Source organism: Anastrepha ludens, chromosome 4 (assembly GCF_028408465.1).
Source record: "Anastrepha ludens isolate Willacy chromosome 4, idAnaLude1.1, whole genome shotgun sequence".
NCBI classification, from domain to species: domain Eukaryota; kingdom Metazoa; phylum Arthropoda; class Insecta; order Diptera; family Tephritidae; genus Anastrepha; species Anastrepha ludens.
In genome coordinates this window covers 108,427,005-108,571,183 of record NC_071500.1, presented here as the reverse complement: position 1 = coordinate 108,571,183, position 144,179 = coordinate 108,427,005, and the positions used below count along the sequence as shown (strand labels likewise).

At 35.9% G+C, this 144,179-nt stretch overlaps 4 protein-coding genes and 1 long non-coding RNA gene across 12 annotated transcripts; 3 read left to right on the top strand and 2 right to left on the bottom strand.

Annotated features, from left to right (window-relative positions):
• Positions 1-83,496: 83,496 nt before the first annotated feature.
• On the bottom strand, positions 83,497-84,985 carry LOC128860562 (myb-like protein Q). The gene has a single exon (XM_054098159.1). The coding sequence runs from the start codon at positions 84,983-84,985 to the stop codon at positions 83,954-83,956; it is 1,032 nt and encodes a 343-aa protein (XP_053954134.1). The 3' UTR covers positions 83,497-83,953.
• On the bottom strand, positions 84,898-116,018 carry LOC128860559 (transcription factor GAGA). Of its 7 annotated transcripts, none has more exons than XM_054098154.1 (8): positions 115,928-116,018; positions 104,232-104,589; positions 94,650-94,892; positions 94,339-94,561; positions 93,846-94,190; positions 93,605-93,742; positions 91,016-91,524; positions 84,898-85,063 (listed from the first exon to the last, which is right to left on the bottom strand). In XM_054098154.1, the coding sequence occupies exons 2-8, from the start codon at positions 104,424-104,426 to the stop codon at positions 85,001-85,003; spliced, it is 1,716 nt and encodes a 571-aa protein (XP_053954129.1). In that variant the 5' UTR covers positions 104,427-104,589; positions 115,928-116,018; the 3' UTR covers positions 84,898-85,000. The 7 variants fall into 7 exon arrangements, with proteins under 7 accessions (XP_053954129.1, XP_053954126.1, XP_053954130.1 ...); XM_054098151.1 differs by lacking the exon at positions 115,928-116,018 and adding an exon at positions 105,993-106,246; XM_054098155.1 differs by lacking the exon at positions 115,928-116,018 and adding an exon at positions 105,993-106,246 and having other exon boundaries at positions 94,656-94,892.
• On the top strand, positions 96,155-98,141 carry LOC128860561 (uncharacterized). The gene is made up of 2 exons (XM_054098158.1): positions 96,155-97,555; positions 97,641-98,141. The coding sequence occupies exons 1-2, from the start codon at positions 96,675-96,677 to the stop codon at positions 98,107-98,109; spliced, it is 1,350 nt and encodes a 449-aa protein (XP_053954133.1). The 5' UTR covers positions 96,155-96,674; the 3' UTR covers positions 98,110-98,141.
• LOC128860563 (uncharacterized) lies at positions 114,794-116,349 on the top strand. Its single transcript, XR_008454258.1, has 3 exons — positions 114,794-115,408; positions 115,471-115,839; positions 116,120-116,349. It is a non-coding gene; the product is annotated as an uncharacterized LOC128860563 (long non-coding RNA).
• Positions 116,350-117,063: 714 nt separating this feature from the next.
• On the top strand, positions 117,064-141,736 carry LOC128860558 (uncharacterized). 2 transcript variants are annotated; one of them, XM_054098150.1, is made up of 12 exons: positions 117,064-117,339; positions 117,637-117,787; positions 129,227-129,605; positions 133,647-134,671; positions 134,734-135,085; positions 135,181-135,892; positions 135,954-136,403; positions 136,504-137,065; positions 137,300-138,196; positions 138,265-138,441; positions 139,740-139,833; positions 140,255-141,736. In XM_054098150.1, the coding sequence occupies exons 3-12, from the start codon at positions 129,275-129,277 to the stop codon at positions 140,614-140,616; spliced, it is 4,962 nt and encodes a 1,653-aa protein (XP_053954125.1). In that variant the 5' UTR covers positions 117,064-117,339; positions 117,637-117,787; positions 129,227-129,274; the 3' UTR covers positions 140,617-141,736. The 2 variants fall into 2 exon arrangements, with proteins under 2 accessions (XP_053954125.1, XP_053954124.1); XM_054098149.1 differs by lacking the exon at positions 117,637-117,787 and having other exon boundaries at positions 140,255-141,735.
• The last annotated feature ends 2,443 nt before the right edge of the window (positions 141,737-144,179 follow it).

Genomic DNA, 144,179 nt, shown 5'->3' with positions numbered 1-144,179 from the left:
CATTATTGTTTGCAAAGACTGTCGGCTGACACCAAGTTGAGCAGATAAGCTTCTTGTTGAAGCCCTTGGATTGCTTTGTATAGCTGCAGCTACAGCAGCGATCGTTTCCTCCGTCCGAACTGGTGGGTTTCGATGATAAGGCCTTCTTGCGACTGTTCCTTGCTCAGCAAAATTATTCACCAGTCTCATTATGGTCCATCTGCTCGGGGGATCGCCGCCAAACATCCGCCTGTACTCTCTCTGTACCAAAACTACGGAATCCAGTGCGTGATAGCGGCGGACTATCCAAATTCTTGTTTGCGTGTCCCAGTTATCCATTTTAATAAATTTTAAAGATCAATCTGCAAATTAAAACAAAAATGGAACAGATAACTTAAAAAGAAAAAAAGTTATTCAATTTTTTTTGGTAGCGGCTTTCATCAGCCACCCTGTATTAGAGGTCCCAAGCATAGCATTCGAGCAGAGAAAAGGTGTCTGCAACAAGAAACAAATTGTCTCAATTTCCATAAAATATATCAAATACAACAAATGATTATTACAGCAGTTATACGTGTTTAACCATGGAAGGTCTTATATGGCTCATCCTGTGCATATTTGATATACCCACAATTTTCCTTTAAATTCAATATAAGTAGATACGGCATGATTCCCATTTCCCTTTACACCTTAAGTGGAATCCACAAAAAATTTCACACAATACACAGAAGGTCATGCCATACATTTATACTCCTCTTAAGAATATTATTTCTTTTATATAAATAATTTAATGTCCACTTATCGCACACTCACAAAGCCACACCTACACTTAAGCGATATGAAGCACTGCTCTCCCTTTCCTCAAAGCAGCCAACCAACCAGGGTCAACGCAAATGTATCTTCACTTACTTATTTGCGGCAGATAATTACATTACCGACTAAACAGATGCAATTATCCCATACAATCACGGCACTTCACTTAATGGTAGACACACTTAATTAACCCTAAAAGCATAAAAAAAAGGTTGAAAAAAACACGCACTGAATACTTAATTTGTATGGAGAAAGAGGAAAATGTACCAGCTATGCTGTTAGTGCTTGGAATATAAGCACGAAAAAGCTCTGTGCCATTTGGTTAAAAAAAACTGAAGAAATTTATATGAGGTGAAAAAAATTGTTTAAAAATATAAATATAAAAACAAAAATAAAAAAGTTTATTTTTTTCAGCTGAAACGATTTATGGATAGCTGCGATCAGAATTCTTAATAATAGTAAGCACACAGGAAAGCCAAAACCTCATATACATGTGTATGAGTGACTTGCATTCCGAAGAATTTCTGTCGGATTTTTTTAACCAGGTTTTAATAATAAACCCAAGAATTGTTCCTTTAAGTGAGTTTTGTGCATTTATTTTTTAAAATATCGAATTTTGATGGCAAAAAACTTCCTTGCTATGCCAAAATTTCAAAGAAATTAGAGAAAAACTTGCGGAGATGCGTGATTTTAACTGCAACATTCAAGTTAAGGAAACTCTAACCAATCGAAGCATTAAACCAGTTTTGTGCATTTATTTTTGAACTAACGAATTTAAAGTGAATATGATCCTAGTTTTTAACATAGTAGGACAAACAACCATCAATAAAATTACGTTACATGGAAAAGTATGCGCTAATGAAATACCAGCCGAAACAGTTTTTTATTAATTTTAGTTTAATTTAAAAATAAATTTTTATCAATATTAATAACTTCAAGTTATACAAAGCAACCATATATTTATCAATTTATTTCTGACTCACTGTTATCTTCCTTTTGTGCACAAATCGCAACCTAATTCCATAACCCAGAGCGCTTAAAAAATATTTATAGCTGAAATCCCCTGCATTACAATGGATTTCTAGTACTCAGTCATATAAATAAAATGTTTTCCGTTTTTCCTTAATATTCATTCACATTCAAATATTATAAAATGCAAGGGGAAATAAAATTTCATTGTCGCATTCCAATTTTTCAAATTGTCAGAAATTTGAGAACCATAAAATGTTTAGAGCAACACATTCTCCGGCCAATCAACACACCGGAAGCCAACTACATATAATATATACCCATACATACACATATACCAGCCTACACGTGTAAACAAAATGACTGAGATATCAATTGTTAAATTTGAACGAATGTGAATTATTTTTTGAATTTCACACAAAAAAGGGCTGAGGAAACCCATTTAATGCTAATACGCTTTTATTTATAAATCCTAACAATACTAAACATCTGCACAATTTGTGATTTTTATGTGTGTTAACATGAACTCGCACAGAGGAGGGACAGACAAATATTTGCCCTGCAGGGAAAAGAGAAACTAGTGTGGAAAAATACCAGTAGTAAAGTCATCAAGTGAACAAAACAAGACGGTAAAGTGGGATTTGGAATCTTTTCCAATTTCCCTCACATCAATCTATCATTTAGATTACCCGACTACTGTAGTGTATTCCAAGCGGAAGTATGCGCTATCTGGTATGCTGCGAAAACTCTCTTAGAAAATAGAATATCACTAGAGGATATCCGCTTTTTCATCGACAGTCAAGCGGCCGTTCGAGCACTCAGCTCCTCTTATACCCACTCAAATGTGGTTCGATCCTGTCTCTTATCTCTTAACGAGATAAGTGTTCAGAATTCTGTCCAAGTTATCTGGATACCAGGTCACAGTGGATTCGAAGGTAACTGCAAAGCTGAGGAGCTCGCAAGAGCTGGAGCTGCGCAATCAAATGTTAGTAACTTACCCACAATCCACATTCCGCTCTCAACATGTAAATTGCTCATTGATCGAGAATTTCACAGCATTGCTGATCGGAGGTGGCGAGTGGAAACTACTTGCGTTACAACCAGACAAATCTGGCCATCCTACAATCTGAAACAGACAAAAACCCTTATAAGTCTTTCGAAACACGAACTAAGGCATATAATATCTCTTATCACCGGACACTGCCTTTTGGGCACTCACGCACGTCGGCTCGGGGTTCCTCAAAACGACCTGTGCAGATACTGCGAGGACGAAGATGAGGAAGTATCGAGCAGGCATTTGCTGTGCAGTTGTCCCGGTCTAGCCAGAAGTCGACTCGCTCTTCTAGGCTCTCCAACAATTGACAATCTTTCAGTACTCTCGAACCTGAAAATCGAATCTCTCATCAAATTCTCGAAACGAATTAATATCTTTGACCAAAATCTGCAATAAAAATCTCGGTTAGGTGGGGAAATCATATAACATAATGAGCTCTAGGGCAACACAACGGACCCAACTTGTGGTCTATGTGGCACTCCGATGCGGGGTCACCCTTAAACCAAGCAATCAACCAAAGTGATCAATTTGGCTCCAAATTAGTGATTTTTATTTTTTAGATAAGAAAGTTTAAGGATAATCAATTTAAGATAATCAGAGAATGCTGATGAATTCATTTATTTGAAAAACATTATCTATACTCGATTAAATGCACAGAGTCGTAAGCACCATAGGAAACGTCATTGAAAAGAAAAAGTGTATTCAGCCGTTTTTCTGGATATATCGCATGCTTTAACCAAAGTATGGCAGGAAGGGCTCGCCCAAAATCTCAAGTCCATGCTGCCAACACTATACTGCGAGATTCTCTCGTCATATCTAATTGATAGGTACTTTACTGTAAAACACTTCTCTAAAAAATATGAGCGCAGGCGTTCTACAGGGAGGCATTTTGGGCCCTCTGTTACATCTCCTGCATACCCACGGCCTTCTTCTTCTTGATTGGGGCGATAACCGCTTATGCGACTTTGGCGGAACTGAACAAAGCTGTACCAATAGTATCTTTCTCGTGCTAATCGGATAATTAGGCGGTCGCCCTTCGAATTTCGGTGAAACGCCAAAATGAAGAAAAAGTTTTTTTAATAGCGATCGTTACTCGGCAGGCAATGGCAAACTTCCGACTGTATTTCTGCCATTAAAAACCTCCTCAAAAATATCTGCCGTTCAGAGTTGGCTTGAAACTGTAGGTCCATCCATTTGTGGTACAACATCAAGACGCACGCCACAAATAAGAGGAGGAGCTCAGCCAAACACCCAGTTGGAAACAAGTCCTCCTCCACCTGATCTATCCAACGCAGAGGAAAACTTCCTATTCTTCTGCTGGTACCGCATCGAATACTTTTAGAGCCGAAGGGTTATGGGTATGAGTTTTTGAAGACCAACGAAAATGGAAATAGGAAAAACGATTTACATAATTCTGAATATTTCTGCTGGTGGCTTTCTTAGCAACTCATTTGTTCTGGATATCTTCAAACGAGGCCACGTTTGTTAAGTTATTTTGCAGGTATCCGTGTTAGTCTATCGGTCAACGGCCTGCTTCTGGAAAAGCACGATGATCTCCCTTTTGCGCACGCCTTGGGGACAGCCAATTTCTACCGGTTCGGATTTGTTATAGGATGCGCCCTGCCAGTTCATTTCCCTCTATGTTCCTATGGCCATTTCCTTCCATGTTCCTATGGCCAGGTACCCAGATGAGGGTAATGTTTGTCGTGCGCGTTAAAGCATTAAGTTCTTTGCATTGTCTAACGATTTCTGAATTGCTTGTAGGTGACTTTAAAGCTAAGAATATTGCTTGACTATCCGAAAAAAATACATATTTCCGATAGTTGTTATGGATGATTTTTAAAAGTGTTATATTGAAACGACAGCTCTAGGAAAAGGCATGCACAAAAAAAATATTTATAAGAAAGCCAATATCAGCTCAACGCCAAAACAAGTATAATAGTTCTACAGAAACTATTTGCATTTTTAATAAATTTCTCTAAAAATACTGAATCTTTTTTGTTCCACACACATCATCTTAGCTTTGCCTATCACTTTTGTCTACATTAAAATAGTTCTTTCACTTCATTTCTCTTTTAATATTTTCTAATGACTACACAACAAAAGCGCTTCACTTTTTAATAATTGGCCTGCTTCAAATTTAAATTAGTTTTCACTCTTCTTTGCCCTAATTAGCCTCTCTTAATTCTTCAGAAAATTCTTCCATGAGTGTCCGCTCCCTTTACTAATATTTTCTCGTCCTTTTCTTCTTTGCCCTATTAAAAAGTCATAGCTTTAATTAATACAACAGGCGACAAAAAACTGGCTACAGCGAAAATAGCGCACAATAGAAGAAATATTTACAGTTATCCATAAAAACAGGAGCATAAAAACAATAACTCCCAAATTACCTACATAGCAGCAAAAATTCCACATAAAAAAATGGCACAAGGTCCTCACAGCTGCTGCTGCTGCCACAACCATCCACAATAATAACACCACAAACAAAACAAAAAAAAAAAAAAGAAAAAGGCTGGTCACCAAAAAACATGATAAACTATGAAGCGAACAATTTGGTACTAACAACAATGGATCGTTCTAATGTTCTATTTAGTAGTGCGCCTAACTGTATGTAAGCAGTATTGCCATGCTGAATAAGCTTTACCAGTACATTTTCGAACAGTACCAACGATACTTGTCATCCTGCTGCTCTGAGCACACATAATCACACATCCACATATCGGTATTTCTTTTGTTCCTATGTTGTTGCTGTAGCTGCACATGTCGCCGTTGGTATCTGCCGAAAATTATTTCAACACAGTTTTCGTGCGCTTCAGCACAGGCTCCACGACGTTGTTGGCAGGTTATTCATTTGCAGTAAAGCCAGTTCGGTTTCCTCTCAACATGTGAGCCTGATGAACTTGTAAATTTTACATTGAATATCGGTGTGTACGTATGTGCAGCGAAAGGTGTTGGTGCAAAAGGTGTTAAATTTATTGTTTTGCACACTGAAGTCGTAATTGCGCTTCTAAATAGCAGTGGCAGGGATGCTGGATCGGCACTGATGTTTTATTTTAGTTTTAAAGATATTTCAAGTAGAGACATTAAATAGGTAGGATTAAAGTAAGGAAGCGAAACCAATAGCCCAGCACCTTGTGCGATGAAAGAGTCTTGTTGAGGCTCTGCTTACGAGCAAAGTGGGCAAGTAAAAACAAAAACAAAAAACTGAAAAAATGATTTATTGATTTAGATAAACGATTTTTCATTGCCTATATTTATTAAAAATCGTTGCATTTCCCTTTGCTTAAAAATATATTCCTCTAAGAACAATAGCTACCTCATTTACATTATATACAATAGATAGACATCAATGACTACAGCGCATATTTCCTTTCTTAAAGTGGTGCTGAAGTCATCCTATTTCAAAAGGAGCCTGAGCAGTTTGCAGACTTCCAATGCATTGGTTTACGTTTACAGTTCTGTATTTAGGAAAATTTCCACAACCAATTAGTTTTTACTTTATTACGTATTACTTCAGCAGTCACCTTAACTCAGATTTGACGCCCAGTGCGAACATATAAAAGATATTTAATCTCTCGTGATAATCACATGAATCAGTTTTAGATTAAAGTCCAAGAAATTGTTAACCAATGCCACCCTACGAACTCAACGTCGAGAGTCACAATAATTCTCTGACATTTTTACTCACAAAACATAAAATATTAATAGGTCTATTTATAAGTTCGTGCGGTTTTACAACAGATGGCGTAACTTGATTATTATTCCATCGATCCACATTTCCAAACATTCATTGGAGAGCTACTGTCGTAAGGCACAAACGTCAGTATAAGTTTTTTATTTGAAGCGTAAACAACAATATTTTTACCACACTTGAAAATGTCGAATTTCGTGCCAAATAATGTGTTTTTGCGGGGAATTCTTCTTCATTATTTTAATATGAAGAAAAAAGCAGCCGAAAGTCATCGTATCTTGGTGGAAGTTTATGGTGAGCATGCTCTATCTGAGCGAACGTGCCAGAAGTGGTTTGCACGCTTTAAAAGTGGTGATTTTGGCTTGGAAGACGAAGAACGCGAGGGTGCGCCGCCAAAGTTCATGGATACCGAATTGGAGGAATTGCTCGATCAAGATCCGGCTCAAACGCAAGAAGAGGTTGCAAAAACTTTGGGAGTTGATCAATCAACCATTTCCAAACGTTTAAAAGCCATGGGAATGATCCGAAAGGTAGGCCATTGGGTGCCGTATGAATTGAAGCCAAGAGACGTTGAACGCCGTTTTATGGCATGCGAACAACTGCTTCAACGGCACAAAAGAAAGGGTTTTTTGCATCGAATTGTGACTGGCGATGAAAAGTGGGTCCATTACGACAATCCAAAACGTCGGGCAACGTATGGATACCCTGGCCATGCTTCAACATCGACGTCGGCGCAGAATATTCATGGCCTGAAGGTTATGCTGTGTATCTGGTGGGACCAGCTGGGTGTTGTGTATTATGAGCTACTGAAACCGAATGAAACGATTACGGGGGATGTCTACCGACGACAATTGATGCGTTTGAGCCGAGCACTGCGAGAAAAACGGCCGCAATACGCCGATAGACACGACAAAGTTATTTTGCAACATGACAATGCTCGGCCACATGTTGCACAAGTGGTCAAAACATACTTAGAAACGCTCAAATGGGATGTCCTACCCCACCCGCCGTATAGTCCAGACCTTGCGCCATCCGATTACTATCTCTTCCGATCGATGCAACATGGCCTGGCTGACCAGCACTTCCGTAATTACGATGAAGTCAAAAAATGGATCGATTCGTGGATTGCGGCAAAACCGACCGAATTTTTCACAAAGGGAATCCGTGAATTGCCAGAAAGATGGGAAAAAGTAGTAGTAAGCGATGGACAATATTTTGAATATTAAATTTGTAACCATTTTACGTCAATAAAGTTTCAAATTTCGAAAAAAAACCGCACGAACTTATTCATAGTCCTATTATATTAAAAAAATTTTAAAAATAATAAAAATGTAATATTAATAAAAGTTTTCTATTTTCTACAGCGGTCACTTGATATGCTTCTGGAGTACAACAATCACCAGATTAGTAAAAGTGCACAAGCATTGCTTTTTAAGCTGACCAGCAACTTATAATATTTGGAAAATGTTAGAAATATTTTATTGAGTTATTTGTGAAAAAATATATATACATATATACCTAAATCTAAATTTCAAGCTTTTTTGCAAATTTTAAACAAATTCAACAAACTTCCACCAAAATGTTGCACTTTTTAGTCAGATTTTTTAGAAAATGTTTGGGTATATAGTTTCATAGTCTTTCGACAACTCGTTTTTCAACAGCGTTGAGTATTTTGTTTCAGATACAAATTATTTCGAGCTTTCGATATATGGGGAAAATACAGAAGACCGCCAGCAAAAGAAAATTGTTGGAAATCAAAGCCATTTTCAGTCGCCTGAAACTTGCACTTTATTGTACTAAAATTTAATGGGCTATGAAACTTCATAACCGAATTATATTTTAATTTTTTTAGTTATTGAAAAATTGTTATAAATATTTTCATTTTTTCTTTTGATTCACACACATTTTGAAGTTTCAATTGATATGGCTTTTGTAGAAGAATGAGCTATATTTTCATAAAAAACAGATTAAGAAAGAATTTAATAGGAGATGAATAAATTTTCATAATCGGCACTAGTTATATGACACACTGCATGTTGTGCACTGTATGTTGTGCATATTTTTATATTTGGCCAGGATTCAAATGGAAAAAAATTCAAGGTACATACAGCATCGAAAGTCTTAATCACTCTATGGAAAAGGGATTAAGCCGCTGGCTAGGTCACGATCGGTACAAAGGACTGTGGATCTTACCGGCTCTAAAAGTATCCGATACGATGCTTCATAGTAAAAAAAATACAAAGTAATTTGCTTTCATCTTTTTTTTATTGTCAAAGCTGTTAAAGCTAACTTCACTCCCTCAATTTCAAAAGTAAGACTAAGAAGAAGCTTAACTTACATCCGAGAGGTGCCTTTTATATGTCGGGATTAGACAGCAAAAACAAATTTTAAGCATCGAAAATCACTTTATTGTTTTTCAAAATATTCTCCATGAAGATCTATACACTTTTGCATGCGTTTGAACCAATTGTCGAAGCACTTTTGCCACTCTGAATGAGGTACCTCCAAAACATGCATTCTGAATGCCGCAACCGCTTCTTCAGGTGTCGAAAAACGTTGACCTCTCAGGTTGTTTTTTACGTACGGGAATAAAAAGAAGTCATTCCGTGCCAAGTCAGGTCTATACGTCGGATGACCAATTAATTCGATGTTTTGCGTGCTCAAAAATGCAGTTGTTTGAGCCGATGTGTGAAAGCTCGCATTGTCCTGGTGAAGAGTGATCCGTCTTTGGTGATTGGTTTTCCTAATTTCTTGGAAGACAACTGGCAAACAAATGGTTGTGTACCACTCAAAATTTACTGTTCTGCGTTGTTCTAGTGGTACGGTTGCGATATGTCCAGTTTTTCCGAAAAAACAGGCGACCATTTGCTTGGAAGTGCTTCGTGCGCGAACAACTTTTGTTGGATTTGGCTCATCTTGAAACACCCATACCGTCGACTGCTGTTTACTTTCGGGCTCATACGCGTAAATCCATGATTCATCACCTGTCACGATGTCATAGACGTGTTTCGAAGCCCCGCGATCGTATTTTTTGAGCATTTCCTTCGACCAATCGTCACGAGCCTTTTTTGGAGCGATTGACAAATTGTGTGGGATCCAACGCGAACAAATTTTTTTTACAGTCAAATGTTTATGCAATATTGAATGTATGCTGGTCCCACTAATGCCTAAGATTGTCTCAATCTCACGATAGGTCACATAACGATCTTGCAATATCAGTTCGCGCTCAGCATCAATGGTTCTCGGAACAACAACTGATTTTGGACGACCTTCACGAAATTCGTCTTGGAGTGAACTACGACCACGATTGAATTCACCATACCATCGATAAACACTGGTCCCTGATGGAGCTTCATCGCCAGAAAATGAAGTTCATCCATGCAATGTTGCTGAGTTAATCCACGTAGAAAATAGTCGCACGAAAATGTTCACGATTTAATTCCATTTTTGGACCGAGATGAATCTTTTAAGTTACTGTAAACAACACAAACAGCGCTGGTATTTCAAAACGTTCTGAGTACGTAAAAGCCAAAAAATGTCAAACTTTGCGATACAGCTGTCAGTTGCCAGATTGCAGCACCAGGGTTGCCAAATCCCGACATAAAAGGCACCACTCGTACTAACTTATGAAAAGGGAAAAGGAAATATATGTAAATTATGCTAATGGATTGTTGTGTATACAATTATGTAGGGAGATCTCCGATTAAAGAGAGAACCACGTTGGAACGAAGAGAGGATTACATGACTCAAGAGTGATAGCTGAGGTAGAGGAAAGTCTCCGTTGAGTTGGAAGGGCCAATTGGAGTAGAGTTCGACTTCACTTGACCTGTCCAATTTGTGTCGGGTAACATGTGAAAAAAGCGACTAGGGGGCGTTGTTGAGCTCGGCCACAATATCTTAGGCGGTTACTGCGGTAATAAAGAAGAAGAAGATTAAGAGGTATGTAGACAGAAGAGATCTTGTAAAGTACCAAAAAGTTTTTAAAGGCATATTTTATATTACTAATTTTTTAAAGGCAGCGTGAAAGTATTTTTTTGAAACTTGAAATGAGAAAATTTTTTAACAATTTTTGTTTATTATTTTTTTTTTGTTGGTTTTGATTTTGTGATTTTTTTCGAAACCCAAGTATTCCAAAGTACTGCAATCAGCAAATATACATCAAAACAATGTTTAAACGTGACGTTGCCTTAGAATTTTAGTCCGCTCTCATGATTGGCTGCAACTTCGAGTTGCTCACTTATTTAAGCGCACAATTTACAAATTTATTTTCTTTCATCTTCCTCTTTTATTATACAAATAATCCATATTACTCACATAAAAATACGTATCTATTTGTACCCAAAACTTTAAATATCCGCAAAAGTGTATGTCCCATTAAAGCATCCAGTTCATAAGTATATTTAATGGCGATAAAGGTACTTAGTAGTAAATGCCCTTTTTCTTTGTTGGCACTCCATACCGCACACTACCATATTTTTAATTTTCTTTTCACTTTCCCTTCACATCTTAATGCCTAACGCTCAAATGCCAGACACACACACACACACAGCCTAATTTCAATTTAATGTGCTGACTGGCAGCCAAATTCACGAAATTTTGAAAATGAAAATAACCCGACTAAGGAGTCGAGCAGCCTGTAGAGTAAACGATGAATGATATTTACTGTCCTTAAGGCAAATTGAGTTCGCTGAGTTAACAAATTGCTTAACTGTTGGCTTTCACAACGAAACTGTATTAAATATGTCAACTGGAGTAAAATTTACATAAAATATGTAGCGTTTTTAATTTTCTGCACTTCTTCAGGCAACGCATTTTTTACAGATTATATGCATGCGGATTTCCTTTTTTAACACACTTTTATTAGGTCGGGTTGTATGTATGTATGTATGTATGTATGTATGCATGTAACGGAATCTTTGAGCTTAATTTTCACTGGCTTCTAAAAATCTGATCGACTTGAAATTTTGCACACCTATCAAGGACCGATGACAATGCAATAATTTGATAAAAGTTTTCCATTTTCCTTATTAGGATTGCCAGGACTAATATTTTCTTTTTTTACCTGTGGGCAAAAAGTAAGGTGAATTTGGTTGTAAAATGAAAAATCTTTTTTTATTCTTGTAAATCAGTTTCTCAGGCTCCCTCCACGAAATAAGTTCTTCATCCCGATTACTTCTTTATCACGGCCTATAACTGCATAGCTTTAGACTCACAGTCGATAAGAAAGGAATTAAATATAACACTAATATATCGAATCATTTATTCACTGACTGCAATGATAACAATAATTTGCATTCATAATAAGCAAAAATAGTTTAAAGAAACTAAAAAACACGCTTTTTTGCTAATCGAACTAAAAAGTAGAAAATAAAAAATAGTTTAAAAAATCTAAAAAACACGCTTTTATTGCTAATCGAACTAAAAAGTAGAAAATAAATTTTAATGACAAAGAGACCTATAATGAAGTAATAGCAAATCGAACGATCAGTCATAGTCAACTACCTCAGAACAGAATTATAACAAAAATTAAGATACAAATAGAGTAATTCAAATTAGAGTTAAAAGCGTGGGATGCATTTTGCTTCACTTTCATAACTATAGGTAGTTGCCAATAGAATGATTGTAATATTTACTATATCAAGCATCCCACGCTTTTAACTCTAATTTGAATTATTCTATTTGTATATTAATTTTTGTTATAATTCTGTTCTGAGGTAGTTGACTATGACTGATCGTTCGATTTGCTATTACTTCATTATAGGTCTCTTTGTCATTAAAATTTATTTTCTACTTTTTAGTTCGATTAGCAATAAAAGCGTGTTTTTTAGATTTTTTAAACTATTTTTTATTTAAATGAGTGATTATCTTTTTTTTTGCTGGATTGCGCAAGCCACTTATTACCCGACGAGTTTGCATTGAATATAATGTCTCATTAAGTTTTGGAAAGGTATATATTTTAGTAACAAACCTGCTTGCTATTTAGCTATAAAAGTGATATACTATACTCTACCAGGAGTAGGAAAAGGAAGTGGTGAGTGATTCTACTCCTAAGCGGAAATAAAAATATTTTCGTAGGTATATGCGCACTTATTCTTAAAAAAATTGTACATTAATGCCCTTAAAACTCCACAAAAGTGCTATCCAAAAATTACAACATCCTGTCGCATTCGTAAATTTCTTATATCCTTCCTTGCTGCTTCATTCAAAAGCCCAAATCGCTTTAGGGTAATGGCCAAAAGGCAACGGTCGTAACGTTAAATATTAAGAGCTGAATTGTATGAGCGGTAAGTGGAAAGAACGAGAATCAGTTAAAATTGTTAACTTTGTCGGTAAGCAAGAAATATTTATGTACTGCTGTGCAAAGCTGTGCCGAAATATGTACGTTAAATTGCAAATAAAATTCGGTACTCTACAGAACGTAAAGGAGAGTTGGCGAAATTTGGTACTTATAACTCCTTACTATACATTCAGATACTTTTAAAGCATATCTCAAAATACTCCTGTTCCTTTTGCTTTTAATAATTTAATTAAAAAGAATGAAGTATTGCATAAGGGAAGGGAAAAATTGTGTGAACGGCATATTGAATATGCTGACAAGGTAAATTATATGGACAATGTGCCCGGTAAGAAATTTCAATATACAAGCAGATAAGTAGATAAATAGCAGAGGAGTAGATGCAACAGTAAGGGAAGAAACACTGCTTGCTAAACAGCTTTTTGGGCGTCCGTAATTTCTCCCTAACCTTGGCTGTCAAAGGTGGCTCTATTTTCCATAGATAATGATTAAAGTTTCTTGATAGAAGAATTGGTAACACTAAGAGGCTCGACACTTGAGCTTGTAAGAGGCTTCGTTTATTTAGGAACTAGCATTGACACCGATAATAATGTCAGCCTTGAAATCCATCTCTCTTCGCAACTAGTGCTACTTTGCACTACTTGTAAATAGACAGTTGAATTGTAAAGTCCTTTCTACGGCTTCTTCTTTATATTGCATGGCGCAGAAGCTTGGGCCATGATTCTTAAGAATCTTCATTTCAGATTCAGAGTTTAAAAACTCTTCCATGCTCTCAAGGTTATCATAACAGCAAAGTTTACACGGCCAACCACCATTAGCTTGGACACAAGTTTGACATGCACAAGTTGCATCAAAAGTTATTTCTAATAGTTGTGGATTCTCCATTGTCAACCAACAAAGCCCTGCAGTTCGATGGTGGCATCTTACAATGAGTATAAGCGCCAATTATCCTGTATAAACACACATAAATTTAACGCTCGTATAAAAAATACGCGCGTGTTCCATGTATTAGTGAGCAACAGGTAGGTAATAAACCGTCTCTTTTTGCCTCTTTGCTAAATCTGACTTTTCCCTTACTTTCCCCTCATTTCTCTCTCGCAGCCCAAATACAACTTTGTTGAGTTTTATGTATTTTTATTTTATGGCGTCAAACCAATTTGTGTACATTTTGGTGAAGTTAGTCGGTCACACATGGCGCCTGCGTAATTGACAGCGGTGTGGATTATGGCTTTATTACAGTCAATTTGAGACATAAAATGTGTCAACAAGCTGAGTTGATGAAACTTTGGGGTGATAAATTGAAGTTCAAATTTTAGTATACACAATTGTGGGTTCAGCGAAATTTGAAACTAAAATTTATTAAAGAATTTTTTTTAATTTCTTCTAATGAAAAATCTCAAAAATCACCGAAATATTTGTTTGTGGCAAAAGAAATAAATTATTTTTTTGGCAGATGGCTGTAGTGATCGATATCCCGTAAAGTGTCGATCAAACCATTTAAAGTTTATGCTCCTTGTCAAGGTGATATTTGACACTAAAAAAATTTATTTGCTGCTTTTTGTTGATTCCATTCAGTTGTGAGTTACATGGTGTTAACAATGGAAGTCATCGAAGAGAAAATTCGAATTCGGTACATTTTACAGTTTCTCCTTGAGTAAGACCAAAATGCACGCCAGGCCGCTGAAGTTGTGAATGGTGTTTATGGTGTCGATACTGTAGCAGCTAATTACGTGCAATTTTGGTTTCCGCGATCCCGTTCAGGATATTCTGATGTTAAAGGGAATGTCGATAATGTCGAAAAATCACGAAAATAATCGAAGTTGGCCGACATGTCAGTAGTCGTAGCATCGCCCAGGAGCCAAAGATCGACCATACAACAGTTTTAAATAATTTGCATAAAAATATTACGTAAAAATGATGAATTTCTTTTCCCCAAAAAATATATAGTATGTATATATCTATATACATATGAGTTCCCTCTTTAAGACAAAAACAAACACATTCATATTTACTTATTTAAGAGACCACTATTCACGTATACTGCTTCTTCTTCTTCCTCCACTAAAAAGTCAATTACACAACCTGTGTAAACTTATCCACTACACCACCAGCAATTATTGTAACAATTTGTACGAAAAGCTGACAGCCAAAAACTTTCCCTGCGCCATGGTCAAGTCAAGTGATTATATATGTAAGTGAAGGCAGATGTAGCTATACGGAACTCACCCATACAAATATCCCTGCCGCTAACGATTATTTTACTTCCTAAAATCTTTCCACAGCAGACCATTCCAGTGTGTGTGCATAAGTTGCATAGCGGTTAGAACATTCGATACTCCGCGCGCTCGTGAGATTCAAAAACCAAAATTGTTTCATTAGTGGTCGCTCATTTTTGCCCAAAAAAACTACTCAAAGAGGCATCTGCCATTCAGAGATGGGGAAAGTCTGTTAAAGCTGGTATTAAAGTTCTGTACATTTACTGTACGTTGCGTCACAGTATGGGAGTGTTTATATTACTTCCCATTTAACAATAACAACATAACATCTACAATACTAGCCTTATTGTTCTGGTTTACCAAAACAAAGGTAGTACTTTTCAAGTACTGTTGCGTTTGCCTATTTGGAATTTCTATTGTCAAGTTCTCAAATTAAATCTGTCAGCATATGTGCACACATACCTACACAGAAATTAAATTTATAATAGGACTATGAATAAGTTCGTGCGGTTTTTTTTCGAAATTTGAAACTTTATTGACGTAAAATGGTTACAAATTTAATATTCAAAATATTGTCCATCGCTTACTACTACTTTTTCCCATCTTTCTGGCAATTCACGGATTCCCTTTGTGAAAAATTCGGTCGGTTTTGCCGCAATCCACGAATCGATCCATTTTTTGACTTCATCGTAATTACGGAAGTGCTGGTCAGCCAGGCCATGTTGCATCGATCGGAAGAGATAGTAATCGGATGGCGCAAGGTCTGGACTATACGGCGGGTGGGGTAGGACATCCCATTTGAGCGTTTCTAAGTATGTTTTGACCACTTGTGCAACATGTGGCCGAGCATTGTCATGTTGCAAAATAACTTTGTCGTGTCTATCGGCGTATTGCGGCCGTTTTTCTCGCAGTGCTCGGCTCAAACGCATCAATTGTCGTCGGTAGACATCCCCCGTAATCGTTTCATTCGGTTTCAGTAGCTCATAATACACAACACCCAGCTGGTCCCACCAGATACACAGCATAACCTTCAGGCCATGAATATTCTGCGCCGACGTCGATGTTGAAGCATGGCCAGGGTATCCATACGTTGCCCGACGTTTTGGATTGTCGTAATGGACCCACTTTTCATCGCCAGTCACAATTCGATGCAAAAAACCCTTTCTTTTGTGCCGTTGAAGCAGTTGTTCGCATGCCATAAAACGGCGTTCAACGTCTCTTGGCTTCAATTCATACGGCACCCAATGGCCTACCTTTCGGATCATTCCCATGGCTTTTAAACGTTTGGAAATGGTTGATTGATCAACTCCCAAAGTTTTTGCAACCTCTTCTTGCGTTTGAGCCGGATCTTGATCGAGCAATTCCTCCAATTCGGTATCCATGAACTTTGGCGGCGCACCCTCGCGTTCTTCGTCTTCCAAGCCAAAATCACCACTTTTAAAGCGTGCAAACCACTTCTGGCACGTTCGCTCAGATAGAGCATGCTCACCATAAACTTCCACCAAGATACGATGACTTTCGGCTGCTTTTTTCTTCATATTAAAATAATGAAGAAGAATTCCCCGCAAAAACACATTATTTGGCACGAAATTCGACATTTTCAAGTGTGGTAAAAATATTGTTGTTTACGCTTCAAATAAAAAACTTATACTGACGTTTGTGCCTTACGACAGTAGCTCTCCAATGAATGTTTGGAAATGTGGATCGATGGAATAATAATCAAGTTACGCCATCTGTTGTAAAACCGCACGAACTTATAAATAGACCTATTACAAGCATAATTACACACATAACCATGTAGATTTATTCTTGCCATAATAAGCGCAAAGTTACAGTTCTCCCTACCTTGAATGCATAATAAAACAGTGAATTCGTGATTCCATCGAACATTCGCAATTTGGCTTGGCATTGAAATTACCAACGGTACTGAACTCAAGTATGCAGACGACATTAAAATTCCTCGAAACTCCATAATGAATTCCTTACCTACTGAAATGTTGCTCGCATATATGGATGTGGTGTTGTAAGAGTCAGCATACGAGTAAGTGGCATGCAACTTTCTCGTTATTCTATGTCTTTCATTCTAGTCTACTTACAAGCAGGAGGATAGGCAAAAAGCGACTGCTGAATGGGTAAAACAAATGGCAATCAGAAAACTTACATAGCCACATGAGAAAATGAAATAAATAGTTTGCTAACTGGTAGCAGAAAAGTTTTGAATTACTTGAATTCGCAAATGAATTATGGCTTCTAAAAGCATAGAGATGAAAACATGAAAGCACGCAAGGATGCCAGATGTATGTATACAGGCAATCAAATGCTAATAGTATTGATTTCAGTAGTGAAAGCTAAAAGTAGAAAAGCTTGAGAGCGTAAACTCTTGCTTAACCTTTGCCTTTTATAGGATAGGTAACCTAATAGCTTTTGGAAAAATGTATGTAGTATAACGGGGCTTGAATTGACTTCATAATGGACTCTCCTATCCTGCATAAGGTGTTTTCTTTTTTGTAAATATTTTTTCCATGTTGTTTTACGAGGGGTGCCTTTTATGTGTCGGGATTAGAGAACAAAAATCAAAAATCACTTTATTGTTTTTCAAAATATTCTCCATGAAGATCTATATACTTTTGCATGCGTTTGAACCAATTGTCGAAGCACTTTTGCCACTCTGAATGAGGTACCTCCAAAACATGCATTCTGAATGCTGCAACCGCTTCTTCAGGTGTCGAAAAGCGTTTGTTTTTTATGTACGGGAATAAAAAGAAGTCATTCGGTGTCAAGTCAGGACCATTCGACGGATGACCAATTAATTCGATGTTTTGCGTGCTCAAAAATGCAGTTGTTTGAGCCGATGTGGCGACCATTTGCTTGGAAGTGCTTCGTGCGCGAACAACTTTTGTTGGATTTGGCTCATCTTGAAACACCCATACAGTCGACTGCTGTTTACTTTCGGGCTCATATGCGTAAATCCATGATTCATCACCTGTCATGATGTCATAGACGTGTTTCAAAGCCCCGCGATCGTATTTTTTGAGCATTTCCTTCGACCAATCGAGACGAACCTTTTTTTGAGCGATTGACAAATTGTGTGGGATCCAACGCGAACAAATTTTTATGACAGTCAAATGTTTATGCAATATTGAATGTATGCTGATCCCACTAATGCCTAAGATTGTCTCAATCTCACGTTAGGTGACATGACGATCTTGCAATATCAGTTCGCGCACAGCATCAATGGTTTTCGGAACAACAACTGATTTTGGACGACCTTCACGAAATTCGTCTTGGAGTGAACTACGACCACGATTGAATTCACCATACCATCGATAAACACTGGGCCTTGATGGAGCTTCATCGCCGAAAAATGAATTAAGTTCATCCATGCAATGTTGCTGAGTTAATCCACGTCGAAAGTTGTAAAAAATAATCGCACGAAAATGTTCACGATTTAGTTCCATTTTTGGACCGAGATGAATCTTTTAAGCTACTGTAAACAACACAAATAGCGCTGGTATTTCAAAACGTTCTGAGTACGTAATAGCCAAAAAATGTCAAACTTTGCGATACAGCTGTCAGTTGCTAGATTGCAACACCAGGGTTGTCAAATCCCGACATATAAAAGGCACCCCTCGTATCATATACAGGTAATATTGGCTTGGGAAAAAATAAATCCATTTTTGCTTAAAATCTTTGCGCAAATGGTTTAGAACTATTTATGGGCGATCTTTAGCTCCTGGGCGATGCTACGACTACCAACATCCCTTCCATTATCTCTTTGATTTTATCGACATTTCTTTAACATTCAAAATGCCTAAAAACCAATATTTTTGTTAAAAAAATTAAAAAAGAATTTCGGTAAAATACAATAATAAAAAAATATATACATATATTTTTGGTAATAAACAAAATTTGGAAAAAATCTTTTGAAATAAATTGTGGAAAACAATATTTGGACATTTATTTAAAAATGAATTTTGGAAAATACAGTTTGCATTAAAATTTGTATAAAACCATATATTTGGTTAAAACAATGTTGGGAAATACATTTTTGAAAAAATTACGTGAGAAAATAAAATATTTTTGGTAAATTTGGAAAATAGTTTAAAACAGAATTTTGGAAAAGAAGTTTGGATTAAAATTTGAGAAAAAATTTTATTTGTCGTAAAAAAAACATTTTTGTAAAAACAGTTTGGAAAAAGTTCTGAAAAAAAACTACGTTTTTTGGTACAAATAAATTGGATAAAAATTTGAAAAAACTTTTGGAAAACAATTTCAAAATTGTAAATTTTGGAAAACTAATTTTCTTAGTTCATTTTTGAAAAAATTTGCAAATCAATTTTGAGAAAAAGAACTTAATTTTTGGTAAAAAAAAAATTTGGAAAAGACAGTTTAGAAAAAAAAAATTGAGGAAAAACTAAGTTTTTGCTGAAAAAAAATTGGAAAAAAAAATTTTTTAAATTTTGTAAAACAAATTTTTTTGTAGTCGTTTTTGAAAAATAACAAAGAAACAAAAACAATTTTGAGAAAAAAATCTATATTTTTGGAAAAAACCATTGGAAGGAATTTTGGAAAAAAAAATTTTCTTTTTTGGTCATTTTTGAACTCATTTATCGTTAGATATTTTATTCGAAAAAGTCTATACTACAACTTTTGAAATTGCAGAAATTCCAAAATATACATTTTTTGTTCAATTTTTTCTGAAGCTTAAAATTAAACCAATTTTTAGAAGAATTGGCAATAATTTCTAAAATACTTTAATGCTTGGAAATGGAATCGCTCTCTAATGTTCTACACCGTCTTTAGTAGTTATCCAGCTAATGCAGGGCAAGACTTGTGCTTTTACAACGTAAGCATCTCGATATTTTAACAATTTGTATTGAAAACGTCTATAAACGACTAAAGCAGAAATATTTAAGTGACCTCTTTTGGTGCATTTTTTAACTCGATCCTGCCTGTGAATGTATTCCTAAACCATTCAAGGAAAATCTATAGCTATTTCGTATATTCTTAAGCTACCCTCCAGCCTTGTCTAACTCTCGGGAAGAACTTAGTTTAATATAACAAAAAACAGCCTCCGGTTAATACCAATTACTGTAGTTTTTTCTCAAGTCCACCAAGTTGGTCTATATAACTGTTTGTTGACGTTTAAGTTATCGGATAGTTGCAAATAAATCATGTAGTAGCCACTTTTTTCCCACACACACCGGAAAAGGTATCAATTACCACTGAAGCGACTGCCAGCCTGGATGGACATAGCCTTAAGTGGATACTGGTTAAGAAATCTCAATGTTAACTAAATTTTTGTTGGCATACTTGTAAAGCCACTGGCCACTATTCTACCTTCTCATTGACACTAATACAAGCATACAAAAAACAAAAAAAACAACTGAAATAAGCAAGTAAAACACTTGAAACTTAGCAGCAAATAGAATTTAATGGTCAGGAAAAACTGAAAAGTATAACAGCAATACAAACACATACAAACAGAGTGAAAAGCACTCGGTAACCACAAGAGGATTTTTTGTTGCGTGTAATCTCAGTAACTGAGTACTGCGACTTTCAACAAACAAAAATCAAAATTTCAGATAAAATTGTAGAAGAACGCTTAAAACGGATTAAAAAGCAAAGTACAACAACACTGGAATAAAATAAAGTCACAACTCCAGTTACAAAAAAACCAACAAAAAATTGTATGTCAAGCATGAGTGCAGCAAACGAATATGAGTGAAAAGTTCAAAAACGCTTAGAGAACCTCAAATGCGATTTCGGTTGAGCAAATAAGTGCTACGAAAATAAGCTGCAAAAGATGAGGTAAAGATGTTGATATTCGAGACTAAACAAACACCGAAAAGGACCTGCTTAAAGCAAGTTACTATTTGGCTTTGCGAGTATCACACACGCACACAACTATTGCATATGTACAAGTGTACGTGCGTATGTATGCACGTAGCTAAGATGGAACTTTTGTGCTTTGAAATTGCTGCTAAATAGCAACAAATAGTTTGATGCACACACTCACATACATATGTACACATGAAAATCGAGCACAGTGCCAAGCTTAAATGCGATTAGTTACTGCAAAGCAAATAAATACGAAAATGTCGTAAAACTACGTAAAGTACTTACATCACACAATACTTTTTTGGGGGGAAATGAAAGCAACTTTTGAAAATGCAAAGAAGTTGCAGAGATCGTTCAGAGAAAAAGTACGTGATTGCTTGTAGAATGAAACTGAAATGCAATGGTAATTTGGCAGATAAGTATGCTGATGTATGTGAGTATCTGTGTAAAACTTCCGCAGCTATTGTGCCCATACATAAATATGTTATACTAGGTTAGGTTACTGACCTATTCTGATGCCACGTAGGGCTCGTCAGTTGAGTTATCTTTATAAAAACCGGTCTATACTTTTCAAAAAATGTTAGAAGATCTCTGCTTTCCACTTTCTGCAATAAAAAAAATTGTCTACCTAAAATGGTAGATCTGTATCTGGAAAGAGCAGGACAATGGCACTGGAGGTGCGAGATCGTCCCTTCTTCTTCCTCATCTAGACAGTTCCTACTGAAGTCGTGTTTAGAACGACGACAAATCTGAGTAAGTAACCAAAGTAAGTTTGCACAATTTTAACAGAAATGTCAGCACAGTTTGCCATACTCAGCTGTCAAACCTTAGTTATCGATATCGAAAGTTCTCATGCAGCTAAATAAAGCAAGCCTAAAAATTAAAAAGAAATTCAATTAAAAAAAATGTTTATCTCGGTGTAAATAGAGTGTAATGTGTAAATAAATACTCTAAACTTGTCAGTATGTGGTGCATTTATAAAACTTTCGTGGAGTTTATTTCATATGTGGGTAAATTACTTATTAAACAAACATTTTTAAAAGCAATTTTTTTCAAGTCTGTTAGTCTTCTAACTACTTTACAGACAAGCTTAGTACTTAAGGACAAAAAATTGTTTTTGTTTTCAAAAAAAAATTTAGGTTGATAATACATAATGCACCCAACAAGCTGACTGTATGGTGATAATTTTAACCTGACATGACATTACTCTGGTCCTGTGCAAAATTTTCCATAGCAAAATTGTTCCACTCCGTTCTGTTCCCTGCTTTTGCTTTTACTTGCTGCCACGTCAGGTTTTTGCTCACAGCTTTTGGGCAATAGCTCTAATGAAGTTGGCTTTGAGCGCATTGGTCGATTGCAGCTTATTGGTACATATCAGGTACCGGGACACATAATATAAAACCGGAAAACCCAAAAATGGATCCAAACAAAAATTAGGAAAGTTTTTGAATTTCACTTCCAAATGCGCAAAATCTGCTCTAACCCTAGATAAAAAGGGGCTCAGATTACTCTGTGGAGCACTTACAGGTCACTTTGCCTGTAATAAGCACTTTAACACATGGCTATGTCTATCTAGTACAAGATCATGCAGAAACAGTCTATGGCACACTTAATCACCAACTGTGAGGCATTAGGCCACAGGAGACACAGAATCCTGGGCTCGTTCCTACTAGAGGAGGCAGACCTACAATTGCTCCCTCGTAAGGAGATGGTTCCATTCCTCGGTATACTAAATAATTATAATTAAGTAATTAGGGGCGCACAATAGATCAATCTGGGCACAGTGCATGAAGGCCTTAGCCTAACCCGTACAACCACTACCATTGGCACATATCTGAAACTTCAGAGAACTCCGTCAAAAAAACTCCAGCGGCATCAAACTGAACAATCTATTCAAATCACCTCCACTACACCTTTCAATCATACCCTGAAATTCTGCTTAATAAAGTTCTACCATTGGCATATGCTGCGGCCGCCTTAGCCGAATGAGTTGGTGAGTGATCACCATTCGGAAGTGCACAGATTCGAATGTCCGAAATATTAAATGATGGAAAAAGTTATTTCTAACAGCGGTCGCCCCTTGGCAGGCAATGGCAAATCTCCGAGTGTATTTCAGCCATGAAAAAAATCCTCATAAAAACCAGCTAACGTTCGGAGTCGGCTTAAAATTGTAGGCCTCTACATTTGCGGAACAAAATCAAGACGCACACCACCACAAATAGAAGGATAAGGTCGCCCAAATACCCAATAAAGGGTGTGAACGCCAAATATATACATATATGTATAAGTATATGTGCTGCCCAATCATTAGTTTTCTTTGTTTATTTGGCATCAGCGCCTGAATAGTAAATTGCAGATTACAGAATTACACAGCCTGCCCACATAGGCCCATAACTACGAGAAGGACTTACAGTCATATATTGCATCCGCAACCAACTAACTATTACAAGCACAAAAATGGATTAAATTCACAACTAAACCAAACAAATTCAAAATTAAATTCAAAACAAACCCACACAAACTGCGAAGTATATTTGCTCTTTATAATACCCGGCATTTTCTCGTACGTGCCACCAAAATAAAAACCGAGACCACTAGAAAAAGAATAGTTTGTTAATTACCTGTTACCAGTTTGCTGTATGAACATTGGTGGCAAAACACTTAGAAATGTGTGCCCTACAATAACACAAGCGAACACAATGCCAAACTAGAGGTCACAGCGACTGGCAATTTTCAGCAAGTTTTGAGCCACAACAAAACTCCACTTCTACTACGCCTTCCTCATTGCGTTATTTTTCCCTCGACTAGGTCACCTATTAATTTGTTTGTGCAGAAAGCTAATACATAGTACCAAACTTTAACAGAATGTTAACAATTAAAAACAGTGCAGAAATATATACGTTTACTGTTAAGCCCCGCAGGCCGTACTTTTCAAAGTAGGTCGCATCAAAGTTGCGCTAAAATGTAAATAAAAATTAAAAGTTGCTGTTCATTCTCAAGTTTCTAAACCATCGACAGGCGACTGGGTATTAAAAATTACAGAAATTCGAGTCTTACATCGCAGTTAATTACAACAGTTGACAAATAACGAATACTACTTCGGTTATTTGTGACGCAACGAATTCTATTGTGACTTTGTTATTGAACCATAGCAAATTTCGCTCACTTATCTGCACATAAATAGTAATTTCAAACTTACTATTTTGTGAACTGGAACAAATCTGAAGTAAAATATTTAAGTGTCATTTTATTAAGTGAATTTTAATGGCAAGCAAGCAGTGAGGCGGGTTACGCTAGGTCAGGTTCCGTCTATTTCAACACTTCGCTTTACAAATTTCGCAAAGAGATTTTCTTTTTTTTTAATTTAAATTTCCACAGTTTGGAGACGTTACTCTGGCGCGTTAAAGTATTAATGATAATTTGACAAACTTTACTCTATACAAATGTCAACACAGTTTGCCTTTCTCAGCTGTCAAACCATAGTTATCGATGTCGAGAGTTCTCACGCAGATAAACAAACAACCGATACAGAGGTAAAAAAAACAAATAAAATACTATGCTAAAAATAATGAAAAGTAAAAATTAAATATATTTCATTATATTTTAAATGCGCACTCCTTTGTGATTCATTCCATATATTTGCACAAATAAATAAGCAGGGCTTTAGAAAACAATTAAATTAAATTTTACTTAGTTATACAAACAAACATTGCATATGAGCATTTTGCAGCATATTTAGTTTGAAAACAATGGTTTCAACTTTGTCACAACAACAAGTATGTATGCAAAAGTGTAATGCAATTTTCATTGTTTTCTTTTGCATTACAAGTCGCATTGTTTTTCTCTAAAATTGTGGCAGACCAGTAGAAAAGGCGCTGTAGTGCGTAAAAGCGAATAAAATGCTTTCTATGTATGTATGTTTGAATTTTAACACTTATGTGCTATATAGTTTATATATATACGTAAATAAATACCCCGCAGGTAAACCTCTGCTTTCATTTCGGATAAATGGAACCATTTGGAAATAATACCTGGTTCTCGCTGCATCCGCTTTCCTTTATTTTGGACTTCATATTTACCTAAACTTGTGATAAATTTGAGACCACTGCCGGATCGTATTTTTCTCCATGTTACCAAACTGTTAAGTTAAGGACAAATGTTGCACAAATCATCCAGATACAACTCAAGATACGAAATATAAAATCGTGACGTAAGCGCCAAAACTCGCGCAAAACTTGGTTCCATGGAAAACTAAATATGTATGGATAAAGGGCCACTCAATGTGCTCATGGTAAAGCTTACTCTTTCCAATAAAAAATATTTACCCAATTTTATTTATATCCTGTAAAAACCATTTGGGAAAATAATAAAATACCAAATGAATGGCTAACAAGTGTAATAGTGCCAATACATAAGAAACGCAATAAGACTGAATGTCGAAATTATAGAGGAATATCACTATTGAATGTTGGTTACAAAGTGTTCACAAATATTGTATATGAGCTTATCAAAGTTTATGCTGATGAAATAATAGATGAATACCAGTGTGGCTTTAGAAGCAATCGATCGACAATTGATCAAGGTTTCCTGGAAAATCAAATTTTTGAAAAATTGTTCGAGCATAACATACAGGTAGATATATTCTGCCTATTTATTAATTTCAAACAAACGTTTGATAGTCTAGACAGAAAGCAAATCAAACACTGTTTCCAAAAACTTGGCGTTCCATTGGAACTGATTGAACTGGTTCTCTCCACGTTGAAGAATACTACTAGCACTAGCACCTTGCTAGTGGCGAAAATGTCTGAACCCTTCCAGGTCCTGTCTGGTGTTAAACAAGGAGATGCATTGTTCGCTCTGATTTTCAACTTTATGTTGCACACAGTTGTAAAAGAAATAAACTTGTCCGGAACAATAGCAATAAAAAATCTAGGGTCCTATTCGGCTTGAAAACGACTCGTATCGCATTCGTTATAACAACAAAATTTACGTTCATAAATGAGGCAAGAGAGAGACTGTATTGGAGTAGGATTGCTGATGAAGCTATGGTCCCCCACAGACTGTGAAGCTAAGAGAGAGAGAGAGAGATTTTATTCATATCCGCATATGTCAATAAGTTCACTGAATCGCTTATATCGTTCGAAATAAGGAAGTGTGGAACATTAGTTGGTGTACTAAAAGGGCGTTGCCTAGTTGAAGCGCATGCTCACAAGCTAAATCTAACGCTTAACGATGCTTACAGGAAATGTAATGAGCCGGGTACAAAAGAAACCCTGGAGCATCTTCTAGACTGTTATTCAGCTCTCTCGAAAATACCTGGGTACTCTCAGTTTTCAAAGGCTAGAATGTACCCTTGAACTGGAGCTTGAGTGACTTCTAAAATTCGCGTACAATACACGCATCTTGAGCTATGCATATTTTCGCCAAAAATAGGACTCTGATCTGGTATCACTATGGATCAAAATGGTCTCTGCGTGGCTTCGGCTATCTAGTTTAGCCTAACCTAACTTGCACTGACACACAAGTATATGTAGTTCAAAACCTGAGTAAATAAAATAGAAACTTTGTACACATTTTTACTCTGAGAGGGTGAAATAGACCCTGGTCAGATTCCTGGCTGTCAAAGCTGCGGAAATTTGTTTATGGAAAGCAAGCGATAAATTCGGGATGCAATCCCTTCCTCGGACATAAAATATAAAAAAACTTCTAAGAGCTGTCACCATTGGATTGGCAATGGTAAGCCTCTGAGCACATTTTCGCCATAAAAAAGTCTCTCGCCAAAAATCTTTGCAACTCGTATGCAGAAATAAGCTTTGGGGTCATAAATTTTTAAGTTAGTATCAAAGCAAATTGGATCTAAGCACCTGACCGACAATCATGTAAAAGTGGCTTTGACACCTTAAATCGTCAAATGTTGTTTATTAATATAATAATTAGTTGCTATAGCGTTGCTATGTTTTTAAATCGCTTCGGTTTTCAGTATTTGCCTTGAGACCACACCGTATTAAGTCTGTTGGCACTCATTTCATCATTAACACTGCGACTATATGAATCTTGCCGTCGACCTTTTCTGCGCGATCCGCTTAGATTCCACCCGGGGATCATTCTACTGATTTCGGAAGCAGGTTTCAGTAGTATATGGCCTATCGATCTCCATTTGCGCTCTCGGATTTCCAAATGAATCGGTTGTTTTTTACTGCGCCTGAGCAATTCTTGGTTTAATACTCAAGTATCTGATCGCCATATACGGAGTCAGATGACTGTGAGACATCCACTGGTTAATTTTTCAAGTTTTCCGGTGCTTTTCGCTGACACGTGCCATGTTTCGCTCCCATGAAGCAAAACTGATTTCACATTTGAACTGAAAGCACGAAGTTTGGTATGCTGCAAAATATGCTTAGCGTACCATATTTTCTTTTCGGAGGCAAAAGCGATCTTTGATTTTCTTAATTAAGCCGTCTTGCGTAATATATATACATATATATATAATTGGCCCGTACACCCTTTTTGGGTGTTTGGCTGAGCTCCTCCTCGTATTTGTGAAGTGCGTCTTGATGTTTTTCACAAATGGAGGCGTAATATGGCTTCCTAAATATAAGGACTCGTTTACTTTTTCAACTGGTCGTCCAGATAGGATGACGCCTGTGTACTGCTGAGTATTCGCCCTCATAGATTTTGTTTCAGGAACACTTATTTTGAATTCAGTACTCCTTGTACAGTACGTCAGTTCATCGAGCTGCATCTGCGTGCTCTCCTGGTTTTTACACAGCAGAGCTATGCCATCAGCATAGTCTGGATCGTTCATATATCCCATGCCGACTGTACCTATTTTCCTAGAGCAGCTTTTATGAAGGCGTCGATAACAATTAAAAATTGCAAAAGATCCAATGTGCACCCTTACTTTACTCTATTAATATATATCTTTCAAAAGAACGCACTGAAGTTTTCTGACTGGTACTTCAAGTTTTGTAGCGAATACAATTTGAAGCAGACGCCTCAGAGTATTTTCCAGAAAATGGAGAAAAGTCAGTTCCACGTAGTCATCAAAAACGGCGTTCGCTTAAAATGAAACTATTACACAAACCGAAGAATAGATTAAAAACTATTAAAGCTGTTTTCTTTATCGTTTGAAAGCATCCATAAAATAAAAAATAAAAATAAAAAAAACCTGTTTTATAAAATTTTGCCTAACTCAGTTCATCACAACAGAAATTGTTGATTGATAAAATCCACTGCTTGATATTGAACGATTGACGACTTGATGCGTGAACTAGATGAGCCCACGGGCTTGTCAGAGAGCACAGTTATTTCAATTGTGTATAAATATTTCGACATGAAAAAGATATCCATAAGAGAGGTGCCGTATTTGTGCACAACTCGCAACAAACACATTCATGCGACGTTCTTCAAAGACAGCGCCATTCGTTCTTCTCATTTAAAAATGCTCGATTTTATTTTATATACCATATTAATTATACAGTACTACACTGTACATATATACGAGTATATTTTCCAGCTGCATTCGCCGCGCTTAGTTTTAGCTCCAAATGAGCAGGTGTCTCGCGTTCTGTTCGTGGTCGGGAGCAAATATATTTTTCCTTACACATTTGTGTGCGCTTTCGTGAGTGGTCCGTTTTGTGTGTCATACTTGCATATAAGTATACATATATGTAGGAAAGTTGCATATACATATTTCTGACTAACAAGTAGGAAAGTACAAATAACAGAGGAAGTCCACAATTGTTTTTCATTAAAGTCAAAAGGCAAAAGTTGCCACAATTTCTGTGCTAAGCGGCTTCCACACGACCGGCAGCATGAGGGCGTATAAATGTATGCATAAATATTTTTCCATGTTATGCTTATAAATATTTAAGTAAATATGTTTGTTTGCATATCTTTGTAAATTTAAATAATGTCAACATTTGTTGATTTGTTGGTTTGTTTATTTATGCTTTGGTGTCAAGCGTCCTGTACGCCTTACTGCAGGGCTTACTTGCCTTATACCGCATGCCACATGCCACATGCCACTAGGGAATCCGGAGTTTTCAGTGTGCGAAGAATTCTGAAGCGCAGAGTCACCGTTATTAAATATTCATGTTCTTGTGTGCTGCTACTGTTGCAAAAGGGGCAGCGGCTGCTCGCAGTCTGGTGGCTGGTTGGTGGTAGGTTTGTGACCGCTTGAGGCCACAAATGATGTTATTTGCTTAGTCCCGGTGCGCCACAACGTTTTTCTTTGCTGCTCTGCTTAGTATGGTTTCTTTTATTTTTTATTTTGTTCATGAATTTATTTTTAAATGTTGCTTATGGTGTATTTTATTTTTATTTTTTTAGGTCTCATTGTATTTATGGCTTCTAAATTCTTTGTTTTGCATTTAAATTCTCTGATTGCATTTGGTTACTTTTTTCAAATATTTGTATTACTTTTTTGTTCTGCTTTATTTTTATGCATTTTATCTCAATTTTCTTCAGTATACTACTACACTGGAGTTCGTTTTCACTACGGCGTCTTCTTTAACTGACTGTTATCCTCAGTCTACCATTCCATTTTATAGCAGCATAGAATTTTAGTTGACCACTTCCAATGTACTCCATTTTTTATTGCCCTTAAAACGCTCATGGAAATGTTGCACCACCGATGCGTCCAGCATTTGGGCTGGCATTGTAATAATAGACTGTGCAACAGCTAGAAAAAAACAAAGCGGTAAGCAAATAAGGAAAGAGGAAGCGCTACATAATATTGGAAAATGACAAAGCGGCTCACAAATTAGGAAAAATGACGAGATGTAGTTGTGCCTATACTTTTTTTTTTTAATTCGCACACCAATTAGAAAAGTGGAAAAACTGTAGAATACTGGATCATCTACCGGTTTGTGTCTTAACATCCAAATTTTTTTTTAACTTTCGTACTGAAATTTTCCTAATTTGGTGTCATATTGAAGTGATGTCTTTACCTTATATGCCCAGAAAATGGACCCCTATAGGTATGTTCGCTGCTACCAAAATCGCTTGGTTCAGCTATTGGCTATTCAACAACCTAAAAAGGTCACTGAAAAGTAGATAGTTGCGTGAGTTGAAGGTGTTTTCGAAAATCGAGTTTAGCAACAGCTTCAAGGAATAACGTAGAAGAAGCATTTAAAGCACTTTAAAAGCAACACAATTAATTTGCAAGAATAAGTAAAGAAGCGATTCGTTCACATTTTTCGTTACTTAACATTTTATTTACCACATATCGATTTCTTAATACTATTTGGCACACTTATACTGATTGTGACTGTTTTCAAAGCCTCCCAATCACTCGGCCTACACAGCGTATGAGCAACCTGCACGTGAAGGAAATCTTCCGACAATCAAAATGGCAAAATACATGCAATACAAACAAATTAAATTAAACGCTTCAACCTTTCATCGCAATGCCTATTGCATCTAAAGGCTTCATATAATTGCCATAATTAATTTCAAATCGCCTGCAGTCACTTGGCACAATTCTACGCATTTCACTAAAAACACGACTCTACCATTCAACTTAAGCTGCATTGCATATTGCATGCGATGGCATATTATGGCGTATGAATGTTTATATACTTATGTATAGGCGCTTTTCGCATAAATTTCCATATGCAAATATCATACATAAAATCCATTTCAATTGTATTAAGTACTTAGAGTATTAAATTTTGATGACTTTCTAAATGATACTGCAGGCATTTTGCATTTTCCAGACTTGCATTGCGACCAACTAACTCACCCACATACTTAAAACTTGGACTCGCACTGATTCATTATGCAAAGCGGAAATAAGCGTGCAGTTAACTTTTTATATGCATATGTATGCAGCTGTGTATGTATTTACGTACATTTGTGGGGTCATAATTCTGCTCGTTGTAGATACTTTATAATCAGTAGAAATGGTGCAGTTGCTTTGTTTGAACATAACTACTTGGTATATAACATACAACAGTGTATGTACTTATAAAAGATATATGCGCTGGCTCGGTATTTCAATCTCATCTCAATTGTCTTGCATGGAATATCAAATATTAAAAAAAAAATACCCTCATATATTTACAACAAAACCCGTAATAGTAATTATAATAATAATAATTATCCAAACTTTGTGCAAAAATTATATTATAAAAATTAAAATTCTGCAAATTAGCTCCAATATTCCAAAATTTTTAATGTTTGGTGTGCAATTTTATAGCCCTTTCAACTCTAACTACTAATTAGTAGTTGATTTTTGAGATTTTTTGTTTTTTTTTTTTTGATGTTTTGTTTTTCTGAAGGTACTAGCCACTTTCTCCCACATAAAAAATTATCGAACATACTTTGTATGGGAGAAATGCATAACATACATTAATTGCTGATATTAGTGACCTTAACTCAATCGAAAATGTATGTATCGGTGTTCCAAAAAGGAAGACAGTTTCATAGCGCTAAAGCCCTTAGAAGTCCGACTATTAACGGATGTCAAAAATTGATCAAAATAGTATGAATCGATGCGACCTCAACAAGTCAACAAGTTATAGGTAATCAAAGGAGGATCCAACAACAATTATTAAGCTTCAAATTATAAATTGACTCCAAGAATTATATTTGTTTATTTTAAATATAATAATATTGGTCTTATGAGCCTAGCATTTTTTTCGTTCTGTAGATTTTACTTTTCTTAATAATTAATTTCAGTTTCATATGCTTATTTCTCGATATTTTTGAAACATTTATCCTTAAAAGTTTCGATATTAAAAACATAATTTCTTAGCCCTAATCATAAATTTCTATAATCTGAATTTATGTCCTTAAATATCCAATTGAGGCACAAGACTTTTTACTCTACGGGCACACTGAGAAATGTGCACGTGGCAAGTTTGGGCTTCTTATATAAAAAAATGGAAAATTTTAAATTTACCGATATGGTAAATGTGCACGTTTTTATATATTAGTTGATTTTTTTATATTTGTACTGGAACAAATTCATGTACCAAATACTTGCAAACTTCTCATATTAATAAAAAATTGAAGCATTGTACAAATCAAGTGACCTTGCGACACAAAAACTAAATTCGTAAACTGACAGTTAGATACTTTAAACAGCCCTTATATACCGAACATACGCACGCGTATGCAAATGCACATTTTAATACGAATACTGTTAAGTGCAATAGCCGCACCAGCTCTGATGCAAATGTGTTTAAATAGCTCACTTGCTTTACGCGCAGGAATTTAATTAAAATGAACCTGCCACAGATTTGTGTTGATTTGTCGTATTACTATGCCAATAATGAGCCAGTGATAACTGCATTAATGGTAACATCATTAAATGAGACCTGTGATGCTGTTAATTAGTTAACACTTTGCGGTTGTGGAATTCATGCAGTAGGGTGCTTCTTATGTAACCTAAAAATTTGTTTTTTTTTTTTAATTTTTCACGGGTCATAAATTTATTCTATTCTAAGACATAAAACTCGTTAAGTATTTTTTCGTATTTTCAAAAATCGCTAGTAAAAAATGAAAGTTATTAAAAATATATTATTTTCAGAATTTTTATTATTTAAAAAGAAAACCATAAATTAAACAATTATTATGAAAAAATATAAATAATTTATGCTAATAATATAGACTTATCTGTAGTAAGCGCAATACCCGACAACACCTCATCGTGCGGTCTTCATCAAAGGGCGCAAGCTACTACTTTGTCAATGTGCGGCGGTACAGTGCCTATTTTTGCGACGGCAGGAAAAAGAACTTACTACTATGTCGAGATAGGGGCACAATATGATCATCAGACCCATGGAAACCCATTTCGTGTAGTGGGTGGTGGTGCATACACAATCCTACCTAAAGAATCTCATAAAAGTCCAACAATTGGCTTATGTAGCAGTAGAACGTACGCTCTGATCGATGCTTCGGGATGGCCCTGGAAGTGAACCTACATATTGCACATCATCCCGGCCACTCTGGAGTGGAAGCAAACGAAAAAGCTTATGAGTTTGGAAGGAAGGGCTCTGAGCTTAGCCTTCCGCGATTGGTAAAGGACATAAGCGGTCCTCTAAACGAACTGTGCACTGCGAATGACTTGAACATATTCGCGGAAACCAATAGAAGGTGGTTTCAAACTACTAACTGCAGTGTTTCCAAATTGCTTTGACCAAAACTGAATCTTAAAAGAACAAAATATCTGCTTGGAACAGATGAACTACCAACGTCCTCACAGGTGTTATAACGAGTCACTTCACTATTGGCACCCTAGCTAGTAGAATGGGTGTACCTCACAACGACTTCCGCAGGAGTTGTGGAGATGAAAAAGAAATTGAGTTGCCAAACACCTCCTCTGTGAATGTCCTGCACTTCAAAGAAGCCGCACCAAATATCTTGGGGATTATTTCTTTGAAGACTTGGGAAATTTGCAAAATGTCTCACTGGAGGGACTAATTACCTTCTTAAAAAGACCTAAGTGATTTAAAGAACTTAGTTAGGCGATGAAATCCAAATGTAGGAGATGCAAACAATGGGCCTTTGGGCCACCGAGTGCCTTGTCTTAGATAAGCATCCTGGCTAACCTAACTTAACCTACTGCTATGTCGGATGATTTTCAATAACATTATTTATCACATTAATATAACTAATTCAAGTGCTTCGCACATTATTATTTTCTCAAACCTTAGCACGCGGTAGCGGCTCCTTAAACTCGATTTAAAAATCCAGACAGAATGGGACAGAAGCGAACAGCGAATTGTTTTTCAAAAATTATAAAATAAGAAACACCCTTAAGCTAATTATAAGCAGCATAGCAAACTTAGCATATGTTTTCAACTTAAGAAGAACTTGCATTTCGAGAAGTAGCCCGAGAAGATGCCCCACGCCGCTCACAAAATGCTAACTTTCACTTCGAGAGAAATTCATTCGATCAACTCGCTTTAAATCAAAGCCATCTAAAGCAATATAGTACGCAATGTTATTTTGGCATTCGAACAGAGAAAATTGTGTTATTTGTGGTAACGAAAGAAATCATATGTGGCATATACTCGTATGTATAACAGTAAAACGCCATATGAACTGCAGGAAACCAGTGAAAGCGAAGGAAATGGTCAAAGCCAAAACCGTAGTTCTAACTATCCATACTGAATTTGATAGAAAAAAGCGACAAATGTGGTACAAATCGAAATATGTAAAAATAAATATGCACACATATATGCGCGTATAAATACATATATGCGTGTATGTGTGTACATTTATACATTTGGGCAAGCGTAACTGCTGTTGCGGTTGTAGTAAAGTGTGGCAATACGAATGTACTGCCAATTGTTATAAGTTGATTGCTAACAACGGACAGTGTCACTTCCACATGTGCTGAAAAATACACGTATGTGTGCGTGTGAGTATGTGCACTCTTCTTCACAGTGCACCAGTCTGCCATGAATGTGGTCATAAAAACTTGTCGCATGTCAAAGACAGCAGCAATAGTAATAGTATTTTTTTGTTTGTTATTTTTAAATGTTTTGCGCCAGTTGCTTGTTTCGTTGCGCATACGCCATGGTGGGCCATCGCAATGTGCTGCCATTGAAGCGCTTGCCGTTCACTGCATTTATTCACTTTCACACTTGTGTTATTTTTCACGCTTTTTTGCTTTTGCTTTGCTTTATTGCGGTTGACAAATCTGTTGCAATGTTTTTATGCATTAAACTCTGAAATTTGTGGGTACTTGTGGTTGCCGCTTGGTGCTGAATGCCCATAATTCAGTCGATTACACTAAATGCCTTCAATTGTAGGAATAAGTGAAAAAAAATATAATTGCTTTTGAATGCATAATGGGTACATATGTGAGTGGTATTTTTAGTATGTGGAAAATATAGTAAATGAATAAAATTTGCATATATTGTAAAAACGCAATTAAGTTTTATATCTGCATTTATAATTCATTGTAATAAATCAATAAAAGTTGCACGTTACTCTGAACTGATGTCAGTATTAACAGCAAGCGATTTGTTAGTAAAATGACAGAATTGCGTTTAAAAATTACGAATTTACTCCTTCTAGGCCCCTTACGTGGGAAATGATTAGTCAGAATTTGACTACCGAGTACCTGGTTGCCAAAATTGCTCGCACAATTTCGTTTCGCTAAACCCGATAATTTATCACTTTAATCAAACTTAACATACACCAGAACCGGATAGTTTAGTAAGAGGGTCAAGTGGTATTTTCCTAACAACCTTCCTCTACTCCTAATTAAGGCTGGACAATTACATAGGAACTGTTCTACTGTTACTTCCTCTTCTTCGTCTCTACAACTTCTGCAGTATTCATACTCCTAGTCTACCTAGCAGCCATTGATCGGTAACACAAACCACAACCTTCGAGATGTTCGCTCTTGAGAGGTTGAGCAATTCTTCTGGCCTTTTCTTATTTAATTGCCGCCAAATTAGACTGGTTGTAACACACATATGTTCTTCTCTCCATGACATATTGCCCTCTTGGAGAATATTATTTTTTATCCTCAATTTGCAAGTTGACATAGAAGTTCCAATATTGCCTCTGTTTTCGAGCAGTGGAAGATTAGTACCCCTTCTGGCTAGCTCAGCGGCCTTGCAATTCCCTTCAAAATCTCTATATCCCGGAACCCATATAAGACTGAGCTTGAAGATAGTGGTAATATCCTTTAGAGCTGCCAGGCATTCCTGAGCAGCATTTGATCTTAGTATTACTACCTCCATTGGCTTGATGGCTGTTGGCTGTCCAAGAAAATATTTATCGTAGTTTTTATTGCGGCGTCTATGTTAAGGTACACAGTTACCTCCTTTATGGCTAGGGCTTCTGTCTGGTGGGCAATACAGTAGTCTGGAAGTCGGATAGAAAATTCTAGTACTAATTCTTTTGAAAAACTCCATAACCTACTTTATTTTCAAACTTGGATCCCCCGTGTAAAAATTTATTTCTCCTCTCCTCCATGGTCCCACATTTTGGCATGCAAAGCCAGCAGATAAGAAGCATTGTTTTTTATCAAGCCTTATTGGTCAGATTTGTCAACTTTACTTGGCAATCCTAAACAAGAAACAACCGCCAACTTCACTGCGCAGCGATAGTAGAACCGAGTAGTTGAGCTATGTAAGCGAACGCGAACAAACGTACAGTAAAATGTTTCGATAATTTGATTTATATTACTTTTTTTTATACTTTATTTTATAGCTAAGCATTCACATTAATAGTAAGATCGATAAATCCTGATAGATAACTGATATAAATCGAAGAAACATCAATTTCTTAATCGAAACTATTGGCATATCACAATTCTGGCTTTTCATTAACCACTGAAATCTGAGAACTGCTAGTTAAAGCTTTTTTAAATTTATTCTTCACGTTACCTGCTGTTTGGGTCGATCACTTTTGGCTATTATTTTTTCGCACTCTCAAAAGACAAGTTTACTATTTTTGGAAAAAAGGTGTTTGCAAAGCTCAACCAATCAACCAATAATAAAGAGCATTTCTTTCCTCAAATATGATGATGCAAAATTAGATCTGGTCGAAAAAAATTATACTTAATAATACCGAGATTTTAAACGGCTAGCCACCACATTTTTGGAATTCAAAAACGGCCAGACATCCCTAGTGCTGTACTTGATACAAGCAAACATCCCCAAGGCACGTTTTAAAGTGTTTTCATTAGCTTACCAAACTAAATGCATTAAAATTAGTTCCGCTAAAACAGCAAAATTTCCCTCACCGCTCTTTTTGAGCAGGACAATCACAGAAAAATAACATATAACGGTTGATGAGATGTGCGTAGGTAATTACTTAGCTTTTTTAAACTCAGCTCTTTGAAAATCTGTGAAAAAGTACATTCGCGTTTCTGGCAAAATATTTTCACCAATTTCGTGGGTCGTGTTATTATTGCCCTTTGAAAACCTCGTTATATGCATTCAAGCATTTGGATTCATTGTTCCAGCACAAAGCACGATTATCTCCAAGCCAGCGCTAAAGCCAATCAACAGCACTCATTTTATAGTATTTATTGTGCTAGAATATACGTTTCACACACATAAAAGCGCATATGTATGTATATACATACATATATTGTATATCATTTGTGAGTGTATTTTCAACCGAAAGGCTTACGGCTCACACACTTACATGCATTACTCGCTGCAACTGGCACCACTACTAACTAAAATCCACTCGGCCTTGCCTGAATTGGCTAAGTGTTGAATGTTTAGTGTTCTTGTAAATTTACGCCTTTTAGCTTTACATTTTGCGCCCATTTGAGTGCCTTCAGCTCAAACCAGCTGCCACCCACATATCACTAAGTTGCACACCACTACTGGAAGCTGATGTTGCTATAGCACATTTTGCTTTGTTGTTCTGGCCTATTATAAGTGCTTAATCAGTTTTCGAAAACTCGCTATTATCCTCTTTCAGTAATCACGCAGGAGGCTACACACAGCATACACTTTTACAGTGTGTATGAGTGTGTGGCACAGGCGATAGAGTGGAGCATTCATTTAGGCGTCTTCCCTTTTATTCATTCATTCGTTTTGGCACTTTTCGGCTAACGCTTAGTTTAAGTGCCAAATGCATATGTAGCCGAACGATAGTGGTAATATTGTAGTGGACTATAATCACCATAGAAAATATTGAAAGAGAGAGAAAGTGGTGTGTGAAAAAGTACGAATGAAATGGCGTCCATTCACAGCTCAATTGCTGGCCATGCATCACCCGCAGTGCAAAATTACAATGCAGTAAAACCGTCTGCTGGCAGGCAGTGCAGCCAGCAGCCGGTCCATTCAAATACTAACCACAACTACTATGGAGATTAAAACTAGGACGCCCGCTGCCAACTGCAACATTTTAACGCCTCTCGCTTTTCGAAGCTTGACGTTTGCCTCTTCAACATTTTACTTACAGCACTTTGCCTTTGCATCGCCCAGCCCCATCACAACAATAATACCGATCGGTGTTGGTAACCAGTTCACTTGGATGCTGCGGCATCTTGCCGTTTGCCCATTCTTCGGCATCGAACTGCATTTCATTACACAGTTCATTGATTTTATTCAAAATTTTCCAACACAATTCACCCGCGCTGCGCTTTAGCAGCCAAAATGCAAAGTTATTGAAAAAATTCAAAAAATTTATAAACTGTAAAGGAAGACCAGTGAAAAACTTTGCCTTTGCATGGTTTATAATATTAATTGGAATTTTCGGTGACATTTGCGACAACTGTAAGTGAAAAGATATTAAAATCTGATGCAAAAGTCATCAGCTTGTACTACTTCAGCACTCTCTGTTCATTCGTGCATTGTCTGCAACGGGAGCGTATTGTACTTACACATATTTAGCCACAGTGCTCGCCAGGAGCTGCACGAAGGTAAATATTATTACCCTGAAAGCAATACTTGCCCGATGATCTCAACAGTTTCTCTGTATTGACGCTTAAATATGAGATTACTCAAAAACATTTGGTCATCAGACAAATAAGCACTGAACTATCACACTCCAAAAATTCTAAATTTAGGTCGACGATGATAGTACCCCTTCAAGGTACTACAGTATATGACCTATAGGCAGTCATATAGGGTGTGTCCTGATGTCTGTTTTTTCAGCAATTCCCATCTTGCTAAGAGGGTATCTGCCGATCATCGCCATCTGCATGATTGTTGTTAAAGGGAAGTTACACAACTTATTTCGCAGGAAAGCACAGATCACATGGAACACCATTTTTTCATGTGCTATTTCGAAAACCCATGGTCCACCGTATAATAGACCGAGGACTCATAAAGTCATGGGGACTTCACGCTATTAAATTTCAAAACTCGAAGCTGTGTTAACCGGTCATTGGATGATCAGCACACACGCGAAAAAGCTAGGTTTTCACATAATCCCCATTGCAGAAGCTGTGCAGACCTTTCAGAGAAACATACTGTTGAGCACTTTCCCTTTATATGTTCTGGTCTAACAGTTAGACGATTAAGGTCACTGGGTGCTCCTTTTGTCGACAGCCTGCAGCAGTGTACCAACATAAATCCCATCAATCTTCTACATTACATCAACAGCTCTGTCTGGCTGTAGATATCTCCCTCTAGGGAGGTCTCATAATGGTATCAAAACGGCGCTTTAGTGCTACTTGGGGAGTGTGAGAGTGGTACTTCAACTATTTACCGTACCTACCTAATAAGGTATCTTAAACTGCAATGTCTTATAAAGTAACCAGCAAAAGTCTTGATATTATAAATAGAAATTGCTCAAAGATGCTCCATAAAAAAGCCTTTTCCCTCTTTGAACTGCGCCAGTGGACGGCAAACTGAAATCGCTTCAATATTTTAAGTAGTTTTGTTGTGTAATCTTTGGATAAAGCACAGAAAGCTTCCTCGTTCAAACCCTACATTTTTTATTATGGGTTCCCAAAGTATAAGAAAAAATTTTCAGCCATCCACAAGGTTCGACGGTACATATATTATATAAGTCTAAAGGCTTTAAAGAAGCCTGAAATATCCGCATGTCTTTGACAAAGGGCAATTGAGTCCACAATGCATTTCACTACTCAGACCTTATTTGTACTTCTTTGAGGGCATTCGAGCGTATAGGTTTCAATTGCGAAAACTTCACTCTCTTGTGAATTGAACCCAATCTACCTAAAATAGAAAGAGAAAGAAAAAGTGGCTGTAACAGAAAGCGAAAGGACTCCGCGATTTACGGTCTTAAAGTAGATTTATTTTTAGGAATTTATTTTTAATAACTATTAGTAGGTTTTGTTTTAGCGCATATTTTTCCTTCATTCTATTTTTTTTCAGTTAATTTTCTAGCAAAAATTCCAGAGCCAAGCTGCTATTAATTACTTAAATTACGAAAATACTCCATTTGCTTGTGCAACTACGGAAAAAAGTGATTTTTAAGGGAATTTTTTTAAGGTCTTAATTGAATTGGCAAACTTTGCAAGGCATTTATTTTCAGTTCAGCTGCGCGGTCTTTCAAAAGTTACTTGTGTGTTTAAGCAGAAAATTTAACGAAGTTTTCACATTCGTTGTGTACATTTCATGCGTTTCGCTTTTTCATTCTGAAATTCCTCTCACTTTCTGCACACTTAAGCGCCATTATCGAGAGACTACGCCATACACTGTGTACACTGCGTCTTAACGATTTTTTCCTCCACGCCTTAGACACTATCATCCACTGGGCTGTGAAGAGTTGAGCGGTGTGGCGCGAGGCTTACAATGCTGCCATTGTCGAAAATGAAACGCATTATTGAAGTCACATACACGCGTTTGAGTGTGTAAGTGTGCATGCAGTTGTTCGCCTTGTTCGTTTTGCCGTTCAATTTTTGCAGTTGGTTTCCTTCTCTATGTAAATGCTTTCAGATGAGCTGAGCAAACTGGTTTCAATTTCAATTTTCTCTACAGACAACTGCTAAGAAAGCAAATAACGAAAAAATGAAAAAACGTGTGGGGCGGGAAAGTATGTAAGGCGGAGAAAGTTGGTAAGACAGGAAGAATTAGTAAGACAAAAATTAACTGACAGCCAACTTAGCTCATATCAGTATAGTTATGTACCTCCTAAAGGGGGATCGGCGGCTCAAGTATGAGTGTAATTTATTTTGTAAGAATAGTTCGAGTTTTTTGTTTGCGTTTGAATTGAGCATTAAGAGCTGTCCGCTGGTATCATTTTGACGTTACATTTAAGCTACGCTTTAACTTTGTTTACTGATTTCTTCTTCACGCGTACTTTCTTTTGCTAGCCACGCGTTTATTTGTTAGCTCATTGTCAGTTTGATGGTTAACAGCTAGGTTTAAGGCTAGAGTATTGACAACGGTTGAGTTATTAGTTACAGTGCGATTTTCAAGCCAAACACAAAACCGAAGTCATGCTGATGATACGAGGTCACATGCCATTCGAGGTCAGCAAGCAACTAGGCCACACGTCTCTAGTAGCTCAAAAAGCGGTGAAATACCTGGATATTCAACTCGACTTCAGATTTATTTTCTGGGCCCTGATACGGACGCGGCTACTAAAGAAGCGAAGATCACGGGAATGCTGAGCAGACTAATGGCGAACATCGGTAGACCAGCCCAGCGTAAAAGAAGACGGATCATGACGACCACAAACGCAATATTCCTGTACGGCAGCGTAATATGGGGAGATGCGCCAAACTGCAAAACCAAGCGCAAAGCAGCTGTACAATGAACAGTGCCAATCAGAGTTGCTTCAGCCTACCACAATGTCTCTGGCACAGCTACTTTTGTGATCAGTGGGGAGATATCTATCGACCTCATGGCTCGGAAACAAGTGGATGTGTGAGATTCCAAGAAAAAACACGGCACTACTAACGCAGCGAAACGGAGATGCCAAGCAGCGGGGGCAAAGTCGATGAGACATTTCGTCGAGTGGCAGATGGACGGCGAAGCTGATTGCTACAATAGGCAAATGGGCTCAAAGGAACTTCGGGGAAATGGACTATTTCAGTTCTTCTCGGGCCACGCATACTTCCGGAAATACTTATACCGCATAGGTAAGTTAAGTGACCCCAGGTGCATAAACAGCGAAGCACCGAGCGATGACGCCGAACACACATTCTTTAGTTGCGACAGAGGGCTCGTGGATAGATATGCTCTGAGAACGCAAATCGGCGACATCGCGTCGAGCAATCTGATCGGCAAAATGCTTTAAAGCGAGGATAACTGGAATGCGGTTAAAAAATACGTATTACGCCTCAACGCAGCCTCACAGACAGAGACATAAGAAGACGAGCCTATAGCATGAAGCTGGCCACAAGCATGGTAGACCCAAACGTCAGCGAATAAAACTGGTCCATTTCTTGGACGTCGTTCTGGGTCCTCCCGAAGTAACACAGAAAGTAGTTCCGGAAAAGGAATTTCCCCAGAAGAGGAGGGGGTATTGTTTTAGTGACCACACTACTCTATGCAGTAGACGACAGTCCCTGTAAGAGCGAAGACATTTTGAACCCTACCTCACCCACCGAACAAGAATACAAAAACAAAATCAGCCAAGCTCAATAGTAGTATTCAGTAATCTCTGCAAAAACAATTAACCTTAACCTTTACTTTTCTTAGAACTTAAAATTTAAAAAACCTCTTTTACATACTTGCAAGTGTTGATTTGCTTGCAGAAACATAATTCTCAGCGAGGACACCGCTAAGCATTTTTCATGTTCGTTCATAAGTAGACAATTAAAAAATCAGCGCATTGTATAATGACTTTTTGCTCGAAGCTGAGTCCAAGTAAAGTATGAAGAAGGATCAAAAAACAGAAAAAGCATAAGTTCTAGTAAATGCAAGCACACACACACGCACCCTCCCTATCTAAACAAGTCTGACTACAATGACTTAATTAAGCAACAAACACCTAAGCCAGTGGCCACACAAACGCATATAAACTAAAATGCTACCCTAGTACTGAATTTAAGCTTTCTACTACTTTCACATATGGGCGAGTCTATTTAACAGCTGCACACGTTGCGTGTACGTGTCCAAAGGTAATTTGTCACACCAGCGCAGCACTTCTTGTCTATCGCTCACAAACTTACTCACATTCTTCGCGTGCTACTTCGTCTCGACTCGTGGAACACATACTTCATTTGTAAAGAAAGCACATAAGTACAAATGCCAACATTTTTACTTGTATGCCTGTTTGTTTACTTACGTATATATGTACATTAGGATGGGTTAATTTTTTTTCTGTTTTTTGGTTTTTGACATCGTTTCTAACAGATTTTGATTACTCTATTATTAAAAAAATAAAAAAGTCCGCTAGCGCGTAGGCTGAAATTCATTTTCGAGCCCTCCAAATTTTAAAAGAAGCTGCTTTTGCTAGTACGTGAAGATAATTCTTCTTCTTCTTAGCTTCACAGTTTGCGATTGACCATAGCTTCAACAGCAATCTTCCTCCAGTTCCCTCTCTCTCCCTCTCTCTCTTACTCCATTTTTACAATTACTACGTTCATCACTATCAAGCCTGCTTCGACGTCATCAAGCCATATCTTTCTTGGTGGGTCTCTTTTTCTTCATCCTATTTGGCGTAAAGTAAACACTTTTTTTAGAATTCTTTCATTTGATATTCTTATCATGTGGCCAATCCAGAAGGAAGAAAATGGAAGAAAATTCGTATGCAAAAAAAAATTGTTAAAAATCGGTGCGATTTTAAGGCGGCTTTAAGCTTTCCTTCTATCATACTAAAATAGAATGAGCTATAAAATTACATGCACGGTAATTTGCCATAAAATTCTGATTAAAATATTTTAAGCTTTGAAGACATTGTTGAATTTTATTTATATGGAAGAAAATTCTCAGCATCGAATGCAAACAAATTCGTAAAAATTGTTGCAAATTTGATACACCTTTAAGCTTTTCCTTTATTATACTAAAATTAAATGGCCTATAAAACTGCATGCACTGAAATTAAAAAAAAATTACGATTAAAAATTATTAAGCTTTGATGAAAGTTTTTTGAAATTTACTACATTTTTTTTTCATTTTATCAAGTTCGGAACTTTGCAAAATTACGATTAAACATTTTTAAGCTTTGATGAAAGTTTTTGAAATTTACTAAATTTTTTTGAAATTTTTATGTAGTTTGGAACTATGACTTAAAAAGTTTTTAATACGAAATTGTATTATAATTCATTATTTTTTTATAAGAAATCAACAACAACATCAACTAACATTTAGCATATAAAATATTGGGATTATTGTAAAAAGATTAAAAGATCTTAACACTGGCTTCTCTTAAAATTTAGGAAACCTGAAATTGACTTATATACTATACTCTAATACATTTTTTTCTTATAATTATATATACAATCCAAGGCTATCATCGTTGAACGATACAAGAAAAATAGTTCCATATGCATGGACCCGCCTTAATGTTCATCCATATATGCATACTTAGCAGATTATACTTATCATTGAAGTGGTTTACCGAGCTGCGCAGGCCGCTGTTCTTTCAATGCATCCTTTATAATTATCAAGTTTCTGCTGATGAAGAATGCCCGCCGACACTTTTACTCTCAGAAGTTAATGCTTATTACTGTAGTTTCTATTATTGTTGTCGTTCTCACACTTTGCACTCTCCGTGACTGCAGTGGCTTGTTATAATTATCAAGTTTCTGCTGATGAAGAATGCCCGCCGACACTTTTACTCTCAGAAGTTAATGCTTATTACTGTAGTTTCTATTATTGTTGTCGTTCTCACACTTTGCACTCTCCGTGACTGCAGTGGCTTGTTAGCCACATCTTGATGCCTTACTAGGCTACAATCTTCATTATTTTTCTTAGAATACAGCGAAGCTGAAGTCTGCATGTCTGTTTGTTGACATAATTTCACAGTTGGCAACGTCCATCGCATAATGCGCTATAAAAGTATTCAGACAAACAGCTGTCACATACTCGGCGCATGCAAAAGGAAGTTTGCTTTTTTGCGTTTTGCAAAGAATTACAATTATTTTTGTTCGCAAAACCACAAGTCCTCTTACATGCCAACTACTTCATTTCTTATGCAGATTGTCATTATTATAATTACACACTCACTAGCACTTCACTGTCGGTGCGCCTGCCTTGCCTCATCTTCCTCTGCATCTTCATCATACCGACATGATTTTCTTACATGGCAGTTTCAAATATTTGCCTAATTATTTTTTCACATTTGTCTCAGTCGTTCAGCGCCTCAAGTCATTTTGTTGCAGCTTGTTGTAATGGGATAATGACAATGTGGCGTCTTGTTATGTTTGCATTTGGCCTTCTTATTACCGTCACTTTATGGATTTTGCGCGCTTCTCACACTTTCGAAATTTCATCTTGGCTGCGGCTGGTGATCTTTTGTTGTCGATTATCCTTATTAAAATTTGCAGTGCACTATAATGTATGGAAGTAAGTAAGTAAAGAAATATTTATATAAAATACCCAAGAAACGAATAATGCAGAATAGCTCAAAGTTGGTCTGGTTTACTGTTTCAATACATAAATTCTGATGCTAAGCAACGAAAAGCAACAGATTATCCATTCGTAGCTCTTAAAGTTTCTTTCTACCTGTTTTACTTCGATAAGTGGCTTAATACGAAAAGGTTCATACAAACATAGGAAAATCACTTTCTAATCTGATTTTTTATTATATAATATTAAATTTTTATGCTACAAGGGCTGTTATTTTGATGGAGATACGTCGATTGAGAGTTTGCACTTCGAACTCATGATGTTTAGTGCCCTCTTTGAGCCACTTACATTTCTGGTCTAATAATGGAGAAGTGACCACTGATGGCAGAAAACACATTAAAACATGAAGAAATCAAAAAAATGTTGACCAAAAGTAGGTATTCCGTATAAAATTAAAGCATTGCAGCTAAATGTCAATTCCAGAACCTTTCCTTGTACATAAACCCGCTCCCTCATTCCCCTCCACTCCCAAGTGGCCAGGGACCCAACAAAGTGTGGAATTGTGTTGTATTGTTGGATAAGCGAGAGCGACATCCTGCACTCTTCAACACATCTTGAACTGATGCGCGCATCCAGTGCCTTGATCGCTGCTTGACTATCAACAAAAATAGTGAGGTATGCCAGAGGTAAGTCCATTTTGTTTTATGGGTTTTGCTCTTAATTAAAAACAAAAGCTCGCACGGAAGCTCAGTCTAACGTCATTACTGAGCTCTCTCAAACCCACACAACCGCATTACATAATCTGACTTGTATTCACTAATTATTTAATCCATTATATAAAACTAGCAAGCAAACAACACACAAAAACTAAGAAAATGAAATAACATCACTCAAAAGTCGTAAAATGTGGAGTCTCGTGAAAAGGAGGGAGGCAAAAGCAAGTATCACTACAATCACAGCAGTTGCCTGCTTTTTGCCTGAATTTCTGCATTTACTGTTATCTCTAACGCGCTGGCATTTTACTGATTTTAAATCTCACTGACGTTTTTAATAATATTATGCCACTTGCTTTTTTCAACAGTCAGCTCGTTGACTTGTCTGCTTTCCATTTTTTCTCTCATTATCCTTTCGCTTGCTTCTTAGCTTAGTGTTGATTTTTAAATGTAATTTCTGCTCATTGTTTTTTAATGTTTTGTGGTATAACAGCGCAATAAATCGGTTAAATCAGCAACCATTTGTCTCTAGTTTATGTTTATGTTAACAAATGTACACATGTACACTCACAAATTCACAAATGCATACACCAGAGGAAATGCATACAAAGCGAATGGCGCGCGAAGACAAATGTTGATCATACGCTACGGCAGACAATCATTAAAACTGTTGGAAGTGCATTATTTTTTTAGAGCTGCTTTGATTTTATGTGGTTCTACGAGTAAATGGCAGTGTGGATTCTTACTTAAATTTATTATAAGTACTCACAAGCTATTTTCGATCTGATAGGGGTCGAAAGGGAGTTAAAAATATAGTAAATGGTAAAATGTTTGTACCACAAAATAAGGAAGCACTGCGATTTATGATATATTTTGTGTCAAGCAAAGCATTTGCTGCTCCTTCTCCTCCATTTTTTATTCTTCTCATTTTAGAAAGTGTGTTTTCTCTTTTAATGGTAATGGAGGTAATAGCGAGATTGCATATCTGTGATGGAGGATGGTTCCATGTGTAGAAGTCCACGCAAGTGGGGAAAGTTACTGATCGCCATTCACTTGGGAGTGGCCAGGACGATTCTTCTGCTTATGGTTCAAGCAGCTCACAACGTCCGGGATTAGCCCACGTATCCTCTGGGTAGCTTCCGAACACCCGTTCGGGAGTGAGCTAACGAGAGAAGGCGAAGCATTCCAGGATAGCTGGCTGTGCTGGGTTTGAGACCCGCCACTTAAAAAGCCCCCCCAATGAAAACAGCAACAAAGCCTCGGATGAGAACTGCCTTTACTGATGACGACCCCTGCAAACGAAATAAGGAATACGATTTGAAGGCATGCGCCTGGAATGTCCGGTCCCTTAATGGGGAAGGTGCCTCTGTCCGGCTGGTTGATGTCCTCGTGAGAGTAAAGGCTGACATCACCGCCATCCAAAGGGATGCGATGGACGGGGCAAGGCAAGAAAACCATAGGAACTTGCGACGTCTACTACAGCTGCCATGTAAAGGAGCGCAAATTTGGTGTCGGATTTGTTGTGGGAGAGAGACTTCGTCGCCAAGTACTGTCGTTCACTCCGGTGGACGAGCGTCTCGCAATAATCCGCATCAAAGCGCGATTTTTTAACATCTCGCTACTTTGCGCCCACGCCCCAACGGTAGAGAAGGACGATGCGACCAAAGATTCCTTCTATGAGCGCTTGGAACGTTCCTATGAGCGCTGTCCCCGCCACGACATAAAAATCGGGCTTGGCGACTTCAACATCGACTCGGTTTATTACCTTGTTGCAGCCAAACTGCGCACACGCCTCTGTGCAGCAAAAAACGTACATCTACCTACGCAAAGAATGTTCGACATCGAAAAGCTGCAATCATAACAGACAGCCAGAAGATTCGCCATTCGACTCTCACTCCTGCTCTCAGAGAGCACCGCCCAACAAACCGGCATGCACGAGCAATGGAGCAACATTTCTCGTTCCCTACGTACTGCCGCCGAAGAAGAAATTGGATTCCGGCGAGCACGAAAAAACAATTGGTACGACGAGGAATGTCATGCTGCGATCGGGCGCAACGCGACCCATGTGGGATCGCTACAGAGAGCTAAAAATGGAAGAGAGACGTATTATCCGAAAGAAGAACCGAGAGGCCGAAATGCGTGAGTGCGAGGAGCTTGAGATTCTGGCCAACAGGAACAACGTCCAAAAATTCTATCAGAAAGTTCGGCGGCTTACAGAAGGTTTTAAGACCGGGGCGTTTTCCTGTACGAACAAAGACGGTGAACTGGTGACTGACATCCAGAGTAATCTTAAATTATGGAGGGAATACTTCTCGAACCTGTTAACAGTGATAGCTGCACATGTCACAGAGAATGTGAAGATCCCGATACCCCAATCGACGGCGACGGAATTGACGTTCCGCTACCTGGCCATGACGAGGTGATAATAGCGATAACGCGACTAAAGAATAACAAAGCCGTGGGCGCCGACGGACTGCCGGCTGAGCTATTCAAACATGGGGGCGAGGAGCTGGTGAGGTGCATGCATCAGCTCCTATGCCAAATATGGTCGGATGAAAGCATGCCTGCCGATTGGAATTTAAGTGTGCTCTGCCCAATCCATAAGAAGGGCGATCCTGCAATCTGTGCCAATTACCGCGGGATTAGTCTTCTAAATATCGCCTATAAGGTCCAAGCGAGTGTATTGTGTGAAGCCCACCGTCAACCAACTGATTGGACCTTATCAGTGGGGCTTTAGACCTGGAAAGTCTACCATTGACCAAATATTTACAATACGCCAAATCTTGGAAAAGACCCACGAAAGGAGAATCGCCACACACCATCTTTTCGTCGATTTCAAAGCTGCATTCGACAGTACGAAGAGGAGTTATATGTATACCGCGATGTCTGAATTTGGTATCCCCACAAAACTAATACGGCTTTGCAAGAGGACGTTGCTCAACACCAGCAGCGCCGTCAGAATTGGGAAGGACCTCTCCGAGTTGTGTAATACCAAACGAGGTTTCAGACAGGGTGACTCGCTGTCGTGTGACTTCTTTAACCTGATGTTGGAGAGCATCATGAGTCTGGTGGTGAACGAGGACAAAACGAAGTACCTCCTGTCTTCAAACAAACAGTCGACGCCCTCGCGTATCGGCACCCACGTCACTGTTGACAGTTATAATTTCGAGGTTGTAAAAGTCTTCGTTTATTTAGGAACCAGCATTAACACCGATAACAATGTCAGCCTTGAAATCCAACGTAGAGTCTCTCTTGCCAGCAAGTGCTACTTTGGACTAAGTAGACAACTGAGCAGTAAAGTCCTCGACGAACAAAACTAACACTCTACAAGACTCTCATCATGCCCGTCCTAACGTATGGCGCAGAAGCTTGGACGATGACAACATACGATGAAGCGATGCTAGAAGTGTTTGAGAGAAAGATTCTGCGCAAAATTTTTGGAGCTTTGCACGTTGGCAGCGGCGAATATCGCAGGCGATGGAACGATGAGCTGTATGAGCTTAACGACGACATAGACATAGCGCAGCGAATAAAGATCCAGCGGCTACGTTGGCTGGGTCATGTCGTCCGAATGGATACAAACGCTTCGGCTTCGAAAGTATTTGATGCGGTACCAGCTGGTGGTAGCAGAGGAAGAGGAAGGCCTCCTCTGCGTTGGAAAGATCAGGTGGAGAAGGACTTGGCTTCACTTGGTGTGTCCAATTGGCGCCGGTTAGCACGAGAAAGAAACGACTGGCGCGCTTTGTTAAACTCGGCCAAAATCCCGTAAGCGGTAATCGCGCCAATTAAGAAGAAGAAGAAGATATCTGTGATAAAAAAAACTTCTCACTCTTACAGTATCGGCACAAACATCATTCACAATTTAAGCGGTCTTTGCTTACATTTTCGCCATTCGCCTTTAGCAAAGAAGAACTGTAAAATGTACTGAATTTTCTCTTTTTTTGACTTCCATTGTTAACACTCCGTAACTCACAACTGAATGGAAAAAACAAAAAACAGCAACAGTGTGAAATGTCACCTTCACAACGAGGATAAACATTAAATTGTTTGATCGATACTTTGGGAGATATCAGTCACTAGAGCCATCCACCAAGAAAATAATGGATTTATTTTTTTTACACTAAAGTTTCATTGAACCGCAAATACTTATGCACATTTATCATTTTCAACACTATTTCACACAAAATTATTGCTTCTATTGCAATCGTCAGCATTTAGTAATTTTTTGTGAAAATATTTTTCTTTACTGACAACACAAAGTTTAGCAAAGAAAAGAAAAGGTCAAAGTGAAAATCGCATTTTACGCGATGAATTTAGCTGATGCAGTTCAAATGACTGACAAACTGAGTGGCTGACGACCTGACTATCTGACTTACTGTCTGACAAGCTGTCACAACAATTGCGTCGAAGACGCGAGAAAATAGCAGCTGTTGAAATGAAATGGCGAAATGAAAATACGAAAATTAAAGTGTTTGCCGTCATTTGGTTTCTTTGCGTCTTGGCCGCTGCTCTTCGTAACTCTTTTTTCTATCTCCTTTTTCGCTTTTTCCACTTTTTCTAAGCCTTTGTGCGCCGCTAAGCAAATATAGCGGTAGTTGAGTGCGGAAATGACGCCGCAAAGGCGTGACACGCAGCTGACTCCAGCTTTGTTCCTTTGGCAAGTTACAAATACAAGTTACCTACGCTCACACAAAAGACAAATAAATTCAGACTGAGCCGTACACATTGCGCTCGGTGTGTATCTGCTGCATATTCATGCCTCAGAACGTTTACTATTGCCACTTACTTTATGGCAAGCTGCCTGCAGTCAGTCAGTGCAAAGTTGTGCCATTGTAGTCAATTTGCCTGTGTTACAGGGCAGTGCATTAGTATTCGTATCAAGCAACTCATGGCTGCATACTGAAGCTGTCTGTATTTTGTTCAGCACTTTGTTTATCATGGAAGTTGTGACATTCAGCAAAATATTTGTACATTCATTCATTCCACAGTGAAGATCATTCATTGTTCACTTACTTTTTTTTTTTTGTTTTGGATTTCTGATTTGTTTGCGTCTGAAAACCAATACAAATGCGGCATTTAGAGAACTGTATCATATTATTTGGCAAAATTTTAATTTAGCTGCTTTCGTTACAAACAAACAGGAAGTCATTTCTTCGCTCTTCTTCTACATCTTTCAAACAAATTTCTCAAGTACTTATGCACGCGCACTCACAAGCCAGAGTATGCGGAGTGAAGTGTGTTATTGCGAAATTGCATCTATTTTGGTAACTGCATAGACTTAATTAAGTCACTGAGTCATTGACGCATGAAAACTTTCGTTATTTATCTTCGCTCTCATCATGACACTTACGAATTGCATGGCAACATAAGTAAGTGCCACGCTCATGAGACGTAAGCGACAATCAAATAGCAAAATCTTCATCACAAACTACTTTAAAAAGCAATTAACTGCTACGATTTTCCGTCTTGTTCTCCATCACATACGCGGCATTTAATGGTTATTACGCCTAGTTATATAGTTTACTTCAATTTCAACGCTCTGCTTATCACTTTGAAGCATTTGTTGCATGCGGCAAATGTAAATGGCCACGCCTGTTGCAATATTTATATAAAAAAATATAATTATGTAAAATATAATTGCAAAAAAATGTATTTTTTTATATTATTAATAATATTTATATTTATTATTTTATTATTTAATTTATTGGGGTTATCTGACGACCGAGTTAATGTATAATTTTTAGGTTATTTCAACAATCTACGGATATACATATATTGTAGAATGCGTTAACTGACTGCTGTTTTAAATTATTCAATTTCTGGTAATCCTGTTCACATTGGTAACCCTGTTCTCTGTAGAATTTGATCAAACTGTCATAAGTAGAGCTAGTACGCACAACAAAAGTTTTTTTTCATTACCATTTTACAAATACGCGTGGCAACCCTTCCGCAAATTTTGTTGACACAAAACCAATTTGCAATTATTTCGTTAAAGTTAAAATTAAGCTAACATTATTGATTAAAATTTTGTAACAATCATAAAATATTTCTCTTCGAGTGGCTATTATATGTTTCGAATTTGAGCCAGATCGGACCACAACCACGATTTTTAGAAATATCTCTAACGCGATTTTTTTTCTAATACTTGAAGACAAACTCATCTTGTGAATTTGGATGGAGGACATGACACAGCCAACGAAGCCTCTGGATCTTTATTCATTGCGCTATGTCCATGTCGTCGTAAAGCTCATACAGCTCATTGTTCCATCACCTGCGATACTCGCGTCACCAACGTGCAAAGTTCCAAAAGTCTTCAATAGAATCTTTCTGTCAAACACTCCGACGGACGATCCTCATCGGATATTATCATCGGCTTCTGTGCCATGGGCTAGAACGGACATGGTGATATCAATATCATTGGCATACGGCAATTGTACGCTCTTATGAAAAAATGTGCCTGAGCAATTAAGTTTTGCGGCTCGCACGACCTTCTCCAGCTTCAGGTTAAAGAAGTCACACGACAGCAAGTCACCCTGTCTGAAACCTCGTTTGGTAGCAAACGGCTCGGAGAGGTCCTTCCCAATTCTGACGGCGCTGCTGTATTCAGCAACGTCATTTTGTATTTGACATTGCGGCATATAGGCAGCTGCTTTTCGTACTGTCAAATTCAGCGTGAAAATACACAAAAAGATGATGTGTGTCGATTCTACTTTCACGGGTATTTTCGAAGACTTGGCGTTTTCTGAATATTAGGAATTTTTGGAATTATAATGGGCGTAAATAAAGATTGTGAAGGTGCACCAATTGTTCTTACTTAACCCTGCCAAAGGAGTATTTTCACTTACAACATACCTGATGTTACCTTAAATGTTCTTCCATTCCTTTAGTTAATAATCCGAGTTGTTTACTTCGCCGTGCTATATATATTATTTGGAGTCGAAGATATTAATTTATGTAATTCTTAATGCACGTCTTTGCGAGTCTTACCCAGCCGTTCAGCCTTTTGTCAGCAATATTTTTCACGGATGAAAATATGTTGATCTTAGGCACATTTTTCGAGTCCTAAAAAGATCAGGGCAGTGGCAAAGTAGGTGTTCCGAGTTACCCCTAGCATTTGCTACGTTGCTTGTGTTACACGTCTCGCCTTGGACCAATCCCATTTTAGCTGCATGATGTGGAGTGAGACAGTGTTCCGTCAGTCCTCCAATCAATATATTGCAGTCTTTCCTAAACAGTGATATAATAAAGTTTGCAGTTTTCGTATCCCAAGACCATCATTTTGGCCGTTTTTTACGAAGTTCAGTGTACCCATATCTACTGTGTTTCGAGAGCTAGTTCCTTATTTAGTTTCCTTTTACAAAAAAGAAGAGTGATAGGTTTATGTCTGACGTGCTAAATCTCGTCAAGTGAGTACCTACCTTGGCGAGCTCATCGGCTCTCTCAGTTCCTTCTATTCCTTTTTCACTCCATAAATCTAGCCTAATCTAGGCCAAATGATCAAGAGAAACATCAAATTGCGATGTTGTTGTTTTTGTAACAGCATAAACATAACCTTAAAATGGTCTTTGAGTGAAAATCCTTGGCCGGATATAAATCGGTGCCCTTCCGGTAACCAACTGTCGCAGGAGCACTATCTTCTGACTTGCTTGTAATGTCATACAAATGCCAGTAACCCCCCTTTTTCTTCCGCCTAATCTATTAAATTTCTTTATCTAACGTTAAATAAACACAATAATGACACTTGAACTGCTAATCTAGCGAACAGCTATAAAAACTATTTTTCTTGACTGCCAAAAGTATCATACTTCCATTGGAAACCTTTTTTTTTAAAGACTAATCTACCGGAACACATTTTTGAACTATTAAATGAAGCAATAATTGTGAAAAACATTGCGTCGAATGCCATTTCCAATGGTGCTAAGCCAGCCTACGGTAAGGCGGAATTCACTCACCACTTTGCTACGTTTTTATTACTTCTTTTATATGAATTTATTAGCCCCTTACGCTCACTTGCATTTGTTCAGTGACAGCTCAGCTTAGTTTTCTGTAATCCAATTATTCAAAATGTGCGCACGGTACCCGCTATCTGGTTATTCGCACACTATCGCACACACACGCATACGTGCATATTCATATGTTAAAAAAGTACAGGCATGTCTTTGCGTAACACCGCTGTTTTACTATTCCTCGATTCATCTCCACTTTGTTACTCTATGCAAATCTACATGGTGGTCCCATGCACAAGCATCTTTTCAAAAGTAAAATAAATTGAATAATAAATAAATAAAATAAAAATTAAATAAAATAATAAATAAATTAAATTTCTTTCTTTTGTAGAAAGCAAAAGCATTTCCAATATTTGTGGAATTCACTCTCTTTTATCTGTCTCCCTGAGTGGCCAACGGTTTTGGAAGCTTATGAATGCATTTTTTTGCCATCACACGAATGGTCTAGAAAATTTCACTATCAAAATTTCTTTTGTATCTGGATTACTTTTAAAATATTGATTTTTGACGATGGCCCTCGAAAAAGTATAACAGCGTCAAAACAAAACCTTAGAGCCACCAACTGATATCGCCCTGGCAGCTAGAAAAACGTTTACCGAACCTATGCGCAAAAGTCCAAATCTTTTCTTCTTCTTCTTCTTGATTGATGGGTTAACCGCTTCCCGATTTTGGACGAGCTTAACAAATCTTCCAGCGCCGGAGGGAGGTTGGATCCATATGTAGAATTCTAAGCATGTGAGGAAAGTCCCTGATCGCCGTTCAATCGGGCGTAGCCAGAATGATTCTCCCCCAAATATCCTCCGATAGCTCCCGAATTAGTACAAGAAGGCGAAGCAACTCCGGATTTCTGATTGTGAGCTGGGTCTGAAACCCCCCAAAGAAGAAGAGTTCAAATTATCGCTCCTTCTACAAAAATTACAACTTCGTGCCGATCCAATCAATATTTTTAGCAGTAAATACAAAAATTTTGAGTGTCAAAAAATTAAATATTATTTCAAAAAACAAAAAAACTCTTTATTCGGACCCCTCTGTATAATTTTGTATTTATGTATTTGAAAATGTCACTCACTTGACATGTCGAGTCTTACTCCATTCTTTTGTGTGGTTAGCGCTTTGTTCCGGATTTTTTGTTGTTTCGATTTCGCCAACATTGTCTCGACTAGCTTCTACACTCACTTTCTATATTTCGTTGTGTTCATAATGCTGTCAGATATCCAACCACTTGCACCAGAATGTTTTAGAATGGCATGTAATGCCTTGTAAGCAAGTGACAAGGGAGGACACTTTTGATAAATTTAAATGTTTAAACCATCCCAACAGTGTTGGTAATGTCAAAGTGGAATTCAGTGGTCCAATTGATTATATACCTCACACCCTCAACAACATTAGTCAGTGGGTGGATTTGTGGACTTAAGTTGTGGCAAGAAAAGGCATAAATAACTTTTGGGATTGTCGCATTAGAATGAAGGAAAACCAAAGGTTTTAAGAATTTAAATAGATGCGAGAAATGCAAAAAATATCAGTGAATTTAAATGAGAACAAAATACAATATTAGCAATTATTATTCAGAGTACAGAATACAGAATATAGAATATAGAATATAGAATATAGAATATAGAATATAGAATATAGAATATAGAATATAGAATATAGAATATAGAATATAGAATATAGAATATAGAATATAGAATATAGAATATAGAATATAGAATATAGAATATAGAATATAGAATATAGAATACAGAATATAGAATATAGAATATAGAATATAGAATATAGAATATAGAATATAGAATATAGAATATAGAATATAGAATATAGAATATAGAATATAGAATATAGAATATAGAATATAGAATATAGAATATAGAATATAGAATATAGAATATAGAATATAGAATATAGAATATAGAATATAGAATATAGAATATAGAATATAGAATACAGAATATAGAATATAGAATATAGAATATAGAATATAGAATATAGAATATAGAATATAGAATATAGAATATAGAATATAGAATATAGAATATAGAATATAGAATATAGAATATAGAATATAGAATATAGAATATAGAATATAGAATATAGAATATAGAGGTTCGTTTGAACTCAAGTGAAGTTTCATTTCCATCTGGCAATTTATTTTTTGTTTTCAAGCCATTTAGTATCGACGTGTCACTGTATTTTCTACAATGGAAAAAACCAAGTATCGTGCAGTTATTAAATTTGAATTTTTGGAAAGTTCAAAAGCAAAGGAAATTTATAAATGAATGTTGGAAATGTATAAGTACCCATTCCCATCAATTAGTAAAGTAGAAGTATCGGTTCCTGAACTTAAACGTAGACATACAAACCTTGATGACGTATTTGGAAGATCGTTGAGTGACTGAAATAGGCTTAGTATCATAGAAGCCCTTGGCATCTCATTAGGCAGAGTAATCAATATTTTGACTGAAGTATTTGGTTTCAGAAATCTGTGTGCGCAATGGGTGCCGCATTTGCTAACAATGGAAAAAAAAACATATTCGGCTGCGGATTTCTCAACAACATTTAGAGCGTTTTTGAAAGGATAAACTGGATTTTGTACATCGATTCATCACTATGGAAGAGACTTGAGTCTATCCCTATGATCCTAAATCGAAACAAGAGGCAAATAGTGGTGTTAACCTAGTTCTTCAGCTCCGCAACTAATTCGTGTCCAGAAATCGGCCAAGCAGGTTTTAACATCAGTTTTTTGGGTGCGAAAGGAATTTTGTGTGTGGATCACTTGCAAACTGGTAAAGCAATAAATTCTGAATATTATATTCGTGAAAAAAGACACAGTTTGCAAAAGGAAAAAAATGTTCTTCATCAGGACAATTCACCGTGTCTCAAGAGCCAATGCGTTGACAATGGCTAAAGTCCATGAATTAATGTCCAAATTGTTGGAATACCTATCTTCACCAGATTTGAACTCTAACGACTTCCATCTGTTTCGAGACCTAAAAAAATTAAAGATTTCTTTATCAAATGATGAGGTCATAACAACTGTGGGAACGTATTTTGCAGCCCGCCCTTCCAAATTATCACTTCAGCGATGGAATTCATAAATTGATTTCTCATTGGAACTAGTTTATTGATGTTCAGGGAGACTATACTGAACCATAAAACTTATTGAACAGCCTAGTATATAGAGACATTACGCTTAAAAAGTTCTTTGGCATATTTTGTGTTTGATGTTGTATGTTATAGCGTTCCAAACTCTTTTGTGATTTGTAGATCTGTCTTTCTTTTGCTTATAAAGTCATCATTAGTGGAATTGATTGCACCGCGGGACAAAAAAAACTTTAAACTTTTTCAGGACTTTTTGGGATTAACATGAAAACTAATTATACATTCAATACTTCCATCGTTCAATCGTCAAAGATGTTGTTAAACCATGGAAATCCGGTTTAATAAATTTGTGTTTAATAAGTGTGCAACGAGCGGATTCAAGCTTCAGGTACAAAAGCACGCAAGAATAAGCAGAAATCCAATAAACGAGGTATGTGTAAATGAGGATATGAATTAAGAATCGCAAAATGCCTGCTTGAACAACCAAGAAGCATGAAGCAATTATATATGAAATGCATTATAGCTATACATACATGTGTGTTTGCATACATATATCGGTGGACAATTTGACAATATATAAGCGACAACAAATATTCCTGCCAAGCAATTTTAATAGGCTTCCAAATAGCAAACAACAAATACCAAAAATCTCATTATTGATTGAAATATTTGATTGCTGCGAGGTATCAATACTTTTGCTTACTGTTTCACAAGCAGCAGGGCTTATAAATCGCACAAATTGGACGCACACTACAACAGGCACAATTTTCAGCTAGCGGAAAGCTATACGGTGCTCAGCGCACCATGGCGTATAGGTTATCTGGTTCCCCTACATATCTGCCAGTTGCAGTGATGTTTCGTAGCTAATACACAAAGGCACACACAACAAAACGAATGGCGTAGCATGGAAAGACAGAGATAGGGGCAGGCAGCTGAAGTAATAAAAATCATAAATGCAAAGTTACGATTTGGCTTATTGGAGCTGATAATTGTGTTATGTTGCTGATATATGAAAACTCATTCATTTTCAATTTAAATTGATGTTTGTTATATTTACATGCTTGTGAGGTCTATGTGATAAATGAAGTTAATCTTGCACTTGTTCCAAGGTGCACTGAGGCGTACATTACTTGTGCCTTTGCCCACAAGTGTTTCGTTACGGATATGGAAATATCCAATTGAACGAATGAAAATTCGAGAACAGTTTGTGATTTTTGCACTGATTGTTACATACAAACATTTTCGTGTAGACCAAATATTTGCATATGTTTATTTTTAAAATGTGCCTGCTTTCGGTGCGCTACCATCGAGTAAATTATTTCGAATCAGATTTGTTTACTTTGTTGGCCTCATTTAGGGTATATGACTAAGAAAGTTCAATACATAAATGTATTTGTGAAAATATGGATTAGGCTGTCAGGCATCACTTAATGAGAATTTACGAACACAAAGGTTAATATGACAGAAAAAAATTATGTTAATTTTTAGACTCAGCGAAAGATTTTACTTAGGAATTAAGTTAAAAACCTTTTCAATTATTATTGCGCGGTAAATCTAAGCTAATTTAATCTGCTTTCTCTTCTTCTTGATTGGCCCAATAATCGTCTAAGCGATTTTGGTCGATTCTAGAAAAGCGCGCCAGTCGTTTCTTTCTCGTACGAACCGCTATGATTTTGTTTAGCTCACTGATTAGTAATGATTTTTCTTCACTTTTCATTAATAAAGAATTGCTTTTTCTCACTTCAATTACGTATTAAGTTTTCCAAGTGATATTCGATTTTTTTTTATTACTAAGTAGGTCAAATTAATAATGGGAAGCAATAATTAATCGTGGAAGGTAGCGCAAAGAAAATTAAAAGCCAAATAGAATTATAAAAAGTTAATTTTTTTATTGTTAAGCAAGCACTTATTTGTCATATTTCAAGAGCAGAATTGTTCCTCTTATCTCGCAGCCAGTTTGTCATAGTAGAAACTGAAGCGAATTTTCAAATCAAGCATCCTCGTTACCCCGTCTACTTACCCTGCCTTAAATCAAACCAATTTAGACAGTCTGTCAGCTTTACCTTTTAACCTTTTCCTGGTTAGTAATTTCTCTACTCTCACCTTACTATTACCTGTTTTTTTACTTCCTTTTTCTGTTTTACCTTTCACTGAATTTACGAAAAATAATTACAACAGAAAATGACGAAAGAGAAGAGGTTTACAATTGAGCAAAATATTCATTAAAAATTGTCATCAAGAAAAAAGATGAAATGAAGTGGAGATTTTCCTGCTCACTTCATTATCAAGTGGACGGTATAGACTGTCAGCAGAGGTAATTAAAAACGTTGTTGAGTTGCAGCGGTGCAGAAATTTCATGTTTACGTCAGTAGCTTTGCGTTAGAAGGAAATTGAGCTGCGACTATGATAAATATCATTTACTGATGGAGCTTAAGTTACAAATGTGCAAGTAAATCCGCTCTTATTGGAGAATTGTCTATGTGGCAAGAGCTTATGTAGGTTAAGTTGAATAACCACACGCAAATATATAAATACAGGCAGTCCAGTCGGATACAAGTGGATAAATGAGTATAGCGAAGGGGGAAAGCAAAGGGATTTAAGAGAGTTATTATTATTATTAAAGAATCAGCGAGTGCTATGATGGGAATTCTGCAGGACGCTGATAAATTCCCTTCATAATTTATGTGGAGTATTTAAAAGTGAGTAACAAAGTCTTGGAACCTTAAAGAGTAATACTAGAACACTAAAAGAGCAGTTACAGTGATGATTCCACCTACTTCTCCTACAGAGGGTTATCACAATACGGACTATAAATAATATATGTAGGTATCTTCACCCAGAAGCAACCAGCTAACCTAACTCGAAAAGTTTCCGAAATATAGTATATTCAGAAAATTCAAAATACAAATTTATTCTTCAAAAGTAATATTATGATCTTCAAAGTACTCCCCATCAACGGCAATGCACTTATGCCAGCGTTTGACCTAGCTCTCGAGACATTTCGGGAATTCTATTTCCGGTATAGCTATCAGAAACGACTTCGATTTTACTATTACTATTTACCGCGTAGTGATTTTTGACTCGATTAAATAGAAAAATATCAAAGGAAGCCATATTAAATGAATTAGATGGCTTTTGGATAGTGCTCGTTTCGTTCTTGGTCCAAAATTCACGGGCACTGTGCGACGGTGCCGTTATAATGGTGCAAAATTCATGAGTTGTTTTCCCACGAATCCTTTTTTTTTGGCGAATTGCTTCAAGTAAACGTCTCACCCCGTAGTGGAAAAGGATCGAACTGAAAAAAAATTGCAGGGAGTTACGTCTCAGAACGTCGAAATATTTATATTATTATATATATATATATTATTATATATATATATAATTGGCACGTACACCCATTTTGGTGGTTCGGCCGAGCTCTTCCAACTATTTGTGGCATAGGTCTTGATGTTGTTCCACAAATGGAGGGACCTACAGTTTCAAGCCGACTCCGAACGGCAAAAATTTTTATGAGGACCTTTTTCATGGCAGAAAAACACGGAGGTTTGCCATTGCCTTTTCTGCCTGAAAACGACGAAAAATGTTTGGTTTCATTCATACAGCGCTCCCCACTTACTCGCCTGATGTCAGGATTACGCGTCGTATTCATAAACCCACGTCTCGTCTCCAGTAATGACGCGTTTGATAAATGTTGGGTAAGATTCAGTCTTGGAAATGACGTCTTTGGCCATATCAATGTGATCCCTTTTGTGCATCAAATACAAATCCTTTGAGACTAGTTTTGCAGTAAGACGACGCAAACCCAAATCATTAACAATGTAACAATATCCTGAATGGATTCATAAACAATGTTTAAGTCCTCTGCCAGCTCAATGACGGTTAATTTGCGGTTATTGATCAACTTTTCTTTCACTTTAATCTCAATCTCTTCAAACTCTTCTTGAGAATATCATTACCGAAAAATGTATATACATACAAAGTTTAAGGAAATCATACCTACCAAAAAAGCGAAAAAAGCGAAGCAAGCTTTCAGTGCTCTAGATGCTGATACGATTAATATAAATTGCTCCCAAGGTGAAGTCTTATGTAGCGTTGTGAAAACTGGAACCTCGCAGACTCTGGAGATTTTCTGCAGTCGTTGTCTCCGCAAAATATTGAGAATTTTCTGGCCCGACATGATCTCAAACACTGACCTGTAGAATCGTTTTAAGCACATTCTGATGCACCTGGAAATCCGGAAAAGAAAATGGGGTATTAAGAAGAGACCAAACCGATATCACCCGTAGCGCAATCTACGTGAGCCCTCAAGGCAGCTGTCGTAGAAGTAGGCCAGTACTGACCGGGAAGAGGAATCTGGAAGCTGACATATTGAAAACTAATAAAACCTGGTGCGAAATCAAGAGGTTGGTGCATGACAACTAAAGGGAAATGAAGGATCAATTTCGCGGCGCTTTGCGCCCTCGCGGAGCCATAGAACACCTAATTCTCTTTTGACACGATTTTTTTACACAAACTTGATTTAACACGAACTAAAAAGAAAACACTTCTTTTTTAAAACGAATTGTTTTGTTTAATACGATTTTCAATATTTTATGAATTTTTCTTGAATCTAATAGAGCAAATCTGTAGAGTGAAATTTTTCGACGTATGTACGAAGCGTTTAAATTAGTCTCAGAAAATGTCTCTGAGACTCGGTAGATTTTACTCTCGCCGTTTAGTAATTTTTTTCTTATAATATATTTAATGAATTAAAATGTGTAAGCTGGAAATAAATTCTTCAGTGAACTCCAAAAAAATTTGTTTAATACTGTTTTCCAATTCCCCTTTTACACGATTTTTTTAACGACTAACGTATCTATCGTGTAAAAAGAGAATTAGATGTGCACACAAATATATCTACCAAAAAGAAGTGCGTAAAAAACGAAAAATATTTTTAACATTTTAAATTTGTGCAATTTATTTATTTTGTCAATTTTAAACAATTTTTCTCTCCATTCAAATATTTTCGCAAAAATACAAAAAGCGCATAAGGCATGGAAAAATCCAGTAAAGCGGTGATAATCGTGTTATTTTAATATAATAATCAGAAACACTATTATGTAATTGCAAAAAAATTATCCTCATCACAAAAATGCCATTAACGTCGCATTAATGTCACTCGTTTAAATGTATGCGGGTCGTACAACAGATCGTATAAGTAACAACAAATTAATTTAGCACGTCGCTCATATGCCCAATGCGCATATATTTTATTATTACAGTTCAGTACAATTTCCAAATAATTATGTGCAAGCGGAAGCGAATGGTGTCAGTTAAGGGGAGAGAGAGAGAAAACAGCAATGGAGACAAGCCGTATTCATACTCATACGCACCATTACTCATACGCAGAATTGAGCCAGACACAAACAATGATTTCATACAAAAGAAGCTGGCCAAATAAATATTATATTAACAGCGTAGGGATGTATATGTATAGGTGCATAATTTTTTCACTTGTACAATGATTAATGTGCTCCACTTTTTTGCCCACCTAGACGGCTTCCCCAGCGTATGCATCTGTGTAAGTGTACGAGTATTTTGATGTCAACTAAAGCAGTTTTTTTATACGTTCGTTTTTATCTCGCTCGCACAATGCACATGTACTTGGTACACTATGCCATTTATTATGCGCTAATGGTTTGGAATTTGTTTACTAATGGGAATGTAATAGGTTGTTAAGTAAAAAATTGTCAAAAAGCTATAAGTAGTAAAGAACGCGAAAATTAAACAGATGCCACAGACAAGTAAAAATAGTGAGTAAGTGAAAGAAAGGTAAGCACTACGTGAATGTGTTCTGCGAGACGCTGGCATTTTTGCACAAAAAAGTAGTTTGGGCTGATGTGAAGTTATAAGAAGGCAGTAAGGGGCAGTATAAATAATGTGCGAGGAAAAAATTCCACCCAAAAAGTATTGTAATTTATAGTTTATTTAAAGCAAAAATCCTCTTAAGGAATCGTCATCGCCTGAAGAGCTGGCATTTTAAAGTATTTTGATATTTTATCTCTCCAATAAGACAGTATGCCAGCCGTCGAATTCTAAGCTTTCTTCGGTAATATACTTTTTCATAATAAACATTGAAGGCAACCACGTATTTATTGGTTTCAAGAAGCTTTAAAAAATTCATTTCCACAAAAAATTATTATTGGAACTCTACTATTTCCCCACGTATTTTCATGTAAAATATGCAAGCCACTTCCTGCTGTCCAAGTATCAATCAGCTGAACGCATGGATACACAAGCATAGACATAAATACTTCCACCTAACACATTCCTACGCACATAGACAGGTGCTGCGTATTCCGTCAGTTGACTGGGTCGTAATTTTGATTGCCGTACGGCAAAGCGAGCGTCGAGCTAAGGCGAACTCCGAAGGTTAGTTTTTATTCAACTCGCTTAGCAATCTAACCCATTGAGACAAGTTAAGTGTTTTGAGTTAAGTGAAGTGCACTTGGTAAAATAGCCACGTAAACCGCGCTTCTTTGGCAATTCAAGAAGCTACTTGCAGGTTAGATGAAAAGAAAAAGAGCAATGGATATGGCAGATGCTGAACGATGGCAAACAAATTTAAAATATTATATACTTATATACAACGAAAGCAACATTTGTAGATTTTCCTGGAAGGCAGAAATCATATTTTTGAAAAGAAGTAGCCAAAAGATGTTTCCAGAAACAAAAATTTATTCAAAAAATAATAGGACTATGAATAAGTTCGTTACGGTTTTACAACAGATGGCGTAACTTGATTATTATTCCATCGATCCACATTTCCAAACATTCATTGGAGAGCTACTGTCGTAAGGCACAAACGTCAGTATAAGTTTTTTATTTGAAGCGTAAACAACAATATTTTTACCACACTTGAAAATGTCGAATTTCGTGCCAAATAATGTGTTTTTGCGGGGAATTCTTCTTCATTATTTTAATATGAAGAAAAAAGCAGCCGAAAGTCATCGTATCTTGGTGGAAGTTTATGGTGAGCATGCTCTATCTGAGCGAACGTGCCAGAAGTGGTTTGCACGCTTTAAAAGTGGTGATTTTGGCTTGGAAGACGAAGAACGCGAGGGTGCGCCGCCAAAGTTCATGGATACCGAATTGGAGGAATTGCTCGATCAAGATCCGGCTCAAACGCAAGAAGAGGTTGCAAAAACTTTGGGAGTTGATCAATCAACCATTTCCAAACGTTTAAAAGCCATGGGAATGATCCGAAAGGTAGGCCATTGGGTGCCGTATGAATTGAAGCCAAGAGACGTTGAACGCCGTTTTATGGCATGCGAACAACTGCTTCAACGGCACAAAAGAAAGGGTTTTTTGCATCGAATTGTGACTGGCGATGAAAAGTGGGTCCATTACGACAATCCAAAACGTCGGGCAACGTATGGATACCCTGGCCATGCTTCAACATCGACGTCGGCGCAGAATATTCATGGCCTGAAGGTTATGCTGTGTATCTGGTGGGACCAGCTGGGTGTTGTGTATTATGAGCTACTGAAACCGAATGAAACGATTACGGGGGATGTCTACCGACGACAATTGATGCGTTTGAGCCGAGCACTGCGAGAAAAACGGCCGCAATACGCCGATAGACACGACAAAGTTATTTTGCAACATGACAATGCTCGGCCACATGTTGCACAAGTGGTCAAAACATACTTAGAAACGCTCAAATGGGATGTCCTACCCCACCCGCCGTATAGTCCAGACCTTGCGCCATCCGATTATTATCTCTTCCGATCGATGCAACATGGCCTGGCTGACCAGCACTTCCGTAATTACGATGAAGTCAAAAAATGGATCGATTCGTGGATTGCGGCAAAACCGACCGAATTTTTCACAAAGGGAATCCGTGAATTGCCAGAAAGATGGGAAAAAGTAGTAGTAAGCGATGGACAATATTTTGAATATTAAATTTGTAACCATTTTACGTCAATAAAGTTTCAAATTTCGAAAAAAAACCGCACGAACTTATTCATAGTCCTATTAAAACAAAAAATTTCTTATACAATAATAAATGAAAAATGTGATATTTAATATTTTCTAAACTAAAGCGTAATCAGATTGGAGGTACCTTTCACAATAGGGCTTTTTTGTCAGAACACGCGTGACATCATCAGCATACACCACCGCTTTTACCCCACCTCTATTAAGTGCAATCACGATTTTACTTATCACACATAACCAAAGGAATAGAGATAATACCCCTCTGCGAAGTTGGGCTCTTAATTATGTTAATATTTCCAATATAAACTCACCTGCCGCCATCGTATACTGTTTGTTAAGGCAGCGTAGTAAATTACAAACTTTGACGTCGTTTTTCGCGATATTTTGGCTTGGATTATGTCACTCTTGCAGCAAATAAGCGATATACGAGTATAATATGTAAGTACGAGCTTCGGAACTAACCCAAAAACTAAAGCCAGTGAACATTTAAGCTTGCTCAATACAACGGCTTTAACATTCGAGGAAATATTTTATATTTTCAATTTAATAATTCAGCCCACAAAAGGAAAACTTTTTTCCATATTTTTCAATTTTTTCGCATCGTCGCATTGACACAATTTCGGCGAAGCTGTCGCCCATTGCCATTTATACATTTCGCATTTGAGTGTATGTTTGTATTTGTTGGTGAGTAGGTGAGTAGGTACAGAAGTGAGCAGAACTCACTCAATCCGTATTCACTTACAAGCCATATATTGTCTGTGATTTATTTGCTGTATGTGTTGGTATGGAGTACAGGCGAGTAGGCTGACTGGCTGAAATATGGGCAAACAAGCACACAATGGAACCAGTCTATGAGAAAGCATAGATGTATGTACATTAGAGTGGTGTGATGTTGTGCAGTTTTTTTATTTTGTGATGGCAATCTAATGAAAATGAAAAGCTCCAAAGTTTAATTTTTCTCGTACAGCATTTTGATGTTTTCCCAGCCTAAATAAATTACTACAATTAAACTTCATACATAAATGATTCTAATATTTATGTTTGCAATAATAGAGAACTGAAAGTGAATCGCATAGGCATATAAATATATGTTGTGAAAATTAAAGGGTTTATTTTGCCTTTTTCAAATATTTTTGTCTGTTAGTAGCACCTTTTAATATACGAATTGGCAAATAATATTTTGCACCCTTATTTCTGCGCTAAAAAGGAGCTTTAGGACTGCCTTAGGCGATTCAAAAAAATAAATCATCCACCCTAATTTACATCTTTATCTACAGAAAAAATCGTTTTCTTTTAATTTGGCAATTCCGCGTATTGAGAACATTTTTTTACGTGTTACACTGGAGGCTATGTATTTCGAATTTCGGTAAGAAAAAATTATTTCATTCACAGGCAATAAATCCAACTACGCGTATAAATGCCATTTACGTATATAAATGAATTGCTATAGATTTAACACAATTATTTACTTAGTTTATTATATGAATGTTTAATTTAACGTTGGCTCTCTCAATTTTACTGAAAACAAACAAGTTTCTTTACAATTTACTTAAATATGCAAAATGGAACAGCTTTAAAGAAAAAAATAGTTTGCAACTGTATAATGTCAACGGCCAACGATTTTATCACAGCCAAAGTGGCAGCAGCAGACACGGCGACGCCACTGCGACCGGTGCCGCCATCAGTAGGTATGCCAAAAAACGACCAGGTAGATACTTCCCGCTAGTCACAGGCTATGGCTGCATGCCAGCAATACTTGCGCACACACATGCATACATAAGTGCTTACATGGAAAGTCGAACGAATAAATGCATTATCCACCAAATATTCACTGATACAACATTATTTTTAGTATGATTTTCATGTCATTTTCTGCGCCCAACTTGGCACACTTTTAGGCGTATAATCATGAACTTGTTTGTAATGGCTTTCTCGTTATCAGATATTTTGTTTAGCTTGTGCGAATAACATTTCGTTTAAATAGTTTTTAAATTTTACTAATATTCCTTAAAGGGTTTTACTGAAAAAAAATTTTTTTTTTGCTTTCAAGCAAGGGAAGGAGTTCATTGCATTACTCAGTTAAGGCCGGCGGGCCAATTAGATGTCCTAAATTGAGTAGTTTTCGCGCAGCGTTGTAGGATGAGAAAGAAAACAATTAGCCAAATGAAGTTTTGGGGATAGTTTAATATATATTTGAACTAAAAAAAAAAATTTGTACAATCTCCAACAATATATTGTAAGCCGAGTTATCAATAGATTCCCAGAGCGCCTGTATCCAACTTCTGTACAAGATACAACTTCCAATTTTCATCTGAAAACAAAAAAAAAAAGATTATTAATTTTGGTGTAATTATCTTCTATGTGAACTAGAAAACATCCAAAAACTTTTTTAAGCGACTTTTTTACCCAGTTGAAGAGTTTTTTTTTTCCTTGAAAAACCACTTTTTTTTTCTAATATACCTTCCCCAAAAATTCGAATTTTACGTGTTTCTTAGTTCACATCGAAGATAATTACATCAAAATTAATAATCTTTTTTTTTTTTGTATTCAGATGAAAATTGCAAGTTGTATCTTGTACAGAAGTTGGATAAAAAATAAATGAAAAAAGGAGAAAGATAAAGGTAAGTAAAAGGAAAAAGAAGTAAAAGACAAAGAAAAAGGTAGAATAAAATAAATAAGAAAATAAAAAGTAAAAGAAAAATAAAACTAAAGGAACAAAACGAGAGAAAGAAAAAGAAAAAGTAAGAGAGAAAAAGAAACAGAAAAAAAAATAAAAGGAATATAAAATGAAAAATTAAAGGAAAAAGAAAATGAAATATAAAAGGTAAAAGAAAAATAAAAATAAAAGGAAAAAACGAAATCGAAATCGAAAAGAGAAAAGCAAAAGTGAAAAAAAGAAAAGGCGAACGAAATATAAAATGAAGAACAAAAAGAAAAAAAAAGAGAAAAAGAAAATGAAAAAAAGAGAGAAGGGAAAAGAAAAAGAAAAAAACGGAAAAAGAATTAGACAAAAAGGAAAACTTAAAGAAAGAGAAAAAAATAAAAGAAATAAATAAAAAAATAAAAAAAGGAAATAAAAGGTTCCGCAGTTGAACGAATCCATGTCAATTGATCTAAGTATTATGATCATTGTAAATTCTTCTAAAAACTCGTTCTTTTTTAGGTTTGAATATAATAATAAGAAGAAAATTGAAAAAATTAAAAAAAAAATTATGATTTGAGATTTATTCGATGCTGAAATTATGGAATCGATTTTTTTGAAAAGCAATATCTTCAGTTCTATCAACATTAAAAAAAAACAAATTTTTTAAATTTTTTTTACATAAAATATATTTAAAAAGATTGAGAACAAATTTTAATTTTTTTTTATATTGTATAATGTTGAAAAAAAAATTGTATCTTTTTGAAAAACATACCTTTACAGATTCTTATATTTTTATTTATTACAATTTTTACAAATTTTATTTTTTTGTTACAACTTTATTTCTTATTTTTTTGTTAATAGCCTGGACTATGCTCAGCAATTCTTGAAAGTTTCATAATGAAACGCCCATCGCTCTTCAAGTTAGATTCAAATACGTACAACGAATCCGTAAAAATACTGATCCAGCGAAACGTACGAACACCTACTCGTATGTTGCAGAGTTTTTTATTAAAACAAAAATATTTTCAAATGCATACCAAGAATCTTCATTAAAATTTTCTCTGCCACAAACTATTTGCCCAGATACCACAAAATAAATGAAAATACAAAAATACACTTTTCAACTAGCGAGTAGAGTAAATTTACGCTTGCAATATTTAATTTGGCAGCTACTTACCCTATGGCCTTTCACCTGTTGCCAACATTGTAAGAAACGAATCGATTTCATTTGCTGCGGTTTTAATCTTGTCGAGGGTGGTGTAGAGTAATTGGCATTAAATGGCACATTAAACCACAATTGATTACCGGCAAAATGAAGGAAATCCCAGCAAATCACATTTGTTTGGGGAGCAAGGGGGGTATATTCATATATACATACGGACGTATGTGGTTATGAGCAAAAGAAATGTAAAAAAATTACCGCAAATTGAAACTACCGAGATTTCAAAGCAATTAGTAAAAGCATTGGAGTTTTTTCTGTGGCGTACAGTTCTTTTTCAACTCATTGAGTGAAAATGTCATAGATTAGTTACAATTCGACAAGCCCTCGCTGTGTTTGACATACTTATTACACGTAAACAAGCACATTTGCACGCATACTTACAATTTCATTATGCGATGGCAGTAACCTTCATTTCCTGTCATATGTTGCATAGAAAATGTGGTGCAGGTCAGCTAGGCAACAAATACTCCTCAAAGTCCATATCAACATCAGACCTTCAAAACCAGCATAGCAGAGGCTTACAAACGCGCACACATGCACACAAGCATACAAATGAGGTAACTCATTCACACACCTACTTAAATATACTTATGCATGCACATAACAGAAATTCTTACAAAGCTTTTGTGAAAAGCAAAATGTTGGTCAGACATGTCAGCCATAATGCCCTTTAGTAAATGTGGGCATGTATGTGTCCATGTAAACAAGTAACGATTATTTTTTTTCGCTTAAATATGAATACCTCGTTAGTTTTTGCACCGCCACATCAACAAGCTCGCCAGTGATAATTAAATAAAGAGGCTAAATAAAACTCAGAAAAAAAGTGAGTGAGACCGCAGAACCCGCGCGGCAGATTTGATGTCCTCCGCCATCCTAGCCCAGTTGGCACTGAATCAAAACAGATTTAACGATTTACACACTAATACATATGTACGTATTGTAAGTAGGCATTAGTGTCCGATTATATTGTAAGTACGTAAATTTTTAAGCCAGAAATATTTCTATCCTCTTTTATTTATTTATTTTTCATATTCGCAAAATAGTTTTGAACATGAAATTTTCAAACCTTATAAACGAGATTTGCGATAGAGAGTAGACTAAATGGTGTACAAATGTAAATGCATGGACTTACTAACCCCAAAAACAAGTTTCACTCTCGTTAAGCATCAAGGGGCTAATTACTTAATTTCAAAGACTCACAGGGGATGTGAGTAACTTCAGTCGCTGTCACATGACAGAGAGTGTATGGTTTTACTTGCATTTAAGTGTGCTCACATTCCTCTCAATATACACACAAACACTTAAGTGGGCACTGAGGTGGCAACAATAAAACAACAAAAATTAAAAATAATAGGGCGACGATATAGAGGCACTGAAACAAAGCAAACAAAATTGTTAAAGGAAACACAGCGACTATAGAAAGCGTAAGAAAGGAAAAGATGAAACAAAATTAAATAAAAAACAATTGACTGATTCTTGTTGTGTTTAAGCACTCAAGCGTTCCCACTTGCAGTTGCGATAACAACAAAGCGATTGTGCGACACTACACAATGAGCAGAAAACAGCATAGGAAATATCACAGTTGGGACTATAAAGTAACGTCAAAAATATATTTTGTACCAAGAGTCAAATAAGATTTTGCTGTTGAAGACTTGCATCCGGAGCAAATGGAGAGGCTACACTTTTTGTAAAAATACGACAGTAATTCGATCGATTTTGACCGAGTTTAACAAAGCGCGCCAGTCGTTTCTTTCGCGTGCCAACTGGCGCCAGTTGGACATACCAAGTGAAGCCAAGTCCCTCACAACCTCATCTTTCCAACACAGAGGAGACCTTCCTTTTCCTCTGCTACCGCCAGTTGGTACCGCATCGAATACTTTCAGAACCGGAACGTTTGTATCTATTCGGACGACATGACCCAGCCAACGTAACCGCTGGACCTTTATTCGCTGCGCTATGTCTATGGCGGCCGCCGTAGCCGAATGGGTTGGTGCGTGACTTCTTCAAGTAAATTTGTATGTTTACGGATATAAATAAGTTTCTATCAAACTTTACCAAACTTTGTACACATATAGAATTGTATTTTTGGTGCGTAACTACCATTCGGAATCCAGAGAGAACGTAGGTTCGAACCTCCGGGAAACACCAAAATGTAGAAAACGTTTTTTCTAATAGCGGTCGCCCCTCGGCAGGCAATGGCAAACCTCCGAGTGTATTTCTGCCATAAAAAAGCTTCTCATAAAAAATATCTGCCGTTCGGAGTCGGCTTGAAACTGTAGGTCTTCCATTTGAGGAACAACATCAAGACGCACACCACAAATAGGAGGAGGAGTTCAGTGAAACACCCAAAAAAGGGTGTAAAGGTGTTAAAGATATATATATGTATATGTCTATGTCGTCGTGAAGATCATACAGCTTATCGTTCCATCGCCTGCGATATTCGTCGTCACCAACGTGCAAAGGTCCAAAAATCTTCCGCATAATCATTCTCTCAAACACTCCAAGTGACGCTTCATCGGATGTTGTCATCGTCCAAGCTTCTGCGCCATACAGGTACGTTAGGACAAGCATGAACGAAAGCTCGAATAATAAAATACTCCTCATATGAACAAGTTCTGTGGGGCATGGGTCACTCGCATTTGGCCGTTTCAGAATAGAAATTTTTAAATTTAAGAAAAATGTAAATAAATCTTTGAAAAATTATAGCACATCAGCGTTTCGACCAGTTTTGACAATTTTTCTTTCTGTTTCTGAATGTTCATCATTTTTTTTATAAAAGTATAGCTGATTGTCTAACAAAAACCAGATAAATCCAAGTTTCAATCTTTATACAAATACTAGGACATTCCACAAACTTTTCATCACAATTCACAGATATTTCATTGGAACTTATTAAAAAATATTTCTCATAATACTCATTTTCAGCTTGGCAGAAGTAATTCGGATTGGACCACACCTTCAATCCTTGATTTTGGATCGACTTTGATCTGGTTTTTTCAGTTTTGGCTTGCTCAAGAAACAGCTATTGGATAATTTTTCGTTGATTTTCGTTCGGTTGACATCGCTTCGATGTCATATTCATTGAACCATGTCTTTTTTATGCGTCTGTGTGCTTTCCTGGAACTGTAGAATTTATGTATATGTAAGACAAATTGCAGAGAAGCTATTTTTCTTGCACTCTCTTTTTAAATCTAATATTTAACTCAGCAACCGACTAGTTTTGAAATTGAAAACTTAATTCAAACAACAAGAAATTGCGATATTGCAATGTGAATTTTTTATTTTTTTAGCGCAATATTATTTTAGAGTGTTTAGAAAGGATTAAAAGATTTTTTATTACACATATATCCTATTATACTTGTAAAAAAATATTAAACTCAAGCCAGAAAAGAGTGGCCTGACAGCGCTATTGAGAGCCAAAATATGCAAATATTTTAAAATATTTGTTGTTGTTTTTTTTTTGTCTGTTTGTTGTCGTCTGTTGATTGCCAACCAAATAACAAAATGATTGCTAAACTTTTCACATGTCAACAAATCATGCCCACACACACGGACGCATACAACTCCATATAACAGAGCCACTCGTAACTGGTTGGTTGGTTGGCTATGCGACTGGTACACTGTTATTTAGTTGGCTGTGGACGATGTTGATTTACCTGGAACAAATGACGAGTTGGCATCCGTTATGGGATTACTCTTCCGGCGATAATATTTACATAAACAAAAATATGTATATTTATACAGAAAAGGTAGCACAGTGACAGGAATGGCTTATAAATATACAGTAGGTTCTGTTTTTATGTGGTAGATACGTTCCGCAAGAAACAGCATAAAAAAAAAACGGCATAAGCTACCAGTTCTATAGTAAAACTATAGATACGTTTCAAATGCTATAACCGCATAATTCTGAAATAATGTAATAAAATCGCATAAAAAAGGGCACTAGTCCCATATTATAACTATAGATACGTTCCATAGACCGCATGAATCTGAAATAATTAAATAAAATCGCATAAACAAAATATTGTATTTTTGAAAATTATATCTTTATTTAAGAAACGTCAGAATCGAAAAATAAATTTAAGTCAGAAATAGAATCAGACAATACCCACATGTTGCGCGTTCGTTTAGGATTTGGCGTAAAATCACTTTCGGCACTTTGGGAAATGTACACGTCTGATCTAGATAGTTATGCAGGCGGTTCCATACTTGTAGGGTTAGCATTTCTGATGTATAAAAAAAGCCGCATAAAAACAGAACCTACTGTATTTTATATATACACACACATACGCCAACTGTTGAAGTTATATAGCTTTTGTATGTATGTAAAACCAACAAAATCTCCCGTAGAGCATCCCCTACATAAATGTGTAAGTAACTTTCGGATATCAAAAAGAAAAGCAAATAAGCGAAGCTGAGCATCTCACTTTGAGGATATAGTTTTATTAAGCATACATTCATACATACACATGGCATGTATAGGTGAATAAAAATGGTTGCAGGGGAATACTTAGGGTTTTTCGGATTTGCACGATTTTTCAATTTAGTATAAATGAATCTGCTGATACACACCTGCAAATGTTTGACTTCCACATGTACGAGTAAAAGCTTGATGAATTCAGGTATATCTGTGGACTTTTGATAAAGCCAGTTAAGTCGACTAAGCGCTGTTTACTGTAAAGCAATAAAAGGCCGCATTCTAATGCAATATTTAAATATTTAAAGCTTTTTCTTCGGAATCAATTTTAATAAAATTTTGTTAAAAAATATCTTCCTTTTATTAAATATCGTAATTAATATATCAATTTTAAAGCAAAGCCAACTAAAATCAGATAGATGGTTTTTTTAATACATCATACCTACACTTAGTGTCATAAGCCTACGCTCTTTTGTGGGTAGTTGAAAAAGTTATTTTATTTTTAACTAACAGATACCTGTAAACGGCCATATTTTCCCTGATTTTCATTAAAATTATTTAAAATGAAGAAGTCACTATATTTTTTTCAAAATTCACAGTATTTTTGCGTAGAACTCCTTTTCGCATATTTTATTATTTATACATTAAAATAATATAAAATATTTTTTTTTATTTTAATCATTTAAAATGGCGGATGTACACTCAATTCTTCCAGGAAGGTCGCAGCGGGGCTTCGCAATCGGCGGGCAATGTAGGATCGGCGTTAGTGAACTGAATACAAAAACCAAACATTTTTTTGTTTATTAATGTCATAGTTTCTATATGAATTAAACAAAAATGGAAAAAAAAATTCGAGGAATAAAATTCTTCAAAAAAAAAATTAATTTGGGACGAATTTTCCTACTATTTTTGCTTCAAAAAAAAACGTGTGCAAAATTTCAGAAAGATCGATCAATAACTTTTCGATTTATCGTGTACGCCAATTCCAAAAATATAGTTTCGAGAAAAACACGTCTATAGTCGGCAACGTAACTATACCTCTCCCAGCGCTCGAACGCAAAGAATAGAGTCGTCACGGTTGACGATCTATATTATCTATAAGAAAATATTTAAATTTACGTTCTAAAAATTGTTTGACATATTCTTAAAGGATTATATTAACATTTTATGAAAAAAAAATTTTTTTTTTCGAAATTTTATAGGTATCTGTCCCCTTAAATTTATTAAATAAAATGCATAACTTATTTTAAATCACACCATTTAACAAACAAATTATATATTTTATTGAAACACAAAAATTAAAGATTTCAAAGACTTCATTAATAAAAAATTGTAAAATTTACGAAAACCTCACAAAAATATGCACGTTTTTAGTAGTTTGTTGGGTACCCACACTGTTTCAACAATTCTTTAAGTTTTTTTGTATAGAATTTACCAATTTGTTAGTTTCTTCGACAGTAATATTCAGCCACTCCTCCCTCACCACATCTTTCAAGGCCTCTTTGCTTGTTATTTGCAGTTTCCTTATATTTCCTTCCAAAAGCGCCCTTAAGTGTTCGATAGGGGCTAAATATGGTGATTAGGGAGGTGTTGCCAGTAGTTTGGAGACATTATTGTGATGCCATAACTTTCATATGTATATGAATCTATTTTTGGTAGGGTTTCTTGTTGATCATTTGATAACCTCAGCATTTCAACTCTTTGCTTTAAATTTCGTCTTAAAATATCCAAGCAAGCAAACTTTTCCATACATACCACACCCTCACGCCACCATCATCACGTTTCACCGTTTGTTATAAATTGTATTTAGTCAGCGTCATATTAGATTTCCCCTACACAATTTTTCTTCTTTTGATACCAAAACTGCAAAACTTGCTTTCAACCGAAAAACTAACCCTTTTGTTTTTTTTTCTCCTTTCTGGAGAAAAACTGATTTTCGAAAGTAATGCATTTTGGGCCATTTAATAGGGGTAAAACTGGCTTCGTCCTAGCAGCTGTTCCATGATAGCCGGCTTTTCTTATGACTCTTCTGGCAGTTGGATCACTAACTCCTTTCAGTCGAAGTTCTATAACTCCCTCACTTTTCCTCTGATTTGCTTGCACTTTTCACACAAAATTACGGAAGAGTTCACCTTTTCAAATATGCAAAAAACACAAAAATCGGTTAACCACAAAAAATGATCCTACAGCATCACTAGTATCAATTTGCCCTGGCTAAACTCTTTCAGGCGAAGTTCAATAACTCCCTGAGTTTTTCTCTAATTTGCTTAAAATTTTTACACAAAATTACTCTTTAAATATGCAAAAACACAAACATCGGTTCAAAAAAAACTGTTTGATAAATTTGGTCTCTTGATGATCCCATTTATTTTTATAATTTCTTCTCCTAACGGTGTTGCGCATTTTCTCCAAGTAACAAAGGCACGAAAATTTATTGAATAAGCTGTACATCGTTTACACGATGAGTCTGTGAATGACTGCATTGCCACAAGTAGTTGTTCCGGAATTTCAGCGCCGTGACATTAACTGCCGCCCTCAAACATTTCAGTGCGCTCTCATAAAGCTCATTTTTACCGTTTAGCTTGAAGGATTCAGAGTAGACCAAACCACGCCAATCAACGGAAACGTTCAATAAAACTTTGATTTTGGAACGACTTTGTCTATTTTTTTTTTTGTATTTCTCAGGTGAGAAGCAGTTTTTGGATGATTTTTCGCTGATTTTCGTTTCGATGACACCGCTTTTGTCCTAAAAAAATAAATTCTTTAATGACAGCAATGCGCTGTTGTTTTGAAAAAATGCTGCACTCCTGACACTCCTCAAAACATCGTACATAACTCTTTACAAATATCTGAGCAGAACACCTATGTACATTCGGTTATATCTCCCTGATATTCACAAGATGATTTTCGAATACAATTATCTTAGATTTTTCGATGTTTTCGTCAGTCTCTGAGATGGATAAACAGCCCGAGCAGGGGTAATTAATAGAATAAGCCCCAGGACAGCCCACTTTAAACTCGAATCACTCGTACGCTTATATTTTCGACTCATGGAGCATTGGGGTACTGCATCCGTAGGCAACTGCTATCATTTCCAAGGCTTCCATAATTTTCTCACTTTATTTTTTTTTTAGAAATACAAAATTTCAGACAGGATCGAAAAAACTTTAACATAAATAATAAAAGTCGAAGAATGCACCAGAGCTTTTACACACACTAACTGACAAATTGCGCTCAAAGTGCAGAGATCATAAGCGCGTTTTGTTTCAATGCGAAACGTTTGGTATTTTTTGAACAGAAGGTACGTTCGTAAGCATACTTTTTATCATTTTATTTTCTCTCAACCACTTTGGTTTGGAAAAGTGTCAAAGAGAAGAACAGGCTGTTATTACAAAGAAAATTTGGAATCCACCTACAAAAGTATTTGACGGCTATAGTGGTTATGGAGCTTTTAGAGCGTGTGACCACACACCAAAGGATGCTGGTCATTACAAACTAAATTTGTCAAGTTTTGCAAACTTAAGGCTGTTTAGTTGGAACCCTTTTGCTTTGTGTTAATACAATATGTGTTACTTTACGTCCATTTGAATGCCACATTCACTCACAGCCTACCAACCATCCACGCTGCAAGTGTCTTTGCTCGCCTCCGCAGCTTCACATTTGCTATACACTTTGTGCTACTTAGTAAAAGTGTGAACAAAATATTTAGAAAAAATACTACTTAGTACTGTTTCTGAGATCATTGTGATATGTGGCTCTACAACTTCTTATTATTTGTATTTTTCTGACAGTTTTGCAAATGCGTTTTTCTTTTGCGCCAGCTACACAATGCATCGGTCTTTCACTGGGCTTACGGCAGATGTAAACGTGGGGGTTTATAAAAGTTTGCTTATGTGCGGTTTTGTGCAAACTCAAACATAAGTGCATATGTATATGTATATATATGCATATCCATATTCCTTCGCACCGGCTTGTCCTTGTGCTGCTTTATAGCCAGCGCCACATATCTCACCGCATTGCGTTTACCCGTTGGCACTGTCTTTGATGTGCTATTTTGTTATACTTTTCTTTTCTCTAAATCTTTTGTTTCTTTTTGTTGGCAACTCAATTTTCTTTCTGCCATAAAACCCCGATCCAGTCTTAAATTTACATACCAATTTTCATTTTTGTTTGTTGGTTGTGGTTTTTATGTGATACCGAAATATCCGGAGTTGGGTATTGCAAATATAATTCCGGAGTTAACTGCTTGATATATAAGTATACTTATTAAATTAATTAATTATAACTTTGTATACTTGTATTTACAATTTACGAAAATATAGTTTGTTGAGCTTGCGGTAATATTGTTTTTTACATTTTCTTGAAATGAACAGCATCGAATTGCAATTCTACATTCGTTTTTTTGGAACAGATAAATAAATTCGATTTACGTTGGTGCGAATGTAGAATGAAGATAATTGTCATTAAACTTTGGATGATAATAAGTATGTTAATGAAGCAGATAATTTGTAATAATTCTTATAAACTATAAAGTTTTGTTGGTCATGTGTCCAAAAAATATGCAAAGTAGGGGAAAGTTAGGGAGAAAAATAGCACCGCAGTTTGTGGGGAAGTTGCAAGTGAGAGAAACAGCTGATCGTAAAGAGAAAACAAACACGAATTCAAATTTGCGAATTGAGTCAAAATTCTAAATTAAAAAAAAAGTGATTAAAATGGAGAATTTAAGTAAATATATTTTAGATAAACTTTATAAAGTTTATTTGAAGTCATGTACGACTATTAAATAGGAATCGGCCAATGATATAGAGGTATGTACTTCTGAACCACAGCCTCCAGTCATCGTTGCTGCAGCTTCCTTTGTGTTTAATGCTTCTACTTCTTGGTTATTACGTAATTTGACAATATACAAGTTGAAGTCCAAAATAAAAAAGACTGGCGTCATAAAAATGTTTTTGATAGCGCCATCTTGTGCGTTGGAAGTTACATTCCTAGCAGACTTCCAGTGATAGCTTGGTGGCATTCGGTTCAGAGGAAGCGAAGTTATTGCGTCTAAAGTGTCAGTATGTTTGTGTCATCGGTACAAAAATGAGTTTCAAACAAAGAGCTAATATCAAATTTTGTTTTAAAATAAGCAAAACGTTTACCGAAACATTTGAAGTGATGAAAAAAGTTTATGACGATGATTGTCCATCACATGCTAGAGTTCATGAGTGGTTTACAAGTTTCAGAGATGGTTGTGAGGGCATAAATGAAAATAATGATTTACGATATTTAAACTTTTTTTTTAATTAAAAATTTTAATTTGATCGGAGCAAAATTTACGAAGTTCTGTATATTTGAGAGTTCGTTCTTCCAGTCCGGGTTTCTATACCTACTCGACTGCAACGCGTTTTTCTAAAACATGTTAATTTGGAAGTCCGTGTACGCCACTAAATCTACTGGAGTAATCGGTTTGAAATTTTGCGCAGTACTTCATCACATAATTCACCAAGTACCCATGGGAACTTTATTTAATAATCTTACTTACTTATTTCACCGTAACATCCTGTTAGTGAGTTACAGCCTGCCGAATCGTGCCTGTTTTCCGCACACCTTTTCCATTTTCTTAGGCCAAGGCAGGTCATCTTCAATTTGATGCTTCAATTGGACACGATGACGTCCTACGGCAGTCGGTTCTATATCCGGCCAAGGACTGCCACTTCAGCAACATTCCCCGTATATGTATGCAGAATGTTTGTGCTGCTACAACAACAACGTCATCTTCACCGTCGTCCGCCACTTACCGTCCCCAACACCTTCTTCGCAGGAGTAGTTCCTTCTATACGCACCAGCCAACTTAGTCGCTGCAGGGTGACTCGTTTGACTATGTCAATGGCCCTTATTATGAGCAACATTCGATTTTCGACTGTAGTCGAAAGTGCTGATCGAACGAATTTTCATTTGGTATTATGGTGCTCATTCGTTGAAGAATAGGACTATTGTGTATTTCGATCGCTAGACGCATTTACAATAGATAATTTTTTCTCAGCTGATACAGCAAATCAAAATAAAAGAAAAATCGGTTGTGTTGAAATTCTTTGTTAACAACATTTTTAAAAGTTAAAAAAAGTATTTTTTGTGAAAATGAGTACAACGGAGGTGCGGTTCGACGATTCATCGGACGATGAAAGATTAGTGGAACTAGCTAAAAGTAGAAAACAGTTGAGGGGCGCATCCAACCCCCTAGAAATGGCTAGTGGAAGTAAGTAAGTGGAGTAAGTTTAGAATTTTCAAAATGTGTTGACGTACTTAATATTACAGAAATTTCCTTACAGATTTTTAAAGAACTTTAGATTATCTAAAGAGGCGTTTATGAACCTACTGTCCAGTACAGAAAACCAGTTGCAGCAGTGCACCCGAGCCAAATCCATTCCAAATATTTTACAAAACAGTTCTGCGATTTTGTGCTCAGGGATCGTACCAATTGAGTATTGGTAATGAAGGTAAGCTAGGACTTGCTCAACCCACTGTGTACGATGATGCTGAAGATATTGAAGTGGAGTCAAATAGCGGAGAAGCAGGAAACATAAGAAATGAAATTCTTAGAATATTATAGAAAAATCTAAAAAGTATTAAATAAAAATCGTTACGCCACAGTTTCTCTTTTATTTTTGTTATGCATTTTCTTTATTCAATTATTCGTCATTCGAAAAAAATATGTATTTCAGTTCCTCTACGTATTTCAGCCCATACCTGCCAAGGGAAAATAAAAATGTATTTCTATAAACATCACAAAAAAAACCATTATTAACCTTAATCCATTTTGCTGCCGTTCTCACTGGTGGTCCCAAGCAATTCAGCTCCGTTGTAAATTCCTCCCATTTTTTTGCTGCTTGAACTTTGGTGCAAATCCCTTTCGCGAATTGTGGATTCGCCTTTCAAATTGTTGTTTGGTACTCACGACTTTCGACCTGCATAAAATTAACAAAATTAGTATATATTTATTATTTGGTTACTATAAAACCATAAATAATCGCAAACAACTTACATTTGAACAAGTTTTCCCACAATACGCTACACAATCGAAAGCGAAATTGCATTCGACTCTAAATTCGATATACAACGAAAATTTCGACAGTGTTGCACCGCTCATAATACCAAATTGACATTCGATTTCCGATCTTCGACAACCAACGAATATCGAAGATCGAATCTAACTCATAATAGGGGCCAATATCATTCGAGTCCGTTAACCGTCTACACGAGCAGGTCCAAAATCTTACGAACTACTTTACTCTCGAAAACTGCGGCTGCATCTGACCGTTTGACTGCCCAGGTATCAGCGCCAAAGATACTAATCATTAATCTTACAGCAACAAACTAGTCAAAAATCGGTTTTCCAGCTTTCAAGTGCTACGCAAAATCTAAAAATTTAAAAACACCCTGCCAGGGACACTTCGAAAAACAACTTCTTTAATAAATGCCTATTAAGGTTTATTATTTCAGGTGTTTCTGTTGCTAGTTTTGACTGTGACGCCATTGGAGATTCACTGGCGCTCAAACATTTTTTTTTTGTTTTGTAATTTTGTAATGGAAGTTTTGTGAAAATATTGTTGAAACGTTGAATTATTATATGGCAATTTACTGAATAAACGAACACTACCTGTATCGCCAAACACCCTTAAAATATACTTTTTTCACGCAATTGGCCTCACCCACTCTTAAAGTTTAATTGATATTTTTTCTGCAAGTTCTCGCGTAAATTACCAAAATAAGTATTTTTATATCAATTCGATTTTCAGTTTCAATAAATTTATTTTTTATTATTTATTACTTCATAAACGCTAAACTTACAATATTTTTTTGTAAATGAAACGTTCTTTATATTAATTCATCATTTATACATACAGACTTTAAAGAATATTTGCACTGTAACCTTACATTAGAGAAAGTAAGATAAGAAGAACTTTAAAAATACATACTTATATATTTATATTCGCACTATAAATTTGTCGTTTAAAATTTAACATAAATAATTTCAATATTTTTAATATATGTATGCATATTTTTGCATGTATGCGTGTAAATATGAATAGCTGTATATATAAATACATAAATGTAGTACTACTATGCAGATATAAACTGTATAGATATGAGCTCATACGTATGTATGTATGCGCATGAAATAAATCATTTTTAATGAGTTTAATGAAACACTACAACTGACACTGGCCTTGAAATGGATACAATGATTTTACAAGACCCCATAATTACTTATTCGTAGTAAATATTTACGCATTAGAATATTTACAATGTATTCCTCATAGCCCTAAGGGCCGAAATACGACTTAACTCCTATTTAAACTATTGTTTATGCTAATGTTGAATTTTAAATAAAAATAAATCATTTTCAGTTTCTTTCTGAAAATTTTTAATTGCTAAATGAAACATTTTAACAAAAAAAATATAAAATATATGTGTGTAAATAGCAACGAATCTAATAAAAAATAACAGCGAATTTTAAAGAAAAATGCAGTAACAATTTTTAAGAAAAAGTAGAGTCCGAGCTCGATAGCTACAAACTTTTGGCTAATTAGAAATGCACGAATATTTCGCTTTAGTGCTGTTGCTGTATTTAGAAATATTTCTAAAATAAATTGTTTACGCATATTTGCTGGTCATCGCTTGAGTTTGCGAGTTCGTACTGTATTATAATCTTTATTCCACTTTCGACATACCCAGCGATGAATAGACTTAATTTCTAAATATATTGCGGCTATAAATTATTAAAATGAATTTTTTTTCGTAATAAATATTATCGAATTTGTTCAAATATTCCAATATTAACAGCGAACCAAACCCGTTTTGGCCTAGTTTTTGTGAATGAAACAGCATTAAACGCAAAAAATTAGGGTAGAACTGTTGAAATGAAAATCCATTTAATGGGGTTTTATAAGTAAAAAAATATTTTCATACAAAGTTTTGATTGTACTCTGAAACTATTTGAAGTGAATCTGCCTATATATTTTCTTATATATTGTAGGTTTGAAAAAGAAACAACATTAAAGATTTGAATCAAACAGCATTAAATGCTCCACAAAAAAATTAGGGCAGTTCTGTTGAAATTAAAATCCATTCAGTGGGAGAAATTACTAGTTGTATAAGTAAAAAATATAATATAATTCATTCATACAAAGTTTTGGTTTTACTGTGAAAATATTTGATGTGAAGATTCACTATATATTTTCTTATATAGATTTTGTTTTCTTACATAACTTTTCTTAATTATCTTATTTCATTTTATTCAGCTTGATTTTTTTAATTTAACTTAATTTTTTATATATTTTATTGTATTTTATTTTAACTCCATTATTTTTATTTTACTTTATTTTATTTTACTTTATTTATTTTGATTTTATTTCATTTTAATTAATTATTGATTCATTTATGTATTTATTTTAATTTATTTCATTTTATTTTATTTATTCATTTCTTGGTTTTTTTATATTTTTTTACTTTATTTTATTTATTTTTTACTTTATTTAATTTTTTTACTTCATTTTATTTTTTATTTATTTTTATTTTATATTTTATTTTATTTTGATTTTATGTATTTATTTATTTAAATCTATACATCAGGAATAAATCTAATTTAGTTTAATTTATTTTTAACTCATTTTTTATTTACTTTATTTTATTTTTTGTTTTATTTATTTATTAAATCTATATTTCACGAATTATTTTCTCTTAATTTTTTATCTTTTCCCAATTTTACTGTAAATATTACATTTGATTAAAAATCGCTCACTGGCAATTAAAGGGCCTTAAACAGTATTTTTTATATTTTCGTATGTATCTGTACCTTAAGGATCGTTGAAAAATATGTTTACAATATTTTCTAAAAAGTTTCTATTTCGTCGAAAAAGTTTTACCTAACATTTTGAAAATATTTGAATATTTTCATCGCTTATTCCTTAGTATTTTTATCTTTATTTTCTAAAATATGTATGTTGATTAAAGTAATCTAGAATTAGTAAAATTTACAATATTTCCCCCAATTTTTCTTTATTTACTACTTAATTAAATTGTGATTTTGATTCATTTGTAGTTTTTTTTTTTGTTTTTATATTGAAGTAAGGTATGAAAATGCTCTACGTTATCTTAAGTGTAAATTACTTAATTACCAATAATTTAATTATTATGTATGATTACTTAAAACTATGTTATATCAATATATTTGAGACACCTTATAATTTTTTTTTACAAATTAATATAAAGAGCTCCCCGCAAGCATAGTACGTCTAAACGAAAACAGCTGCACTCTCAGCCCATTCCGCTGCGAAAACTCACCAAGCTTATTTCACCACACGCGAAACCGATTGGTTCGAGTTTGACATCTATTTTATTTTTAGGTGGTGAAATTATTAATAAGGGAAGGTTTGGCAGCAGACCGGTCCCGTAGCGCAATTTCTGCTTCATAGCACCCCAGGTGCTGGTTTTTTATGTTGTACGCAAAATAATTTTGCTGCTAGAGTATCTGTATTATACTTTTTACATGTACCGGTATTCAATTTTTACTTCTATTTTTAATTGAACTCGATCTGGTTTTGTTACTACCTAAATTTGTATTATTATATTTTCCAAACTTATTCAACAGACTACATAAAATAATATTTGAGATTTTTTAAGTTCGCTACACTTTTAAGTGGAAGGATTGACATTCAGAAATATTATTTTTATTTATTTATTTTTTTTTTTGATTTTTAGAAAGTTGTTACATGCCGCGAAATTCTAGATCGTGTTTGATTTTGTTAGCTCAATCCCCCTCCTAACTCTCTCCCTATGCATACTATATATGTATATGTACATATACGAATTTTAAATCTTTATAAGAAAAATAATTGCAAATATAAAACGTGAATTCAACTTTTTACAATATGCTAATATTTTTTTAAAAGTATTTCGGTATAATCAAGGTTTACGTGCTTAATTTTTGGATGATTTATTTGCTTCTACGAACTGTTCTATTCTATTACTGCAGTAAGAGATTTGAGCTACAATTTCTTAATAAAAAAATCTCCACATTGACCTCTCATCATTCCAAAGAGTTTTTAATTTGCATTCTGCTGCGCGAACTTCGCACTATGCCGAGCGACAGTCTGCGCTACTTCTCATTTTCAGTTCAGATAAACCTCCTCCACTTGTTCGCCATCGCATTCCTGTTGGTCCTGCACTTCCTGCAGTTGCTGCAAGTGGTGCTCTTCAACCTCTTCCTCGTCATCATACTCGAGCATCTCTTCTTCGTGCGCTTGCTGCTGTGCCTGCGCACTGCCGCCGTGATGCTCAATGACAATTTGCTGGTGTTGCTGTTGCTGCTGCTGGTATTCGTCCTGATCTTGCAAATCCAATGGATCAAGCACCGCCGTTGTTGTGGTTTGCTGTTGTTGTTGCTGCAATTGGCGATGCGTCAGCAGTTGATGATGCTGATGTGTTTGCTGTTCAACTATTTCGTGTTGTTGTTGCTGCGTTTGGTGATGATGTAATTCGCTGTGCGCCGTCGTCGTGAAGACAAGCGGCGGCGGCGAACTGCTACTCACATGATGATGATGCTGTTGCTGTTGTTGTTGCTGCTGTTGTTCTGCCGTCTCAGTGGCAATACTGTGATTACGTACAATATGACCGGCGGTCGATTTGCCAGAACGCGTCAGCGTCACCGTCACCTCAGAGCCGAGGCCGGCAAACGAGACGGGTGTGGCGGTGCTGACATTCGCATGCGTCGCAGCCGCCGCTCTGGCGTGGAGAATTTTGCGCGTAGTTGTCGTGGTGCCAGTACCGCCGCTATTAGCGACTGTATTGACTGTGTGCGCTTGCGTCTGGGTGTTGGGCGATGTGGCAGCCGATGCACTGGGCGACACATAGTTAATGAGCAGCACACGTTCACCGGTGGTTGTTTGTGCTGCATGGCCACGCAGAATGCGTGTACGATGTGTGCCGCTGCCGGATGGTATCGGTTGGGCGCCAGTGGCAGCTGCGGCTATGGCGGCCAGGCCGCTCGAACCGCTGCTCTGCTGTTGGTGATGCTGGTGCTGTGCGCGGCTGAGCCGTGTGGCGCTTACCACACTGCCGCTGATGGTATTGCTACTGCCGCTGCCGCCACCACTGCTCCCGCCTATTACGCCTACCCCGCCTCCTCCACTACCGCTGATCATATCGTTGGCTCATCATTACGTATTATTACCGCCTTTCAAAATGAAAACTTTCTTTACCAAAATGTTCTTATTGTTACCCTATATTGTATTTATTTGATTGTTGTTGTTTGATTGATTGTTAGATGTGGTTGAATGCAAACATGTAATTTATTTATTTTATTTGTTAAATTTGGTGAGATACGAGGCAGTCATAGTAAAAAAATAAAAAAGAGAAGACAAGAATAAATTGCAAAGTTAATGAAATTTGTTATATTCCGATGAGAAAGACATATGTATGTATGCAATAATTAGTCACAAGATTTTAATAACACTTAAAAATATGCAGTTTTAATATAATCGAATACAGATGTGAAACTGTATAAATTTACAAATTAATCAGTAGGTTAGACACAACGTCGATGGGGCATCAGTGACAGATGTATATATGTATGTGGGTGTCTGAAATATCAATAAATTCAGCAAAAATGTGTCTAAGGCAAAAAATAATAATAATAATAATAATAATAAAGCATTAAGAAAAAAATTAATATATAAAAAAATATAAAGAATTAAAAAAAATTTTGTTTTAATTTAAAAAATTAAAAAAAATCAAAAGAAAATTAAAAAAAAAATAAAAAAATAATTAAGAAAAAAATAAAATATCTATACCTTCTGCTCAAATATGAACGAGACGTTATCAATAAAACGGTCCGCGGATGACATATGGCAAAAATAAATTTTTTGTTTTTTGGTAGGATAGTTTATAAGCTTACATGGCAAATTTCAGCGTGATATGTCACATAGTTTGTTTTCTGTGCTACTGTAAACAAGTCAAGCTCGAGTGTGTTCTTTGAATTCTCTTTTATGACTTCAATTGTCTCAAAATGTTTTCCACGGAGCGGCAACTTGAGCTTGGGAAACAGGAAAAAGTCACATGGAGCCATATCAGGCGAATACGGTGCTTGCGGAACGATATTAACATTATTTTTGTTCAAATAATAGCGAACAAGACGTGATGTGTGAGCTGGTGCATTATCGTGATGCAAGAACCATGACTTGTTGTCCCACAATTCCTTCCTTTTAAGACGAATGTTCTCGCGCAAACGCTTTAAAACGTCTAAATAATATTCAGCGTTAACCGATTTTGCGATTTGTGCGATTTTCAAGCACAATTTCCTTTACTTTTCCGATGTTTTCGTCGTTTACTGATGTTGCTGGACGACGTTCATGAGGCAAGTTTTCAACCGATGTACAGCCCTCTTTGAACGATTTATACCACTGGAAAACACATGCACGCGATAGAGCAGAGTCCCCATAGGCTGTCTGCAACATTTTTAAGGCGTCTGAAGCCGAAATTTTGTTGGAATAATAAAATTTCAAACAAATTCTTTGTTCAACTTGAATTTCCATCGTTAAATTCGAAGCACACTCGAGCTTGACTTGTTTACAGTAGCACAGAAAACAAACTATGTGACATATCACGCTGAAATTTGCCATGTAAGCTTATAACAGTCCTACCAAAAAACAAAAAAATGTATTTTTGCCATATGTCATCCGCGGACCGTTTTATTGATAACGTCTCGTTCATATTTGAGCAGAAGGTATATAAAATAAATCAATAAAATATGTATAAAAAAATATAAAAAATTAAAAAACAATAAAAAACAAAATTTAAAAAAATATATAAAAAATAAATTAATAAAAAAAATATAAAAATTAAAAAAAGTAAAACAAATTAAAACAAATTTAAAAAAAATTAATAAAAAGTAAAACAAATTAAAGAAAAATATAAAAAATAAATTAATAAAACAATATAAAAATAATAAAAAAAAAATTAAATAAAATTACAAATGAAAATATGTTGTTGAGGTTAGTATTTAACCTAAGAGACACATAACTTCCGAATGTTGAAAAAATGCGCTTTTAGAGTAACATAAGAATATCGGTTCTTAAGCACGTCAGTAAATATTTTCATATAATGCATTTATATACAAAATAAATTGAGGTTAGTGTCATAATCCTGTATACAAATGAAACCCGAATAGTTAAGTAAAAGGAGCTTATAGGGTTGGATGAGAATCACTGACAGTAAAACTTTTCAAAAAATCATTTAAACCAAATGCACACATTTTTATACGCGAAAAAATCATTTTTTGAGGTGAGCTTCGTAACCTTAAATAAAAATGAGAATCGAGTGATTAAGAAATCAAGGATGAATAAATTCATTACCAAATTTTGACAATAATTTACAGCGGATACCAGTTTTCAACAGTGGAACAAAATTATTTAGTGTTCGTTTGTGCACTAAAGGCTCACTAGTGAACAACGAATGAAAAATTTCTTATTTTTAAGGGGTTAGGGGTAGTCGAAATTTTCAAAAATTTGGAATTTTTTTTTACATTTTCTTTAAGTATAATATCTTAAAAATATTGTGTGAAAATGAATGAAATGAATCCGACAAATACTTTTCTAGTTATTCAACAATTAACAAATGACGCTCGGGCGTTCCGGAGCCGATAACAAAACTTTAAATGCGTTTATTTCAAAACTATGTTTTTTGAACTGGTGATCACTGCAACTTAAAACCCGCTTATTAGATTTCAATAAAATTTACACTGCTTTTGAAAAACATAAAAAAACTCGTACCCGATCGAAGGATTTTTTTCAAAAATTTCGATTTTTTTTAACGATTGTTAGTTTTTTTTTCGAAAATCTTAAAAATATTTCGTAAGGCGCCATGTTGTTAATTTTGAAAAACAGCTTCGATCAGGCACAAGATTATCTAGTAATAAAACTAGTTTTTATTGACCGATTGATTTTAGATGAATCTCCAAGGATTTGTGGTGATCACCGCTAGGGATTTCTGGGCAAACGGGCTCCACACAAACAGCGATAACTTTTACAACTATTATTATTTTTTTTTTTTTTTGAAATTTTGCTAAAGGCTAGTCGAAACGTGATGTATTAACGCTATATTTTTTTTTGTAAAATAAAGCAATTGACTAGCAAAAAAAATTATTAAAAATCATCATTTTTTCGGGCCTCTAACTACCCCTAACCTTAATTTCTGTGAGATTACCACTATATGTAGATACCGCATAAAGAGTTAAAATTAAAAAAAAAAATATTTAAAAAAAAAAATTAAAAAATAAAAAAATAAAAAATAATTTAAAAAAAAAATTTAATATTAGTCTTTTTCGGTTCCCTTTTTGATCTCGGTGAAAATTAATACAAAATAATGCAAAAAAGGAGACAGATGATCGGTGACAAAATTGGGAGTCGCTGCTATGAGCGGAATCAGCACGTCACAGGATCATCGCAGCCGATTTCTGCCCGCTCGCATCATACAAAATTACAAGTAAAAATACTCTTCTTCTTCCTATTTTTTAACAGGCACCCCTGGTAAGAGTTTATTGGCGTATCGGCGATTGGGGGGTTGCTTTGTCAAATTAGAAGGTTTATGGGAACATTAAAACTAATAGAAAAAAATGCAAAATAATATCTTTGATTTGGAAAATTCAAAATAACAAATATGGTCTCCATAACTTTATTTATGTAACGATATTAATTCAGGCATTCATTCTCTCGCGTTTTGGCAAGTGACTATCTTAGAGCTCCGCAGACAACAGATTTTTTTTCTTCTTTCTTCACTCCATATTCGATTTGCGCTCAACTAGAAATTTTTAGGTGCAACTCCCTCATACTGTACAACCTCATACACACACAAGCATAGAAAAAATTAATCAAGCATATGACATATCCATTTTCAAGGATAATTAAAAATCAAACATACACACATACATATAAAAATACAGCATGCCTATGTACACAAAAGATTTGCACAACAACTACATTTACTACAAATAAACATACGAGCATACAAGCATACAGATAAAGTTACAGGAAGGAAAGCGAGAAGGAAACCAACGCCGTGAAACATTGTTATAAAACCCAAATGTGCATACATACACAAGAATTGTGCAAAGAGCAAAGTAATTAACAAGCCAAAAGTATATATAATATATATATAAATATTATGGTATAATAGGTACACACATACATATGTATGTACGTATATATGCAAACAGGGAGGGGCAATGGAGTAAAACGAAGTGGGATTTGGCGGGGAACAATACAAAAATAAAATTAAACCAAAATTAGTATATTCTGTTGGCTTTTCAACATTGGTTTTATTAATTTTAATTCAAAATTCGCTAACCAAATAAATAAAAAAAAATAATTCAAATTAAGAGTTACAAACAATTGATTAAAGGAAATTATATAGATAAGTTAGAAATATGCATATGTATAAGTACAAGTACTTAGGAAATTATTATTTTTTGCGCTTTTTTCTCTGACTGTGCAAAATTTGTGATAAAAGGCGCAGTGCCGTTTCAGCAAGCTCTTGGATGTTATGTATTTTAAATATTTGATAAATTAATTTCTTTAATTTAATTTAAATTGGAAAATAATTTTGCAATTCTAAGCGCAATACTCAACATTTAAAGTTTTCTTTCAATTTTCGGTTAGCAAATAATTTAGAAATTCTGAACACTTTGGAAACGTAATCGAATTAATTGATTAAAATATAATATTTCAACAAATTATTCTTATCTTTATAAACTAAAAGTTTCTACAGCGTTTATAATTTCAATTTTCAGTTATAAAACCATAATATTTTCTAATTACTTTGTAATTGTATTTTTTATTATATTATTTTTTATTTATTTAAATTTTTTAACCGATAATGAATTTGGATATTTACTAGTTTTTATGCACGTAAATGTAAATTAGATTTAACAAAATAAAATATAAACGCACCATTCTTTAACTTTTCTTTTTAAATATCTAACAGTGTTATGTGTACTTAAACCATTTCTTAACTAACAAAATAAAGTGATAATAAAAATTAATATAATATTGTAAGTAAACTTTAAGTAAGCAACAGTTACAATGTTGCAAAGATAAGAACTATTTTTTTTTAATTATTTCAAAATTAATGTGGTAGGTAAGCAAGAAAATTTTAGATAGGAAAAAATGTATGCCAAGCGTGCAAGCGCTTTTTGCTTGCTTTTTCGCCTGCCACCACATTTTTTCACTATCTTGAAAATAAAAAAAGTATTAAAGTAATAGTAGTTAAGGTAAACGAGTTGCAGTACCTAGTACCAGCTACCAGCTTAATACTACTTACAACCATTTAATTTTTTTTAAGATTTCTATATTACAAATACCAACTAAATTTCGTATGATTAAATTTTTAGTGTTACGACAAACTAATTTTGTCAAAGCTAAGTTAAAAACAACTTTGTTCATTTATAATTTATGTGTAGCATAAAAATACAATAAACAGTTATTCAATGCACGAAATATGCAATAAAGTAATAGCACAGAAAAATAAGGCAGCAAAACTTGAGTAAAGTTCAATAAAGTGCATCACTCTTTCTATTTTTCTTCTCTCTCCCCATCCCCCCCTCTCTCTCTACTTCTCTCTTCTTCTTCCAAGTACTTTTGACGTAATTGGTTGCTCGCTTTTTGTATATACAAAATGTAAAAGTTGCAACAGAATGGGGAAGCGCACACTAACTCACTAACTTACGCGCAAATATTGAAAAATAAGAATAATCAACTAATAATTTAGGTTTGTTAGTTAATTTACTAAAAACTATTTAATAATTATTTGCTTGTTTTTGTTTTTTTTTTTTTGCTTGTTTTTGGCGTGTTGTTTGGCAAATATGTTTTCGTGTGTACTTTTTCGCTATCTGCTGTCACCGTTTGGTTAATTTTAGCTTCACACTGTATTAAAGTGCTAAGTTGTCTACGTTTTTTTATACGTTTGTCTGTTGTCTGGCGTATGTTTTGTTTCTGCTTTGTATTTGTTCAGTGACTCAGCACCGTTAGATTAGTGATTTGGGACTTGAGTGCTAGTCGGATTGGTTGTTGTATTGCTTAATTGTTTTCCTTTAATTTTTGAAATATATGTTTGATTCTCTCTCCTCATTCTGCTCATCCATTTTACAATTGTGAATGCGTTTGAAATTCATTCATATTCACCTGATTAATATTGCCCAGTATTTGGTGGCCCTGCAGCGTTTGCACCTGTGCAATCGACAACGATGTTGTGCCATCTGTATTCTCGGTCTGCGTAACTATTTGGCCACCAGCTTGTTGTTGCTGTTGTTGTTGTCCGCCCGCTGTTGTGGTGGCCGTTGTTATGTTGCCCGATTGATCGATGATTTGATGATGTTGTATTTGCTGTTGTGCCTGTTGTTGTTGCGTTGTTGCCTGTTGCACTTGCACTTGTACTTGCTGTTGTTGCTGCTGCTGTTGCTGTTGCTGAGCCCCACCACCACCACCCGTCGAGGTTGTGACTGTCATCGTTTGTTGGCCTTGATTCTGCGCGTCCGGATCCTTTTTCACCTGCACGGTGTGCAAAGTGTGTAACGATTGCACCGATTGCACCTGCGGTATAGTACTAACTGCTGTGGTGATCGTCGATGTGCCTGCCGCATTACTGGTGCCTGCGCCAGTCGTTGTGGTGACTACCTTTTTGCCTGTGGGTACTATTTGTGAAGAAAATTCGTTGAATTATTTTTGCTCTCAAGGAAAGAAAGAGTTAGAGAAAAAGAATTTGGCGTTTATAAGAGGCGGCAGGGCAGATGTGTGTAGGTTGGTTTATGTTGTTATTCAAAATCACACGCAGTCGTCTAAACACTGCATTCGACGACGTAGGTGCTCGAGTCGTCCGGCAGTGCAATAAAAATATCGCTATGGACCATAATGGTCTCTGCATGGCTTCGGCCAGCCAGTATAACCTAACCTAACTTACTAATATTACCTGCTGCAAAGCTGTTTTTATTATCAATTTCTTCGAGTAATAGAAATAAAGAACGCGGGTCGAAAAGGTAAGACTGCCCTTAACTTCAAGTACCGGATTTCAAGTACCAAGGAAAAATAAATATTTTCCGAATGGAAAAATTTATAGTTTTGTACTCCTATTAAAGGCCTTAACAATCACAAAATCATTAGTTTTATTTATTTTCTGGGGCATAGCTCCGCAAGAGTTTGACTCCTCGGTTGTATTTCCCATAGGCTAAGAGAAATTCTCGACTAAATTTATTGTTCGAAAATTAAAGCGAACCTAACAAATACTTTCCCCGACTGTCGTGGGGAAACGGTTCTGCGTTATTGGCTATAGAAACCAGTAAAAATTATACTGCTGGGACTGCGAATTCTTTCTGAACGCAGATTCTTTGAAAAAAAATACTGCCAAAACTGCGAATGCTTTTTGATCGCAGATTCTTTTTAAAAATAATTCTGCTGCAACTGCGAATTCTTTTGAATAAACCATTAGAACCATCATCGATGCCAAGAACTCCACGAAGTTATGTGCAGACTGCTATTACAGGGAGATTAAAAAACCACTTCCTAACTTGTTGAAAAAGCGCCTTATTCAGTTACATCAAGCGCGGTTCGAGCCACATTTGACGTGTGTGCTACTTGTTTATGTCTCTTGGTTTTAGAAAAGAATTCATAAAATAAGTGATGGCTTATTAATTACATGAAGCAAACATTTAGGACATAAAACTGGGTTTTATTCATGGCAAATGCAAGTATTTTCTCTGAGTCAACAATAAAAAGTCCAAAACGCACATTTTCTCGTGAGCAACGTTGAGTTTAACTGAAAAAATCTAACTACAGAATTAAATTATAATTAAATTAAAAATAGAATATAAACTCAAGGCATGTGGTTTAGTTTATTTTTTATCAATTGTTTCCACTTTATTCATCATATCTATTCATATTTTTGAAAAACTCGCCTTTTATATTTCATAATAAAAAACTATAAAGCAAATCCTTACATATAAAAAACGAGCAGTAAATAATATATTATTACTTAAATAAAATTTAATTTGTGTTTATACAAATTTGTTAAGGAAACAGAGCGTTAGATTGAACTTTTTATTGCTATTTTCGTTTTATGTTAGAAAATACTGCATATTAACGTAGGACATTTATGTATGTAATTTAAATATTATATATTTGAGCAAGTTGTCTAAAGCATTTAAACTTAATTGTACTGCGCCTTTAAGATTAACTATTCGATTTTGCCGAATACATGCTATTGTTGTGCTGCACTGCTGTACATTTGTGTGCAATCACTATTTAAGGTTACATTTATACAATGAAGTATTGTTAGCTTAATGGAAAGCAAGGGGAATGCATAATTATCAAAAACTATTTCTTTACAAATCCTAAAGGTACGACCTAACGTGAATTATTCAACATTTAAACAGCAACTTATGTATGTATTTCTATGTATGTATGTATCAATTTCTATGATTTGTTTTTATGAACCTAACAGCTCTTCGCTGACAAAATGTATGACATTTTGTATACCCTGACCACTGCCACTGGCGGTCGCATTCGAAGGTTCCTGCTTTAGCGTGGCCATATGCGTAACGGTCGCACCACCCCCTGCAGTGTTGGCATGCGTAACAATTATGGGTGTGCCCGTCGTGTTGGCTGCAGTTTGAAAACTGCCGCTTGCCGCCGCTGCTATATCAGTTGAAGTGGACGCTATGACGTTGTCTGCCTCTGCCGTTGAGTCTAAACATTCCGATTCATTACCTCCAGACTTACTTTTCTTTTCCTTCTTTACGCCGGGCTTGGCGAAATGCCGCAACTCCAAGTGACGTCGCAAATTGCGTGACTGTCTGATGACTGCATAACAAATGGGACAGGTAGCTGGTTGTTCCGATTGTGAACGTGAACGAGATTCTGCAACAAAACGAGAAAAGTTAATAACAGGAATTCCAAAAACAAAATCAAGAACGCAAGAAAAATAAAAAAATGGTGTGACTTAATCGATCGGCCTACTCACCACTCTTAGTGCGTTTGACTGTCTTCGTGCTGCTGGCCGGTGTTGTGCCGCCGGCGCTCACTTCGCTGGTGTTCGCTGTCGATATCGGTGTTATATTCGGGTCCATGGTCACAATTGTCTCCACCTTGGTCACTTCAGTTTTGATGTGCGGCGTCGAGCTGATAATCTGTGTCTCATTGCCATTTTCGATGCTTTGTTGTTGTGCCTGCAATTGCTGCTGTTGCTGTTGTTGCTGCTGCTGTTGTTGTTGCTGTGTGGCCTGATGTTGCACGACATTAGTGGCGGTAGCCGGTGTAGCAATAATCGTTTCCATGCCATCAACTTTAGCGACCTTGGGTGCAGTGGCTGTAGGAATTAACATGAATATTAATTTTTTTTTTTTTTCTTCAAAATATGCGCGATAAAATAGATTTTATTTTAAACAACCATAATTTGTCTTTTTTATATCTTAACCCTTTTGTGTCCACACAACATAAAAAAATTAATAACTTACGCGACATTTTCTTGACGCGTGGCTTGCGTTTACGTGCGGGCAAGAATTGTTGAATGACATCCTTAGGCGATTCAGCGGTCACAATGGTCTGTTGTTGTCCGGCAGCGTTAGTGTGGGTAGTCGTTTGCAAAATCTGGCCAGCTTGGTGGATATCCTCGACGACATGTGCATGTACGGTTTGTTGTGGTGCGGTAGCAATGGTAGCAATCAATGGGTCTTGGTCCTTAAATGGAAATTACAAAAATGAATATGTAAGTCAAAATTTGTAAATATAAACATTTGTCGTCAATACTATGCATTCGGTTACTCACACTTACATGATGTTGTTGTGGTATCATATGTTGTAGTTGTATCGAGTGTGTAGTGTAATCATCTTTCGTTACAGTTTGCGGTGCCAACCCCTGTATATTCAGGCATTGCGCGGCTTGCAATAACGACGGCAATTGTGCGTGATCAACGCTTACTTCGCCGCGATAAACAAACTCCAACAACGCTTCCAGGTCGTTGGCATTGACGCCGGCCAACATCACCACCGGATGCTTGCATGGTGTATTCTGTGTGGAGAAGAGGGAACAAAAGAGAGGAAAAATAAAAAGAAGGGGTGTGATTAGAGAAAGGGAAGTCAGCTGAAGGAAAATGTGAGATGGTTTACTTAAAAACGTAAACAGAGAAAATGCTATGAAAAAACACTGGCAAACGAGTTGGCTAAATATGACCGCCTGCCGATTACCAATTACTTATTTTGGCTCACAATACGACAACAGTATCTCAAATCTGCGCCGCCCGCTCCCGCTCCATCATTACTCATGCTCTTTTATGCTCTTCGATGAGCTATAAAACGCACACATGTATAACAATGTAAAACTTGCTTTCGGAACGCTCCGCCGACGGTCATTGAAGAAATTACATTTAATCTTAATTTATTCAGAAGTGTTTTTCTTGTCAGATGTCAGCATGCATGCAACTTTCTAGTTAGAACTCAAATAATTATCTGAGGTTTTGGTGCTCCTGCTCCTCTCGGCGACGTTCGCAACACTGTCGCTGATAACGCGAAACACTCAACAAAAAAAAACCGGCTCACAGACAAATCTGCTTTCAAACAAATAAATGCTTAGTTTTATGCAATGGAACGCGAGCGTAATGTTGTTTACGGAGAAATTCAACGAATTGGATTGGTAGGCGCGTTGCTCTTTGTTTGTTTAAAATCCGGTGAAATCGACGAGACAACCAGGGAAATTGTCAGTTAACTTTCGTGCTTATTATAGAAAAGCGAAGCATTTAAGTGTGCTCATTGACTACTTTCACGTTTGCAGCGTAAAAGGGATTCGAAGTCTCAACATTTTATACTTGGAAATGGGCAAAGCAACAAACTAATTCATGAGGAAAAAATTAAATAACTAAAATTCGAGTACAATGCTTAAAAAAATTAATTATAAATTTTTAACGCAGAAAACCAAAAAAAAAAAAAAACAATGTATACATATATATAAAAATACAAAAATTAAAAATATATTATATACAAAAAATAAAATAAAAAAATAAAAATAATAATAATAAAAAATAAAAAATAAAAACAAACAAAGTAAAAAAATGGGTTGGGTACAATATGATTTTGGTTCAAAATTCTGTATTTAAAATTATGTATTCAATATTCTGTATTCAAAAATCTGTAATGCAAAATTCTGTAATGCTAAAATTCTGTATTGCGGAACACTGTAATTTAAAATTTTGTAAATCAAAATTATGTATTGTCAAAATTCTGCATTGCAAAATTCTGTATTGAAAAATCGGAAGAGCATATGGAAAAATAAAAAAAGTGCGCGCTTTTTTTATTTATCCATATGCTCTTTCGATTTTTCAATATAGAGTTTTGCAAAACAAAATACTGCCAATGGGTTGTCTTGACCCAATGGTTTCCTATATTATCAAAACAGATTTACATAAAGCAAATGTACATATGTTTGTATGTATTTATAGCTTCAGAAACAATGTGAATGAAATTCGAGCAACCGTGCTAAAAAATATTGTAGAATAATTGCAATATTTTCTGTATACTTCGTTCAAATACCTAAATGTTTTAATCAATTCCCATTCTTTCATTGTACGTTTTTTTGTTGTAAAATTTATAGAAACACAATACGACAACGACAGAACCAAACCTAGCGGTCTTTTGTTTTTGCTTCCCGTTTACAGCAGGTCAAATAAGTTTACAAAGAGAGTTTCGAGTAGTTCTATTGATAGTGGCTGGCCAACGTGCATGAATCAAGTTTGGGGAAATTACAAATTTAAAGAAATAATAAAAGTTTTTGTATAAATAAATATTGACTGTGTTTAATATGGCGAAAGTCTCTCTTGTTAAGTATAATAAAAGTAAAGATATGCTCTGTGTTGACGGATATTTTTTTTATTTGGAGCGATCTACAAAAAAAACATATAATTGGGCCTGTTCTAAAAGAATTGAAAAGAAATGTCGTTCGCGTCTTGTTACAACACTTATTGAAAATGTGCATACGATTACGAAGTATTCAAAGGATCACTCACATGAACCGTTTCCAGATGAGGTCAATGTCGTAAAAGCTAATAACTTGGTGAAAAAGTTGACGAAATCAAGCTTGCTGACTACTAGCCAAATAATCCAGAAATCTGTTGTTGAGACTGTTTCCGTCAGCCGTGACTATTTACCCACAAAAAGTGTTCAAAAGCAAAAAATTAACAGGATAAAAAGAGCGAAAGTAGGACTTCGTGAACCAAATTCGATAGAGCAAATAGATATTCCATTAAGTTTGTATGTTTTGGAAAATGAACTTTTTATTTTGTCAGAAAAATATTTCCACAATGAATGTATGATTATATGTGGTACTAAATCATCATTGCAATTGCTTGATGAAAGCGACTGTTGGATCATGGATGGCACTTTCGATGTGGTGCCTACATTTATGCGACAACTCTTTTCCATACATGGTCGGGTTGAAGGGCAAATAATACCTCTCGTATTCTGCATTATGAGTAGAAAATCACTTACCAGCTATGAGACGTTTTTCATTGAGCTCATTGAATTTGCTCGAGGATATGGCATACAATTAAATCCAAAACGAATCCTTAGTGACTTTGAGATAGGTATTATATCGGCTGCCAAAAAATATTTTCCCGATACGAGATTGCAAGGATGCTTCTTTCATTTTAGTCAAATAATTTGGCGTAAAATACAAAAAGAAAGGTATGTTGTGTAATATATTGATATACTGAACAATTTCATCCCAACTAACATAAAGTACTGAATATTTAATTTTTTTTGTTTGCAGATTGGTTCAGAAATATGGAAATGATTCATATTTTTCCTTACATATTAGAATGTTAAAAGCTCTGGCTTTTTTGCCTCACGACGAAGTCTCTGAGTACTATAATCAATTTTATAGTACTCTTGAAGACGACGATACAAAACAGTTTTGCTCGTGGTTTGAAAGAAATTACATAGATCGAGACAACTCCCAGCCAAAATACCCACCAAAATTTTGTTCAGTGCACGATGAGTCCAATATCGCTTTCCCTAGAACGCAAAGCAGTATTGAGGCTTGGCATCGTCGGCTAAAAGTTATTGTTGGGAAACGAAACTCAGGGTTGTACAAACTAATTAATGATCTAAAAGGCGAGCTGGTTTGTGCGAAAGCACAACTAGCTAAAATTCAAAATGGTCACAAAATTAGTCAAACGAAGAAGGCTGTAAAAGTAAACAACAGAATTAAAAGAATAACAAAAAAAGGCTTATATTAAGGCATGTTTCTTTTCTAAAGCGAATTGCTAAAAATTTAATAATATAATACAATAATTGTTTCGCCATTATAATGAAATAACTTTTGTTTTGAATGAATTTTTGAATTTTTCTTTAATTGACATATGTATATATACCATTGTTTCTATAAAATCAGAATTCCATTATTCATAAAATAAATGTGCTATTCAGGTAAGCGTGCTTATCAGGCTATCTGCTTATTTGGTTATATTTTTACAGCATTTTGATCGAAAATAATTTTGATTCCAGAATTTTAATATACAGAATTTCAGTTTTCCATCATTTTGATCATACAGAATTTTAAATACAGAATATTGAACCAAAAGAATTTAGGCTGGACAGAATTTTTTTTTTTGATTTTTACAGAATTTTCATCTAAAAGAATTTTGAAAAGCAGAATTTAGTACCTCTCCCTAAAAAAATATTTATAAATAAATAAAAATAATAAAAAATAAATTAAATAAACAAAATTAAATAATAAAAATAAATGAAAAAATAAATAAACAGTCATTTGATAAAATTCGTTACGATGCGGTACCAAATATTTTTTATTTGGGGAGATAATGGTTTACTTTTAAATATATAATGTGACAGCTTCAACGTGATTCAAGACTTAGGTAGGTTCAACATTTTGAAGCTTACGAACAAGAACAGCAAATTGTGGAAATTATTAAAAATTCCGAAAACTCATGTAGAACTGACAGTCGAGGGAACGCGCCACTTTAAGTAGTTCAAGGAGCCTGCAATAGTCGTCCTTTATATAGGGTGTTTTTTTTTTTTTGCGAACTGTCGATGTCTCGATAACTATGATATCAGTAAAGTTTGGCAAATCACCATGAATCGCTTAACGCATTGTACTACTACTACTACTACTCTCAGTATTGTACCATACCTGTAAAGCGTAGCCGCGGCGGATATATGCCGGATGTCATATTCAAAATACAAATGCCATTAAATTATTGCCTAGATTATAATTAGAAAAAAAATCATTCCAATAACATTTCCCTTTTATATTATCATTTTAAGTCATCAAGTTAAAAAAAAACACCCCATATTTAATATATCCACTAGTTAATATTTTCACCAATGAGACAACGCGTCGCAAGCAGCGCAACTTCAGTTCAAATAGAGCAAAATCCCTAATTCACTGAAATGGAATTTCTTCTCAAAAAAGAGAATGGTCAAGCTACCCCATGAAGGGAAACTTCTTCTTTATTTGAAACGCCACAGCTAAGAAAGAGTACTACGTTACCGGAACGACCCGGATTTATAACCCGCCAAGAACTGTTTGTCACTCCAGCAGCATTCCCCGTACATACATGAGGAATGTTTATGCTGCTGCAGTGTTGGAAAGTTTGCTCCAAAAAATCGATCACTGAATACGTGCTCTTGGTGGCATCTTAAATAACAAATTAAATTTGTTTAATCTTCGAACGGAGCAATTTTAGTAAAATAGTTGATTTTTTTTTCTTGCGATTTGGTAGTTTCAATGTCAAAATGATCCATGTTGTCGTTTTATTTCTCTTTACATTTCTTTTACATTCTAAATTCCGACACTCAAATATATAAAATAAATTAAATTCAAAAATATATCGGAGAATAAATAACTATCAGCTGTTATTACACGGTGATGCGTACACGGGCTTGCATTTTTATTATTCAATGGATTTATTTTCTCGTATTTAGAAATTATGCATGGAGAAATATTTGTATCTTATTCTTTGTTGAATACCAAAATTGAGCTACAGCTATTTTTATTAAAAATAAATATCAAATACATTGACGTACATATTCCTAAAACGATTTGTTTACATTTGTTGCAATTCCGTAATACCACTTTCGGTGCTACAGAAAGTGAACTGAATTGATAAAGCACTCTCAGCTTGTTCGAGTTGCATGTTGGTCAACTGGAGTAGTAAGCTGCAGCTATTTATCCATACTCAAAATCTATGGCTCCATCGTCAATCTCTGAGCGTAGGCGCTCATTCTTTTACATCGGCATTCCAATAAGAATAGTTGAGTTATTTAGTCAATATTTATATCGACTTGACCCGACAATAATTCCGCACTAGCTACTCATAGAGAAAGTAGAGCGCATTGCTGGTGATGCGATAATAATGTGGCAAATGGGTTTTTTTTTTGTTCTCAGAGCGTATAGAGAATGGGAGGACATTTGGTGGTGAGGGTGAGGGTTGAATTGTCATATGGAGGGAGTAAAACATAATTTGTTTTGATGCTGTATATCGCTCACCCTCCACTTTATTTCCCAATTGGTGTGGCATGGCAGAGCACAACAAAGCCACTGGAGGAGCAGGAAGCCACTTATTCGAAATCTCTGCGAGATTATTTATGTTGAATTCTTTGTACAAGCGAGTAGTAATTGCCGTCGGTCTCTACTCTATTATAATGGCATACCAGTTTGTCTCCGAGCTCTTTCAATTCTTATTGGGTTCTATTGTTATAGGCAGCGCTGGTGGAAAATAATATTGATTGAGAGTTTGAGATGGATTCATTTGCTGCTGAGCAAATGCCTCTATTCTACTCAGGTGGGTGCTCGTATTAAGGAACATTTTTTGAATACTCGCATAAAAATATTGTTTAGATGTAATGTTTACAAGCAGATACGAAATTTTCAAGTGTATGTGAATTTCAAGGAATATTTTGCCAACATAAACACTGGAATTTATTGGAGCATGGACATAAACTTCTTTCTTACTATTATTATTAATTTTTTTTTAATATCATATTACCGCCCTTCATTTAACCCGAATATGAAACTTTTTCCACTGTTCTGCATTTTATCTGATATTTTATTCCCATTAAATTTTATTACGAATAGTGAAACACAGCATGGAACGAAGTTTTTTTTTGTGTCAATACCTAAATTGAACCAAAGTGCTTACTAATGCTGCGGGAGTGTGAAATCATATATGAGCAGGGCTTGAAGTTCTACATTTAAGAGTTGTTATTTTCGCTATAACCTTTTGCTTCACGTAAAGGTTAAATATTTAATTTTCGAAATAAAGGTATACATTGTATTTTATTTTACAAGAACAGACAACTTCTCCCAAACGCTTTAGTACATTCGGTATACTATAGTATTTGATAGGCAGACTCGTTAAACGATTTTTAAGTCCTTTTTCAAATATATTTTGAATGTTATACTAAAAATTGTCTATTAGATTTCGAAAATGCAACACACCTTATTTAAAAAAATATATTAATATGGCTAGACGACATGAGTATTCGGTGCCTCGGTGTAAGACAATAAAAAATGCTGAATAATGCTTCAGAAGAGGGGAGAGCCGTACAAGAGTTACATTAAATATATAAGGAGAAAATAAAATGTACACACACTTTTAAACAATATACACGAAGAGCAGTGTATATCTCCTTTTTGCATTTCAACACCAACAGCAGTGAGCCAACACAAAAATAGGGGAAATCGTCGCTTGCCATATACAAGTCTCGCATATCACCCTGAAACGAGCATTACGAGATACACAGGCCAAAAATTCACATGGTTTGCATTGAAAATTAACCAAGTAAGCCGACCGAAGCGAAGCAAACTAAACGTCGAGACGAGCGTATGAACAATCACGGGCATGCGTTGTTAAGAGCACCCCGCACTGACCACACTCTGCTTCTTCTATTCTACCTTACAAAAGACCTCCTCCTTATGTACTTCGTTCGTTCCAAAAGTGGCTTTTGTACTCTTGAGTGTGTACGTGTGTGATACACTCTTTTGCGCTCTCACTCTGGCGCTTACCTTTCTGCCCTATAAAGAACTACAGTCGCTCACCGCTCTCGCTCACTCACTAACCGAATAGGGTATTTACTCAGGTAACTGAAGAGGGAAAAGGAATAGCGTATGACCAGTTCGACAGAGTGTGACTTTTATGACTTTGGCCGCAGTAACAACAACTAAATAACACAATGTCAATTTCGTATATACTGATGTATTTAAATTTAGAAATTTTCTAAAAAAAATTTTTATATAAACAGTATATACTTTTTTAATTGAAAATATATAGGGAAGTCTTTATAAATGTTCAATTTATACCACACTCGTTGGGTGCATTTTATTAAATATTTTTGTGTTGCTGAAATAAAAAACACTCACAAACGCCGGCATAATTCGGTTGTTGCCGCTCTGAGCCGAGTTCGCAACCAACAGAAATTCGAGACAATCATAATAATTGGATGCGAGCACCATAAATGCGAATCTCGTTGAACCTGTTCAAGAGGCAATGATGGCGTAAGCACGTCACGCCACGTACGACAGTTTCACAGGGAGATATTTCCTCATTCGCCTCAGTTACTAATAGAAATCTTTTAAAGAAATCTCTAAAATCTGCCATGGTAGAATATTAAAGTGGTGTTGCGCTGCTACGCTACGCCACTCATCTCCAACACCATCACCACTATTTCCACGCTGTCTCAACCGCCTCCACTCACGCGCACTCTTCAAAAGCCAATACAACAAACACTTGAAGCGTTGATTTTTTCATTCCAGTCAGTTGTATACATAGCTAAATTCAATGTTGATAACAATAAATGATTTTGAATAGCAGTTGGCTATGTGACGAACTCTGATGCGGCTAAACATTTTAACGCCAGCTTTTCTCCATCGTACTCCTCATATTGAATTTGTATGCCAATATTTTTTCAGCTCACGATCCCTCTTTACATCAACATCATTTATGATGACTTGTCGCAAACAAGGCCACAGGCCGTATCAGCCCTAATGGTTGGACCATCTCCGGAGCAGTAAAAGCGGCAGTAGTTGCACGTGGAAGAGCTGAGCACAATGTGCAAGTGGTGTGCGGGTGAGCACTACCCGCCACTACTAATTCGGTGAGTTCAATTTACGAGTTTAGTTGAGCATGCAGAGAGATTCTTTAGACGCATCATATTGAGACTGAGGCCTAAAATGTGTGCCAATCGTCAACTTTAAACGCATTCGCATTCACCAAGAATTAACCCATTTCGAAAAATATCTCTGTTTACAAACAAACGACTTTTGTTTTTTCATTTTTATTTTGAGTTATCTTAGTTTTTGTGCGTGATGAGCGTACTCATCCTAAAATGAGACCAATGTTTAATGCTTATAGTAAAGAGCGTTGGACATGGACTTGCCTTTTTCGAACTTATTAATTTCTAATGCATTACATTTATGTACGTGCGTACAGATGTACGTAGGCATACGCTGCGGGTGTTTAAACTCATGTAGATGTTGAACGAAAATATTCACTGGAGGGAACGAATTATTTTTTGAATTCCTGCAGAGTTATTGAAATGCTATGTGATACTAAAAGTCGAAAAGCCGCAGTATTACGCATGTATTTGGTCGAATCCCTGTTGTTGTTGTTGTAACAGCATAAACATTCCCCATACTTACATGCGGGGAATGCTGCTGGAGTGGCAATCCTTGGCCGGATATAAATCCGGGTCGTTTCGGTAACGTATAACCGACTGCCGTGGAAACTTGGTCGAATCCCTCTATTTCAACAATTGCAAAGTGGCACTGCTATACCTGATCGAGTTCAGCACATTACATTCCACATCAAATTCAAACGGGGTATTTATTTTTATTGTTGTAAAAAATGCAATTCATGGTTCAATTTAACGATAAAAAACTTAGTTTTACACAGACCAACAATTCATAATACCCTACATTGAGCTATAGGTACGATATTTGTGTGGAAACAGTTACTCCTTGTGGATATAACCAATCCTTCCCTTTTAGGTAAGTTCTTGATTAAGCGAAATTTAGATATGATGCCTCACTCCGCTGAGTTCAGAATACACTTATGCCTATACAGTTGTGCCCACGATCCACAGAATCCGATCGAAAACAACTCGGCACAACTCTCCCGCCAATCTCTTTACGTTAATCTGATATTTTGGAATTGCGAACATATGTGCACATCTTCGAATTCCGATATCTTTCGTCTTTAACTACACTAGTTTTACTTTACATTTTTTATTACATTGGCCCTTATTTTTCAGCATTTGTTTTTATTCGCATAAAATGTACAGTTATTTAATTCAAATGTTATCATACTACTTAAAATATGTATAAGCAACATAAGCAACTTACCTTAAGCAGTTCCAGTAGAAATGGAGACGCTGCACACAACACAATTTTGTGTGCTGGAAAACTACGCCCGCCAGCAGCTAAAGTGCAGTCCACCAAGTCGTTGTGACAGCGTAAAAGTTGAATGGCCGTCACCAATGACGAGCCATAGTCGCCCCACGTAAGGGAGTAAAGTGAGTTCATTGGCAATGCCATCATCGAGCCGTTCCAACAACGGCGTTAAACGTCGTTGTCGCTGGGCACTTTGTCAATAACTTATAAAAAAAATTATAATATTCTGGGCTTCTACCGCCGCTGGGAGCACTGACAGACCCCACCGATGTCAGCAACACAAGTATGTGAATTTATAATAAATGTAAAACTGCAATAAAAATAAAAACATACTTTACTTAAAAGTTTTTCAAAATATCTATGAGGTAAGCGAAATAATATAAGATTTTCTAATGATCCATATAAACACTAGTGCCCCAACAATTATTGAAACAATACAAAAGCAGGTACTTCTATACTGCCACTGTTCAGATGTTACATGTCTAACTCGCATACATTTTTCTAATAATTTTCTCTACATTTCCACTATGCTTGTCATTTTTTTCTCTTGTGTGTTTTTGCATATATTGTGTAAAACCTGAAAGCTCCAAATGAAATTTCAAAAGGCCTTAATTCTGCGCCGCCACCTTCACTGACTGGCCTCCCCCCGCTCAAACTTTCGCAGACAGCAGTGAACTGCGAGACAATTCGAGTACATCCACATGTCTCACTCGCTCTCATGCGCTCTACTTTACTCGCTGCTTGCATGTAGGTAGGGGAAATGTTGGCTTGAATTACACACGTCGACGATGAAGTCGTCGCTGGCGACTCTCTCACACCCTCTCTGTCGCTCTTATTTAAAAACTGACTGCGAGACGACAAACGATTGCTTTCGACACATGCTGCTTCCCCTGGCTGCCCTGCTCTAAATGCTGTGCTACTGCGCAGTGCTCACGTCAACGCAAAGCACCGAGCAACATCAAAACGTGTGTGGTTTAATTCGTTCGCTCTAACTCATAAAAAGAAAAAAAAAAACACAATTGCTTTTGAGCACATCATACAAACGTCGCTTGCCAACGTAATCAAGAGTGGATATGTGAAATGTACGCTCCCCTCCTATTGACTGTTGATTCAGCTGGCTATACGTGTACGCAAGAGTGTGTACGACCGATTGACCCTAACGATATCGATATTTGTGGAAATATATTTGCAAATTGAATGTTTAATATTTTCCGCTGAAAGTAGTAGTTTAGAAATTAAAAGAAAAAACTTCCTGCAAAGAATATCCTTCCATTTTCTTTGGCGAAAAGTTTAGTGGGGGTTTGGAACCAAATGCCCTCACACTTTACGGTCACAAGTCACAAAATACAGCCAACCCACGAGTTAACAAATATTTTTCTCTGTATCACTTTACTGAATACTCATACGTTCACAAGCTGTACAGTTTGCACTAGCGCCACGATACAAAATTCCAATTTCTTCCATAATGCCAAGCAACAAAGTAGCGAAAATTAGCAACTACATTAAATGGTATGTAGATTTCTCTATAACACAATTTACTATTTGGAGACTATGGATAATTTCTTTCACGGTAAAAGGGATTTTATCAATTTATTTTAAAGCACATTCCTTTCCTTTCATTTTTTTCTTTTACAACAAAAGCGTTTAAATATAATTTTCCTCAATAAATATTGCATTTTTGTGTTTCCACTTTTTGATTGCACTCTCACTCACTTTGTAAATACAACGCCAAACAAAAAAACACTTGCGGATTATGTCTCTGTTTTTAAAGTTTCCCGCTTTACAAAATCTATGAAAGAATCTTCTGAATTTATTTTTGTTCTCAGAGTGGGCACTAAAATGGATGAAAATCTCACAGAGCAGCCAGCCAGCCAAACTCTGCTTTTGCTGCTTCTGCTACTACTTTCAAAATTTCTGTTGCTCACGACTTCTCGCCAACGTAGAATAATTTCAACTGAAAAATTTGAGTTCGATCGAATTTCGTTTCCTACACTCACGAGCTCGTTCGAAGTCGCTCGGCGTTCATGACAAAGCCGCAACGAAGACGACGAACTTCCCCACCGCTAACGTTGCCCCGTTGCAACAAAAAACACTGCCGACGTTGGCAGCGTTAGGCAGAGATGCCATGCACACATACCAAGCATACAAAAAAATTATATTACCTATAGCATTATCAAGCTATAGTGACAACTCGTAGTTTTAATTAGCAGTGAAAATCGGACTCGTTGTACCAACTTTTTGTAACTCAACATCTCGACGCTCAAGTGATCATTTTATAACAACTATTAAATTTGATTGAATGCAATGGCAATATTTTAAGTGTGGGCATTGCCATGTCATGTTAAAAAGTCGTCAAGTAAGCAGTATGAAGAGAAAGAAGGATGCCGAGATTGCTGGAAAACTACAAATATCAAAGATGCTGGCAATGATGAGAATACATTTAGTAGAGGCCTTTTGTTTATCTTTATATTAAATAAAATCACTCCGCAAAAGCAACTTAAAATTTGTAAGGTTCTCTTCGCCTCTATGAAGCTGCTTTAGATACTTTGGCTTTAGTTTTATTCACGTAATATTTTCGACTATAAACATATATCAATTATTTAAAAGACATACCGTACTCGTAGAGATTTGTAATTTTGTAAACTTGGTATCTCTATAACCAATTCGCTATCGTACTTGTTTAACAATACAAGTTTTTGTCTCTATACGGGGGAAAATTTTCGATATGTTCCTGTGCCAGTAGAAATTGTTGTTGCATTGTGAGTGAGTATACGATTTGTAAATAGAGCAAGATGGCCGCTCTTCTCAAAGTACAGTTTTCTACAATAATACGAGAGAGTTACCAGATAGATGCATTGAAGAGAATACCATAAAACTGATTATTCCAATTAGAATTTTTTATTTATGAATGAAAGATAGAAATTGATGGCAATTTTAGACTTTCTGCCCTCTTATTGCTGGTTACTCTTCTCAGAGCATCTCTATATTCACTATTGAAGAGTAGGCTCGTTTAGAGTGATTTGAACTTCCTATGAACAGGATTTTCCGGTTTGTTTAGAAAAAAAGCTTTGTCATTGGTGTATTCTTGTATCCTCTAAAAATTTCTACCTGTAATGGATTTTTATACGCGTGCTGATTAAAAAATGTACGAATCAAATTGTTCTTATGCGGAATGGTAAACTGCTAGAGGCAGCACATTTATTGCTGTTAACATTTTAGCTGAGTAGACTTGTAGACAAGATACATCCATTATTTCACCCTCCTTGTCAAACGAAGAAATAAGATGATTTTTAAAATATGCTAATTCCATGTTTTGCATATTTTAATATCAAATTGGCAGGAAAGGCTATTATATGGTCAAAAAATAGTGTAAAATAATAGCAAAGTACTTTGAGAAAACCATGTTCTTAAGCTTGGTTGCAGGTTAAATAGTTTGTTTAAATTTAAAAATGAATTGTTTTAGATCTTATTTTCCTGAAACTATGCAAAAGAGTTCCTATGCCCTGTATAAGTTTTCTTATACACTCTTGAAGGAATCGTATATAAATTTTGACACAGTGCAAAGTGACGTTTTAATATACATACATACGTACATACATATATATTTAAGCAACTTAGCCCTAAAATAACCGCCGTAGCCGAATAGATTGGTGCATGACTACCATTCGGAAAACGTCGGTTCGAATCTCCGTGAAACACCAAAATGAAGAAAAAGTTTTTTCTAATTGCGGTCGCCCCTCGGTAGGCAATGGTAAACCTTCTAGTGTATTTCTGCCATGAAAAAGCTCTTCATAAAAAATATCTGAGTCGGTCCCTCCCTTTGTGCAACACAATCAAGACGCACGCTACAAATAAGAGGAGGAGCTCGTATATAGCCCTATGTATATAGCCCTAAAATGATTGCCAAAGAATGGGTATTATTAATATTCTTATTATTAAGAGATATTTTTTTCATTTGACTGAATTATATACATATACATAAAAGTAAAATAATGACCTAAATAGAATCAAGGAAAACATATTTTGTGAGTGGCATTGTAAGAATGTAAATGTATGAAGTTACTTCCGGAACATCGGTAAGTCATGAGCTTTTCAAAATGTCTGCTGTCTACTGGATGGCAGCACCGACAGTTAACTGCTAGTCGCCAATTCCCACCAAATCGAACAAACAATCGCTAAAGTACGAGTACTGGCTGTCTCATGATTATATGCATATACATACATACGTATATAGATACCCGGTGATTGTCGTTTGCCGCCACCAAATACCAGTACTACTAAACCTAATCCCATCAGCAATAAAGCGAAGAGGGCATAATATCAGCCATAACAATTTGGGGCTTGCTCCAACAAGCTCACCGATTTCTTTTCATAGCCAGCAAAACACGTACGCATAAATCGAATATTTTGCCACATTCTCATGCGCGCTCGTGTGCCTCGCAACGATGGGCGCTGAGTTGGGGCTATGGGGGAAGAAAAACATATGTACATACATACATACATACATATATACATGCATATATCCGTGGATTCGTATTAAATTCATTGTAGATAGAAGCTAGTCGTTATGAGTGGCGAGTTCAACAGAAATGTGGCCTCGAGCGTATAAGTGTGTGTGTGTGTGGAATTGTAGTGGGGAGTGCCGACGTTGGAGACGATGTTGTTGGTCTTGAACATACGAAGAGCTAATGGGCGAGTGGACAGACGAGAATACACTCGGTGGGTATGCAGCTTATGTAGACTTGTATGTGTGCTTGTATGAACATATTCAAAAATGTTGTATATATTAAAATTATCAAGTATGAGCGCCAAACGCATAAATTGCCAGCAATGCGAATTCGACACGCACATAAAAATAAAATTCAAAATAAATAATGCAAAATATTAGGGTTTCAGAAAAAAAAAACTGTAGAAGTAATGCGAAGTATTCATTTTTACACGCATGTAGTACTTATACATATGTGCATACATACATTCATATAAGCAAAGAGGTAGATGCACTATATACCTAAAATATTTTGAAAATAAAATTTGTTTTGCGACTTCCAAAGTATTGATACACACATAAATGCGCCAATTGATTGGAGGTGACGTGCTGCAATCTTGCGGGTGCGTGGGTGTTTTTCACATTTTCAGTACAGTCACGAGTCATACTGTATGGAATTATCATTTTGGGCTTATTGCAAATGCTTGCAATTTTTGCAAAAGTATTTCACAATTATTCTTATTTGCAAGCGAATACGAGCAATGCTCCGTAGCACCGTTCTCAAACACCTGTTTCCCGCCTTAACCATCTGCAAGCCAACCGCGTTTATATAAATTTCATATCACTAGTGCCGTGCGCTTTGAACTACTACTACTTTCGCACTCAGAAGCCAGAAATTTCCCGGTCCTATACTGAAAGTGTTTAAATGGACGACAACGACTGCGACTCGCACTTGTTGTTATGGGAGCGACATTGCTACGGAGCGTCAGTCTAAGTGGCAGAGAGTGGCGGGAGCATATATAAATACACAATGATAGAGACAAGCCAAAGCCATCTCCAATGGTTGCGAGTCAATTTAGTCAATCCAAAAGACCAAAATCACAAAAATCCTATTGTCAATGAATCGTTCTCAAACTCATCTCTAGAGTAATGTAGCCAGAGAAGGCTAAACGAACGCATACTTCTCCTGCGGCCTCTTGGCATCTCAATCAAGAAAGTCTTCGTATATAAAAAGGTTTTTATTCCGATATAACAAATTCGCGAGCAAAGATGTAAGCGAAAATTATTTTTCAGTAAAAACCAAAACAGAGAATCTCAAATTTGTTTATGAGTAATTACATACACACCCATCGTGCATACACACCTATTTGGGTGCATACTCGTCTATGCATGGATGACCAAAAATGTAGCTAAAAAATATCATTAAATTTACCGCACATATTTATGTATGTGTTCAATGCAATGCAATTTCATTAAGATATATACCTGCATACATAGGACTGAACAGCACAACAATAAAAACAGAAATGCAGCCACTACAGCGAACAGTATGTCTTAGGAAGGTTATAAGCAAATAAATATTTTTATGCGAATTTGCCGGCTGTTTTCACTGTTTTATATATACTATGTAGGACGCATTAGTGCACAAGAGTATTAAAGCTTTACGTATTCGCTATTAACGCTTTTTATTATATTTTAAAATATTGAAAATGACAAGAAGGTTGGGTTTAGCCACGTCCATCTGTCTGGCCGTTCGCCCGTTCGCCCGTTTGTTCACACGAACACGTGAGATGAAATTTAAATATCTGAACAGAATGGAGTATTAACATACAGATATTTTCACTGATCCAATTGGGTTGGTAAAATGGACAAAGTTTAGCATTAACCGCGTATATACCCCAAATAACGGTAAATTTCGAAATTTAAGAAACGCGACATTTCAATCATTTGCAAATCAAATTTGCGGGATGATTTTAGAGAAAGAAACACGCCTATTTGAAATGTTTCGAAAAAACCTTGTCCTAGCGTACTTTTAGATAAGTTTGTATGTTTACGAATTTGAATATGATTTTTATCAAACTCTACCGAACTTTGTACGCACAAAGAATTTTATTTTCAAAAGGCATGATATTGAAATAAATGATATAAGTATTTGTGTATATGACAACATCCAAATTTGATCTCTATCAATTTATATGAAATATTTAGAAGGATGGCAAGGCTCTTTAAATAAAATATGGAGTCTTACTATCAAATAAAAGATGATAACCTTCTATGGCATATGAATCGTGCTGAAGAAATCTAACAAAAAACATGCGTCGTTTATATAAATCTCAGCTCCATCCGAACCTTAATTAATTTATATTCGGATATTTTTATTATTTTGCATTTTTTTAATTTCAGTTATTCAATCTGATGGTAAACAACTAAGCAAAAAACCCACAATGGGAGATAACGAAAGTATCCTTTGACCTCAGCCTATCCAAATTTGCAAAAAACAAAACTCCACCACCCGAAGCATTCCTCTCTATATTCCAAGACATGCTTTGAAGCTGACAATTGGACTCAAAATCTGATAACGTACCAGCCAGCTTTGCAGTGGTTGACACAAACGGAGACACTCTACGGGTGCAAACTTTGCCGGATTGTGCATCTGATTTTACTGCAGAAGCAGTCGCCGTTTCTCATGCTATAAACATGCCCTTGAAAATGACCGTAAAATTCTCATATGCACCGACAGCAAATCAGTTCTCAAAGCAGTTCTTAACTCTCTATCCAATTCATCCACCATTAGCAGAATAAGCGATACGCTCATTGGCAAGGAGGCTACCTTTCGCTTACTTTGGATACCAGTCCATAGGAATTCACGGGAACGAGATGGCAGACAGTATTATGCATTTAAACTACAAGGAAACTTCCATAAAAAATGGTTGAAAAAATGGCGTATATAAGCAAACGAAAGCAAATCTATGCAAACAACGCTCACCCTTCGCAACGGATCTTGCCCTCCTGTGACTTTAAACAACGCGCACATTCCACAAACAGATAACACTGTGGAACAAATTCAGGTGAGCAAAAATTAGGTCCATTCTGAGAGTGGCGGGTGAAAATAGAGGCGAAATTAGAAGACCCGTATCGCGCCGTTTGTTAATGTTAGTTCGAATTTTTTTTTAATCGGCCTTCGAAGTTTGCAGTCAAATGCCGATTTTCAGTATATTGTTTATATGGTTTTTTGGCTATAACTCGTCGACTAATTGATATTTTTTCAATCTGTAAAAGCCAAATTATTGCTAGAGACCTGTGCAACAATTACAATTTTTGAAAAAATTGATTTCGAAAATTTTTGTGGTACTTATGAAGCAAAATGTTGGAAAAATTATTTTTTTTCATGTTTTTTGAAAATATTTTCCACAAAACTAAGTGTTTTTTACTTTTTTTGTGGTCTATAATATGCTTCTCAGTTTCTTTATTGAATTTCATTTGAAAAAAAATTGTCTTAGTCGATAATTTGCGCTTTAGGCATACAGTCATAATACAAAACTTGCGTTTTTTGAGCTTAATATTAATTTATTTCTCATTTTTTATTTACCAATTTTGTTCAGTGTTGGTTTTGAAGAAACATAGAAAAAGAAAATATAAAAATATTGAAAAAAATATAATTTTGAAATGTTAATAATGAAAAGTTTTAAGTAGAAAAATAAAATAAATTAAATTAATAATTTGGCCAGCTGCCGTTTAGCAGGCGGCTGTGGATCAACATCACTGCTCTCTCTAATGTCTTGGCCATCGTCATCATCAGAGAGATCGATTATTTCGTCCAACAGATATTCTGGATTTTCATCTGTGTCTTCCCCTTCTTCCTCTGTTTCCTCGTCTTCCTCTTCTTCAAAGGTGTTTTTATACCACCAACAAATTTCAGCGAGTATCGCATCTGGAGATTTCTTTCCTCTGTGCCTGAAACGAAAATAGTTTTCAATCGTTAACATGTTTAAATTGTGCACTCTGACCTAGATATTAGAAAAATCTAGGAATTCAAAATATGCACACTCTATAGTTACCTTATTTCAAATGGAAGCGCAGTTTGGTGATGACGTTCGCCTTGCTCATCAGATTCAGTTGGCAAAACGTGCTTAAATGTCGCTATGCCAGTAGATTATGATCATGGCAAGGGCAAGTAGTAAACAATTCGCCGAAATACCTGTACCGGACTATTTGGACCCCCTCTACTGTCGGTATGAATATTGTGTGGGTCATAGTATGGGAAATGGAATTTTGTTTTTTTCAGTTGTCTGCCGACTTTTGCTAAGAGCACTGGGTGCTTCTTTTCTAATACATTATAACCGTTATTTAATCAATAAATATTACACTTAATTAAACTGTTGTTTTAATCATTGAGATTTCAACACAAATGTTTACAAATATTATTTTAATAGCTATTTATTGTTCCTGGAAATTCCCTTTCTTAATTGTATTCTGGGAATTTCCTTTTCCTTAATTATTTTTGGAACATGCTTTCTTCTCGGAAAATCCCTTTTTAAATCCATACTTAGCATTTCCTTTTCTTTAATTGTTTTTGGAATGATCCTAATTCTTTAAACTTCGCTTTTTAATTAAAAAAAAAATAAATAAATAATTGGCGCGTACACTTCTGTTAGGTGTTTGGCCGAGCTCCTCCTCCTATTTGTGGTGTGCGTCTTGATGTTGTTCCACAAATGGAGGGACCTACAGTTTCAAGCCGACTCCGAACGGCAGATATTTTTATGAGGAGCTTTTTCATGGCAGAAATACACTCGGAGGTTTGCCATTGCCTGCCGAGGGGCGACCGCTATTAGAAAAATGTTTTTATTAATTTTGCTTTCACCGAGATTCGAACCAACGACCTCTCGGTGAATTCCGAATGGTAATCACGCACCAACCCATTCGGCTACGGCGGCCGCTTTTTAATTACTTCTACCGAAATCGATATTTATTTAATGGTTTTGGGGATTTTCAATTACTATCTGTTTACCAGGAATTTTGGGTTTTTTTACATTAGTTTTATGTAATGAATGTGTGTATATCGCACAAATTTTCGACTGATACTATATTTTTTCCATGATATTTATGTGATGGATTGAAAACTATATTTTAGATAAGAAAAAAAGCGAAAAACAATGAGTTGCTTGCCAGATATTAAGAAATAATAAGGAAAACGTTAATTTTTCGAACATTTTGTGACTTTCGTCTAAGTAGCTGCCAAAGTATTTAATCCCGTAATTTTCTTTTCAAATTACATTTATTTAAAAAACTGAGAAGCATATTATAGACCACACAAAATGCAAAAAAGACTTAGTTTTGTTGAAAATATTTTCAAAAAACATAAAAAAAAAATAATTTTTCCAACATTTTGCTTCATAAGTACCACAAAAATTTTCGAAATCAATTTTTTCAAAAATTGTAATTGTTGCACAGGTCTCTAGCAATAATTTGGCTTTTACAGATTGAAAAAATATCAATTAGTCGACGAGTTATAGCCAAAAAACCATATAAACAATTTTGCTCCGATTTCGAACTTCGAAGGCCGATTAAAAAAAAATTCGAACTAACATAAAAAACGGCGCGATACGGGTCTTCTAATTTCGCCTCTATTTTCACCCGCCACTCTCAGAATGGACCTAATTTTTGCTCACCTGAATTTGTTCCACAGTGTAATGTAAATACTTAGGCATTCTGCTACACAGGCGTCTTACATGGCGATCGCACATATTTTTAAAGCGGAAGCAAGTCGGACTTAAACTACGCTCATTGTATTAGCCACTTGGGCAAAATCGGTGTTGTCACTAAACAATAAAGTGCTTATATACCAGGCAATACTCAAACCAATATGAACCTACGGAGTTCAGCTATAAAATCGCACTTGGAAATCTTGTAGATATTTCAGTCTAAGGCGCTGCGCATGTGTGCCAATGCGCTATTTTGTCAAAAAAATTTATTTTACTTATTCCTTCGATTAGTTACTTTTTTAATTTCAGAGGATCCAGTTCAGAAATATAGTGGTCACCGCAAAACACCTTTTTTGAGTAGGTGAAAACTCTACTTTCTAAAAGATTTTGTCTCTAACTTGTCCTAACTTGATTATCAATCGAGTTGTATCAAGGGTCGCAACGGGTATGGCTTGAGTTACTGCGCTTTAGTGTGCTTAAACTTCTAAAAGGCGCGCGTTTGCTTAAATTTAATTATGTTAACTTGACTTTTAAACCACTGTGCGAAGAGTTATGCACAGAATGACAAGCCATTCATTCGGTAAATTTTTAGTTTCAGCATCGAATCTCCTTACGAATATCTATGAGCAAATACCTACTGAACATTATTGTAGCTCTGTTTTATTCTGTGTTCTCTACTCAGATATAACAAATCCAGAGGAAATTATTTTCATCAAAAACAACAACAATCGGTGGAGAACAATACGAGCAAGAGTAGAAAACGCACAAGAAACTACTTTCAGTACGCTGAACCCTAATAATAAAAAAGTCACTTGAGCAAACATTTGTAAGCTATGTGCCTCCCTTGTAACGTAACGCTGCATAACGAATATAAGAAGTTGAAATAACAATAAGGAAATCGAAGAGCATACAAGCAACGAATGAGGCAAGTTAGTGTGTAGGTAAGTAACAAATTCATGCAGGTGGTCACAACATTACACTCTGTTCGCTCCCTCTTGCTCAGAATGGTGTTTTCTGCGTGTAAATATCTGACAGTGAAATCTATAGAGCGCTCGATGTACCACTACCTTTAACTCCAGCCGAAGAAGTTGGTAGCCAAACTCGGCGCCAATTACTGATAAAAATATGCAAACCTCAATATGGATATGTATGTATGTGAGTAAATGAGAAAATTACGATATTTACGTTTTCCGTATTGAATGGGTAAACCTGGAACATAGAAATGGAAAATTTTCAGTAATTTCCCCAGTTTCATTCGAAACGGTAATGAGGCAATAGTAACGAGGCTATTAAACATTTTTTTATGCCGAGTGATGACTTTGTATTTGTTAATAATGGTGCCACTAATATGGCAATAAGACGAACATAAAAAGTTGAGTACATAGTTAATAAGCAAACATACTTTTATGACGAAATAGAAGTAGTAATGATCTAATGTTTATTTATATTATTTTACTGACCCGAAACTCCTGATTTTGATGCCGGTTGCGGACTAGAGATATTAAGTTTAAGGTGTTAGAACAGCTTAACGTTTGAAACTTAACTCCGCTTCAAGTTATGATGAATTATCTATTTATCGGAAACACCTTAAAATATTTCTAAAAATGTTTACTTTAAAATAAAACAAAAAATCGATTTTTTGAATGTTTCAGGGTGGCGTTACAGCTTAAAAAAAACAAAAGCAGTTGTCCCTCAGCAGACTATAACCGCTGTGTAATATAAAAGTTTCTTAGGTGGATCCGAACTTAATTATTATAAATAAGGCGTATGTTACTTCAACTTCTTTACCACCAGCTGTAATTTTAATTTTCATTTTGATTTTATTGTTAATCCTTTTATCTATTTAATTATGTAAACTATTCTTAAGGTCAATCATCGTAAAAATAACCCATGGTTGTATGTTTGACTTTAATACTAAATAAATAAATATGCAATGAGGGCATTTTAATGAAGAAATCTCGATTTATCACACTTTGACAGTAACCATTAATTATAATTTGGAATTGGTATTGAATGTGGAATTATTTTACCAATTTTCAACACAAAATAAAGATTTTTCATTACTGGCACATACATTCTTTGTTTCAATATTTAGAATTCCCCAAAATTGAGAGTATCACGTTTGATTAAATTTAAAGTAATTATCTAGTTTACGGGTGGATGCTAAAATTTTTCAAAAATTGTTAATAATAGTAGGAATCGACGAGCAAATTCTTTTAATCCATTTCCAAGTTTTTAATAAAAAACAAGTCCATAAATGTGGTATTTTGTCACTAGTTCTTTATTCAATAATGCACCAAATTGTCATTTTACTTAACTTGCATACAAATTGCAGTGGTTTATTTCCAACAAGACATTTTGCTGAAAATTGTTAATTATTTCAATAACCAAAAAGTAACCAATTTTGGCAACCGAAGCATAAGCTAGATAATTACCAAACCTTAAGCCAGCTTTTTTCGAGATTACACAGAGCGTACTTTTGCACATATAGTTTACTGAAAATTACAACTCTGCCGCTCACGAACGATGCACAAAACAAAAAAAAAACAAACGGACGCTGCGAGCGCTGTCAAATATTTGTTGTCATCATCTGACACACCGAGACGAATGCAATGCAAAACAGAAAACAAAAAAACACGGAATTCTAATTCAGAACATCAAACTTTAAGCGCGGATGATTTAAATAAATTAATCAATTTTATTAAGTAGAAATGTGAAAATGTGGTGAAAGAATGTGTAGAAATATGTAAGTTAACTCAAGTGCGTTTTAAGTACGGGCAAATTGCGTTAGAGTGAGGGCAGAGATAAGCAAAAAATCATTTGGGGCCTCGCCAGATTGACGACCTAATTGGATAATTAGGTGCTTGAAAATGTAAGTTGACAATAACTGTAAAAGTTTTAAAATGGTTGAAAATAAGTACAATGCAGTTTATTGTTTCTAAAAATCCCGTTTGGGTTATGTAAAACTTGGCAGTGATTTTGCAGGACATCTGCATTGTTATTGATTTTTCACATCAAGAACTACATACGGGTAAATTAGGGGGAAAATATCAGTGTATATACTCGCATGCACTTGCAAAAATGTACATACACAATACATATATATATTATATTTGTGTAAAAAAGTGTGTAAAACAACAAATGACTGTGTTACACAATCTATTTTTAGTTACAATCACAACTCGCGGCAAATCGCCCCACAAAATCAATGTTAACCAGCCATCAAAGTCGATTAGCGTTTGCACTGAAAATAGTCAAAGGATTCATGTGAATACATCAAACACTCGCGGATAAACAGACACACTCTTTTATAGGAAGAGGTAAACAAATGTATATTTAGATGGGCTCGGCATAGTCACGCAAACAACACTTTCCATACTATAAATTTTGCTAGCTTTGTGTGGGAATCGATGGATGTGTTTGTGTGTTAGCCGTGAACTTGTGCATTGTTCGTTGCTTTTAGCAATGTTCTTTTCCGCTTCCGTTCAGTGCCATTAACCGCCTTACAAATGTTAAGGAAATTTTGTATGCGTGTGAGTGCATATGTGTTTACATATTTCTTAAGCGCGAATTGTCATAATTGGGTCAATAATTTGATTGATGGTGATTTTTTCCATTTGTATTTAACGACAAATAGGAGTTTTTAAATCAGGATTTTAAAGGAAATGGATTTTGATTTTAGATGAGCATAAACTGAATAATAAATAAAATATGTGATGTGATGGAATATGAATAATTAAACTACGAGTATAAAATTGTTTATTATAAATAAATTTTCTAAAAAACAGAAAACTTTGCGCGAATTTATACTACAGATGGAAACATTTGCTTTGGTCAGTAAATAGTAAAAGTAGGAAGGCGTTTATTAAAAAATACTTTTGTTTTAACTGAAGTTAGAATTTTGATTAATACGAAAGAATAATAGTAATAGTAAGAAAAGTTATAATAATAGTAGTAAAAATAATGCTAATAGTAATAATAATAAATTTTGTCACCAATAGCTTTTATATTCGCGCAACACCATCGAAATTATCTTAAAAACCAACCCATAAACAATAAACAGTAAATGAAGCGCTAAATATAATTAAATAATACCTCTTCGGAATCTTACTACTGCAATGTCTGTTGGGGAAAAAAATCAACTTTTAATTTTGATATGGATTCTTTGTTTGAACCAATGCAAAACCGGAAACGATAAACTTCCATTTTTGTTGCAGCCACGTCCTTGTCAACGCACGTTATTTTTATAATTTTGGCCACTCTACACCCTCTCTAGCGTTTTGGCCATTAAATCCACGCGTGACTATATACTATTTCTTACGCGTCTTATCATAATTTTAAGGGCCGACGCGTGCCTACCAACGATTATTTACAGAAACTGCCATCGCTCATTTCATACACCATTCACATTTGTATCTGCTCTTTTTTGTAAGTCTATTCCTATTTCTCATATTTTCTTATGGGCACTGTAACCTACTTAAAAATTATCATTTGTATACATATGCATTAGGGTGTTCTCTTAAATTGTCTTGTGAAAAAATCGATGTCTTTTGAAAAAAAGTTAGGTTAGTTTTAATAAATGTATGAATATTATTTTTTTTTACACTTAAAAAACTTGTTTTCTAGCAGAGGTTGCCTTCCAGTAGGCAAAAGTTCTTACGACAATCGACTCTACGTTACCGGAACGATCTGGCTTTATACACGGCCAATGACTGATACTCCAGCAGCATTCCTCTAACGTTTATGTTGTTACAACATCAACAGTAGGCAGATAGTAGTAGACCTGTAGTTCTGCAATAAAAAAATCTTTTCATAGAAACCATATTCCAATAGGAGGCGAATTTTCCATAAATTAAAGGAGAAGCTTGACGTTAACACATTTCAGGCATATGTATGTTATATACATATATATGTATATATAAGTTAACGTATTCAACAATTCGAATTAACTTCACTTAAAATATTCATTTATTTATTCCCACAAAATATTATGCTGACGCTATGTCTGCGACAGTGGATGTTTTGGCAGAAACAGTGCCAAGTGTTTTGTGGTAATCTGACGCGCACGTGTTGCATCGTCAACAATAAATGCAGTTAAGCGAGGTTTCATTATGTTGTGCTTGCCTAATTAGAGTTAGTCTTTTAGAGTACTCAAGAAGAGAATGAAGCTCAAATAAAATGTAAAATAAAATAATAATAAAAATTCAAATAAATGTAAATTAAAATAATAATAAAAATACTAATAAATGTAATTGGCGCCCAACGTGGGGCAAATTAATTAAAAATTAAGAAATTAATCAAAAAATAATAAAATCTTTTTAACAAAAGTTTTTTTTTAAATAAAATAAATTTTTAAATAAAAAATATTTAATCCAGAAAAAAAAAATAGAAAATTAAAAAAAAATAAAATTTTCAAGATAAAAAATTAATCCAGAACAGTAAAAAAGTAAAGTTTTTAAATTAAAATTGAAAAAACAATAAAATCTTTTAAACAGAAGTTTAAAAAAAAAAAACAAATTTATGCAGAACAATAATAAAATCTTTTCAACAAGTTTTAAATTAAAAATCGTAAATCCAGAGCAGTAAAAAAATAGAAAATCCAAAAACTGAAAAATAAATTTTTTAAACAAAATTTTAAAGATAAAAAATTAAGCCAGAACAAAAAAAAAACTTTTTAAGTGAAGCAAACAAAACAAGTATCAAAAGTAAGGAAAAGTCACCAGAGCTTCGAAATAGCCTGGGCAGCAAGTTGTAAAAGTTAAAAAAAAAAATACCGGAGCACCAGAGAGGAAACCAGCAAAAGGAGTCTTATATTTTAGGAAAAATGAAATACCTTAAGTAAGTAGAGCGCAAAAGTAGTGTCATATCCTTTTTTTGTTTCTATAAGAATAAATAAAATTTTTTTTTACGTAAAATAACAAAGTTTAAATTTGGAAACTAAAAATATTTTTTGTAAATCTTTGCACGGGTTGATCTAGCTCCTTGTTTTTGATTTTATTTTTGATTTCTATGAGTGAATCTGATAACGAGTTAGAACAAGTTTTGGAGGGATCAACGGTATAGAAGTTAATAAGATACAAAATAGAAATAGTTTAGGAGCAACTAATTGGTGGGAAAACACAACAATGTCTGTCACAACAGAACAATTGAAGGCAATGGTAGAGGTCGCCATTGGAACCGCTCTAAGATCTCAGAAGCAGGTTTTCGAACAACAAATTGAGGATCTTAAGAAAAAATTCGATGAGTGTGTCATTCACACCCCCAAGGTTGAAACATACAAAGACATAGAAATAATACAGGGGCAAAAATGTGATGAGCCACTGGACATTGTTAAATCTCTGCCTGATTTTGAAGGCAAGCAGGAGACGTATGTTTCGTGGCGCCAAGCGACACACATCGCATATAAGGTTTTTGAAAAGTCGGAGGGCAGTTCCAAGCATTACCAGGCAGTAGCCATAATTAGGAATAAAATTAAAGGCCCAGCGGACATGGTGTTGTCCTCCTTCAACACAGTCCTGAACTTCAAGGCAATTATTGCTCGGCTTGATTTCACATACTCGGACAAACGGCCGATTTACTTAATCGAACAAGAGCTTTCAATTCTCCGCTAGGGAAACATGACCCTTTTAGAGTTTTACGATGAAGTCGAGAAGAAACTTACTTTATTGACGAACAAGACAATTATGTCATATGATAGGACCACCGCGGCTTCGATTAACGAAAAGTATAGAATGGACGCCCTACGTGTGTTCATATCTGGAACAAAAAAAGCATTAAGCGACGTACTTTTTTCGGCTCGGCCGAACGATTTATTACCCTCGGCCTTAGTATTAGCCCAAGAGGTTGAATCTAACCATGAACGGTATTTATTTGCGAGCAACTATGCTAGGTGCCTAGAGGACAAGGAAAGACAAAAAGGGGAATTTAAAACACAAAATAAAATAATTAGTACAGGTAATCAGACATTAAAAAATCCACATTTTTTTAAACGGCAAGGTTTCGGCAACAGGACTCCTAAAAAAGAAGAATTAGTTCAGCAAGCGGACTACGATCAATCAATGCGTACTATAAAATCGGCAAGACGCCAACCAGCTAATATTGGTCCCCAGGCACAGTATTATAATAATCAAGTGCCAATGAGGACCGGGCTACAACCACAGGGCTATTACGGCAATAATCAAACCTCAGGTCAGGCTGTAAAACGTCAGTTTGAACATTCCGCTAGATTTACGGGACCAAAGCAACAAAGAATTAACCACATTTCCCATCAGGATGCCTCAGCTGAACTCGAATGTTATGAGCAACAGGCAGTTTCAGCTGCGTCAGAAATCGATGCTGAAGAATTTGACCAGGTCAATTTTTTAGACAGAACTCCCTGCTACCATTCATAGAAAGGACAGTCGCAGGGAGAACCATTAAACTATTAATAGACATAGGGGCTTCGAAAAACTACATTAAACCCTTACGGGAACTAAAGAACGTAACCCCTGTAGATAACCCTTTTTCAGTGAAATCAATTCACGGTTTCACGACCATTAAGAAAAAATGTATTATTAACGTATTCAATACGAACAGCAACTTTTTACCGTCACTGTCGACATTCGATGGTATAATTGGCCTTGATTTGCTAACGCAATTAAGGGCAAAACTTGATTTCAAAAACAAAGAAATCCAAACCAAAAGCGGGTTAGAAAAATTACAATTTTTAAAGTGTGCAAATGTAAATTTCACACAAATAAAGACATAGTTGTACCTCAAAATGTTACAGAAAAATTTAGGAAAATGATAAAAAAGTTATTAGGAGTTTTTGCAAACCCTAATGAATCTTTGCCATTCAATACAAACATTGTGGGCACTATTCGTACGGAAAATAATGACCCAGTCTACTCAAAGTTGTACCCCTACCCGATGGGTGTAGCTGACTTTGTTAACAGTGAAATACGGGATTTATTGAAAAATAACATAATTAGACCTTCTAGATCACCCTATAACAATCCTATCTGGGTCGTCGACAAGAAAGGCAAAGATGAAAATGGAAACATTAAAAAACGATTGGTAATAGATTTTAGGAAACTAAATCAAAAGACCATCGACGACAAGTACCCTATTCCGGACGTTACAGTTATTTTATCAAATCTTGGTAAAGCAAAATTTTTCTTAAATCAGGCTTCCATCAAATATCCTTAGCAGAGCAAGACAGGGAAAAAACGGCATTTTCTGTCGGCAATGGAAAATACGAATTTTGTAGGCTTCCTTTCGGGCTGAAAAATGCGCCCAGCATTTTTCAAAGAGCCATTGATGACGTTCTCAGAGAACAAATAGGAAAGACATGTTACGTCTATGTAGATGATGTGATAATTTTTTCTGAAAATGAAGAGGGCCATGTTAATCACATTGAATGGGTACTTCAAAGATTGTATGAGGCAAACATGAGAGTGTCTCGCGAGAAATCGCATTTCTTTAAGGAAAGTGTTGAGTATCTCGGATTTGTTGTTTCTAAAAATGGTATAAAAACAAGCCCAGATAAGGTAAATGGCATCCGAAATTATGAGCAACCCTCAACGCTATTTAACATTAGGTCCTTTCTGGGACTAGCAAGTTACTATCGATGTTTTATCAAGGATTTTGCTACAATAGCAAAACCTCTTACTGATATATTAAAAGGTGAAAACGGAAAAGTTAGCGCTCACCAGTCAAAAAAGATAAAGGTGAACTTGGACGAAAGACAAGTTCAAGCCTTTGTCAAATTAAAGGAAATACTGGCCTCAGAGGAAGTTATGTTGTCTTACGCAGACTTCAACTTACCATTTGATCTTGTAACAGATGCTTCATCGTCGGGCATAGGTGCTGTTTTGTCACAAAGAGGTAGACCTATCACAATGATTTCAAGGACTCTAAGGGATAGAGAACTAAACTTCGCAACTAACGAGCGCGAGCTACTAGCCATAGTATGGGCTTTACAAAAACTTAGGAATTATCTTTACGGCGTAAAAAATTTAAATATTTATACCGGCCACCAACCGCTTACATTTGCGGTTTCAGACCGAAACCCTAATGCTAAGATAAAACGTTGGAAAGCGTTTATAGACGAACACAACGCAAAAATTTTGTATAAACCTGTAAAGGAAAATTACGTTAGTGACGCACTGTCGCGTCAGCACATTCATGCATTGGAAGAAGAGGATCGCTCTGATATTGCGACAGTACATAGTGAAATGTCACTTACATACACTATTGAAGTGACAGATAAACCAATTAACTGCTACCGGAATCAAATAGTTTTAGAAGAGGCACAAGAAAACGTAAAGCAGATTCTTGATGATTACTATTTCCCAAAAATGACTAAATTGGCAAACGAAGTAGTGGCAAATTGTAAGATCTGTACAAAGGCCAAATACGATATGCATCCGTGTAAACAAGAGATGGGTGCAACTCCTATACCATCTTACGCAGGGGAAATGCTGCACATTGATATATTCTCCACAGATAAAAAATACTTCCTGACTTGTGTCGATAAATTCTCGAAGTTTGCAGTAGACCAACCAATACCATCTCGTACGATCATAGATTTAAAAATTCCAATCATACAGCTAATGAACTTTTTTCCGGACACAAAAACATATACTGTGACAATGAGCCATCGCTAAAATCCGAAACTATGACGTCCATGTTAAGAAACCAATTCAACGTCGAGGTTGCAAACGCGCCTCCGCTCCATAGCACTTCAAATGGTCAAGTTGAGCGTTTTCATAGTACTCTCACAGAGATTGCGAGGTGTATCAAACTTGAGAAAAAAATTGGGAGTACAATTGACCTTATAATGTTGGCTACAACTAAATATAATAGAACTATTCATTCAATTACGAACAAAAGACCTATAGACATTATCCATAGTACATCGTATGAAATAAGGGATGAAATAAAAGGGAAAATCATAAAAGCTCAGCGAGGTCAACTCGATAGAGAGAATCCTTCTAGACAAAATAGAACCTTTGAAATTGGGGATCGTGTGCTCGTAAAAAACAACAAAAGACTAGGAAACAAGTTAACACCTTTATACACTAAAGAAAGAATAGAAGCGGACTTAGGAACTACGGTTCTTATTAGGGGGAGGGTGGTCCATAAGGACAATCTAAGATTAAATATTCCTTCTGACCACTCGGAACTCTTTTCTATATTTGTAAATTTTGTTTTCACTTTTCTTTTTTCTTTTCCTATATTTCCTATATCTCCTACATTTTCATTCTTTGTTTTTCCTTTCTTTCTTTCATTTTCTTATAGGACTTTGCTTATAATACTTCCACTTCAAATTATATCTACAAAATTAACAGATTATTCTAACTCACACTACATTCCTATTGCGGATGGAAATGTGTTCATATGGCAAGACTTCGAATACATGCAACATACAAGCAACCTGACAATGTACTCTGAAATAGCAGACGAAACAAAACATCTGACAACCCACTTCCCTTTATCTCATATGGTAAAGATTCTAGACTCAGACATAGCCCGAATTAAAACAATATTGGCATCCTTTGACATCCACCACCGACATGTCAGAAGCATCAATATTCTAGGCACTGCCCTTAAGGTAGTCGCCGGGACACCGGATTTCGATGACTTCGAAAAAATCAGATTCAATCAACAAAATCTAATAGAGTCAGAAAATAGGCAAATTATTATAAATACAAAAACACAGGCCCAAATAAATAAATTAACGGAAACAGTTAACGTAATAATTAAAAATTCGAAAACTTACCAAATAGATACCGCCCACCTGTATGAAACTCTGCTCGCGAGAAACAGAATAATAATTTCGGAGCTTGAAACATTAATGCTAGCTGTCACCCTTGCAAAGATAGGGATAATTAATCCTACTATTTTAGACTCTAAAAATTTAAACACGATTATAAAGCGCTCTACAAAAACCTTAACTATAACTGATCTAATGGAAGTATCCTTTGTTAAAGTTCTTCTAGATAATAATTTTTTACATTTTCTAATTAAATATCCTAAGCCTAAACTAGAGTGTAAGAAAATTATTGTATTTTCTGTACAACATAATGAAACGATCTTGCACCTCGGTTGCTGATTGTGAAAACAAGGTAATTGCTATTGGAAACTGCAATGCAACTCTTACATCAACTTTTTGTCGGGAGCTATTGAAACCAACATGTGCCCAACAACTCCACTCTGGAAGCGTAGCCCAATGCAGTACAAGACCTAGCCACCTAGAGCCTCTGGTTGTAATTGATGACGGCATCATCATTATCAATGACGGCACTGCTGTAATAGAAACCATTGAAAAAACTAAAAAGCTTATCACCGGAACGTATCTTATCACATTTGATGACGAGATACAGATTAATGGATCCACCTACAAAAATCTAAAAAGAGAATTGAAAATGATACCAAATTCTGCAGCCGCTACAATCGTAAACATTACTGGCCACCAAGAAATATTGAGCCTTCCATACCTTCGAAGACTGGGCATCGAAAATTTGCGGTACATTGCGCAAGTCGAAAACAAACTCATTGTGGGACCGGCTGTTTCCACTCTCATTATAATTTGTATCATACTCGCCTTCGGCTTAATTTCCAAACTACGTCAGAGAAGAAAGAAGAAGCGCCAGGGTCATATCATTCAGGCTACCATTGATAGTTTAAGGAGACCCGAGGACGGCTCTCACTTAAGCGGAGGAGGAGTTAACGTATTCAACAATTCGAATTAACTTCACTTAAAATATTCATTTATTTATTCCCACAAAATATTATGCTGACGCTATGTCTGCGACAGTGGATGTTTTGGCAGAAACAGTGCCAAGTGTTTTGTGGTAATCTGACGCGCACGTGTTGCATCGTCAACAATAAATGCAGTTAAGCGAGGTTTCATTACGTTGTGCTTGCCTAATTAGAGTTAGTCTTTTAGAGTACTCAAGAAGAGCATGAAGCTCAAATAAAATGTAAAATAAAATAATAATAAAAATTCAAATAAATGTAAATTAAAATAATAATAAAAATACTAATAAATGTAATTTATACATATATGCCAGCTTATTGTTTTTTTAAGTTACGGCTTTTCATTCTGTTACAAAAAAAAAGTATGGAAAAAATACTTTATAGAAAAAGTTCCTTCTAATCGTGATTCATCCTCGGTAGGAAGAGAAAACTCCAATTTCCATTCTAAGATGGATGCAATTTAGTTTATTTTTATTTAATATTAAAAAATCAGACGTACCACAAACAGGCCGACCACCCTAATGAACTTATATCATATGTCTAAACATTTCGCTCATGATTTTTTTAATGCCAACTTTTGTGCACCTTTTGCACTGCACGCCTTTCTTTTCTAATTAATTTAATGTTTTACGTGGCGTTCTTGCCCTCAAATTTATTATTATTTTTTTTATTATTTAAATCTTTAAGCTGCTTTTGTTTTCACAGATAATTTTTGTTATTGTTATTCCTGACCTAGTTCTGCTATTTGTTCTGCTTTGAATATTGTGTTACTTTGAAAAGTTTGTAAATTTCTATGTATTTACGTATTGGCAAATATTCGTCCATAGTAAATATTTATACATGTCTGAGCGCACTCGCATAGAAAGGGTTTTTCAATAAGGACACCACATAATTTTTTACAGAGCTTAATCGGAGAATATTCCCTCGCTGCAAATTATCCAAAGACTAAACTTTTGGAGTTGGTTTGGTATTGTAAAGCGTAGGTCGAAATTTGTATGCAGAATTGGATGACAAGAAGAGTTTTTGTGACACCGAAGGACAGTCTGTACATTCATTAATATACAATCTGTCAAAAAAGTACCGGGAAATGATCAATAAAACACAAAATATTTATTAGCCATGCATAATGAAATAATAGACTGTCAAACTTATGCCAGAAATATGAATGTGTACAAATAAAAATGTTGGGAAAATCAAGTTAAAAAGTTTATTGCTCTATGAAAATTAGAAGATTTGGTTTCTGATAATAAAAATGAATTGTGGTTTTCTTCTACGCATGGTATTCTGGGTTTAGGTATCGTATAACATAGAATATCCAAAGGTGAATAAAGGCAGCCCATTAGCTCAAAATTGGAAAGTTTGCACATTAATGCTTCGGGCATAAGATGAACGAAATGCATGTAGTTATGCCAACGAATCATCTCATAATCTAATCGTCAAAGTATTTTTCAAACTTATTTTCCAGAATTACTATAACGTCGTCGAATTCTCTTTTCTCTTCTATGAACTGAAAACGAACACCTTGATGTAGTAATTCGAGTTTTAAAAACAGAAAGGAATCAGTCGGTGCCATATCAATTCAATACGGTGGTTGTTCGCTGATATTTGTGGTGTTCTTGTTCACAATTATAGCCTTATGAGATGGTGCGTTATCGTGGTGCAAAGTCCATGAGTTTTTCCACAAATCTGGCCTTTTTCGACGAACTCGCGATTGCAAATGTCGCATATTGAAATGAAACTCTTAAATGATCGAATTCCGGTACTTATTTGACAGAATATACACACATATGTGGCATTACTAAGCGAAAGGCATATTTCGGGGTTCGGAATGGTACTAAAATTTTTAAACTGCAATTAAAGATCAAACTTATAAGTGCATAGATCAGAAAATCAGGACAGGTATCAAAATTATCTAAAATCAAAATCTGCAACTAAAGAAGCAAAGTGTATGTTCATAGATCAGAAATGGGACAACTACAAAACTCTATTACCAAATCATAAGCATTCATTATAAAAAGGGATAAAGCCTTCATGATCTCATGCATTCGATTCCTAATTCTTCTTCTATCTACCTACATATGCGTATAGTGGCTGACCCTGTATGAGAAGCAATTAATAGCTTCTTAATTTCTTAAAAAAAAAAAATATGATAATTTACAAATTGACGTCAAAAATAACAACTCTATAAAAGAAGTAAGACCAAAAAGAGTGTAGATATTCATTCAAACAAATGGTCAGTATAATATTTACATACATACGTACTTTCAATTCTCTTTGCATTGGACTTAGCGTGGCCTGTTTAATCAAGCGGCTGAGTGGGTGGTTCGTGACCACTTGACCAGTTGGCTAGTTTCTATGTATGTATGTTGAAATGCAGCGCCTAAGCGGCCACTTCGCCGTACTACACTTGATTTGATGACATTCCCTCCATTTGCTGGTGTATGGGAGTGTGCGCTTGAGACGTCGTCACCAGTCGATGCCTACTGTAAAGCAAATACGCTCATGCGATGCGCGTCAAGTGTCAGCATTTGAAGATTTACCAACGACGCGTTCAGTCATTTCCGTCTTCCAGGCGGATAACTAGCGAACTACGTACGGCTAACTGACACTGTCCAGTTAGAATATAATAATCGCCTACCTCTCACAGTTGTGCAGTGAAGCGTTGTAATCCAACAGCAGCACTGACAAATTGCTAGTCGTATGTGAGATTGTTATTGCTTTAATAAATTATGGATGGAGTGTTTGTGTGACCATAAACGCATATGAGACGCGCCCGTATGACACAATGACTGTAAGTAAGCGTTGTCATTACGGTATGAAGTCACTTGCGACTCGCTGGGCGTTGGATGCGTGCATAAATTAGTAAAGAATTCAAAATTAAAAGAAAAAATAGTTTTAATAAGTGTAAGTGCGCAACGCAACTTTAAGCTTTAAAAAATTAGTGTTTTTATAAATGAATTTTTTTTCAACTATATTTTTAATATCAAATATTTTTTTTTTTTTTTGTAATTGTACAGCGCTCTGTAAAGTTCTACTTTTAACTGAATCCCCGAAGAACACTAAAAATGGTGAAAATTCTGCAAGCCTATAACTTTGCCAAGCAGCACACGTACGCTCTGAATGGTGACATACTTTCCGCCTCACTGATCGATTCCAGTCGAATTGCTGTTAGTAGCGCTGAGCAATTTATTGAAATCTATGATATCGGCGGCAAGCAGCGGCGTAATGAATTGAATGGCATCGATTTGAATGCCATTACCACGGCAAGTGAGTATGCCGCAGCTGAGGCAGCAGCGATGGCGGCTGCGGCACAAGCTGCAGCGGATGAGCGGCTGCCCACGAAATATACGCTCGCAACGGTGGGAGAAGTGGTGCTCCTGATTTACTGCGAAGCAGGTGAGTTAAAAGGATTATAAGAAAAGTTGAAAGAGCTTAAATTTCTTATTTTAATTAATTTTGAATACAACTGAGCTATTCACAGGGACGTCGTAAGTGCCGTATTGTTGTGTGTCATAAATTTTAAAGGGCTAAAACTAGGCTTTTTTCCCTAGGCAACGACAGGTGGGCATTCCCACTATTTAGGACTGGTAGCGGCAGGCTAATCACGTAACCTGTCAGAAATCAAAATAGATTAACGAAACCAACGCAAGACTGTCGTGGCCCTATGCTCCCGAGAGGAGTGAACAAGGAAAAAGAGATTTATATATATACTAGCTGACCCGGCGAACTTTGTTCCGCCCTAGAGGCAATAAAAAAGCAGATTAAGTTAATTGTTTTATTAATCAAGTATTTCAATGAAGCTTTAATAGATTGCACTCTTCAGTTAAGCACCTTGTGATACACGAAATTTTTTGTTTTATTATCAGGTGCAAGAACAAACAACGCAGATGGTTTTCCGACCCGTGAACATGCCACATATAATTGACCATGTGAGAAACATTGATTTTCTAGATTCAGACCACAAACTTTCAAGGACTGGCCTTGTGATTTGTTAATGGTCATGGCGAATGCAAGACGGATCGGAAATTGAAGTCTTTTAAACTCAAACGGAAGATCGGTTGGGATCATCGAGATCGTCGGAATAAGAACTTCTTCATCTTCGAATTCTCCTTTGAGTATCGTCGCGTAAATCACATTGTTCATCAATTTATTTACCACCAAACGCGTACCGTTGCAAAGTTTTGATGGGCTTATGTTTCGAAGCATGATTACTACGGAGCCAACTTTTAGGCATAAATTGTGCGGGGGTAAGCCAGGCACATCCAAGGAGTTTAAAAATTCAATTGGATAGTTGGTGGCTTCGTTTTCATTTGTTACACAGTCAATGGATTTGAATGAATGCATTGTTCCAATGATATCATTTTGAATTATGTAGCTTAGGTCATCTACATCTTTATTCTTAGCCGCTAAAAATTGCTCGCTCACTCAACCATTCATTATTTTTGTAATTATTAATGATGTTTGGGAATACTTTATTGATAAGTTCGTCTTTCGATGAGACAAAGTTACAGAAATTCTGAGGAAATGAAATCAATCCGCTCGATTCGTCGACAGGTACTCGACCATTACCGGTAGTCAGTAATTGCTCAGAGAAATCTTCAGTAGATGTATCACCCCTTAAGGGGGTAGTATGGTTAATTCGGTGTAAAACAAGCATATTTTTCGAAATTTTTTTTGTCGACACAGTTGATTTATTCAAAATTTTAAAATTACTTCATTATAAAGTCATATTTAAAGAATATTGTGTGAAATTTTCATTGATTTTTATGAAGAAATGAGTTGGTGGCAGCGAATCTTCGCGGACGTCTCATAAAAAAGTTTTATTGCGGTGTCCCTCAGAACTCATTACTGGATCAACTAAAATCAAAAAACCAAATTGATTTCATCAGGTAATAAAGTTTCGCAGGTAACAACGTCGATTTTTTTTTTTTTTTTTTTTTTTAATTTTTTAAAGCGCTTTGAAGTCAAAACACCGATTTTTCATAAAAAAAACTTGAAAACTTTGTTGTTTTAAAATATGACAAAATTTAAAAAAAAAAAAAACTCGACGTCATTACCTCGTGAATAAAATAAAGAAACAAAAAAACCAAATTTGAAAAGAATCGGTGCAGTAGATATGAATCTACAGTGGACACCGACCGTAAAAAAGGCAAGTGTGAGAAAAACGCGTTTAAAGATTTGTGAAGATTTTTACAGCGTGAAATCCGGTTGGAGAGGTAGATACTTAATCCTTTGTGTCTTTGTCAATTTTACTCTAATGCACTTCAAACTTTCACACAATAATCTTAAGATGTTATAGAATAATTTAAAAAAAAAAAAAAAAAAAAATGAAAAAAAAAATACCATACTACCCCCTTAAGTAATGCAACTCTCATGTTTGTTGTCAACTGAAGTTTCTTCACATAGCGCCATAGATTCGATGATTTGAAGCAAGCGTTTATTTCGTCATCAGCCGTTGATCTTGGAATTACTGGCAGTGTTATTATTATCATCAAATTATTGTTATTATTATCAAATTTTCTACTTACCCATAGACCAAATTACGTTTAGCTGTCATTTGCGTTTTGTTATTCCATATCAGATGCGTTTTGTTATACCACATTTTATAGTGACTTCACGGAAACGCGTTCGAATGGGATAAAAGTATCCTATGTCCGTCTCCTGGTTCTAAGCTACCTCTCCACCAGTTTTGAGCCAAATCGGTTCAGCCGTTCTCGAGTTATTAATTGTGCAACTAACATGACTTTCTTTTATATATGTATATAGATATAAATTTAGGGGGTTTTCAAGGTACCGTACGAGTCATCTCCTGCATTTTCACACACTTAAAAAATAGTTGGTTGTGGCTTCGAGTTCTCTAACCATTTATTGAACTGTTAAAAACCTTAGGACATGCCACAATACGACATCTTGCGAATTATCGAAATGAATGATGTAAACTTAAATCGGTTTAAGTAAAAAGTAATTTTTAAAAAATTTCCCCTGCGGCTTCAGTAAAATTTTCAATAAATATTTTTTTTAATGAGGGTTTTTTAAAAGTGACACTAGATGTCAGTAGTGAATAATTAATGAACAGACGAGGAAATTCAGCCTGTACAACGCAACATCCGGTAACGGACTGAGGCTAATTGAGTTCGCCTGGGCTGGAAACATGGTAGTGTACAGCACCACATTCCAGCACAAAAAATACACCAAGCTACGTGACTGACTGCTGATCCAAAAACGCGAAACTAGATCGATGGTGTTTCGATAGATTGAAGGCACGCTTTTGATGTTTTAGATGTACGTACGAGCCGAGGACCTAACATTTGCCTCTGTGCAGCAAAAAATGTACATCCAACTACTCAAAGAAAGTTTGACATCGTTAGCTGCAATTGCATCAGATAGACAGAAAATGCGCCACTCGACTCCCATTCCTGCTCTCAGAGAGTACTGCCCAACAATCCAGCATGCACGAGGAATATAGCACCATTCCTCGTTCTTTACGTACCGCCACCGAAGAAAAAATTGGATCTCGGCGAGTCCGAAAAAACAATTGGTACGAGAGGAACACACAATTTTGTTCTGAGTGTTGTTTTTCAAAAATTCATTCGTTTTTTGGTTTTCACATAAACTTTATTAGTGGGATGGCCCAACAGAAAACAGTTCAAATATGTTAAATAAAATGTTCTTAGCGGCCAAATTGGTGTAGAAATGTAGGAAATTATTCTTATTCTACCAGGAACTTCGTTTGCAGCAAGTTGATTGTTTTATGGACTATGTGGCATATCGCACCGTTTTGTTGAATGTGGCCGTCGATATTCATAGCTTAAAAGAAGCAGCTTTTTTGACATATCTCGTCTTGTCGTAAACGCCGTTCAATAGACACATTTTTACCTTCGTCCATACTTTCCCTTACAGCCCTTATGCCGAGTCACTCGATTAACTTTTTTATACCGAGCTCTGTTGTACGATTATACCATAACCACCGAAAATTGTCATAATTTTGCTAAATGTAGATTCACAGATTCTCCATTTTCGTAAATGATTTTAATTATTTGTATACAGTTCTTAAACAAAATCGAATTAATTTGAGTAAATTATAGATTTCCTACTGAATATTACTTGTTATTACTATTAAATGAACCTACTATTTAAAAATAAACTCGAAAGTCTTTGTATATGCTTCAAATCCACACAAGCGGTAATAGCATAAAATGCACCCTTATAATTTTTTCCTTTCCTGAAGTGGCAGTCCTTTACCCTACCCAAGTCGTTCCTTTAACTTGAAACCGACTTCCAAAGGAACGTTCAGAAGTTTCATGTCAACGTTTAGCTTTTTAATATAACTAGGAAGGAAAGGAACTTTTCTTAAGCAAACGACTTCAGAATCATAGACTTACACATAGATGGATTATAATATATCAATTTGTATGTCCTTCCCTCTCTTCTCTGCAGGCAAATATCTACTCACACTGGAGAAGGAAACTCTTGGAAGTCCAGTACAAACTGGCACCACCGGTATCAGTTGCACCAGTAGCAGTAACAATACGGCCATTTGTCCGGAGGATGATACTAAAATGTTTGTGCGGATCTATGCAAATTTTTGGAAATTTCCCGAATCAAAACTCATCGATCTACCCATAACTATACGTATCGCCTCCATGACCACGCCTAAGGCGCCACTGGTGGAGAGCATCGACGTGATTGAGTTGCCTTTGCGTAGTCCACCCGATCTCATACAATGCTGCCAGACATCCGGCAACATTATCGTGAGCAGCAGGGAGCGCATCTACCTATACGAGTACACACAGTGCATACATGAAACCACACAGCCACGATTCTCATATATTGACTTCCTACCTTTTAAATTCTTTGTGAATCTAAATTTTGTGCCACTGCGCTTGTGTCTCGCTGAAAATGTCATTGCTGCAATGAATAATCGCTACTGTGTTGCATTTAAAGTGGTCGACGTGGTGAGTAGTAGTGCAGCTGGTGGCGCGCATTGCAGTCCGTTAGATAATGATTACGGTGGCGGCGGCTGCGGTGGTGGTGGTGGGTTAGACGATGTCGCCGACGTGGATGTTGACGAGGCCATTTCGAGTTCTGAATCAAGTCTAATGAGCAAAGTAAGTGCGGGTCCCTCGAGTCATAATAGCTTTGAAACAGATTCTTTGGAAACCACCTCAAGTGGGCGTCCGTTGGGTGTGGCTGGGTTTCCAGGACGCACACCAATCGATTTCAATGTTGCACGCATTGTGAACTCGGCTTGTGGACGTGAGTTCGAAGTAGATTTAAAGTCACAGTGGGAGTTGGGTGAGGCCATAAGTGTTGGTGGCGGCGGTGGTATTGGGCCGACATCGATCGGTAGTATCGGCGGTGGTGTTTGTGTTGGAGATACACAGGAGATTATTATTATGCCGGCACGCGCCAACGACATAAAAATTAAGCTGGTTAATGAAGCGAAAGCTATGAATGTACAGGTGAGTGCAGATGCTCAGCAGCTCGTTTGTGTATATGTAATCATGTCTGTCTTCGCCTGCAGCGTGTTGCCACCCATGGCAACATGGCATACGCTTACAACGAGGACACCAGTGTCCAGTATGATGTGCGCAAGCTGCTGCAAATTTGCATGAAGTCTTCGGAGCCCAATGGGCGAATTGTAGACATTTTGCGTTGCATGGATTTGAAAGCGATTTATCAACGCCATCCACATGAAGACGGCTTGGAGGACTCCGAATATGATATGGGCAATCAGCAGGTGCCGGGCGCTGTGACCACTACCAAGCACGCCAATCGACGCACACTCAAATCTGGACAACACCAGAGTTGCGTGGGTTATGCATTACTAGTGGCAAGTAGCGTGGATGGGTATCTGTATCAGTTTTGTGCGCAAGGTAGTTGGAAGCAGAAAATAACCGTTGCTTGCAAATTGAATTTCGTCAAACAAGAACTTTTGATTATTGATTACTTAACAATTCTCTCCTTGTAGGCAAATGGTATAGTGAGAACGAGAAGCCCATTGCCATTTATTCATTCACAGCACCGGTTTTGAAGGTGCACATCAACGATTATGTCATCTATGCAATAACCACGGAGTCGGTGGAGACTCACACTTCGCGCATTGGCCATAAACTTTACCACAATCGCTTCGAATATCCCACATTGGGTGGACTTTTCCCCGAGGAATCCAGCCCCGATGTGAATTCGGCTATTGCTGTAATCGGTCTTTGCGCTTTTATGCATGTCCAATACGTGTGTGTGAATCGAAATAATTTAGTGCTAATTAGCAATAGCGCATTAGCTAACAATAGCAATGATGTCAGCAAAAGACGTAATGGGGGCATCGGCAGTGGGAGTGCTGGTGGACGCAACATAGCGGCACGTATTCTGGCCGAAACTAAAGTGAAGAATTTATTACGCAGTAGCAGCAACAATGCTGCTCAACAAACTTTAGTCAACGAGTGGACGCTTTACAATTTGGAGGTGCCATTGGTGGAGCATGTAATTGAGGATTTGGAGGCAATCGCAGAATCATATCGTGCGGCTAGTAGTACGAATTTTTACGATTTAATGGAGGAGGCGCATGTCATGTTGCGCCTAAGTTTGTCGCTGCAGTGTGAACAGTTGACCGAAGAGCGCGAACAACAGCTGCGCAGCAAATTCGTAGATAATTGCCGAAAGTTAGCTGATTTCTCGATACGGTAACGTTTCTTGTATGCGAATTAATTTTGGAATTTAATCAACTAGCAGTGCAATTTACAGTTCACGTAAAAAGGAGGTGTACCTGCAGGCCACAGGCTTTTACAAAATGTGCAACCTACAACTTGCCGACATCTACAGTAACTACATCAACTGCTATGTGCAGCCTGCATGCGGAGAGCAACAGCAACTGCCGTTTGTTAATTGCAGTAATTCGCCAGTAATCGATGAGATGCAGCTGGTCGGTTTAATTTATACTGTGAAAATGTTTCTACTTGGTTTAGGCACCGATCGCCTACTTGCCGCCTTCCTCAATCAGCTAGTGAAGCCGTTTTTCACGCCAAATCGTGTCATCGACCAAGGCTTCCTGCAAGTGCCTTTGTCATTAGAGTTTCTAAATATGTTTATTAAATATTCGCCAAGCGACATACCTCAAATCATGTTGAACTCACCAGTGGTGGCAGATGCGATCAGTGGAGAATTGGTCAATTACCTAAAATATCTGGATAAACTGTAAGTAGGCATACTTATATGCCATCATGTACCATTCTCACAGTTCTGTATAAAAAGTTCATAAGCAAGTTTTCACATTTTTTTTTTCTTTAAAAAAAAGGAATCCGGATGAGAATCTCCTTCTCGCTGTAACCGCTTGCCGCATGTCCAACTATCTGCTCGCCCAAGAAGTGGTAGCACGTTTGAGCCGCCGCGAATTGGCTGTTGCTCTTATTAAACACAAGAATGTGCTCTTTGATGATGGCACCGTACTCTTCCAACGACGTGGTTCGCAGCACTACGATTCACTTAAATTCCGTAGCGGCTCCATTGCTACGCCTGCCAGCGGACAACACCACAAATCGACAACTGCACAATGTACGCGTCGCCAACAAAAGCGTAAACCGTCATTCGGTCTAGCGCAAAGTTCAAGCCCTTTACTCGCTCCCACGCACACTGCGCATGGTGTCATTTCGTTCTCGGATTTTACTGAAACCATTTTGCTAGCCACGGAGAATACCGATTTGATTGAGGCTATCAGTGATGTATTTATACACGCTCTGTGTATTGAACACAGTATTACGTTGGATATCATTTTGCAATTGTTCCTCAACTATATCGCCGCACATATCGGTCATAAGGGTTATCAGACATCGCAAAAGGTGTTTGTGATTGTTTTGCAGGTGAGTGAACTTGAGACTAAGTAATCAATTGAAAAGAAAAGTATTCTCTCAACAAACAAAAAACACACTTTATAAGTCTCTCATCATTGCTGTGCTATTGTTCAAGAAGTGCTCATTCGGCAGTGTCTTTGCAAGCCAGCTTTTCTAAAAAATAATTTTTATTCTCTATACAATTTTTTTTAATACTTTTGTACCCATCAGTTTAGATTTAGCATTCATATTTTGTATTTCCAGGTCTATTACTACGATTACTTTGATGTCAACCCAATGCACAACCCCCATGATGTTCCCTCACAGACAGCCCCCAACATAGAGGGCGGCGATGAATACGATGAATCTTCCTCGAAGGCGCCTTCACTAAACAGTGAACGGGATAACGAATCAATAGCTAATTCACTGCCCGACTCAAATTCCGGCGCCAGCTCGTCAATGGACGACCGCAGCTATTCCCATCCCACGAATCGCAATCGAATTGTTTACGATCAGTTGCATGATCAAAATTCTCCATATAAACGTAATATTACAATTTCACCAATTCAATTAGACAGCAATGAACCACAGACGCCGACACTAGGTATCAGTGATACTGAGACAAACCTAAAAGGACTCAAAATACTCTTTCGCATGTATATGGGCCGCCTAAAAGCGCTAAGTGATCTCATAACTGATCTCCAATCAGCTGATGTTGAGCAACAGCCTATTAATGAAGATTTTGTGAGTTTACGCATGGAATGCATTAAGTTTATGATACGCCATTTGCAAGATCTGCGCTCACAACAACATCAGCAACATCAACAAAATCCTTTGTTGCGTCACAATGGCGGTACTCAGTATTATTATGCAAAATCGGCAAGTAGCAGCGTCGTGCAGCCGCCGGCAGTGGTGGATGAGCGTAAAATCGTGTACGTGCCATTTATACCGGATTACAAATTGAATGGCGAAGAGTTTGAGCGTCATATAAAATTATACCTGCGACCGATTCCATGCTTGCTAGATCGGCCGCAATACCTAAATCGTTTGCCACCATTTCGACGTGACGACTTCAGTTTTCCTAATCGAGATGAAGGCGAGTGTGAGGTGCGGTTCTTGGGTTGGCATAATGAGTTGCTCACGCTGACACTGAAAATACAGGTTGATGAAAGCAAATTCTTATGTATTGCAATAAGTTGTAAAAAATAAAATATTTTTGTTGCTTCCAGTCGCTCTTGGCTTCAACGAAAATTGATCGTGAGATTATTGAAGAGTTTATTGCATTCATACAGAAAACACCGGATTTGATTGGCATCGATAGCTTCTTGGTGATTGTTTTGCCAAAACCTCTAGCCATCAATTATATGTTGAATTTCTGTCCCGAATACATGTGGCAGTATGGCAAGGTAAGGTTAAAAAGTGTGCAATGCCTTTAAATAACATTTACGTTATAATAAAGTTTATATATGTATATACATATATATATATATATACATATATATATATATATACATATATATATATATATAATTGGCGCGTACACCCTTTTTTGGGTGTTTGGCCCAGCTCCTCCTCCTATTTGTGGTGTGCGTCTTGAAGTTGTTTCAGAAATGGAGGGACCTACAGTTTCAAGCCGACTCCGAACGGCAGATATTTTTATGAGGAGCTTTTTTCATGGCAAAAATACACTCAGAGGTTTGCCATTGCCTGCCGTTTTGTTTTTCATAATTTTGGTGTTTCACCGAGATTCGAACCATAAAGTTTACAAGAAACTAATATGAGTGGGAAGCTGTGCCTTATTGGTCTGATTAAAAGAATTACTTTTTATACCCGCGCTCCTAAGTACAAGGCATAGATATAGACCTCCAGATAGATATACCCATATACATACATACATATATACCAAAATGTAAAAATAATGAGAGTTTGTTCGTTCGTGCGCACCATAGCTCGAGCAAAAATTAATATATTTAATTGAAACTTGGTTCTAGGTTTAATGGAATTGAAAAAGGGCGAAATCGATCAATAAGTAATAGATGTTTGAAATAGATTTTTTATTCAAAAACAAAAACTAATTTATTTTCTAGGTGACCGAAATTTAACCAAAAGCACTTTGCATTGGGCTTTATGTTTGTTGTATAGAACTGCACGAAGTTTAAGGTATTTCCAGAATAGATTTGTGTGCTCTATGAAGATTATTTTCATCATTGAATTTTGTGCCAATTTCCTAAAGACAATTTTTCGAAAACAATTTCATTTTGGCTTTGGAAAAAGTGTGCGAAAATAATTAATTTTTTTTATTTTAGTTAATTTTAAAATTTTACCTGAGTAATGAAAATAGTCTAAAAAACAAAATAATAAAAAAATAAAATTAAAAAGAACATAAATAATAATAAAAAAAAACATTATAATAAAAACAAAATATGTAATAAAAAAATAAATAAAAATTATTTTGGTAGAATTAAAAATTATAACTAAATTTTTTACCAGCTGACTCCCATTAAAAAATGAAATAATAGTTGTTACTATGCCGATTTTTGATACACCATGCTATCAATAAGTTCTTAAAATTCAAATATATTTTTCTAATAAAGATGAAATAATAGTGGCTACTACACCGTTTTTTTTTTCATTTTGTTATACAATTTCAGCAATAAGCTCCTGAAATTCTAATTTATTTAATATTTTTCTGTGGTAATTTCAGTCGAATGGATTTACGCCCAAGCACTGGGAGTCGCTCTTGAAGAAAATCTTAAGCAAACAAGAATTGATGCCTAATTGGAAAGTCCATATCACAGGTAAAAGGAACAGCGTACTTATATATATATAATTGGCGCGTACACTCGGGTGTTTGGCCGAGCTCCTCCTCCTATTTGTGGTGTACGTCTTGATGTTGTTCCACAAATGGAGGGACCTACAGTTTCAAGCGGACTCCGAACGGCAGATATTTTTATGAGGAGCTTTTTCATGGCACAAATACACTCAGAGGTTTGCCATTGCCTGCCGAGGGGCGACCGCTATTAGTAAAAACTTTTTCTTAATTTTTGATCTTTCACCGAGATTCGAACCGGCGTTCTCTCTCTGAATTCCGAATGGTAGTCACGCACCAACCCATTCGGCCACGGCGGCCGCACAGCGTACTTAGTAAACCAAAAAGAAAACACACACACAAGAATACTAATTTCACCTCTTAATAAATAAACTAACTAACTTTTCCAGAAATCCTTAACAACCTGGTTGCTGAGCTGTCATTCGAGGAGCTACTGCAATGCTTTCCCAGTGAAGCTATCAAACATCATAAGACCGAAGCATTCCTAAAAGAATTTAATGATAATCGCATCAATTACATCAATGAAAAATTGACGTTCGAAGAGTTACAAAAGACTCTACATTCAAGCGACAACGAAACAGTGTTAGCACGCGATCATCTGCCAATGGACAACATCGATGAAAATAATGTTTTCGAACTCACATTGCGTAAAGCTGTTTCAAAACAGCGTAGCATCGCTTTGCGTTCGATGATTGAATCCACAGGCACACAACTATTTGATGCTACCAGCAACCCAATGTATAATCTTTGAGATAACCGTTGCACTTAGATAAGGAAACACCAACTGGGCACGCCAAAGAAAAATCCTACCATTCGGTAGTGTCTAAGTTGTGGCGTAATGCGTAGAATAGTTATTATTAAACTCACACATAAATAATCACTGAGAGTGAAGTATATTTGTTACGCATACAACACTTAGGTGCTTGAAATCATTCTAATTTTTTATTGATATGTTTTACGCTAGGAATGCAACTTATTTACATACATACATATACATATATACACTGAAGAGCAAAACTGTAACAAAATGTAATACTTTCTATTTCAACACATTTTTTTTTAGACATGTTTTAACAAATCAAATATTTTTTTTGCATAACTTTATTGGCATGTATGTACTCTCTCTCTCAAACCGGTTTGGTGTCAATGCAACAACAACAACACTAGTAGCAAGCAATAATGCAAATAAAGACAAATGTTACAGTTTTGCACTCAACCCATTTTTTATTTTTTACAATAAATAAAATAAATATTAATAAGATGTCCAATATCCTTTGGATTTTTTCAGCTCGTGGATACGATTGGGCATACTTCGTGTATAAAATAAATAAATAATTGGCGCGTACACTTCTGTTAGGTGTTTGGCCGAGCTCCTCCCCCTATTTGTGGTGTGCGTCTTGATGTTGTTCCACAAATGGAGGGACCTACAGTTTCAAGCCGACTCCGAACGGCAGATATTTTTATGAGGAGCTTTTTCATGGCAGAAATACACTCGGAGGTTTGCCATTGCCTGCCGAGGGGTGACCGCTATTAGAAAAATGTTTTTTTTTATTAATTTTGCTTTCACCGAGATTCGAACCAACGACCTCTCTGTGAATTCCGAATGGTAATCGCGCACCAACCCATTCGGCTACGGCTACCTCAAGACAAAGTCAGTCGGAATAGCATCCCATACATCGCGTGTTCGCTCCCACAGCTCATTAACTCCACTGGGCGGACTTGAATATTCGGCAAGCTTCGATTTTACATGACTCCATAAATTTTCGATTGGGTTCATGTCCGGTGATTGTGGAGGCCACTTCAAGTTACGAAATTTTTGGCGTTGCATCCAATTTCGTACAACATGTGCGGTGTGCTTAGGGTCATTGTCTTGCTGAAAAATTACTTTTTCAGCAGCAAGACCCATACTTTCCACTACACCCGGCAGATTTTGTTGCAATATGGCCAGGTATTCCTCTTTCCGCATTATACCGTCTATTCGTACTAAAGGACCCACACCATTTTTGGAAATGCAGCCCCACACCATAATGGAGCCACCACCATGTTTTACTGTCTGCTTGATGTGATGTGGCTGGACTGCATTTGGGTCTTTAACCCAATACCAGGCCCGACCATCTGACTGAAATCGATTGATTTTGGTTTCATCAGACCAAATAACCTGCAATCGTTTTGAAATTTTATGAAAAAAGGTCTTTTATAATCCATTTATAAAGACGTACCTGATCCCAATCTTCAACTGTCCAGCTTTGGTGAGCCGCAACAAAATCCCGCCTCAACCGCACATGTCTTTTTGTCAGCATTGGCTTGGTTTTCTTCTCCGCTGCCTTTAGCCCCAGTTTTGACAGGCTGCGCCTGGCTGTCCACTGACTGGCATCAATATCCAGCATCTTTAGTGCTTCTTTGGGAGTGACCGCCTTGCTGCTTGTTACTTCGAATTTTTTAGCTATTTTTCTTATAGACTCGCCCTTCTTCAGCAAATCAATTATTTGGCGTTGTACTTCCCGATTTAACATTTTGTCTTATTCACGGTCACGTTTATAATAATTAAAAATCCACCAAATATATAATTACGAGAAAAATAACGGAAAATTTGAACATTAAGAGTGAGTGCAAAACTGTAACATTTGTCTTTATTTGCATTATTGCTTGCTACTAGTGTTGTTGTTGTTGCATTGACACCAAACCGGTTTGAGAGAGAGAGTACATACATGCCAATAAAGTTATGCAAAAAACATATTTGATTTGTTAAAACATGTCTAAACAAAATGTGTTGAAATAGAAAGTATTACATTTTGTTACAGTTTTGCTCTTCAGTGTATATACTTCTGGTATACCTGCATCATTACGAGATATACATGTATTAGGCGAGCCGTAAACTCCATATGTTATTTACTTATTGGTAAGATTAGAAAGTAGAGCGCACTTATACTCATATGTATTTATGTATATTTATTGATTAGTTACCTTGGATTCATTGTAAAAAGGCACAAAATATTTTAAGCATACATTTTTTGCGCCTAAGATCTATTTAGCGTTAAATATTAGTATACGCAGGAAAAAGCAATTGAAGCGTGCATATGTTTTGGCTTTTTTTCAAAACTCGAGCTCTATTCTTAAAAAGAAGTGAGCGTGCTTTTTATGGCATAATTTTGCATTTTCTATAAAAATCCTTAGGATGAATTCAGGCTTACATAAAAATAAGCGTATATTAATTTTTTATGCCACACACTTTGTGCTGTTATATTTTTTACTCATTTACGCTGCTCGACAAACTTCGATACATTCAAATTTTACTTTGTGCATAAATTGAGAGGAATCCAGTTTTTTTTTAATAATCTGAAAAATAAATTCTGTAAACGTCGTATTTGCTTCCAGCAGGATTTGTTGGTATTTTAAATACTCATAAAAACACAAATATGTGATGCTTATTGATATTATTGCAACAAAATATTGTCTAATGTTTGATTTAGTCACTTTGCGATTATGGCATATGTAAGCATTTTTTAAGTTTAAGTGTAATTGTAATTGTATTGCATTTATATGTTTAGCTAATTTTTGTATCATTAAACAGTATTTGACAAGTATTGGTATTGTATATCAAATTTACTTTCTAAACACATTTTTTACTGAACTTAATAATATTTATTATTCCAAACTATGTATTTTTAAAAACCATATACGTACTTGTGTCTTTATACAAATTAATACATACATATTATGTAATATACACCCAGCTTTTACATTCTCTATTATACGCTCTACATTTTTAAGCCAGATTATTAATTTTTCGCGCACTTGCGAAAATAGAAATACATCACCTTTATACACATAAAAATACACTTACATTCTTCAATTAGCATTGAATATTCATAAAAGTCAAAAATGAAATTTTAAATAAAAGTTTGTTAAAATTACATACGCACTTTCATATCTAAAAATGTGTGCAGGCTATCAAAATGCTTAAATATGTATATAATCGTACATATTCGTATACATACATACATATATACATATATATTAAGTTAAAAATTTAGTGCGTATAAACATTTCAATGTTTTTCTCCAAATAAAGTGATATTTTAAATCAAAATTAAATATGTAATTTACAGAAATCTATCGCTATAAACCGTATATAGGGATTCTATAGAAATGGAAATGTATAGAATTATAATGTACAAGCATTACTCCTTTCAATAGTATGTAGTGTTTTTGGCAACATACAAATTATAGACATTTTAATTAAAGGCCGAAACTGCTATCATTCCCCTTTTTATTGTTTACTGTCAATTGTTCCACTTGCATGTTGTATACATAC

Excerpts from the sequence above, each read along its gene's own strand:
- LOC128860562 (XM_054098159.1), bottom strand. The coding sequence starts at position 84,985 with ATGATCAGCGGTAGTGGAGGAGGCGGGGTAGGCGTAATAGGCGGGAGC.
- LOC128860561 (XM_054098158.1), top strand. The coding sequence starts at position 96,675 with ATGGCGAAAGTCTCTCTTGTTAAGTATAATAAAAGTAAAGATATGCTC. Across the intron at positions 97,556-97,640 it reads CGTAAAATACAAAAAGAAAG|ATTGGTTCAGAAATATGGAA; the intron begins GTATGTTGTGTA and ends TTTTGTTTGCAG.
- LOC128860559 (XM_054098154.1), bottom strand. The coding sequence starts at position 104,426 with ATGATGGCATTGCCAATGAACTCACTTTACTCCCTTACGTGGGGCGAC. Across the intron at positions 94,562-94,649 it reads CACAACAACATCATGTAAGT|GACCAAGACCCATTGATTGC; the intron begins GTGAGTAACCGA and ends TTTCCATTTAAG. Across the intron at positions 85,064-91,015 it reads TACTGGGCAATATTAATCAG|GGTAACAATAAGAACATTTT; the intron begins GTGAATATGAAT and ends AATACAATATAG.
- LOC128860558 (XM_054098150.1), top strand. The coding sequence starts at position 129,275 with ATGGTGAAAATTCTGCAAGCCTATAACTTTGCCAAGCAGCACACGTAC. Across the intron at positions 129,606-133,646 it reads CCTGATTTACTGCGAAGCAG|GCAAATATCTACTCACACTG; the intron begins GTGAGTTAAAAG and ends TCTTCTCTGCAG. Across the intron at positions 138,442-139,739 it reads ACATGTGGCAGTATGGCAAG|TCGAATGGATTTACGCCCAA; the intron begins GTAAGGTTAAAA and ends TGGTAATTTCAG.